At 40.5% G+C, this 144,179-nt stretch overlaps 6 protein-coding genes across 11 annotated transcripts in view; 5 read left to right on the top strand and 1 right to left on the bottom strand.

Annotated features, from left to right (window-relative positions):
• tfb1m (transcription factor B1, mitochondrial) overlaps positions 1–21,453 on the bottom strand; it is a 23,558-nt gene extending 2,105 nt beyond the window's left edge. Inside the window, exons 1-7 of one of the 3 annotated variants that reach the window (XM_078277672.1) lie at positions 21,390–21,453; positions 19,982–20,139; positions 19,280–19,431; positions 18,941–19,049; positions 18,702–18,853; positions 18,088–18,207; positions 1–110 (exon numbers count right to left, since the gene is read on the bottom strand). The exon at positions 1–110 is cut by the window's left edge and continues 18 nt beyond it. In XM_078277672.1, coding sequence (XP_078133798.1) covers positions 1–110; positions 18,088–18,207; positions 18,702–18,853; positions 18,941–19,049; positions 19,280–19,431; positions 19,982–20,114 — 776 coding nt within the window. In that variant the 5' untranslated portion in view covers positions 20,115–20,139; positions 21,390–21,453. The remainder of the gene's footprint in view (positions 111–18,087; positions 18,208–18,701; positions 18,854–18,940; positions 19,050–19,279; positions 19,432–19,981; positions 20,140–21,389) is intronic. The other 2 variants (XM_078277673.1, XM_078277675.1) reach the window with 2 other exon arrangements.
• On the top strand, positions 6,539–11,353 carry LOC144535292 (claudin-20). The gene is made up of 2 exons (XM_078277676.1): positions 6,539–6,709; positions 7,365–11,353. Exon 2 carries the CDS (start codon positions 7,546–7,548, stop codon positions 8,272–8,274), a length of 729 nt encoding a protein of 242 aa, XP_078133802.1. The 5' UTR covers positions 6,539–6,709; positions 7,365–7,545; the 3' UTR covers positions 8,275–11,353.
• Positions 21,454–28,342: 6,889 nt separating the features above from the next.
• Positions 28,343–50,812, top strand: LOC144535578 (filamin-A-interacting protein 1-like). The gene is made up of 6 exons (XM_078278115.1): positions 28,343–28,556; positions 39,104–39,403; positions 39,918–40,091; positions 40,313–40,491; positions 46,191–48,990; positions 50,160–50,812. The coding sequence occupies exons 2-6, from the start codon at positions 39,116–39,118 to the stop codon at positions 50,361–50,363; spliced, it is 3,645 nt and encodes a 1,214-aa protein (XP_078134241.1). The 5' UTR covers positions 28,343–28,556; positions 39,104–39,115; the 3' UTR covers positions 50,364–50,812.
• A 619-nt stretch (positions 50,813–51,431) lies between these two features.
• Positions 51,432–56,896, top strand: LOC144535261 (cell cycle control protein 50A-like). The gene is made up of 7 exons (XM_078277621.1): positions 51,432–51,910; positions 52,669–52,788; positions 53,356–53,463; positions 53,540–53,627; positions 53,846–53,989; positions 54,080–54,289; positions 55,879–56,896. The coding sequence occupies exons 1-7, from the start codon at positions 51,662–51,664 to the stop codon at positions 56,070–56,072; spliced, it is 1,113 nt and encodes a 370-aa protein (XP_078133747.1). The 5' UTR covers positions 51,432–51,661; the 3' UTR covers positions 56,073–56,896.
• Positions 56,897–57,576: 680 nt separating this feature from the next.
• LOC144535652 (cytochrome c oxidase subunit 7A2, mitochondrial-like) lies at positions 57,577–63,167 on the top strand. The gene is made up of 4 exons (XM_078278199.1): positions 57,577–57,687; positions 58,496–58,585; positions 62,632–62,716; positions 62,961–63,167. The coding sequence occupies exons 1-4, from the start codon at positions 57,670–57,672 to the stop codon at positions 63,017–63,019; spliced, it is 252 nt and encodes an 83-aa protein (XP_078134325.1). The 5' UTR covers positions 57,577–57,669; the 3' UTR covers positions 63,020–63,167.
• An 839-nt stretch (positions 63,168–64,006) lies between these two features.
• col12a1a (collagen, type XII, alpha 1a) lies at positions 64,007–120,527 on the top strand. 4 transcript variants are annotated; one of them, XM_078276955.1, is made up of 66 exons: positions 64,007–64,183; positions 65,490–65,595; positions 69,394–69,510; positions 69,620–69,763; positions 70,192–70,245; positions 71,475–71,738; positions 71,940–72,104; positions 72,348–72,521; positions 72,718–73,008; positions 73,134–73,736; positions 74,312–74,590; positions 74,818–75,093; positions 75,194–75,466; positions 80,181–80,450; positions 82,041–82,307; positions 82,559–82,751; positions 82,866–82,990; positions 84,645–84,794; positions 84,903–85,022; positions 85,139–85,303; positions 85,410–85,556; positions 86,173–86,312; positions 87,115–87,244; positions 88,098–88,243; positions 88,801–88,930; positions 89,126–89,262; positions 90,430–90,559; positions 90,653–90,792; positions 91,048–91,180; positions 91,394–91,426; positions 92,208–92,347; positions 94,710–94,839; positions 95,009–95,148; positions 95,276–95,405; positions 97,205–97,347; positions 99,090–99,219; positions 99,404–99,546; positions 99,744–99,873; positions 100,492–100,611; positions 100,762–100,908; positions 101,073–101,189; positions 101,315–101,467; positions 101,659–101,733; positions 101,837–101,976; positions 102,106–102,229; positions 102,341–102,484; positions 102,726–102,890; positions 103,165–103,203; positions 103,344–103,482; positions 104,232–104,374; positions 104,863–104,972; positions 110,015–110,173; positions 110,444–110,521; positions 111,403–111,489; positions 111,968–112,021; positions 112,416–112,511; positions 112,854–112,907; positions 113,804–113,857; positions 114,166–114,219; positions 114,933–115,004; positions 115,110–115,145; positions 115,246–115,312; positions 115,406–115,588; positions 116,401–116,478; positions 117,672–117,842; positions 119,607–120,527. In XM_078276955.1, the coding sequence occupies exons 2-66, from the start codon at positions 65,526–65,528 to the stop codon at positions 119,753–119,755; spliced, it is 9,360 nt and encodes a 3,119-aa protein (XP_078133081.1). In that variant the 5' UTR covers positions 64,007–64,183; positions 65,490–65,525; the 3' UTR covers positions 119,756–120,527. The 4 variants fall into 4 exon arrangements, with proteins under 4 accessions (XP_078133081.1, XP_078133083.1, XP_078133082.1 ...); XM_078276957.1 differs by having other exon boundaries at positions 118,736–119,700; XM_078276956.1 differs by lacking the exon at positions 91,394–91,426.
• Positions 120,528–144,179: the final 23,652 nt, after the last annotated feature.

Genomic DNA, 144,179 nt, shown 5'->3' with positions numbered 1-144,179 from the left:
TGCTTCCTGCGGAACTGGAAAATGTTCCGGACGACTTTCTCCACCAGCTTAAAGGGTTGTTGGATCTGGGGCTGAACCAGAGGGGTGAAGTGAACTACTCCCACATCCACCTACACACACACACACACACACACACACACACACAAAAAGAGCAAGAGACACTTTAAAACTAGATTGCAGACTGCGGTAGGTGTGAGTAGTGAGGAGAATGCAAAGTGTGGCTGGAGAGAAAGGTTGCCTGACAAATGTCATGAGAGATACAAAGCAGAACAAAGCGAGAGGGGAGGTGGAGGGATCAATAAACTGGGATAAAAGAAAAGAGAAAAGGCAAAAAATAAGATGACGCAGCATGGCTGGCTGGCGAGCCGGTTCTAGTTGCCACAGTAACACCTGTGTGATGGACCATAGAAACTGAGCCTCTCTCTCCTGTCTCTCCACTGAGTTTCTGAAAACCTAAGAGCCTGACTCACTGTAGCAGCAAGGGTGAAACCAATAGAGCATGACCATATATGGATCCAATGAATTGGTACGTTAGGATAGCCACAGAGCTCATGTCCTGCTTAATGGTAGACTCAGTGGACACAGGTACTATGACTAAATCTCTCACCTGCTTTCAACTCCTTAAAGAAAGTCATGGCAAAACTACAGAATACTACTCTACAGTCTTTTCACTAACCCCCAGCAATTACTGATGTACCCACAGCGCAAGTACTGCTGGTTGGGAATCACTGAACTGAAGCACTGAGGACCGGTGGTGGTAACCTTAGCTCTAGTTCTTCACTAGCTGCTGACTCCCGATCCTTCCTGTGTCAGCCCTAAGCTGACATGACACACTGTTGTAGTAATCGTGCCAGACTCAGCAGAGTCTAACTCTTGCTCTCAAAACACTTAACTTTCAAGCACATATACATCCACACGTTCTCTCTTCACTAGTTCCCCTTTAAAACATTATCATTGATGGGATCAAAATAACCAAAATACATTAGAACAGTTCTGAATATCTGGATCTGTGCGTTTTCAGCAAAAAACAAGGCCATAATCTTTCAAAGGTGTTGGTGATGACATGATGGCATTTAGTCCTGAAACGTATAGCTCATGTGGGCAGCAGTGTGGGGCAGTCGCCTGTCTGTCTTTCCATAGATGGCAATAGCCTTACTTTCCTAGTAAGGGAGCAATGAGAGGGACTGTACTATGAACTGGCTGAGCAGACTGACAATAGGGCTCCCCGATGAAAAACATCAGCAGTGTTAGTCTTAATAATAATACATTTCATTGCCCTCAAGTGGTTTTTGATACTCAAAGACTCTTTATATAGCAAGAAAAAAATAAACATCTATATAAGCAGCTCATCTGAGTGGAAAAGAATTTGAAATCAAAAAATGGAATAGGGTATTTTTTAATGAAGGATATACAAGCTGACACCAGAGAAGACAGGTGTACTGTACATGTGCAGGTATGTAAATGAGAGGAGACAAAAGTTGCAAGGGAAGGAAGCATGCAGGTGCATGAATGTGAATGTTACACAGCATGTTCACTTAACATCTAATGGCAAGTCAAGCATGTAAAAAACACATACCCGCAGACTTGTTTCCCCCTCTTACTCATAATAACACATACACAGAAGTCAAATAAAATGACATCTAGTTCAGCTCAACAGCCCTCCTGCTGAGACTATATGCCTTGTGGAGCTCCTCGTGAAGATTGTATTTCTGGATTGCGTGACTCACTCACAGCTGACTTTTTGCTTTCCTGGACAAGGGGCCGGTATCGATAATTAGGGGAGGAAAACTAAAGTGGTCGGAGGACGCGCAAACTGAGGTAGCACTCTGGAGCACTTGTAAACTGCAGCACTATCTCTTATCAGATCTATAGATCCCTGTGTAGTCCAGAGGTGCCTGGCTGCTTCTGAGCCTCCTGCCGCAGTGGCGTTTAATGGGACGGCAACAAGGGAGACTACTTGTCTTAACAGCCCTGAAGGCAACGTGCAATAATAGTGCAGAGAAAGCTTCAAACTCCTGGGTCCAGCATTAGATTCTTTGACATTGAGGAAGAAAGAAAGATTGTTGTGAGTTGAAGCTTTAAGTGCATGTACTGTACAGCTGAGTACATCTCATGTTTATTTTAATGTTGATTTTTGTCATGTTTAACACACTATCATTAAATGATGACTTCATGGTTTATTCGCACTGTCAGTAATGGTCTTGGCTGCTTCATGGTGAGTTTATTATTAATACATTAAACCTTTTAGTTCATATGATGCATTTTAAAAAGAAAGGCCATGTGGCAAGGGTTGTCAAGGGCATTGAGGGGTGGCTGCATTATTTGGTTAAGAACAGAGACGTTTATTATGACAATCAATCCCTCCACCTGTCACCTCAACATGTGAGGATTCTGGTCGGGATTTTATATTTGGATCGCAAAAATACTTCTATCAGGCCTTTGGCGATGCAAGATCAGACCACCATCTGTTAGGAAGAAGCAATAAAAAGGAATGCCTTTAATTTCACTCTCTGCTGGAATAATTAGGCCATTTATATTCTGCACTTCATGATTTAAGAGAGGAGCAAGGGGAAAAGTCGATATTGGGACTATACAGGCAGCAGCAGTTCAGCCATCAGCTTGTCCAAGTCACTTTGCTGCTATGATTTATGAATGGCCTTGCTACATGGCTTCACTAGGTAGCGCCACTGGAATATATCCCACTCTCTGCCATTAATCCTTCCACTGATAACCTCAACATGCAAGGAAACTCCATTTTAAATCAGGTGCTGTCAGCTGGGCCCTCCATTGAGGTGCTATGAACATGCCCCTCCCAAAAAATAATTACTTTGCATCTGCTGGGCGATCCTGAAATGGGGTAGCAGACTGACTTATTGACCCTGACAACCTTAATATCTCTCCCTTGCTCAAGTTCTCCTATCCCTCACCCCCCTTCCCTTTTCTTTATACAGTTAGCAGACAAAACTGGAAATACTCTGATGATAATCATTTCTTGTAGGCTTGAGCAAACTATCATATTTAGCAAGGGAAAAACGAGTGAATCGTTACCACTAATTTGGCCTCTAAATTAGATTTTTATGTAGGGATCTATACTCAAGCTCATGAAAAAGCTTGCTCTGACTCTCTCAATCTGGCTAATTTGATCGGAGCTTTTATAAAGACTTTAAACATGTACATAGACTTTGAACCTGCTTCTCTCCTTACGTATGATATACTAAATAATCTGATGAACTAACACCTTGCATTTCTACTGTAAAAAAGAAGGGTTATACTGCTAAGGTTATACTATTCCCCTGGCAGAGCGTTTGAAAAGGGCAAAATATGAGAGATCTCTATCTAAAAGTCACATGTCAGCTATGTCGGCAACTCTGCAAAGACCTTTTATTGTACTTGAGTACAATAGTCCCACATCCGTATTAACATACTTGCGAGTTACCATATTTCATGTATTTGACCTTCCCAAAGCTCAGCAGGAAACTCTATTACTCCAGCTTTGCCCTGTGGTTCTCCGGCTCCCCTTTTCCCCATTTGCACCTCATACGTCTCTTTCTTGGTGAGTTCTCGCCCAATGGCGTGTGAGCAGTAATTTGTCATGTCCTCTAAGCGTAACCCAGACGAGATGGCAAGGGCCCTGGGGCATCAGCAGCCACTGTGCTACCTGAACCACCAACACTTGCGCTTACATAATGGCAGGTTCTGAGAAAGAGCATGGGGATGGAAGAAAGCTACTGTATACAGCCAGGGAATACAAGAGAGAAACGCTCACAGTGATCCTGCAAAGGAGGAAGAGCTGCATTAATCATGACAATACCTTGAGAAGACAACCTCCATTACATCAGTGGAGGGACACAGCCTCTCGGAGAGGAGAAGGCAGCAGTCAATGCTGCTGAATATACTCCTGCTGATGTTGCTTGAGGGGTTTGGGGAGGAAGGGCTTTGGCTTCCTGTGCAGGCAGGCCAGCGTACTTCCCATAGAATTGCCTACATTCAAGACTGTAGCCCTAGTTTGACGAGATCAGCTCCTTTGAGAGACACTTTCGTCACAGAAAAGCTTAAACTTAGCCCAAAAATGTGAAATTTACTGGACCAACGGAACAGCAAATGGGGACAACATGGGGAAATTGTTTTGATGGGACATTTAAAAAGTCATAAATGCCATTCCACACTGTTCACTTTAGACTCGGTCTTAATGGAGTAAGCTGAAGAGACTCATTTCATCAAGCCATGCCAGTAATTTTGCAATATGTCACATGTGTTTTGCCTTGGACAGGTTAACACGTATTATCTTTGGTAAAACTGTTCCACAACAAGATTGCATTGACAGCGACATCACAGCTATCACACGACACCTTGCATCTCTGCTGTGAACAGACCGCCTTTGCAAGACGATGAGCACGGAAACCAATTACGCAAGGGAGGACATAAAAGAGGAAAATGCAAATTAAACGATAAAAGCCCATCGTGTGGGCAAAAGGGAGTGTGGCTGGTCCGGCTGTGCCTCAGAGCTATAGTGCAAAAAAAGCTAGAGAGCTCTGCTGTGAGGTGATAAAATAAAGGGAACCACGCTTATAATAGCCTGCAATATCTTCACACATCACAGCGTCACACATCTGCACTCACCGGGCGTATGTTAACTGCGTTTTGCTCTTCTCTCCTTCCATCTTTTTCTCTCCTTTTATCCAGTACCTCTATAATCTATTTATTTATTTATCTTACTCCCCACAGAACAACACCAGCATCAGCACTTAGGATCTCATTGGTCACAAGGAGACAGGTCACACACGCCATACTGTAGTGTGCCTGTTGGAAAACTGGAAAATGTCTTTTCCTGCTGCAATGGTATCCCACAAGGAGCCCAGAGAATGTAGTGTTGAAGGTCGACACCAACATCACACTGGAGGTAATTTGTGGTTGTTAAACAGATCAATAGCTAAACAAATCAATTGCTACCAACCTATCTACACGTAATGGCTACACATCACTGTGGTCAATGCCTGGTTGTTATACTATAAGTGGGGGGATAGGCAAAATAACTTCCCACAACTGGCTGATTTTGCTGATTTGCCCATGCAGCAAAATAATAGCAACACACATCTGCGTTTCCAAGGGTATCAGGTCCATTAATCCTGTCTGATTTCCCCCCCGCTCTCATTTTGTCCTCTTTGTCATTCACGATTCAAGGCCACCCTAGCCACTCCCTCCCTTGTTGTATGTCCTCTACGGAGAGGAGAGGGAAGACAGGGTAGCAGCTGTGAGTTTAGGCTCCTGCTGACTGATGCCTGATGAAGATGATGCCCCAGGGAGGGTCAGTTTTGGTATGGTGGGGTACACATGTTCCTCTGGACAAACACATAAACAAACAAAGCTTTGCACAACTCTGACCAGCTTATCTGGTCATAATGATAGCAAATTGTTCTTCTGTCTTAATTAGATTACCCTTCCTAGTTGTTAAGTGGGGCTATGTTCGAAAGCTCTTTTAACAACAGCAATATTGCACTTTGATTACTCTCAGTAATCATGTTGTATGTTTGGTAACCATAACATAGATAGCTAACATAAAAATAGAAAATAAATTACATCTAGCTATCTCACCCTGGAATGTGTATATGTGTATATGTGTTTCTGGAGAAACAGATTTCTGCTGAAATTTGTACAAGAGCAAATAAAACCTTACCTTGCACTGCAGCTGGATTCTCACGATATTATGAGATCACGTGAGAATCACATATCATGAAAATCGATCTGCCATTATATCCATTATTACAGCTACAGGAACTTGGGAGAACCGTCATATGAGCCTGCAGTGCAGGGCGACGTGGGCGGACTGGTAAACTGAGGTAGGCCTACTCCCCAAAATAATTATCCGCTGTTTTTTTTTCCACCAAGTGGGCGTTCCCATTTTCTATCTCCGATAAAAACCAAACCGCTCTGCATATAACCTGTAATGGTAAGTTTGGTGAGATTTTTTAAGCTTTAAAAAAAGTGCTTTAAGACATGAAAGCTAGCTGTTAGGAAACTAACGTTAGTTAAGCTAACCTTTTTATTTAAGATTGGGTAGCCTACCTCCCAATAACGTTACGTTACGTAACTGTTATTTTCCTTTTTCACGTTGGAATATATATTTTTTCAAATGGGGTTAAGTGTGAACGACGTTAAGAAACAAGTATCGCTAGTTAGCTATTTAAAAGTAACACATTAGTATTTCTGAAACGCGTAGTTTCGCGTGAGTAACGGTTCGAGCCTTGGTTGTAGTCATGACAGGAGGGGGTGACAGCATGGATGTAAGTTATAAAAAAAAAACGGGTGACAGATGTACAGTAGCAGTCGGAGGCAGTACAGTGATGTTCAACCGTTTATAAAGTTGTTGTTGTGAGGCAGAGACTATTTTAAAGCACACACACACACACACACACACACACACACACACCTGCGGCGAGAGAGCGAGAGCGAGAGCGAGAGCGAGAGAGAGAGAGAGAGAGAGAGCGCTACGGTTATTTCTCCCAGGCTCCGGCCAAGCCTGTGTGGTCGATAGAGCAGGAATGTCCTCTCATGTACTGTTGCTAAGAAAATGGATGGCTTGAATGGACCCGTGATCCGGGCTGAATTCTCCCCCTCATCAGCCTACTGCCTTTCAATGTGTGACTGTGTGTGTTTACAGGAATCACTGTGAACAACGTGACGCGTCAGCGCCAGCTCTGCACCAGCCGGGGTAAGGGATTATTTCAACATCGCCTTTTCTCTCTCTCCTTGGATCATAAAACAACAGCAAACTATTGACTGAAAATCGAGATATGTATTATACAATGCTGAAACGACCTGTTTATTTAGATGATAAAGACAACCATACGCGCTAGGAAGTCCGACAAAATAGTAATAAAAAAGAACGGGTACATTCACAAAGTTCAATTCTAGCGGCTCACAAAATTGAGTAAACTGGTATTAAAACTGAAGATAACGTTATGTTACTGTTAAAAAGGTAGGCTCTGTTTATAAGGCATCAGCTGTGAAATTAAAGTGGTATATATACAGTATATGAGTGGGGTGAGGGCACTGCAGCTTTAAGTCCACATAGCTATTGAGCATTGCAAATACCTCAAACTCATCTCTCCCTCTCCAATAACAGCTCTATGGGGCTCCGGTAAGGAAAAGGAGAAGGCAGCACATAGAAAATGCATACATGCACAACAACCTCAGTGTTTTGATTACTTACTGTATAGTCAGCCAGAGCCAGCTCTTATCGCTCGTGCTTCATGCTGCCCTTTGTTACCAGCCCGAAAAGTCTGTGCTTGTTAGGTGAATGAGGGGAGATAGGAAGAGGGAGTGCGAGGGACACACTCAGTTCAATTTCAATTTCTTTCCTCCAGTCCAGTGGAGCCACAGCTGAAGAGCTGAGGAACTGGGGATTTGACTGGCAGCTGGTACACCACTAAGGGAGGAGAGAGAGGCGGCTGGGCAGTGGGGTCGACGAGCCTAGCTGGCGCTGGATGAATGCTGCCTGGCGAGGACAAGGGTTGAGGCAGCAGCAGCATCAACTTGAAAAGGAGCATGGCATCCACAGGCATGCAGATATTTGGATTTGTTCTAGCGCTGTTGGGCATCATGGGTGCTATGGTGGCCACTCTGCTGCCCAACTGGAAGGTCAGCGCAGATGTGGGGTCCAACATCATCACAGCGATTTCCCAGATGCAGGGTCTGTGGATGGACTGCACATGGTACAGCACAGGTATGTTCAGTTGCACACTTAAGTATTCTGTGCTTTCACTACCTGCGTACTTGCAGACTGCCCGCACCACTATGGTGCTCTGCTGCGTAATGGCTGCCATGGGCCTCTGCCTTGCATCCCTTGGGCTAAAATGCACACGATGGGGAGGTGGACGGCGCTCCAAGCGGCATGCTGCGATTGCCAGTGGTGGCTGCTTTGTCGCTGCAGGCTTTCTGTGTCTGGTGCCTGCTTCCTGGTTTACCAACGAGGTCATCACCAACTTTCTGGACTCCAGTGTGCCCGAGAGCAATAAGTTTGAGCCTGGGGGTGCTGTGTACGTGGCCTTTGTTTCAGCAGGATTCCTGTTCGTGGGGGGGTCCATCTTCTGTATGTCCTGCTCGGGGAAAAGGCATGGCCCCCAGGACCTGGTCCTGCTCCCTCCCCCTGACAAATTGCTGCTCCAGCAGCAGCAGCAACAGCTGCTCCAGCAGCAGCAGGAGCTCCAGCACCAGTACTGCTCTCTCTCCCCATTAGACAATAAGACTGGCTACAGCCTGCAGGACTATGTGTAATAAAGCAGCGCTGTGTACGCTACGGCTAAAGAGAGATGAGCCTGAGGGGAAACCATCACGGCTAATGCTACACACTTGGCTCCACTCCAGATGGAGAAAAAATGAGAGGAGAGCAACAACTTTGAATTCATTTTCCCGTCTCCTCCTCTTCTCCCTTTTTCTGTTTTGCAAGCACAAGCAGTGGAGGTATTCCCTAAGCAGCACCTTGGAACAAAGTGTGAATGCGTAAGGACCCGGAATAAGGTGCTGCAGCATCGAAGGAAGCCGCTAACCAAATGCAGACATCCTTCATCAGTAAAATCATAGAATGAGTTCCGTGGGATTAAGCAAATAAGGAAGCCTTCAGTGTAGATTTTTTTTCCTTGCCAAAGGTTTGAATTAAAAGAAAAAAAGCAATCATTTAGCTGCTATTTACAATCGTCTGGTACCCTTTTCAATTGACAAAATAGGCAATATAATGCCTTAGAAACCTTTTCATAGCAAGCCATTGTAGTTTTTTGTATACTTATCCACTAGAATGCTACGAGGAATTGATTGAAATAAATATTTTTGTTAGCTACTAGAATGTTGATATTTTGCCTCTCAAGCATGCTGTGTGGAGCCTGTCTGTGTATTAATACAGCGGCATGCCTGGTAGAAGACTGACATAGCCACAAAATGCCTGTGCCTGGAAAGCTGTAGAAACATTACCCTGCTGTAATTGTTTAAAGAGGACTGTCAGGAGGAGTAGATTTGGACTGCTGGGCTGGATTGAAGACAGAAAATGCAGACAAACAGTTGCCTGCTTCTCTCTCTGCAGGTGGAAATATGAGAGAGATGGAGAGAAATTGACAGAAAGAGATTCAATCCCTAAGCAGAATGGACTATTTGATGTGCTGTTTTTTAATATTTCCATCAAGACAAAAACATACTGCCTGTAAGAAGCAGCTACCCATTCTAATCCATCTACCGATTCCTTCACACCCTCAGACAAGCACACCCGCATACTTACTCGTGCTCTCCTGTCTGTTTGTGTACACGGACACGCCGGCTTTTTGCATGTGCTTTTCACGCCAGTCATCCTCCTCCACACTGCCATGGAAACAGAATTCAGCATTCAAATATCTGTATTGTCTGGGGGTATGTGGATGTCAGTCAGCGATTTGAAGTTGTTTAGGGGGGCATTTTTTTCCTCTAGGCATGGCGCTAGAAGCTTTATTCAGGGGCTCTGCTAACTACTTTTGCTAATCCCCTTTATTAGCAAGTGACATGAGGCAGCATCCCTGTTACATGGTTTTGGAGAATGCTCTTCTTTGCTGCCCACTGCTATGGTGTATATACCATGCGAGTAGTCTCACAGAGATAAATGGATGTTAAATGGTGCAGCGGCAGGGAGGCGAAGACAATGCAGAAGCTTCTTGAGTCATGGTCGACTGGGTAGCTGTGTGGCAGGCAGCTAAAAAAGGTTTGAGTCATTCTCCATATGTGACTTGTTTTCCAAGTGCGTCAGCAGTGCACATATGCTACTAGTCTGCACCTGCAAAAGGTCTCAGTGTCTTAAATTGCAGCCACTTGACTATGCCACCATTCCTCTTTTTCCTAACTTCTTTTTTTCCCCTCACTCCCTCTGTCCTGTTATTGTCACGTCACATGGATGTGATCGCTGACAAGAGAGAGCTTATGCATGTTGAAAGCATGGGCGCCCCAACACACAAGCACACATCGACAAAACTCCCACCTACTCATGTCAGTAGCACTGTTACGCTTTCAGACAGTAATGTTCCAGAGGGATAACTGATGTTTTCATGGGCCTTGGCAGTGATGTATAGAACTGCACATTCTCTCCTTCTCTCTCATAAACATGCAGTTTCCTGGGGGAGAGCAGATGGCTAAGCCCAGCTCGCCACCTGCAGGCTGCTGTCGCCACGGGCATCTCTGTGGGCACCACTGCCGGCCCTGGCAGCCCTCTAGGACCAGGTTTCTATCCCACCCTGACTTAGCCATCTTGCCCAGCACAGACCATAGCCGACAGAACTGGCTTCCTGACAAAAACTGCCCAGGCACCATAACCAATGCAATAAACAAAGAAGAATGTGCCATGTCATCGACTAATACTGACACGTTATGTGTTTCGAGAATGTGCCAAATTGTCTCATGATGACATGTTTTAATACTTTCTGGAGTTCTGTCTGTTTATTTTTTATTGCGTTGTTTGTACATGAATTATACATCAGCAAATGTTTTATGGATTTGTGATTTGTTCTGCCAGACTAAGTCTTAAGTCAACTAGATGCTTGTGTACAGTCCAGTGCAGCTTTCGAGGGTTATTTCAAATCCTCTTTATTCCTCATTTCCCAAAGCACAGCAAGACTTCACCGCGATGAGAGTTTCATTGGAAAGACACGAGTGAGGTATTTTCTAAATGTATTTGTTTCAGGAATTCTGGTTCACTCCAAGTCTGTGACAACTGTACACAAGTATCTAGGCTTTCAAGGTGTTTGTTTTCACTGAGGGATCAGGATTCCCTCAAATTGTTTAAATATAAAATACAATATCATGTTCATACCATATCTTCTTTATAAGAAGACTACTCAATGCACCTTTGCTTGTGTTACTTTATTTGACAGCTGTTTGTTTCAAACAGCTGTGCATTCCAAGCTTCCTGGACCAGTACAAATACATAACACTATTGGCACTCTGGAAGAAAAAAAAAAGAGAACAATTTCTGTCTGATGGGATTCAGGAGGAAAATAGGAGCTAGAGATTTCTCTTTTTTTGTGGCTGTGCAGCTTGATCATCAGCACGCAATTTTAATTAGCTTATAAATGGCCAGAGTGCAACGTGACTAGGTCCTAAAAATGTAAAGAGTTACAACTCTCCTGCATATACTGTACTGTACCAAGATATTGATTTATCATTTTGATAACTGCAGCTTATTTTTGTGGATGCTTTAGCACTTCTTACTTTGCCGGAGCATATTTGTGATGATTAACAGTTCACAAGTTCTGATACAGTTGTCTCAATGTGCTTGTGCAAGTAGTTCTATTTTTTACCAATAAACTATTTTGTGAAAGCAAAATGCCTACTGTATGTAGTCTGCGTGCAAGTCCTGTGTGCTTTTTATTTGTGATATGGATGGAGATAGCATGCCATCTTCCTGCCAAATCTACAGATTGTTGGATAGTACAGGTTGTGCTGAGTGTAGCAGACTGGCTGCTCATACGCAGCAGCGCACTGGAATACAGCAGAATCAGTCCAACTAAAATATGCATCTATAAAACATAACTATGTGGAAATGGGTTTTGAAAAAGGAATTCTTTTTTTTTTTAAAGACCACACCCAGTCTCTGCCAATCCTTCCTCACTGAGATGATAGTATAGGCAAATAATTCACTGGTTCCAGCTACTTAATTGGAAGGATTTGCCATTGTCTCTCTCTTATGTGATCAGAAATTGAATGTCTTTGAGTTGAAAAAAACAAACAAGCAATTTGATGACATCACTTTGAGCTTTAGGAAACTGTGATTGGCATATTTCACTATTTTCTGACATTTTCCAAATGATTAATCAAGAAAATAATCAATCGATTATAAAATAATCATTAGTTGCAGCCCGACTGACAAGTTTATTTTTTAACTGTAAAATGTCCTGCTCAGTACATATCTTGTCAAAATCTTTAATAACTAAATTCGAGTGATTCTTATCAAAATAGTTTTTAAATGTTATGTGTTTGTATAAAGAAAAGGCATATCGGTGGATAACTATCTCAAATATCAAAATCAGTTTTGCCCTTAAAAAACCTGTATCAGTTAGGCTTTAATCTATGAAATTAAGGAACTGGAAACATGCAAACGCAGGAGAAATTATCTTTAAAAAAGACTACATTTAAAAAACAAGTTGGCTTTGACTGTGCCAAAACAAGTTTGCACAACTTGCTGAATGGAGATGTCCTCAGCCTTAAGCGCCAGTTTGTTTTAAACCTGAATACTGTACAGTATGTTCTCCAACTTTAATATCTTTGTCATACTTCAGATGGAGCGCTTATTAGATAGTTACTTTCCAAGTAAATCTGGGCTCTCATTATTACAGCTGATTGAAACCTGGTCGACATCCACTAAGTGAGAATGTGCTTTCCTGAAACAAACCTGGATTATTCACGGCTCTCTCATTCTCCCACTCCTCTTGGTTATGCAACAAGAGTGCAGATCAAATAACTACTCCTCTCGCGGGAAAACGCTAATAAGATCTGCTCCTCTGTGTATTTAACCTACATTTTCCATCAAAGGCTTTCACCCCGAATTGCCACTATGACAGATCTGGAATGTGAGGGGAGGTGAGCGCTTGTCAATTTGAGGTAGGGGTTAATCATGCATCAAGCTTCTCTTTGAACTTCAATGCCACGCCAAATTCACAGATTACTTCAATGACCTTCTTGACCAGCAAATTACCTTTTCCAAAGATCAACCGCAGAAAAAGAAATGTGGAAGACAATCAGGCGATAGCGAGATGGATATCAGAGCTGTTAAGTCATGCCATCGTTCACCAAAACTCCATTAGCGATCAACACATTGCTCAGAATACAGTAAGCACCCTAATTGCTCTAGTATGTCACCATGCTTAAATGTGCGGCTCTTCATTTTGGACAGCTGTTATGGTCATGAAGGTACATATTGGAGAAATAATGTGTTCATCAACGCTGAGAATGACCTTGCTTTGTTGCTCTCCTCTGGTCCCAGTGCTCATCTGAGGCTGGAGAATGATAGCAAAGACCTTGGCTGAGCAGTTAACTGCTGAGAGAGGCAGCAAAAGCTATGGCGATGACAAAAGGTGCGCTTGTAGGAAAACAATACACTCTGACAGTTCAAAGGAGGTCCTTTAATATTTCAGCTTTGAGCACGGGGCAGGATGCGTGGCTGGGAGGATTCAGTAAGCTGAAGGTGAGGCAGGCTAAATGGTTGAAAGGTGTGGACACAAATCAGCTTCTATGCAATCTATATCTTGATGTAAATGATCACTGTTGAGATGTGTGAATATGTATTACAGAATACTACAGTGTATTAGTGGGAGCGCAGAATTACAATAACAAGCTAAGGTAGAGGCATACTTTTACACATGGACAGAAAGGTTAAAACAATGATAACTACAATATTTATTTACTCTGACCTGTACAAAACCTCATCAACTCACCCACTAAATCAAACCTACACCTTTGATCCCTCTAAAAGGCCTGAAATTAAGTCATGAAATCTCAGTGCATGAAGTCTAAATTAGGGCGTTCAAATAACCCTTCAAGTTAATAGCTTATAGATTGATGCCTTCCATTCTGGTGAGACATTTTTTTCCCCCCATTCGTTCATTTGTTATCATTGTATCACAACACTGCTAGCAATTAACGTATTTGAAGCTGACCTTCTTTCCTTGGAATATAGCCCGGGTTTTAGCATTATTCCTAAAACATACCTGCAAATTCTCTTGGCATAGTCACTAACTTAACAGTGCTGAATTTGCTAAACTGAACGCTGACTATGAGCGGACCCGGCACAGTTTCTTGTTAGGCAGAGCAATAGATCTCTGGAGATGTTCATAAGCAAACTCTGCCAACCATGACATTTTGTTTAAGGAGAGACGAAGAGGAGGAGAGTATTTTTAGCTTTTCTTTACCTTTGGTATGTGATGTATTGAGACCAAGCCTTCGGGCGTTTACCTTGCCTGGCACGAGTCATTGAAATAACTTTCCCCGATACTCTTGATACCACGCTTGACCCCGTTTTTGAGATAGGAATACAGACTTAGATGAATTGTGTGCCAGTAGAATGTGTGGCGGGAGGTAAGAAACAGGAGGCCCTCTGAGTAGACTCAATCTTTACTGGGCCACTTCAGGTCATGGAGAAGATATCCATCACTGAGACTGCCACTGCATTATACTGGACTGAGGTGGGTCACACTCAACACTGAATGAAAATCCCCTGAATTTAAAGGGTATAATGATTTAGATATTTTAAACAGCTGCTGACACCCTGGCCATGGGAAAAGGAGAACAAGAGGACATTAAAAATATCTCTCTCTCTCTAAACTTTTTGAATGGATGGATTTTTACTGCCAAGTCCAAAGTCTCCCTCACAACTGCCAGCCATTATGGATGTTTAATGCAGCATTAACAAATTTAATTTAGGCTCTGCTCATCTGGCCTGTGCTCTTGGTCGCCGATTGTGTACAAGGCAAACATCTGTAGGGCTCTCCTCCTGTGAGGCTCAGTTAGTCGGTGGGTGATGGCTGATGCAGCCATCACTCAGAGCAGGCTGACGACTGGCCCAGACAACCATCTGCTGGAGGTACGCCTCGCTCTCCTTTCAGATCGATCTCTGTCATTAATCTGTCTTCTAGAGCTCTGTACTCGTGTGGCGGAAGCTTTGCAATTTTTATACCCTTTTCCAGGTTTTGTTTCATTCTATACATCACACCCAGAGCATATACAGACTCAATCCTTATCTCTTCTGGCTTTTATTTCTTTTATCTCACTCTCACTATCTATATTTTATGTCTATCCTCATCCCACTTCTAGTTATCACTCCATTTTTCTTTGTGCCCAGTTTCTTTCTACAACTCATTTTCTTTTACTGTTTTTCTTACCTCTACCATTTAATATTTCCGTCTCCCACTGCCCCCCTTCTCAATGCCTCATTTTCTTCCTCACTTTGGCTAATGAATAACACAGTTGTTAGCTCTGTAGGAGCTTTCTGTACAAAAGACACAGCAGGTTGCTCGTGATGGAGCATCTATTGCACAACTTATAGACATGCCTGTGACGGACACAAGTTGATTTTAATTACATTCTGCCAAGGAAGCAAAGAGGCACAGGGAAGAGAGATAATCAAGTAACACACTCTTTGCAAATCAGCTATTTTCTATGTTAAGAGGCAGTGAAGATGAAATTGGATGACTGAATGTCCGTATTGAAGATGCAGATACATGACGGCAGCGTGCACTCTAACACTCCTTGACCCCTGACCAGAATACAAATTAGAAATGTGTATAATGACTGAAGCAAGAGCAGTTTCTTTTCTCAGCTTACTTCGTTAAAGAGACCTTTCAGATATATGTATAGCTGTGAATGACAGAAGCAATTTAAAGACCGCTCAATCTGTCTGTCTATGTGAAAATGAACAGGAGGAGAGTGACCAATACATAAAGGGAGGCAGGTGTGATGTGCAGCAGGACAGACCTAGGGCACGGTGAGCCTCGGGGAACACCATCAAAGCAGCCAATCGCCGCTCTCACAAACCTTCAAGGACAATCTCAGTCACTCAATGTGACACAAGAGAGGTGCAGTCCGGGGGCGAGAAAGAACAAGACAGACAGATTAAACTGCGAGGATAAGAGCCTATCTGCCCACCCCACGCCAACATGGGCCCCAGCAGCTATTGATTTTAAATGGATTCAACATTTGCCTTCTCATTATCCTATTAGCCTGCACTGGCCAGCTCCTATAGGTTCAAATCAAGCGACCAATCACACCTGCACTTCCCCTTCCCTCTCCCAGTCTTTAACTGAAGCTATTTTCTCATCATGGTTATTTGGAACGGTTCAGTCATTTCACTGCTTCTGTGGCCCTTTGTGACTCGCTGTTTGTTTGATTAAACCACTTCAAAATGTTTTTCACACTCCACTAATTGCCATATGTGTAGCATAGCACATGCTGCTGTGCATTTGTATGTACTGTAGTCAACAGTAATGGGGGGGAAGGACCGCTAAAACCGCTGACCAACCAGTGGCATTTCGTTTTTCACAGAAATGTTCAGAAATATCTTATCAATACGTGACTGAGCAGACCTGTTTCAGAAGAGCCATGACTCACTCACTCACAACAGAACAGAGAGCCTCAGGTTTAGACATGACAAAGATCTGCCAAAAGCAGACACAAACAATGCCCAGTTGTGTGTCAATTTCTTTTCATTAACACAATCAGTGATCCCAAAGCTTCAGTGGGAACAAGATAATACCAACAATTAGATCACTGAACCAATTTATTGGCTACAGGTATGAGGCACACACACTCCCCTAAAAAGCGCACACATGTTGTAATAACCGAGGGGGAGACAGACAAAGAGAGAGGGATATATAAAAAGATACCTTTGATATTTGGCAGTGTTATTCCTCCATTATAATTACATTTTGAAGGGTGGTATTCAGCCATTGCTTCTGCTTTTTAACTAGAGCACTATAAGCAGTGTACAATATCAACACCCAAGACAATATCCATAAGAACTTATGAATTCCAATATTTTCAATATCTCTTTTAAATTCTGACAATATATAGGTCAGCTTTACAGACAAACCAATGCTTTAGAAGTCTATATTCCTGTGTGTCACAACCTCAATCCCCTCTCCTACCAGCCTTTGATGTTGTCCCGTAAATCAGGCACGACATTTTTATTCTTCATGCAATTTTGCGTAATTACTCTGGTGTGCACCACTAAACAATGCAGAGCCATAGAGCTTTTTATGAATTATACTACATGACATTTTAGTAAAAAGGGACCTGCACAATGCAGGGACTATGATAGCATTAATATACTCTCTGTGCTCTCTGATCTTTTATAGGACACCAGCAGTAGGAGGCCTGCTCATCAAACAGCCATCATCTCTCCTAATTATATCAATTCGACCAAGTGCCCATTAAAACATTTAGTGGGGATAGCTGGCCTCTGTGCACATGTGGGAGGTGCTGATTCATCTGCAGTGCATGCATGCACATGCAGTGTGAGTCCACTCTGTTCATGTTTATACATACAAAATGCATGCTAACACACACACACACACACACACACACACACACACACACACAGCTATGCTGAAATCCATTAGGCTCCAGTTTGACATACACACAAAAATAAGACATTCAAGAGTACAAAAAATAAAATAAAGTACAGAAAGGCAGCTGAGTGTGATGAAATAATCATTGAACCATCGCTTCTAAGAGAATGAACAATCAGCACTGGTCCCATTCACTCTGCTGCGTTTTACTCCACACAGGAGATTAAATATTTACCAATAGTGGGTCTCCTAAAGACCCCTGACATCTTCAAGGGACCAACAGTCCATTTCTGACATTAACGTAATACCTATCCTTTAATTCAGGAAAAGAAAAACATGGTTTCATTTGTACAAAGATGTAAGTGAGCTCCTGAGTCTTTCAAAAGAGTTGTGTCTGTAATCTCAAAATTTCAGTCTATTAGCCAACACTGATATTTCAAACACTGCAGCAGTACTTATATTTTCTTAATGCGCCCCCTAGTCCTACCATAAATCTTTGTCCCGAAAAGAAAAAAACCTTTGCATTCTCGTTTCATAACAGTGAACGTCTTTCTTTCACCACTGATACACGCTGAACGACGCAGAGAGAGAAATTGTTCCCAAAAAAGGAACTAGGCCCTCATTACAGGGCGCAGTGTGATCGTGCCACATCTCAAATACCCACCAGGCATCATTACAACCTAGAGAGGGTCCAAAGACAGAACAGAGGCGACACTGATTCAACACAGTCTTAATGAAGCCTTAAAGCAAGAGGAGTGAGGGCGCGATGAGTGATGGTGACATGATGAGGGACTCTGACAGGAGCTTGGGACCAGATGAGGAGCAGAGGCTAGTAGATGTGAGGAGATCCCACTCTCATCCTACAGCAGAGTAAGGACTCTGAAATGTGCGCGTCTGCCGATGTCGTTCTGACAGCCACTGTTTCAATACTGCTACTAAAGGCTGAAATCATTGTTGTTTTTTGGTAACGGTCTTATTTCGTTTACAGATATGAAGTATAATTATTAAAGTTAAATCCTACCTCTGGTTTAGGGACAAAGGCCCGTCCAGGGATGGTGAAGCAGTTTCGGACTGTGCAAAGATACTGGGCCATAATGGACAGACGGCTTCTCTGTTTGCTGCCTGTGCTGGCTGTCAGCCTCTGGATTGAGAGGACAAATACCCCAAATTAGTGATGCAAATTCAGTAAGACCAGGTTAATTGTTGAGTTCATGTAATGTTGCTGTTAGTAGTAACCAAACATGTCATAAAGAACAAATACAAACAAAGTAGAACTAGAAGAAAATGAGTATGTAAGTGTTTTCTAACTATGTTTTGATGTGTAATTAATAGAAATGTAAAGCAAACATCATGCTCTGAATGGCCTAAATCGTAAAAAAAACACACACAAATTATAGATCAAGTAATCAATATTTAATCATAACAATAAATTAAGACATTCATGCACAATATTTTCATACAGTGGTAAGTGCATAGCAAAAGAGCAATATAAAGCCATGTGTAGACTTCAGACTAAAGGGCTATTTAAACTTTTTTTTTTTTTTTTATTCAATGACTGATTCTTGGCAGCGAGACAAGACAGCAGCATCCTGACAAATACCTTGAAAACTAAAACATGCAGTAGTGTTTACGCACCTCTGCGACCTCTTTCTGGAAAGTGAGGGTGAGCTGGGTGCGTCCGTAGATGAAGGGCCCTGTTCTGTTGGCTATGTTCTCTAGCCACTTAATGATGAGGGGAGTGGAGACGCTGAATGGGAGATTCCCTATGATGTGAAGGTTTGGTGGATCTGTGGAGCCACATATACACAGTTAAGTTCCATGGGTTTACTATACATGAACACCATAACAGCTTTCAGATGATTTTATATTCTCACCTCCCTCCCATGGCTTAGAGATAGTTTCTGGGAATCCTCGGTCCATTCTGTAGGTGAGTATGTCCCCGTGGACGATCCTCAACCTCCCTGGTGCTGCCTCAGACAGTAGCTGTGGAAAATGGATGTGATATGACATTAAATGAGAAAAATTAAAAAAGGTGTTCAGAAAAACTAAATAATCATCAGTCACTCTGTAGGCGGCTAACGATTGCAGTTGAAAATGGATTGGCTGCTCTCAAGAACCTGACAGCTGACGGTGTTAGAACTTTTTCTGCTGAGTGAGCAATGAGCTTGATAACATTGTGCATAAGCCCATTTCATTGTAGCTGCTCAATTTACCTTCAGCCCTGGGATGAAGCGTGTATCCTTCTCCACCACAAGCACGTCCGCTGCCCCGGCATTGACAATAGAGCGGGTGAGACCGCCGGGACCAGGACCCACCTCACACACATGGGCATCCCTCAAACTGCCTGCCTGACGCACTATTTTGTCTGCAAAGATGGAGATGGATGACAAACTCAATAGTGCGTTTCATCAATATTTTTGCATGTACACAATGACGTACTAACTTAGTTCAACTCATGCATCTTATAAATTAGACCATACTTTCCAATCAAATATCTTCATCAGAGTCTTGGGTATCTAAATTGAGATTAATAGTGTGTGATGTTACAATACCTGTCTGCCTATGTGTGATGAAGATGAGGTGCATTAATCTAACAGTCACCTTGTCCAAGGACAAGAGAGCAGATCAGACCTGCACTGCATCACTGATAATTATATTAAGGCTCAAGCTCCACAAGGGCTGTAAACAACTGACTCAGTCCATTCACATTAGAAGATCTACTCAACCTCACCCGTACAGAAAAGCCTGTTGGTTTCAATGCATCGAAACAAGGCTATGTGGAGCTGTGCAATCAAGTACACTGACAAAACACACCATTGAGCCCTCAGTGCAGATATAGTACAGGAGTGAGCAGGTATTGGTGCACTGCAGATAGAGCGAACTGAAAGAAGAAAGAAAGAGTGAGGCAAACTAACCTGTGAGCTTCAAGTCCAACAGAAAGTTCTGGGACAGCTGTTTCTCAGCTCGCAGGTTGTACAGCTTTATGAGCTCGCCTACAGTAGGCAAGGGAGGCAGACGGAAAGACGCCAGTTTCCCTGAGGCAGCCATCGTTCAGGTGAACACTGTGAGAAAACTAATACACAAAAGGTGAGAAAAACTATGATTGATCATCTTTCCTCAGCAGCAAAGAGATTCAGAAGCTAGCCATAAATGTCTAAACATACTGTTAAGGGCAACATGTGAGGCATTAATGGTAATAATAACCTGTCAGTAATAGTATTCAAAAGACTTTGTGGAAAAATATGTAAGGTCAGGAGTGACCTTTTGAACTACAGACAGTGAGAGGCAATGCATTTAGGGTTAGGTAGTTTTTTTTTTTGACATGTCCCTTTGCAGGTCTATGATGAGTTAACTTTATTTTAACATTCAAACATATTAATGTTTTCCCACAAATATGTTGCAAAGGACATAGTATGTGAAACAGCATGGTCCTAATCTATAGGTGTCCGTCAATTCTGGCAAACTGTTATCAATTCCAATTACTGCTTTATCAAGTCATGGGATTGTTTACCAATGTCTAGCCTGAAGCTTAGGCGTCAGTGCTAAAAAGTGGACTGTTGAATGTTTGGGTCTTATAATAAGATCTCGTGCACCACCTAGTGGTGTTATAACAGAAAACTAAATGACCAACATAAAGACAAAATCAGGTGTTGTGTCGAAGACTGTTTCCCTGTCGATATGCGTTTCCCCCTAAGGTTACTTTAAAAAAAAAAAAACTCAACACTCCTGATCCTCACTCTCTTGTGCATCTCCCTCTCTTTTCTTTGCGTTCGTGAACTCTCGTTCGCGTCTCGTAAACTTTTCCTAAACACCAAAGAACAATTTGTCGCCCGTACAATCGTGCCAAATCCATATTTCATGTCATACCAAACCTTATACCTAACCACCTGTATTATGTGATGCTTAACCTAACCCCAACCTTACCCTACCCTAGTATCGCATTGACCTGACCACTAACATTTTTGAAAACACCACGTTAGCAGTTAATCTAGTTTACGGCAAACAATATTATAGCATCATTGGCTAGTAACGTCACATTGCTGCACATGAATAGCATTAGCTGAGTAATACAGTAACCTACAGCAGGCAGTCAAACAACCTCAAATTGGAACAATTAATTTTAAACTTATGTTGACAGCTGACGGAGTTAGCATTGCAGCTAATGTTAGCTTATTGTTCCAAATGCTGTTAAAAGAGCCCCTGGGAGGGCTATGAACTGAGGCGGAACACTTCATATTGTTTCTAAAAACCGAGTAAAAGACTGAAAACAAACTACAAACAGAACATAATGAGGACAGAATGCTAAAAAAAAAAAAAACCTACAAGAGTCAACCCACGTTTCTCACCGGTACTGTTTTTCTCCCATATATTTCCCTATACGTCATTCTATTAACGTCTGAGTATCCAATGAGCCCGCGAGAATCCTAATCCAAACCAATCAAATTCAAGAAGGCGGGGTTTTGCTTTGCCCTTGAAAAAACATTCATTGTTGATGTAATGGTGCTCAATAGCCAGAAGAGGGCGACAATTCAATGATGGTGTTCTGTATTTATTTACAGTAAAAACAACAAAACGCATTATTGGTTGATGAACAAGAATACAGCTATTTCTTAATATTATCTAATGCAGACATTGAGGCCCGCTCAGGCTTGTAAACACCCAATATGCCCTGTTATTATAGGCCAATAAATTAAGCATTTGACACATCTATTATGCTGAACTAATTGAAACCTCTCAGCTCAAACTGATAAGCAGCATGCCTCTTGTCCCCTGCAGGGCAGAAATGTATTGTCTAAGTGTTTTATCTTGCTGAAAGCCCCCCGTGGCCGTGTGGTCTCTCGTCTCTGCTCAAAGCCCACGTCGGGTCACGGGTGTCAGAGCTTGAGATGGAAATATCCTTCTCCTCCAGGGTTTTGCAGATGAGTGGCAGCTCTGTCTCCTGCTGTGGCTGACCTTGGGAGAGAGCTTCAGGCCCTAAAGAGGGTCTGCTGCTTTTGAGGGGTTTCTCAAAGTCACCTTCTTGACAGTTTACTCAATTTGTATGTAGCACAGCAATGCGACCAGGCTATTGATGTAGTCTAGAGAATCATGCATATATTTTCAGAATTACAAGATTCATCACCTGGGGCTCTGTCTGTTCATATATAGCCTATAACATGTACAGTGCATATGTCCTACAAAACAACCAAAAGGTTATAGGGCACAAAAATGCCTCTTTGGTTATCATTCCAGCAATGATTATCTCACCATTAATTAAAAATAGTAATGGCTTTTACCTGATGACTGCAAAATAGCCACCAGACCTCCTGCTGCCACTCCTTTTCCATTAGCAGTTGCAGTAGATGAAATCATGGATAAAGGATATGACCCTCAGAGCTACAGGAGCCACGACCATAAGAAAGCACCTACTCTAAACTGCATCATGCATGTTTGTTCAGTGACATTTCCACATTTAAAGGTGCACTATGAGTTCCTGCATGGTTTCAGCGTAATTTCATTTTTGTCTCAAATGGTAGGCATCTCTCCTTGATCCGCTAACTGCCTGTCCCCTGAATACACTGTGAAAAAGCCTGGTCTCAGGAGACAACACAGGGGTCGTAAACGTCAAACAAACACCAGAGGCACAGGCTGTGCACTAAAATACAACAAGCCACGTTCCAGCCAATCACCGTCAAGATGGTTGGGGGAGGGGGTGGGGGTTAGTGACAGTTAGTCAGTTAGTCATGACAGTTACGGAAACATGGGGAGAGGGGCGAGCTTGCTCTGTTTTGTTTGGAATTTACTTGGAACGTCAACAGAAGTGACCATGCAGGAACTCATAGTGCACCTTTAAATGTATTAGACACAAGGGAGTAAGCTTCTCCTCGGACCGTGTACCTCCTATGGCGCCATTTTGATGCTACTAAGCCATCACCTCCCGTTAGCATTCCATCGACTGTCATTCATTTTGGCGCCACTTTGACAGCGAATAACTTTACATCTGAAGCGTTTAAAGACTCTATTTGTCCATTGTTTATTTCTAAAGAAACACGACAATGTATAAAAGGCTCCATTACCTTGTATCTCACGTTATGGCTCCGTAGCAGCCGCTTTTGTAAAAATAGGCTAACGATTGTGTTATAACCACGTGACTTACTGTCGCACAGTAGAGAAATTACCGTATAGTACAGGAGAAGTTCGCAGGCAGTTTCGTCTCACCTTAGCTGTTTAAGTGTAATTACTAATGTTAACTAGCATTTTAGTTAGCAATAATTAGCCTGTGCCTATGTTATCTCCTTACATATACCTACGCTCTCCGTCACTGCAAGATTGGGAATGATTGAGATTTCTCTTGGCACAGCTACCAGAAGACTTACAACTTTCAGACAGGTTGCTCACGTCACATCTACGTCGTCTCTCTCAGTTGGAGGCTGTGCAGTAACGCTCAGCCATCACCGGAAAAGTGCTTCTAATATCCTTCACTGGTCTCCCCGTCCAGAGCAACAGGATCTGTTGGTCCATTATATATATGTCAATGATTAGACACAGGTGGTAATATTTGGCTTAGTTTCATGGGAAACAAAACTGCCATCTTACCACAGGAGGGTGTAAGAGAGTCTCTTCATCCAGGCAACTCCATGGTGTGTGATCAGCAAAGACAGGAAATGAAACATAAGTAATTAACATTTCTGACATGGTAAGTCATCTCTTTTAACTGAAACATCAAAAGAAAAACAAAGACCGAAATACTTAAGAGTATATAATTTCCAAGCCAATTTAGAAGAACAGACTAACATCAATAAACACAGAAACCACAAGAGATGAGATGGACTACAGTATGTTCAACATAACTTGTGTCATGATGGTAATTCAAGGTTGAGTATTATGTTCTGGTATTTTACTAGTTGTATTATTGATGCTGTAACAAGTTCAACAAGGTTAATGGCCCAAAAAGTGAAACCAGATGTAAGAACAGCCATTTGAATTACTTGGTTTAAGACTTTTATATGGCAATATTGTATTCCATCGAACACAAAATAATTACAAAAACTGGTAAAATAAACCTTTTTTTTTGTCGTAATCAAATAGAAGTTTGAAAGGAGACAGCACTAAATTATGGTAATCTCTTGAATCTAGTTCAAGAGGTTTTAAGAGAAATATGAGAAGTGCTTGTTTAGAATACTTTGAGTTAAACTACTGTACAGTTTTGATTCTTTTTATAGATACAAAAGTTTGTTTGTATGTGTATTTATCACTTAGGACAGGACACTATTACTGTGTTTGGAAGTGAAAAATCCTAACCCTGATTAGACAAACTTGTCTGTCAACCTTAACAAAAAATCATATGGTGGCACCATATCAAAGAAGTTGTGATACTTCAACATTGGAATTCTTGTGGTAATATTGTGTTCCTGTAATACATGTGTTGCGGTTAAGTTTCTAAATTATGGAATAATAGGTATGTTGTTTTGTGCAATAAAACCAAATGATATAATGATGATGATGAATAATCAGGAAGTCTGGAGGTTTTGGTGGCAAACAATTGAGGGTGGTCTGCTGATGCACCCTGTTGCATTAATATTAAATGAATAGCTCAACGTTTTGGGAAATGTGCTTATATGCTTTCGTGCCAAGATTTAGATGATAAGATTGATACCACTCTTTGTGTCTGAACGTAAAATATGTAGCTAGGGACAGTGGCCAGTTAGCTTAGCTTAGCATAAAAACTGGGAATGGGGGGAAAACAGCTAGCCTGGCTCTGTCTGAATGTAACAATATCCACCTACCAACACTTTTAAAGCTCACTGAATAACAAGTTGTACTTTATATAATCCGCCCAAAAACATCTATTGGTCTTTAATAATGGGTTTTGTTCCAGACTGTTTCTTGGCCAGGAGCAGTAACTTCCTGGTTGCCTTGCAACTGCCAAGCTAGCTGTTTCCCCCTGGTTTCAGGCTTTATGCTAAGCTAAGCTAGCTGGCTGCTGGCTCAAGCTTCATATTTACCAGACAGACATGAGAGCGGTATTAATCTTCTTATCTAACTCTCTGCAAGAAAGAAAACAAGCATATTTCCCAAAATGTTCCTTGAAATAACATACTATATACAGGTGGCCACAATCATACTGTAAAAACTGCTATACATAGCTACATAGCCCTATGTCTTCTCACTCCAGTTTACACATCCCTTACTTTTTCTTCATCTCTTTTTTTCGGCATCCATCCCTTTTGCTAAAAACCTCTTTAGTCCCTTCATGGCTTCAGGCCAGGAACAACATGTTCCCCGTTGTCTTGGCCTAGTCTAATCTCACTCTGCATGGACTGCTCATTAACATCTGTCAGCAAGCCCAAAACTGAAAATGGCCCAGGAGAGCTGAGGTGATGTCTGAGCAGAATCAGTGAAAGCGAACAGAGTTGCTAATGTTGCAAGAGTGTTTTGACGACACAAGTGTTGGATGGGACCTCAGTCATTATTTTGCTGCGGGGGAGCATGTGATGACAAGATAGTGTTGAGAGACTTGTGAAAAATATATGTGTGTGTGTGTGTGTGTGTTATTTTTTGCAGACAGAGGACAAAGGTTATGTAGATAACATCCTCAGTTGAAAGGACTTTCTCATGACATTATAGATTAATTTGCACAACATGATATTGTCTTGTTGACAATACCCAAGATTAACACCCTCAACAAAGATTTACGCTGAAGCTTCTTTGCAGCTGGATGACAGATCCCAATTCTCACAGCAACATTTTATCACCCATCTTGGATTAATTAAATCAGAAGGCTATTCATTCTGATCACATCATATAAGTGTGGGTATGGCAGCTCCTTCAACCAGTACACATTTCTACTACGATTCATAACAACCGCAGCCCCAATGGGCCCAGACAGGACCACCATCCTGTGGGCATTATATATACAGATTGAAATCATAACAAACCTTTTCCTTACATGATCCTACCACATTACTTCATTTTGGGTGTGGGAAGTATGGCATTCAATCAAAACACACTTCTCATGACCTCAGTTTGGATAGACCTTCCTCTTTGATACCATATGTAGGGGGATGACTTCATATGTGGGGAGGAAGGCGTCTGTCAAACAAATGTGCATTGTTTTTTGAGTTGTTCTTTGCTCTGATTCCCTTTTGAGTGTCACTTACAGGACAACAAAAAAGGTCAAAAATGTCTTTGATGCTGCTCCAGAGCTGGTAAACTTTCAGGTGACCTTGTATCTCCAGGTATCCCAGTGGTGCTTGGGAGAGTAAAGGAATCTAAGGAGTTAACAACCAGTACTTCTGTCCATTTATCTGTCTATGCTGATGTCTGCTGGATTGCGTTTTTATTTTATTGAACAAAACATTACGTCAGGCCCACACCCATATAATCCAGCAATGGCTACATGTGAACAAAACGGCTGGGTTAGATCTGCATTGCAACCTAAGAACTGACAAAGAGGGAGTGAATTTGTCCGTGTCCATCTGACACAATTCCTTTGTGAGTTAATCTGTTGGTTAGCTGCCGTGCCTTTTGTTTGCTTTGGTTTCCACCTAGAGATAAGATCGTTATGTTACGTTTTCCCTCTGGTGACTAGACAAGACTTTCACTTGAAGGATAAGAAAAATACAGGCTGTGGGTCACTCCCTTGACCCCTCATTCTTTATACATGACAATGGCCAGGATTAAAGACGGTACCACAAAAACCCTCCAACTACTCAACAATGTAGAGGTAACTAATAAACAGCCAGTGATTATCATGAGCTACAAACAAGATAAACATTAACCAGTAACAGATAACAGGGTCAGGCTGGAAACGAAGAGATTTGCCCGGTACATTTTTTCTTTGTTTTTCCACCCTATCATTGTGGCCAAATAATAAAATCGTCAGGAAACACCAACAACCAATAGCATTGCTGCAAAGAATTGCCCAGTGAAGCTCACCTTTGGCAGACAAGCAAACTATTGCATTGGGTCTTTTATCCATGTTAATAAAGAAGTGGAGAACCATTTTACTGTGAGCATATCATTTATGATATTGTGACTACTAATGCCCAGTGCCCGTTCAAAACGGGCCATTTCTCGAAATGTTTTAGTTTGCTACAATGTAACATCTTAATCTGTTCTTGAATTAAATGTATTGAGCGATGGAGAGCGAGCTGTACCCAGCATGCCGTTTCGGCGGTGTAACGGTAAGGGGTCCTCTTTCAATACACTACACAGTGTGTACATAATGCACTACTACATACATACAGACAGACAGACAGACAGACAGACAGACAGACAGACAGACATATAGACAGACAGACATATAGACAGAGACAGACAGAGACAGACAGAGACTCCTTCTATTTTAGTTAGATACTCTATATCTCATGGTGACCAAGTTATTTGACTTCACTGCTTGCATTAAGATCATCTCCACTCAGGAAACTGCAACTGTTGACCTTGAAAGGTGGGTCAACGCTATTCCAGAAATATAAAAGTAGCTGAACCAAACTTAGGTGTGTTTACTTTCTACTGCTTCTGTGCACATGTCTAACCCAACACCACCCTGGCAGCAAAGTTAACTATTCCCACTGATGCAGAGGACAATTACTGTACCTCAGATTTAGCTTGCTGGCCTTGTTTTCTGCAAGCAGGGCCAAAAAGACAGTCTAGCTGCCAAAGTCCTGGAGAATTTGGCATCACTCAGCCCTTCTAAGTCAGCAATTGGTGGTTTCTTGGACCACTGTTAGGGCTTGGGTGGCTGCTGTCACCGGACTTTCCCAGCATGAGAAAATGGCATAGTTCAGCTGTCACCAAGGGTCAGCGGGAAGAGTTAACTCTCTAACTGGCCAGCCAAAACATCTAGCATTCAGCTAGCCTCAGCTGCTAACAGTGCAAGTTAAATATAGAACTATACTTTTAGCTTTGGTGACTCAAAAAGAGTAGAGTGAGACAATGAAGGATGTCGCTGAGTGAAAAGATCTGGCCCTGTGACAAAGGACATCACCGCACCTCTGCCTTTCCTTTCACTGGGCAATGACCTCTTCAACCACTGAGAGGGAGTAGAATAGTGCCTGCCTAACTCCCTCACCCCCTTCTGCCTTTTATTCTCACACAGTCTTCAACTGACTTCTCGAAAGGATAGGAGGGAAAGAAATTGAGAGGTGTGTTTTAGACCGCTATGCAACACGGATCTGGATAGGCTGTGGGAGTGAAAGAGGGACGGAGGGTGAGAGAGAGGGAGAGGGAAGTTACAGTGCTCTGTTATTGCTCTCTACCATTCCCTCTCTGACCTAAAGAACTGAAAGGAGAGAGAGAGAGAGAGAGAGAGAGAGAGAGAGAGAGAGAGAGAGCAGAGCTTGTGATGGCTCTTGGCACAACTCAGTAGCCAGCAAAAGTGGACACTACAAGCGGGCCACACAGGCCAGAGGATAATTAGTGGATACGTCACTGCTTTAGTGCCTTTCCTCTAGGATTACCTTTGGTGTGACTACTGATTGCTCAAACCTGGAGACAACACAACAGCAGGTAAGTCAGCTTCTTCTGGGTTTCTCCTAATTAAGGCATTCTTAATCTACCTGCCCTTGTGTGGGAAACAGTCAAACACAGCCATGTGCTTCAGGCAAAGTAGAGCTTATCAGCTGTTCTGCTTTCAGACAGAAATACAGGAAACGTCTACAGGTGCTGCTGCTTAGATGTCATCAATTTATGAAGCTAATAAAGAATACTGATTGATAGAAATCCATTTGGCTTCACTTGAGCTGTGATTAGAACTGTTCTGCACTGTATGAATGAAACAACTCTTCCATGTAGCACCTACTTAATTCAGCTCATTTTTTATACTTTCAAATAATATGGATTTCAACATGTTGCATTAATTACTCGCCCATGAAAAGACAAGGCACTACTCTTGTAGCTGTTAATGGCAATACAGATTTGGCATTGTGACAACGCATACAGAATAGAGAGAGAGTCATGAATCAAACATTTCTCAATGAATTACATCTTATATTGCTGTATGAATAGGACCATTTAGTGTCAAGGCTTTTGTGCTTTGCATGTAGGAAAAGAAGCCCACAACTTCACCAGACAACAGGGGATGATATTGAGATATTAAGAATGTGGGAAAAAGAGAAGCAATTCATCTTATTTGTCTGTTTCATGTTTATAAATGATACAATGCACTCATATAGAAATACACATGTGCAGCCTTTTACCTCAACTTCTCCCACAGTTGCCAACCCCAACACCTCACTATTGCACCTACTGGACATACACCAAAGTACAAACACCTGCACCGCTGCTTAACATTGCAAAGGAAGCCCTTCACGAGCTGCAACAGGATGACATTGTTCATCCTGAATATTTATGGATTGTAATGACACCAAAATGAATTTCATTTCAACTGCATGAAGTCATCGCCCTTTCGGAGGAGACACATGGCTCTTGCTAGTCCATTTGTCAAGGCGCACATCACCTTGCCTCAGTAAACTAAAAAAGAAAATATCAAATGTATCTCACTTTCAGTGAGGGAATCTAATGCAGGTGTTGCTAACGCTGCTGTCAGGGTCCAGGGCCTCTGTGCAACCTCACCCTTCCTCTCTCCCCCTGTTGCCTCCCACCCTTTCCAGCTGATGTGGCCTCTGTGTACTCAGTGATATCACCACTGATACCAGACAAAGAGAACTAGTGGCCAGATATTACTCATTAACATTTTTGCGCTTGTTCCAGCTTTATCTAAGCTCATCCTCTCTAGCTCGGCACATGCCCTGCAAAGTCTGTGGAGCTCAATCAGCCAATGGCCCCTCAGGAGACAAACAGATTTGTGAATGTTGACTGGGAAGTTATCGTTCCCAGCTTGTAAATTAATCAGTCTTCCTGTAAATGAATAATATGGTGCCTGTTTGAACTGAAACCAAGCCGGCCAAGCTTGGGTGTTTGCCAAAACAGCATTGATTTGAGATGCACTAAATGTGTCACTGGCTTACCTCATGGCATTGCTATAGCTCTATGTCACTTGAGTGAACTCTAGTGACAGGTTGTTAATACTGTATTTAACTTGTGAGGTGTAGTGTTAGCTTGTGGATGAGATTGTGAGAAGGAAGGCCCTTTTTATGTGCACATAATGTCTATGTGCATGAACATAAACACAATATAATATATAACATTGCTGCCAGTAGTCTGTGTCTTCCCCATTACGTCTGGTGGGCCTCAACAACAGCTGCTGTCACTGACACAGGCACTGCTCCAGTCATATAAGGGTGTCTTGAATTCCAAAAATGCAGTTTAGACACATTTGGATATTTCACAGAACAGTGGTACATATAACTCATGTTCCCTTGGTTTAAAAATAAGTCCTTAAATGCCACAGCAACCCAAGATCTTCTCAAGATCATTTGATATGTAAGACGGCAAAGTATACTTGCTATTAACAGTAGATTGGTTGTTAATTGGTTATTGACATGTAGCAATATTAGAACTAGTAAGGTCAATCATGAAGTTCACATACATTACGAATGTTTCAGTTTCATATTTTTATTTTACAGAAAACATATATTGCACTGATGTAAGAGACATTTGAAATTCCACAAAATGAAAAGGTATTCCCACCCTTCCTACCCATCACATGCTTTTCGTCTTTGTTTTTTGAGGGGAAGTGACATCATTATGTCTCTAACAGTAAACTGGTGTGTGATGTTGACAGCCACCCAAAGATTTCATCTGCCGAGTGATGTCACTGATGCGGGGGGAGGGGGGCAATGTATATTTCCTGAATACACTGAGATAAGGATGACTGGTCTCTGTGGTTGATTGACCCTGAGTGCTGAAGACCAAATACCACACTGTAATTTCACAAATCTGTTAGTGAGACAGAGTTCTTCAACCCAATGCCATTTTAAACTTTTGTCTCACCTGTAACAATGCATTCCATTGTTTTTATGATAACTGTTTTTTTTTCTCTATGAAAAAGGTCAACAACAGACAAAAGAGCAGAGTCACAATACCAACACAAACAATACAAACGCTCACTTACAAAACTTAAATGGGTAGTGGTGGTGAAGATTTGGAATGTTGTGGTTAGCACTCCAGAGTGTGATATGTGAATGTCCTGGCCTCTAGGGTGCAGAAGAAGTATACAATACTTGTTGTGATAGTCTGGATTAAAGTGGTGTATCAATCGACTGACAGACCAACATTGCCATCAATGAAGCCATTCCACAGGCATGGCTAAAAACAGCTGCCTGATGCTAGAAATTGGTTAATATGAGCAGTGAGACTGAACCATGCAGTGAAGTTTTAAGTTGTCAAGTGTAAGGTAGAGCTCTGTTTCTCCTGCTTTTGCTTTTTGACAAAACAGGAAAAGCAAAGGGGTTATTATTTAAATAAATTGATAACGAATGCATCTCATTTAGGCACGCCAGTTCCAGGGTCCTTGAATTGTTCAATCAACAATATTTCTTTCTTCTATAAAAGGACCCTAAAAACTGGAAGGTAGAAAAACCAATTAATTCTGGGACCACTAACCAAGACAGAAAAGTCAATTCGTGGAATTCTGATCTAATAGGCACTTAGATGAGACATCAGACATATGGCAGACCCCATGACATTGTACCATATCTGAGACTGCTTCATGCATATGTTGTCTTGTTGTTTCTATTCATAGAACAGCCAGAACTTGATCTGATCCTTGATCTCCATGCCGTAAAGCTGATATCCACTCATGCCATTAGTCTAGAAGAATCTGGTGCTTGATAAGTCGGTTTCTGTTTCCAGACACTCTCAATAGACTTAATAAATGCTGTTGCTATAGAAATTAACTCATCAAAATAATGTATGTGTTCATTTTTCCAATCATGTATATTAAACTAATTATGACAGATGGAGGTGAGTCATGTATTCCAGCAGCTGCACAGTACGGATATACTGTGTGCTTGGTGACAGTATGTTGCTTCAGGACAGTGGGGTTGGCATGTTGTGTGACTGCATACAATATGCATCAAAGACTCCCACACACATCAGTGCGCATAATGCATGACCCAAATTAGAGCATGTTTTAACTTTAGATTGCTATCATATGAGTTCATAAAAGTAAATCAAAGTGAATATTTAACAAACTGCCACCAGCACAACTATCATACATGTCATATTTTATAAGTGACTGATTCAGGAACTAAACTGTGCTGAGCAAGTAAGCCATTACTGTGAGAAATGATATGAGGAGATGTACCTACATTCTTCTCAGTTCGCTCATTAGTGAAACCTTTACTGCTGAAGCTAGGCTCCAGTGAGAGGATCAGGTTAATGTGACATCAGGAGAATACTACAAGACGAAACCCACCACCTATGCTGACAGTATGGCGTACCAACGTTAGAGTTATTGTCGCTATGAGGTATTAATAGATGCCATCATTACACTAAAATGAGCTGTAAATGTTTGAGTTTTGTCCATGAACTCTCTTTGACAGTTCAATTTAGTGTTAATAGAAAAATTCTCCTGAAAAGTTTGTAGAATCTTAAGGGAATGTGTATGTATGTCTGATGCGATGTTGCTATCTGAGCAGAAAAGCTTCTTCATTTACCACGAACATGGGTGTTATGTAAAATCTGACCCCAGAGGTCACTGGCTGTCTAGGCTGGAACGCGCTGTCAATCAAAATACCGGAACAGACTGCAGCTTTGTACCCTTGCATGGGAAATACGTGCTCACAACACTTTCAATATCAGATGGATTGACTCGAAGATTTGAATCTCATCCACAGCTACAGTTTTGATTGAAATTCCGATATCTTGGCGGGCTGGTGTGTTTTTCTTGTCAGGACAGAAGAGCTTCTCGAGCGTACTGCATTTCATCAGTGTCCTCTGACAGAACAAGTTGCCAGTTGCTTGCATGCAAATAACATTTCCCTCTCCTTATTTAGTCACATTGGGTTTGGGGTGTGAATATATCAAACTCTCTGAAGTCATTTTTCGTCATGTTGCATTATTTGCAGCAGCTGCTGCCCTAATCCCTCATCTCTGACAAAGTAATTTGGCTACTGTCAGACTTTTAAAGCAACACCAAAGATTCTTTTGTACCTTAAAATAATGTTTCCAAAATTGTTTCAGCGGTTCATCAACTCGTAACAGGGTGAACGGCACTTCTGCATTCGCTTTACGGCCCTCTATCGTCTATAACCGCACTATGCAAGTTTGCCAGATCGGGTAGCGGATCTGTAGTTCGAGTGACACATAATGGTCACAATTCTGCTTCCAACCTATAGGGAGACAGAAGAGGAAAAGTGCTTTGGTGTTGCTTTAAGACCCAACTTCTTCTTTTCTTTACTCTTTATGTGAATATCACAGATGAGCATAATGTTTGCCAGTATTATAGCTTGAAATTTCAGGAGATAAAGTGTGTAAAGAGAAAAATAACATAACATATGTAGGTGTTAGCTGTTGTAGGGCTTGGAAAAGGGCTACCAAACCCCATCATGCGAACAGTTTGCATTTCTGCTAATCTTGCTAATGTTCTTGAAAGTATTTTACAGCTTTGTTACTGGAATATCTGCACATAAACAAACGCAGGGTTTAAATTCAACCTATATTGCATATACATAATTAGCATCCCCCTATCTTTTGTACCACTGAAGTATCACAAAAGCCACTTGAGTACAAGTAACAAATATTTATCAATGTATCTTTTTTGATTAATCAATTAATCACTTGAAATGTCAAAAGTTAGTGATAAATGCCCATCACAAGCAGCTATTGAAGATCACTGTATTCTTTTGTATGAAAAGCTTGAAGAAAACGGAATTTCCGACCAAAGATAAAAGTCATATATTGAACATCAGTGATATTCACTAACTTGCTGACCACTGACAACATTTTATAGCCCCTTTTTTAACTTTGTTCTGTTTGTGCCTATAAATACTCATATATGTGACAGCTGGACTTGCCCAAACCATGGGATAGATTTGAGATCGCTTTAAATTTAGGCTCAGGCCTTGACTGTGGCCTTGCTGGGTATTAGACTACTCTTTCAAATTAGATGGCACTATGGAATTGGATCCCGGGCAATCAGTAACATTGTGCCGATGGTTTACAAATGTAGATACCATAAATGTGTGGGGTCATTGAGGCGGGTTGGCGCAGACTTTAGAGTAAAGGCATATTGTCTGCCAGCTCTCCTTTATTTTCATAAAGACAACTGAGAATGTTGCATATCAGACTGGAATGCAGGCCACGTGCCTTTGGATTTCCCATTTGCTGCGCTGGAGAATTCTCTACAATCAGGACTGCAGTGGCCGGTCAAGGTGGATCAAATAGCAAAGACATAAGACTGAAGACATGTCATGAAAAGGCTTTGATGACAAACAGACTTTGTAGTCAAACAAAGTCTTGTCATCAATAGGGGCTGTGAAATAGTTGTCATTATTGCTATTTACTACAGCTGTCAAGGAAATGTGTTGTATGAAGCGCAGGTTTAACTTTGGAAAGTTAGACTTGTATCATTGAGTCCTTTTAATGAAATTTAAGGCTGCTATAATAATTTTTTTTTACCTTATCAATGGATAAAATGACAATGTGCAATATGAAAAGTGTTGCTCATAGTGACAAACCACAGAGAATCATCACCCAGCTCTGCAGCTTCACTCAGTTTTATGGAGCGTTTTAGCGACTTTCAGCTCATTATTTTGATTTTAGAGCCTGCGACTTTACTGGCTTAATTTACCATCTTCACTCTCACCAGTGTTTTTTTCAGATTCAGCAGGCAGCTGTTTTCAGCAAAAAAAAGCTCTAAAAACCAACTGTGAGCTAAGCAAACTACCAAGTACCAGCAGCATCACACAGGAAAAGTTAGCAGCCGATGCATTTAGTAGAGTATTTGGCAGCTAAAGATATTTCCTCGGCTGGACATGAACAGGACTCCAAATGAATGCTAATGTTGCTCCATGTCTGCTCAATAATGTAGAAAAAAGATGAAGGCAGATTAAATTAAGTTCCTACATGTCTTGGAGGTTAATATAGTTCAATCACCACCATGAAGCCCAACATTAAGAGAAATGTGTTCCCTCTGCAATAAATCAAAAACTATATTTGTGTGTTGATGTGGGTAGTTGGAAGGAGAGAAAATACTTTGCAAATATTTTTTGCATGTCAATAAGATTTGTTTGGGAATCCTCTTTACTTTACTGACCTTAAATACACTGATATTGTTTAGTTTAATAGATTTAGATGGTGAGTTCCTTTATATTTATTGAATTGCTATTAATTAATACCTTCTTACAGTCATTTAGCTCTCTCAGCTATAACTACGCACATACTCACACTCTCCTGCTTGCTCTGTTGAACTGGAGTGACACCACAAAATGAGACGAGCTGTTACAGTAGCTTTGCTGGATTGACATGGCATCAGCCCAGAAATATGCCTAACTCAGTGTCAACCATTTTGTTGCCGGCACATAGGAACTCTGCCCGACTAATTTACAGTACTGCACATGTTTCTATGTTTCATCACTCTTATGCCCCACTGGTGCCAGTGTTTGTGCCCTGCACCACTGGACTTTTCTTTGGTCATAACTCTCTGGCACTGCTTGAATGTTGAGATGAACCCTGTGAGTGCTCATGTACGCTGCTGTGCTATGACATTTGACTCAATGATAGTGAGCCCACAGCTGAAGCTTATAGTTATGGACAGGAATGAAGGCACTGCAATTAATCTCCAGTTAAGAAACAGCTCTGATTGAAGCCAATGTGCACTCACTGAACTCCTAGAACTAAGATAAGGAATGTTCTTAATGTGTTGGTTTGAACTGAAAGATGCATTCACTGTTATCTTGCACACTTCTCTCTCATGTGCTTGGGTCTTTTTCCTGGAAACAGAAGAGATTGGTTTTAAGGATCATTAGAATTCTCTGCAGTCTTAACTTCGCTGACCACTATTACAGAAGAACATTTTTCCTGATGTGAACCGAAACCGTTGATAGACTCGCTTTCAAAGCTTGCGGAATTGCATTTAGAATAGTGTAATTCCTCTTCTACAAGAGCACATTCACTTTTATCACCTTGTTTTAATCTAGTTAGACTGATTCAAATGCTCATTGATGTTTTATCTGTGCTGGTGTGTGTGTGTGTGTGTGTGTGTGTGTGTGTGTGTGTGTGTATGTGTGGTTTATTGGTGTTTTAAGCCCCCAATGTCTAATTCCAGGCAGCGCTGCCAAGAAGGCACTAGGATTAGGCAATGGTTATGGTTAGGGTTAGGGTTAAGGTTAGGGTTAGGTGCCTTGAAGTCAACGGTTGCAGCGCTGCCTGGAAGGAGACGTTGGAGGCTTAAAACACCATCAAGCGTGTGTGTGTGTGTGTGTGTGTGTGTGTGTGTGTGTGTACATGTATTGTACCATATACAGTGTGCATGCACAGTTGATGTGTTTTATATGCTATTGCATGCATCCAATCCTGTGCTTAAGAAAGAATGACATTTTGGCGAGCTTGCTCGGGATGTCTCAATGCATGATTCAGAGGTCAGGGTGCTATGACATCACCAGAGTTCTACGTTGGGGATTTTGGGGGCCGGGGGCGTTTTCTGTTTGTAATTAAAAGGCGCTGTTGATGTCATATCTGAAATCAATCATACAGAGTGCACTTGCTCAATGTCTCAAGGCTGTTGCGAGAGAGCTTAAACACACAGATGCATGCATACACACAAACACTTAAACACATTCACAAGGCAAACTCACCTCTATCTTAAAGTGATGGTTCGGAGTAATTTCACCCTAGGCTGCTTTTCCAGCTTATGGGGGGTTGTTTGGCTTGAGGTCAAGGTGCAAAGCAGCCTAGGGTGAAATTGACCCTTCGCTAAGCCACGCCCGAAAACCGCCACAGGCCAATCGTGGCTTAGCAACCGTAACCAGCTGCGGGAGGTCTGTCAAGCTTTCGAGCGAGGGAAACACCGTACGCCGAAGCGTTGTGCAAATCCAATACCCGGTATCCTAAAAGTTTGGATGGGGTGGTGGAATTTTTTCCCTTACCGAAGCCTAAAACCCAAGGGGAGAAAGGCCGGGCGTGGATCAAGCCGTGTGGGAGGCCCCATTCACAACTAGCTAAATGTCGACAGTATTAACAAAAACACATACGTTTGCTCCAAGGCAAGAACACACTAATGTTAGCTAGCTAGCTAGCTAACTCAGCACAGCATTGTTTGGAAATAATGACGGTTCTTTGTTCATAATACATATATTTGAACGTAAAATAAAGGACAATCAATCAGCGGACCGCGCTAGCTTGTTTCAAGCTCCAAACACATTAGATTAGCATGAAAACATGTCCCAGAGAGCGATCGAGTGGGTACATATCTGTTATTAACCCGTCCTTAAGATGATTAAAGGCAAGACGGAGGCTCACTGACATACTTTAAAATATATTTCAGCATTTTGTTAATCGCTAAAAATATAAGCAGGAGAATGTTATCATTGCAAAGTGTTCAAGCTAATGTCTTGTGTTTATTCCACACGATTTATGGATAAGCTGTTGGATTTATAATTATTAGATTATTTTCAAATGTCACTTACCCTGCTGTGCATGAACATAGATGTTCCTCAATTTGTGTGTTTCCCATTTGAATGGTCAGCGTATGACCATCACACCTCACATTATTGCATGACCTATAGGCTTTAGCTTCAATTTTGATGAAATTATTCTCTAATCGGTTGCATATTATGTCGTGGATATATCCCTCGAATGCATACTGCAGTCCATTTTGTCTTGCTCTCTCAGGTATTTCACCTGTTTGCCAAAAATGACTAATTATCTCCTTGGGAATGTCTGACACCGGTGCATACATACTGTAATAGACATGCCAGGCACAAAAGCTTGTCAGGCGTAGCAACAGTAACTAAGGAGGGCGGAGCTTAGCGAAGGGTCAATTACTCCGAACCATCACTTTAATGACCTAAAGTGCATCTTTGACCATTTCTTGCAGTGATTCCCAAACACTTGTTCAGCTAATTTGAAAAAAAGAGAATATCTTTTAAAAATGTATCCACGCATTTGTGTAAAGGAAGAAAATAAAAAAACATAAATATGATTACACGATGGGTGTGATCTTCAGTATATTAATTGTCACAATAACCAGTAGCTGACAGCTATCATAAGCTAGCAAAAAGTTTGCTAAAAGTAATGGATTAACACAATCGTTGAATTAGTTAAAAGTACTGAATCAGCTATTAAAATAGCTAGTTAAAAGTAATGGATAAACAGTTGAATGATAGTAGCTAAAGGTAATTTATAAACAGTTGAAATAGTTAGCTAAACGTAATGGTAAATTGATAAAATAGTTAACTAAAAGTAAGACATAAACAGTTGCAATAGTTAGCATCAACTTAAAATTAATTTCAAAGGAACACATTTGGATAACAACTTTCGCTCCTGACAAGGCTGTAGGGGTACGACAAACAAGTTTGCAAAACCACTGAAATAGTGCACTGTACGAGCAAACAACTCTGTAATGTTATTCTCCTAGCTCACTGTATGTGTAAGTAATCAAGCATGCTACAGGCCACCTTGTGTTTTCATAATGATAAATGTTGTAAAATTAAATTTAGAGTCTGTCATCAACAGATTTATTTTCAGGATCTGGATAAAATGTTCGACTCAGACTTGTAATGTCAGCAGAGAAGGTTAAGGCACCCAGGAGTGCCACAAATGTGCTTCCAGACCATCAACACTCAGCATGAGATACACAAGCCTTGTGAGAGAACGGGAATGCACACACCGTCATACGACACACACACACACACACACACACACACACACACACACACACACACACACACACACACACACACACACACACACAGTGCGGGTTAATTGTGGATATTTATTCCAGATTAGGAATGTTACATACTGTAGGGCAACATCATCCACTTGTAATCCTGTGTATGTGTACATTGCGTTTGTGTTTGTCAATTGAAACTAAAATGGCTAAAAATGGGATAAAAAGACATTAATGGTATGAAAAGAAAAGTAACATAACAAGAAATATTGTGCCAAAAAAACAACAACACAGGAATTGTACTATTTTCTTCTGTTCTTAGTGCTGGTAGAAGATGAGGACCAAAAGCAGCGGGGTGGAGAGCCCAGCCAATGGGGTGCGTGGGGTTCCACAGGGTGACCATGACATCAGCCAAGAACAGGAAGTGGGTCTAAGTGGGAAGAGCCTAAAGGCCAAAGTTCAGCAGAAGGAGGGTAAGGATAATTTGGAGGTCGAGGTGATCTCTGAAAAAAAGAAGATACTAATTGATTCCCCTGAGGATGGAGAACAAAGAGGAAACGTCATGGATCTGTCCAAAGAGGATCTGCTGAAACTGCTGGGGATAATGGAAGGAGAGGTTCAGGTGGGTTGGGTGATCTCTTTGACCTGCTGGTATATGTGCAATAATGAGGTAAAGGAAACATACCTTTGAAGGCACTGTGGATGAACACGAGGTCTGTTTGAATGGAAAGTGCACATGCCTTCATTGGATTGAGATTGACTGCAATTTTATGCACAATAGCTCCATCTTGTGGATGAAAATGGTAGTTAAACATGCCAGCGAAAATTGGCAAATGTGCCATGTGTTTAACAAGTGACCATTTTGGAGAAATCTGGAATCCATGAAACAAATGCTACATGGGTTTAAACACCCTAGAATGGGATGTACTATATTCAGAGACCTTTGGGCATAATGCCACATTCACAACACGTTTGAGGCCATTTTTAACGCATCTTTTCTCACATTTGCATGTCTGGCACAAAAACATTTGTGTCTCTTTAAACAGGTGTTCAAATAGAGTAAGCACACACTCTTCCTCCTCAAGTTATAATATGTTGTCTCTTTTGTATATCTTTATATTTTTATGTGATTTCAGGCCAGAGAAGATGTTATCTGCATGCTAAAGTCCAAACAGACTGTCCCAGAGGACCTTGAATCACGTTATGGATCTACGGCCCCTGGTTCGGCTCTCACGGCCCTGCAGAGGGACGGCTTCATCACTGGCAGTGAGCCGAATGACCACAGTGTCTACCAGAAGCCTATGGTTGAGGTCAGTTAGCAACTGTCAGTCACAGCAGTTGCATGTCGAAAATCAGCTGTATAAAAATGTCAGTGGTCAGCAGTTCAATGTGACATTCCTACACCTTGCAGTAGATTATTGGCATGTTACAATACAAATAAAATTAAGTTTGTATGTGTCGTCCTTGGTCCTTGCATGTGTTTGTGTTTTTCCCTGTGTGTCTTTGATTGTGTGCGTTGCTCTTTGTTCAGCTGGAGCGTCTGCAGGAGAAGCACAAGGAGACATATCGGAGGATGCTGGGTCAGTTGCTGCTAGCTGAAAAGTGCCACCGACGCACTGTCCACGAGCTGGACACAGAGAAACGCAAACACGCAGACTACATGAACAAGAGCGATGACTTCACCAACCTTCTGGAGCAGGAGAGAGAAAGGTGAGCAGGAGAGTAATGAGGGACCATGGAATTGCCACACCATTAACACATCAAGACAAACTTACTAATCCACTACATTTCTGTGGATATATAAAGTCATGTCTGATTACTGAAAAGTAAATATGTAAAGTAACAGCTTCCAAATGACTTTTATGCTGCTTTCTATTGGCACATTATTTCAAATATATTATTTTCAAAGTTGGAAGAACACAAACAAATGTCTCTCTCCGTGAAAGAGATGAAAATCTGAAGCAAGAAAAGAGAGCTTTAACCCTTAACCAAAATATAGGCATGTGTACACAATAAAATACATATTTATGTCAGGAGCATTTGTGTAACACAGTTCAATATACATTAACATACATAGAAATAGCAGTTTATTTTTTAATACTGACATACATTTTCATCATGAACTGTAATGATATGGAGTGGGAAGATGATAACATTGATTTTATATATATATATATATATATATATATATATATATATATATATATATATATATATATATATATATATAAGTGGTACTATGAGGCAATATGTGATGTCAGTAACAAATAATATTGCATATGAATGCAATTCCCTGGCTAAATAGACTGGTGAAAGACGTGGATGGAGTTATGGTGAAAGAGAAACAGGTGAAAGCAGTGGGGGAGGATAAGAGTGGTGAGAGAGAGAGAACATAAGAGCCAACATGGCTTATAAACCTAGTGTGGAACATATAAAGTGGACGAGGTGAGAGAATCCAGGGAGAAAGAGCGGCGAAGGAATGCATCGACATCGGAGAATGTGTGAAAGATGGCCTCATCAGTCAAGTGAATAACGCGAGAGGGATAAGGGGAGGAGAGGGGGGAGCTGGTTGCTAAAGTGATAACCTCACATACCTTCGTTTTACAGGGAGCGGGACAGAGTTTGTGGAAGAGAGGGGGGAAGGGAAGTGGGGAAGAGGTCAGGCTCTTTGCTGTGGGAAAGAAGGAGGTCAGGGGTAGAGCGGGGAGGAGACGAGGCCACTGGGTGGAGGAACAGGAGGAAGAACAAGTGAAGGAATAAAGGGCTTCAACAGGAGCGAATCTCCCATGACATCATCCGTGAAATGAAGTCATCGCCGAGGTTGCGACCTGGCTTGTTGGTCAAGAGGAGACAAGGGGCGAGAGGTTGGTGAGAGAGAGAGAGAGAGAGAGAGAGAGAGAGAGAGAGAGAGAGATGTACACACTCTCCAACATCAGAGAGGGAATGGTTACATCACTTGTGTGTGTGGAGGGCCTCACAGAGATCAAACAAGTGTGTTTGTGAATGTCTAGATGGCACTGAATGTGTACTGTAAGGGAGGAGGCCCTACTAATTAAAGTATTTACAGATGAAAGAGTTTGATTGGCTGTTGTGCGTTGGGGAATGTATTTTGTTGCAATTCCCATAACACATCCAAGTCCATTCTCACACAATAACCCTGAGAGATGGGGATGCATTCATTACTGTAAGTTAATATGTGGTTTGCTATGCATGCTATTAGTAGTTTGCCAACAGGCATGATGTGTGAGGGAGACAGAGTACGAGAGAGAGCATCTGTAATGTACTGCATGTAACGCAGACTAGAGACCACTTCCATGCTGTATTTCATGAACTGTCAAAACTTCAAACGGCGAAAGCACTGACTACCTCTCTTCCTTGAGCTTTTACTGCAGGACACAGGAAATAGACCATAGAGGTTAAATCACAGTCATGACAGCTGAGCTGCCATCACACGCCAAAGAGAGGGCTGGGAAATGAGCAGCAACCTTTGGCTGATTTCATGAGACAGGGGAAAAGGGTAGTCATGATTTAAAACATTTCAATGAAGAATTTGTTCTGAGATGTAAATCAACATGCCTAAATTAAGTTATCTAGCGTGAAGCTGGGTGTTTTACGATTTAAACCAAATTGGTTAAGGAATTTATATTATGTGTGCAACTTACACAATTTGGGTTTTGTAAGGCTGATTACATACTATGGCCTGTCTGTTGACTGACATTTGACTGAACTTGACTCCAAAACATATCTAACCTGAAGCTAAATATTTGCACGAATGAGCACAGACATTGAGCAGAGCTAAAACCAGGAGATGAAAGTCAAGATTTTTGGTTTTCACTTTGATGTGCAGGCAAATTTGTGCATTTTACCACTTGAACAAAAGTAGATATGACAGTGCAGGTGGGCCTTGAATATAGTGAATAGAATAGTCTACAGCCATGATAGCTGCCCTGTGTCATGGCAATCCAGCCGCATTCACTCTGAGTCAAAGTGGTGGACCGATCGACCGACTGGCATTGCCGCCCTTAGAGCCAAGCTGCTAGCATGGCTAATAAAGAGAAGCATTTTATGGCTTTAGTTTGAAGCATGTGACACAAATCACACGTGAACTACCACTTAACTTTCACTTGATCCCTGGTTTGCATGCGGTGACCTCCTTCTTATGCCAGGTTGTTTCCAGCAGGTTCCTTGGCTCTTGCACAGGTCGCCCTCTGTCACCTCACAGAGAAAGTGAAGAGGATGAGCTCTGCTATGTCTTGTTCTGTCAGCACCTGCAGAGCCCAGATTCTTCATCTGTTGCCATAGAAGGACACAGAACTGACTTCGGATTCATGGATGAGCTGATGCCAAAACACAGACAAGCACATATTGTGTAAAAACAGATTCAAAAACACACAAAAGCATTACTTTCTACAAACATATCTGCCATGTCTGGTATCTGTTTTGACATTCACTCTCTCAGGTGAGATGGAAGCATGTCATCACCTCGTCTTTATCAATATGAGCTCCTTCCACCATCTGGGTGAGAGTGAAGAGAGAAAAGTCAAAGGTCTTGTGCCAAACATCGGCAGGAATGCAGAGGATGGGCACAGGAGAAGCAGTTTCTGCTGGTAGCCATCAGCCATTAACACCCTCTTAGACAACAGAGCAATTTATATGTCAAGAAGTGAAAATATTTAAGTGGCATGGAGGTATGTGCAATGATTAACGGAAAAAAAACTGCTCACATGTAAAGTCACGCACACAAAAAGGTAAATGCAGACCTGAAACTGAAAACTAAAATGATTGTCATTTTAAAGCCTTAAGAGAAAAGCTTCACATTATTCCACCATCTGTCAGCATATCGTGTACACACAGTATGTGTAGACTTATTGTGGTCGTCTTTAAATAGTTCAATGTCCACTTTGCTTCTGATTTCTCTCTTTTAACACCACATCAGTCTTATGTACTGTATGCTATCACAGACTCTCTTGCTTAATGCTTTGTATGTGTCTAGAGAGGTCATTACTGTACAACACAGTGTTTTGACAGCTTGTTGGCAGTTCATGTCTGCTTCAGTCTTGGCCTCCAAACATAGAGGGGCTGCATTGCCTCTGAGCGAATTCCCCATTAAACATGGGATGAGATGTTGTTCCATGATGAAAAAAATTTTCTCTCGTGGATGTTGGCTTATGGATTGCACCTGTGTATTTGCTTAAGAAATGTGTTTTTTACTTACACGCACATTTCAGTTGCCTAAGAAGCTGATCATTTAAACAACGTTCTTAAACCTACAATGTATTTGAAGGACTAGATATACTGTACACAGCCAATTTGTCCATAGTTATTTCTTCCTTAGAAACAGAGCCACTGACCACTGGAGTCAAATGCCACTGACATCATGACTTCGACCTTTGCATGAAAGTAATTTTAGAGTGCCAATTTCTAGGGTATCAGTGACATCTGACTGTTAAAGCATGAATTTTAAGAGCTGCACTCTGAGATCTGGATGACTCCTTTGTACAGTAGCCAGACCAACTGATCCCACTTGGCAATGAAGGCTTCTGGTAATCTGAATCAATGTAGATGTTTACTGTCACTTGCAAACTGACAATTAACATTTAAAGGTTCAAACTTCATTCATTCGCAGAGATGTGGGGTTGTGAAAACTGGTTTGTTATAACATTACCTGTATATACGGCTCCATGGAAAAGTCAGGGCATAGCCCTTCATAAACCTACTGTCATGGTTACATATCCTCCCAGATCTTCTTCACCTCAAGGGAGACATCCAACTTAGCCATATCTGCTTTCCTCATCACATGTAGACTTTGCAAGGAACCCGGTTCAAGTCCAGTTTCCCCTAGAGTGGAACTACAGCAGACGTTCTCTCCTGTCTCAGTAGAAAAAGGTCAAGATATCAAAGCTCAACTTGAATTGAAAGCCAATGCATAGTAATGGGTCTTAAGCAAGGACTTGAACGTTTCAATGGTCCGAGCTGTTCTTACATGAATAGGTAGACTATAGCTTCCAGTCCACAGAGGCAATATCCTGTGCAATTTGGAAATATAATTTATTTTGCACCAAACTTGCACTGATAATAATAATAATATTTTTTCATTACTTGTAATACCTTTGTAAACTTTCTGTTAAAAAGTGTATAGTTGATGTTCCTCAAACATGCCATGTTTTCTGAAAGTATGAAAATTAGTGGGGAGTTTTGCAAAACACTCCTCCTGTAGAAAGAGTCCCACCCCCTTTCACAGTGTCTAAAGCAGAGCAGCACAAACACTCTCATATACACATCACTGCCTTATATGGATGAGGTGACATCACTCACTAAAGGTCCTGTGGTGCTCCACAGTATTTACCGTATTCACCTAGTATTGTCCTAATAAGATGCCTGGAATGTGACGGTGGAGGATCGATGGAAAAGGAGGCCTCTACTACATGTTATGTGTTCTCAGGGGATTTTGTATAATGGCAAAAATGATTTATGTGCTGATTGTCGAGCATCCATAGTGGGTAAGTTTTAAATGGGGTTTGTTGTAAAGTTTCTGAGGTGTTGTGACTACATCCACAATAGTGGCTATTGAACATTTAGAGGTTGTTTAAGATATAGATGCACAATGTTCCTTGTTGTGCTGGTGCCTACATTCATTTGGTTTATTTTGCAATGCAAAAATGTTCATGCTGAATATTGTATGTCCGTGGGAGTGTAAAAGGAGATGATGCAGCTTTGCATTCAATCTGCTTTGCATGTATTTTGTCGGAGCCGGAGATGAGAATGGGCATGAGCAGCATAGAAAGAAGCTGAGAGAAAAGAAGACCACTTGGTGAGGGGTTGTTAGTTAAACTTTCACTAGCAGATTATATCCCAATAACAGTGATGGAAATAGCAGGAGTATTTGGGAGTTGTAATGTTAATCTTTGCTAGTTTTCCCTCATGATCTTATTGCTTCTTCTGTATAGCATGTATGATCTTTCTTTTATTGCACAATATACTGTGTATAATAATCAGTTGTTCCATCAAATTCAGTTTTTTGTCTCCGATAGATAAAAATGGCATCAAGTGTTGGACTCAGTTTCAGCAGCCAAATTGAATATTTTGTGTGGTAAAATAGTCAGTTACTGGATTTCTGTGAGTGATAATTAAATACTTATGTTCAAAGCAAACCATGTATCTTGGGGGTATGTGTTTTGAGATTATAATTTCAAAATAAACACATTGACACTGAAACCAGTCTTGTCTAGTCAATGTATGTAAAGAATCGGGATTATCACTCCCTATCATTAAAACATTAATTGGGATAAAATTGCTTCCCGGAATATAAGTAATTTCCATGCCATGATGGCAAACACAGATATACAGTTACTCGCTTCAATAAAACACCAAACTAATGCCTTTCCTTTGTTTTCCCCTTTACATTTCAGACTGAAGAGGTTGCTTGAAAACGAGAAGTCCTACCAGGTGAGAAAGGAGAGCGAGCACTCTAAACGTCTGGCCAAGGTGCGAGAGGAGCTGGTTAAGCTGAAGTCCTTTGCCCTGATGTTAGTCAATGAGCGACAGCAACACCTGGAGCAAATGGATCAACAGAGCCAGCGGGCCCAGGAACTTAGCCAGCAGCACCAGCAGTGGGAGCAGGCACTGAGTGAAGCCAGGGAACGTGCTCAGGAGGATGGCCACAGGGTGCTGAGCCTGGAGGCTGAACTTAAAGACAAATCCGCCAAGCTTACCCAACAACACGAGGAGATGAGTGCCAAGCTGGCCAGTCAGGAGATCCACAATCGTCAACTAAATGCCAATCTTTTAGGGCTTACGCATAAAGTGGAGGAGCTAGAGGAGAGCAACAGGGCTCTGAGGAAATCTGAGGAGGAGCTACAGGAGTTGAGGGAGAAGATCAGCAAAGGGGAGTCTGGCAACTTCAACTTGATTACTGAGTTGGAGAATTTACGGAAGCGGGTGCTGGAGATGGAGGGAAAGGATGAGGAGATTACCAAGACTGAAAATCAGTGTAAGGAGCTCAGAAAGAGGCTACAAGAGGAGGATAGTAGGAGCAAAGACCTTAGGCTGGAAGTGGAGACGCTCCAGAAAAGAATGATAGAGTTAGAGAAACTTGAGGGTGCCTTCAGCATAAGCAAGGCTGAGTATGCACAGTTACACACTGCTCTAGAGACAGAGAAGGACCTCACCAAAGAGCTCTCAGATGAAGTAGTAGCTCTCAAGATCCGTATGAAAGAGGTAGAGTCTTCTGAACTCAAGTTAGAAAAGTGTGAGCTGAGCCTCAAGGACGACTTGAGTAAGCTGAAGTCATTAACTGTTGCTTTGATGGAAGAACGAAAGACCCTAATGGAAAGAATGAAGTCAGATGAGAAGAAAAAGGACGATTTGAGTAAGATGGTCACAGTTGAGCAGGGAAAAGTTATGGAGGTGACTGAGAAATTGATAGAGGAAAGCAAAAAGCTATTGAAGTTGAAATCAGAGATGGAAACCAAAGTAGAGACTCTATCCATAGAAAAGGGGGAGCTTAGCACAAAGCTAGCCTACGAAATCGATAAAACTAAGGATCTTAGTTCTAAGGTCAGTCAGATGAAAAAGAGGTTAGATGGGTTTGAACAAGCAGAAAAGCTATCAGTAAAGAATTCAGTGAAATGTGAACTAAGCAGAATGTCTGACCCCCTCAAAAGAGAAGACAACAAAGTTAAGGAGCTGACATTTGAAATTGAACGCCTGAAAAATCGTCTCAAACAACTTGAAGTAGTTGAGGGAGATTTGATCAAGACAGAGGATCAGTACGACATGTTGGAGAAAAGGTTCATGACCGAACAAGACAAAGCCAACATTCTTTCCCAACAGGTGGAGGAAATGAGGGGCCAGATAGCACGGAACAAAGCAATCGAGAAAGGAGAGGAGGAAAGCCAGGAAGTAGACCTCCGACAGCAATGCAAAAGAGAGGAGGCCAAAACCAGGGAACTGCAGGCGGACATCGTAGCCCTCAAGGAGAAGATCCATGAACTGATGCACAAGGAAGACCAACTTTCTCAGCTCCAAGTGGATTACTCTGTCCTGCAGCAGAGGTTCTTGGAAGAGGAAGAGAGAGCCAAGAACATGGGCACTGAAGTTTTCCATCTCACCAAAGAATTGGAGATAGCAAAACGTCATAGTCGAGCACTGAGGCCCAGTTTGAATGGGAGGAGGATGGTGGACGTTGCTGTGACATCCACTGGAGTACAGACAGAGGCATCATCCACTGGACCAGCAGAGGAGGATACCCCAGCTGTGTTTATCAGGAAGTCTGTTCAAGAAGAGAATCACATTATGAACAACCTCAGACAGAAGTGCCTGAAAAAGCCAACAGATAAAAGTGGTGTTGAGCGTTGCCCTTCATCTAGCAGCGACCTGGGTGTGAAGAAATCCTGGATTCCCTGGATGAGGAAAAAGGACAACACACTTCAGGAGTCCAACTTGGGGAAGCCAATGCACATCAATGGAGATCATTTGCCTTCTGAACTGACTATGTCCCAAAAACAAGGGCAGCCTTTACACATCCGCGTAACACCAGACCACCAAAACAACACGGCCACTCTTGAGATCAGCAGCCCCACTGCTGAGGACGCTTTCTCTAGTTCAGCTCCCCTCAGCCCCAATCCATCTCAACCTAAATCCAGAATCACAATCATTCCCACCTACTCTGCTCCAACCCACAAAAGAAAGTCAACCACTGGACCTCATGGCCCTGAAAGAGCCAAGTCTCCAGTCACCATCACAACAATATCCAGAGCCAAGTCTCCAGAAAGCAGCCGAGCCCCCTCCTCTGCCTCAGGAAGGCCCTTGTCCCCTGTCTCTATTATGACAGTGAGCACTGCTATAGTCCCTGAAGCATCTGTCTCCCCTGAACCCCAGGAGATGACCATGGGCCGAGCTGTGTATAAGGTTACCCCTGAGAAGCAGATGGTCCCAATGCCTATAAGGAAGGGTCACAACAACACTAGCATCATCACCACCACTGATGATAACAAGATCCATATTCATCTAGGCAACAGCATGACCTCAAAGATGGTAGTCAGGCCGGGGCCTGCTGCAACAGAGAGCAAGGAAATTACCTTATCAACTGGGACAGTTTTACGCTCCCCCCGCCAAATCACCACCACCGCTGCCAGGACCACACAGAGCAAAGTGATGAGCACGATCACAATTTGCCCTGTTACATCCACCACTTCCAGACAAAGCATGGTAAGTTTTGCTTAAAGGTTCTGTTCATCCAAATTATGGAATAACGTGTTTCTTTGAGATACCTGCCCAACAGCAATTTACTCTTGATATAGCAATTTACATAAATATTACTACTAGAAGTACTTGATAACAAAGAAACCAGTAAAAAAGTAGATTCGGTAAAAAGGTAGTACAGATGGAAATTCCATTCACTTCCATTCTAGTGACTCTGAGGCACCTCTGGACATCTTGTATTTTTGATCCTTACAAAATGTTTGCTTTTGCTGTTTTTACAATGTGAGGCATTTACCAGGCTACATTGACTACGAAAAAAGTCAAATTGTCGTTTTTTGCACATTAGTTTTTGTACAGCTCAAACAGACAAGATGTTATATTTAGCTTTAGAGGTGATGAAAGGATTTTGTTACTTTTCGATAGAGCCAAGCTAGCTGTTTCAAACTGTTTCCAGTCATTGTGCTAAGCTAAGCGTCTGCTGGTTGTAGGCTTACACAGACATTAGAGGTATTGGTTTTCTTGTGTAACTCTCAGGCAGAAAGTGAATAAGCTTTTTTCCCAAAATGTCAAATTGTCTCTTTAAGGTTCAAGTCTTGGTTTCATATTCTATATTATACATTTGAGGTTTCACAGGGAAAATCTGTTCACTAACAGCTTCATCTCTAAAAATGGAAAATGATGTAACCCTGTTGATGTTTCAATGGACCTTATAATATGCTCTTTGTGGATTAGATAGCGTGACAGAAATGTTCCTATGGGCAGGCCTAAGAACAGCAGAACTAATGATGTGGCATTTTGCCACTTTGCTACAGTCATGCAGTAATTTATAGTTGTTACACAGTGTTTACATTCACAAACAGCCATACAGGGCTCAGTGCCCTCTGACTGACACAAAACAGCCTTGCACCAGTTAACAACACACTGAAATATTGCCTGGACAAGTGCTCACCCACTGCGATTGAAGTGAAAGAATGAATAAATATTTACATTTTTCATTCACACAGTTCATATAGCACATATGATCAGTTACACTGTTTAGAAATTCAGAATTCCTTTTTTTCTGTAATGGGTTTTACCTCTTTTTCATTATTTACTCTTAACGTTCCCCTCAAGTGCTCCTCTGTTTTTTATGTTCCTGCCTGAGAAACTGTACTCTCTCTTCTTATTGTCAACAGACTGGGCACGATGCCCAGCCACCTCGCACAGGACTGACCCGCATCCCAATGTCCAAGAGCCTGAAGACGGGGAAGGCTGTGCTGGGATCCCTGGGGATCTCGGGTGGAGTGAAGCTGGAGTCACGAGCTGAGAGTCAGATGAGGATAGAAGTTAAAAAATCCACTGTGAATAGCCATACTTTACAAAATGGAGGAAAACCCTGATTGACATAATAGTACCAACAAAATACTTAAACTTATCTATGGTGCTTCAGAGAGATTTAAACAACAGAAAAAAAAACTGATGTCCTTATACAACTCAGCTAGACATTACAAGGCTCAGAGGCATTTGTTTTGTAATTAAACAAGCCATTTCTAATTTTTGTAAAGTATTTTGTACTTTGTACTGTTTCATATTCATTTCTGCCATTTAAATTGAAACATATTCTCTGTATTTACAGTGTGTATTGTGATAGACATTTGGGTTAAATATTATACCAGGCGCTGTTGCTACCTGATTCTTGCTTTGAGTGGATGTCTCACATATAAGGAGTTTGTTGATAATATTTTATAAGTAAACATTATAGGTCAAAATACTTGTTTTCATGTAAATTATGTTTATTTTTGTCTGTAAAGGATTTTTATGTATTTTAAATAAATGCGATTGCAAAGGGTAGTGTGACATGCTTATTTATGAAGGCAAATAAGAAAAACAAATATGTATATGTAAATATGTATGTAAAGACAGAGAATGAATCGTGATCAACTTTGCAAACAGGCCAGATATATTGCATGTGACTGTTTCATTTGTGTACTTACAGTAAGTCACGCTTTTACAACATTAAATATTCATTACTCTTCGAAGAGCCTACAGGTCCTTTACATTGGACAATGCAGTCATGGATGATGGGAACTGTTAAATGTGAGCCCCAGTTTCTTTCACTTTGTTATTTCAAATGTATTGAAACAAAAGCTCAATTCATGATCTTTAGCAAATTCCACATAATTTGCGATAAAGTGAAACTATTATGTTTAAATGGAAGCAAAAAGAGAGGCCACAACATTCTTAAATTATAGTAAAAAAATACAATTAAGTTATTAAAACAATAGATTGACAAAGTAACAATAACGAAATTAAATTAAAACAATGTCATCATAGTATAAATAATTAAAATAATATGTAAAACTGTGCCATACTATTGGATGTTTGTGCACAACATTAGCTACAGTGTGAGAAAGGGGCGTCTTCATTTTCTGCGGTGATGTAACAGCTACGTCTCATCATCCTATTGGCTCAGAGGCTTCCGGCTTCTTCCTCTTATATGAGATTAGCTAACAAAACGGATAAAATCAATACTACAATGAGTAGATATTTGAATTAGGGGGTAAATTCCCCTCAGACAGTTTAACTCTTCGCCTTAAAGTGTTGTCTCGTGTTTATTAACTGTGGGATTAACTAGAAACTGCCGGCCGGTTTTCAACTAACGCTACAGTAGATTATTTGCCCGAAACGGATTGCAGCCATGATGGCGTCAAGCTACAACGCTAAGGAAGAGGACGGACACAACTCGGGCGCTTCGAATAACGGAGGCGCCGGGGTTGTGAAAAGTAAAAAGCCGGACAACACCGCGTTCAAACAGCAGCGACTGCCAGCCTGGCAGCCCATTCTGACTGCAGGCACCGTGCTGCCTGCTTTCTTCGTAATCGGTCTCATCTTCATTCCCATCGGCATCGGCCTGTTTGTCAGTTCAAACAACATCAAAGAGTTCGAGGTACAGTAACAGTAATGCCTGCCGGTCTTTTAACCAGCTAACGTTACAGTAACTTTATAGCCACCACTAACTAGCTAGGTGCGTCTAGGGTTTTCTACACAGTCCATTTCAACCACGGTAATTTACTGTAACGTTAAAGTTAAACCTATTGACCTGTAATCCTGTTAGGACAAACAAGAATACAAATAACAAGTGAGTCCTTAATATATTACCATTTCTTTGTCATATTGAAATTACCTTTATAAAAGTTAACGCTACTCAGCTAGCAGTCTAGCTAGCTAATACAACAGGTTGTGTTTAGTTTTGGTAAAACTGGCTTCGTGAACTTTATGGTTATTCGGAAGCTGCAGTTAGTGGTGCTGTTGGGTTGTATTGGATTACATTATAAGAAGAAGTGTTTAGTATTTTGTCCACACATTTATATCAAAATGTTATAAACACCTCTTAGTATAACACCCCATTTATATTAATGAGGTTGTCAACATTTGTGAAACCCCTTTTAGTGTAACACCCTTTTATCAGTATAGGTAACAAATATATTCGAAACACTTTTTAAACTACAGCCTCTAAAATCAACCATAAGCTGAATCAATACCTCTTAAAGGAAGAAAAAAAAACTGAATATCATAACCTTCATAAAAGTGGAATTTATTGCAGTGCAGTTGTACTTGACTGAATTTGCATCTATTTTAGCTATGTGTAGCTACTTAATATGTTTAGTTCTGCTATTTTTCAACTAATGGGCTCCTCCTTTTCAGATTGATTACACTGGTGTAGACATTAACAATCCATGCTACAACTGTGCCAAGAACTTCAGCTGGAACAGCACAACACCATGTGTCTGCTCAGTACCCTTCACATTGGAGCAGCCATTTGAGGTAAGCACCAGCTTGCAGTATGCGGGCCCAATGAATGAATAATACATGCCTTCAGCTTCAAAACTGATCGCGTCCTCCTGACACTAAATGTCCATTAAGATCTATTTTAAGTTCAAAGAAAGGCACACTCAAGGTTTGTTTGTAGCGGTCATTACCATTGATTATTCTAGTCTTAAAATATGCAATCCCGCAACTTTCCGAAGGCTTTTATTGATTAATTATAAAAGCTCTCAACCAATCAAATTTGTATCTCAACATTTTCTGGATAAGACAAACCAGTGTCACTAAGTACTTCTTAGATTTGGGTTATAGTTTAGCATAATTGCAAATTTTAGGTGCAACTAAAATTAAACTCCTATATCTCATTTTAAAACATTAAGAAACCTATGTTTGATACATTGCCGTCGTGAACATTGCCTTTAAATTAGCGCAACAAATTAAGTATGGTAAACACATCTGCACAGATAGAGCTAATGATCCAAAGAATCTCAAGTCTCACCTTACAGGTGTACTTCCTAGCCTTTACGGATACATTCTGTCTGTAACACGATCTCTCCTCCCATGCAGAGCAATGTCTTTATGTACTACGGCTTATCCAACTTCTATCAGAACCACAGACGCTATGTGAAGTCCAGGGATGACAGCCAACTGAATGGTGACCAGTCTGCTTTAAAGGTATAATCTTGTAAATGTTGTACCATTGTAACAAACATGTCTTGTGCATCAGTTTGACACTGGCTTCTTTTTACAGAACCCCAGCAAGGAATGTGAACCGTACCGTACAAGTGAAGGACAGCCCATTGCTCCATGTGGGGCCATAGCTAACAGCCTTTTCAATGGTAAGTGAGACACGGTGAACAACTTCACATTTTTCTCCTCAGCAGTGTAAATATTATTGCTACTCATGTGTTCAACTGAAGTCTTATCACATCTTTGAAACCTGACTAAAAGCTCCGTACGTAACAGAACTCTGACATCAGTTTGCAGAAGTTTAGCTCATTGGCTGCACTTACTTAATAGAGCAATATTGAATGTAATGTTTGTTTGTTTGTTTCAGACACTCTGGAGCTGTATCATATTGATTCCAATGGCACCAGAAATACAATTCCTCTGGTAAAGAAGGGAATTGCATGGTGGACAGACAAGCATGTGAAATTCAGGAACCCTGGTGGAAACAACAACCTTACTGTAGCTTTCCAAGGTAATTTTAGGAAACTGTGCATAGGATCTTCTAGGCTCATAAACACTTAAGTTGCACAGACTAGCTTGGGTTTGTCTTGTGCTTTCTCAGGCACATCTAAGCCGGTGAACTGGAGGAAGCCAGTGTATGAGTTGGACCCATCAGATCCTGAGAACAATGGCTTTATCAATGAGGACTTCATTGTGTGGATGCGCACGGCTGCGTTGCCCACCTTTCGCAAGCTCTATCGCATCATCCAGAAGAAGTCGAGCACAACCCCCACTCTGCCCAGTGGCAAATACCTCTTGGAGATCACTTACAGTATCCTTTGAATTATAGCCAGAAACTCACTGCACAATCAAAACTAGAGCTAGCTTTAGTTGTGTGTGTGTGTGTGTGTGTGTGTGTGTGTGTGTGTGTGTGTGTGTGTGTGTGTGTGTGTGTGTGTGTGTGTGTGTGTGTGTGTGTGTGTGTGTGTGTGTGTGTGTGTGTGTTAGTTGACAGGAACATCGCAACTGTTGTGTTGAATAAGGTTGGGGGGGAAAAAGGCGCTACGTAACACTGGCTTTTCAGTGTCTATTATTTTGCTCAGAGGAAACTCAATAAAAAGCCATTTACCAACACTAAATGGCAAATAAAAATCAGACACTATCGTATTAAGTTGTTGTGAGCCGTACATTCACCACTTCTAAACAGAGGAAGAACATAACCTAATCTTGGAGCTTATTTCTCCACAGCGCTGTGCAATGCAGACTAACTCGGAGCTGACCGGCCGAAGACAGTAGTTTTTCATCAAACTCACCCTGGGTCCGCTTAATTAAGCGCTAACTTATAACACTACTTCATATGCCAAGCTACAAGTGTTACATTCGTTAACGATGAGACGAGACAACACAGCTGTCATTTTAAACGCTGACTGTGGTGATATCAACATGCAATATTGTTGACGAAAAAGACAACACTAAAATTCTCTCTCTCGCTCTCTCTTTCTGTGTGTGTGCACACACAGTTTGGTTCTGCTGGTTGATTAATGCAGATATGTGCTGATTAGCTCTCATAGCGGACAGTGGAGTTGTATATTTGTATATTCAGTGGTTTGGGGTCCTCCTGTAAGTAATTTTGGGGTACGGTTTGGTTTTGGAGAATCTACAACCAGCAATACCACAGGCCAAGCAATCGGCCCGTTCCAAACAGGCACATTTTCAACGGGCACTCTGCTAGTTATGTAGAAACACAATAAACTTAGATCATCTTAAATCACATTGAGTTGCAGGCAATTCACAACTTTTGTTTACAGAGGGTGACAAATCAAAACCCAAGTGAACAACAAAGCACCTCAACATCAACAACATTGTAATCAGCTTACCGTCAAATATTTTGTCTATTGTGGCTGATTCAAGTTTTGTGTGTTTAATGTCTATGCCAGGGCGTTTTTGAAGAAATTGGTTTACTGAGTTATCTGGAAAACTATGCTGAGTCCCAAAACCGGTCACTTTCCATTAGCATGTTCCAGATTACAGGCGGATCAGGTTTTACTCAGCAAAGTGATCCAGGTATCTCAGTAAACCAGCTTCTGGAAAGAGAGCCCACTGTAGAATGTGGACACATCCTGCAAGACCCTAAAACTAACAAGCACACATAATTATACTAAAAATAAAGGCTGAACTGAAAATGTGTGGCCCACATTTAGTCACAGGACTTTTTGGCCATTTAAAAGCAAAGACAATACCTAACCATTGATTGGGGAATCAATTAATTGCTTATTGACTTTCAATGGATGCATATGGGGATATGATTATTATATTAGGGTTTACAATTCTTTTCTCCAAATTAATGATTCTGTGCAAGCTGTGATTGAAGAACTATGAAGCCAGAAGCAATCATTTTTCTTTTAACCGTATTGCCATCAGATTACCCTGTGCTCAGCTTTGATGGTCGCAAGCGGATGATCCTGAGCACCATCTCCTGGATGGGAGGGAAGAACCCCTTCCTTGGCATTGCCTACATCACCGTGGGCTCCATCTGCTTCTTCCTGGGGGTAGTTCTGCTCATCATCCACCATAAATATGACACCCGAAACAACAGTCCAGATATTCCGAACTAAACTGTTCTTGTATCACGTTTTTCTGTCTATGCATGCATGGGTGACCCTAAGAGGTCTATTCTAGACTGCTTGTTGACTTTAGCGTGAATACACTGGTCTCTGTAATTGTTGTGTGTTTGTGTAAAGACAGCATTGTCTTAAGTGTCTCATCAAAAGATGTTTGTTTGTGTAGGTCAACTAAGGCAAAAGAAGGATGCTCGAGTCTGTGTCTCTGCATATAGCTTTGTGTCAGCCGCTGAGAATGTCATTTCCTGTCTTCAAAAAAATGTATTTATCTTCTGTTTATCTATACATTCTCAAAGTATCTGTCTTATTTTAGCAATGCTTTGTGAATGGCTTAATTATTGAAGGATGTCCATCCATCCATCTTCCTCCTCTTATCCGGTGTCGGGTCGCGGGGGCAGCAGCTGCAGCAGGGGACCCCAAACTTCCCTTTCCCGAGCCACATTAGCCAGCTCCGACTGGGGGATCCCGAGGCGTTCCCAGGCCAGGTTGGAGATATAATCCCTGCACCTAGTCCTGGGTCTCCCCCGAGGCCTCCTCGCAGCTGGACGTGCCTGGAACACCTCCCTAGGGAGGCGCCCAGGGGCCATCCTTACCAGATGCCCAAACCACCTCAACTGGCTCCTTTCGACGCAAAGGAGCAGCGGCTCTACTTCGAGCTCCTCACAGATGACTGAGCTTCTCACCCTATCTCTAAGGGAGACGCCAGCCACACTCTTGAGGAAAGGAAAGATGTATGTATTTTTATTGTAAGTTTGTGTCCATATTATGTACTGTAATATGTCCTGCTGATGAATGTACCATTATATTTTATTGACATACCTCTGTGGTTTTTGAGATTACCTTGAATATAGGCTCGGAAAGGGCATTGCTTGTGTGCCATTGATTATGGTAAGCACTGATATTTAACAAATATTTTATTCTCGAAAGTCATTGAATACTCAACAAGTAGTACCAAAAGTGTGGTTATTTACCCCCTGCTGTGACTGGTTGTATAACGAGACTGAGCCAGTCATAAGGCATCTTTTTAAAATTACATTTTGATGCTTATTAATGATAGAAACATTATCCTATACCACTATACTATATATTTTTTTTTACAGTTTTGCCTGAGTGTTTGATTATCTTGCATTCTTCAATGTTGACCACATTATTTGCACTTTAAAAGTGTCACATTTGTTAGTTTTTCCCTTGTTTCACTTCATCTTATGTTATATATTATATAAATAATATTGCGTTCTTGATTCATTGAGTAAATTGTTTAAATTTATGGGTTTTTACAAGGTTTGTAGGGTCCAATTAAAAAAACTTGGTGAATGTATTGGTGTAATTTGTCGTTTTATTGCAGATCACTATCGCAGCCATACCTTGTATCATATATCACTACTTTTTTGGGGGCGCTTTCTTCCTTTTTACTTTATTTATTATCATAGCTACATGATTATAATTATTGTTTTAAATGACACTTAACTACAACAATCTCACGCGACCGGATGTAACCCAAGGGCGCCAAGGGATTGTGGGAAGTCAGACTGTCCGTCCTTGTGCGGTGCCGTTCCTTACCTTAGCCTAACAACACAGAAGCTTGGCAAAAATGTACAGACAGCTAATGGTAAGAGAGACGTTAATCTATTGTATTTATCATAGAACTTTCAAATGTCATTAACGTGTTAATGGTGGGTTATTATGGTGCAACTAATTAATACTTTTAAACGTTTGCTTGGGTAACGTAACGTTAGTTCCTAATGACAAGTAACATTAACGGCCCGTTACTTCAGCTTTCCAAACTAGGAAAGGAATAACGTTATTGCGTGGTATTAACTTAGACAGAGTTGTCCTTTATAACGGGACGCCAGCGCTATATATTAACGTTAAGCAACAAGTGGTGGAGCATGAAAGTCAGGTTAAAGTTGCGAAACTAAACACTCAACAGGGTATCGACCTTTAACAGGTGAATCCATTTGCTCGCTTCAACTCAACAAAAATCACTTGACCAATACGAACACTGAACACATTATCAGGGACGTGCTTGTCTATATCTGCCACAGCATATCAAATAATGGTGTAGTAGGCCTACCACCATTTTTTAACTACCTAATAAACGGTGATAACAGTGAGTTGACCTCTGTTTTGACACATGCAATACAGAGGGTTTGCCAGCAGATGTCACCATTTTGACTGTTTGAGGCTTTAAAACAAGGAACTATTTTTTTTTTTTAGCATACTTTAAAGTGGTTCAGTGCTACAGAAATGGCAATTTCCATCGTCGCTAGTTGAAATGAACTGTCAAATAAACTTTGCAAACTTTGTGTCACTTAATGACACTGTTCGTTTTGTGTCACTTCACATACTATTTCATTGTTAGTTAGATCATAACTGTTTAAACTATAAAATCATCAGTACAATTATTGTGCCACCAGGGACTTCGGCAGCTTTCCAGGCGGAGCATTTCCAGCAGTGCTCGCAGACAGATTGATAACTCCGTAAAGGAAAAACAAAAACTGTTTCAGGTAGGGTAAATGTATGATCACATCACGACGCTGAACTTGGCTCCACATTCGCTCCGGTTCTCCTTACGTTTCGATTCCACCTTAAACAATGAAATATGTTGTTGTAATGTTTTTTGTTTTATGTTCATATCTACTGTGGAATTATGGAGAAAATCAAGCTCAAAAATAGACATTTGGACAATTTTATTGCAGCAATTGCTTTTACAAACTTTAAAACTTTACACTGCCCCCAAATGCCCAAATATGGTTGTCCGTTGATTTTCTCACCTGAATTATGGAGAAAATCAAGGTCAAAAATTGACATTTTGACAAATTTATTGCAACAGATGCTGACTTTGCACTGAAATTGCCTGGAAAATAAAATGTAAAAGAAGGTATTTTTGAAAATTCTTTTAAATTCATATAGCGCGTGACAATTAAAACGTCTGCTCCAAACTGTGTTGTGTGCTTTGTTATCACATGTTTAAACCAATAATAAATATGTTAAAAAACATTTTTGCTGAAAATGCAGTTTCCCTCTTCTGTGAATAATTATATAGCCTATGCTCTTCTATTATCTAGACAGCATGTGGTTGTGCGAACATTCAACGGATAACCATATATGGGCATTTTGGGGCAGTGCAAAGTCAGCATCTGTTGCAATATAATTGTCAAATGTCTATTTTTGAGTCTAATTTTCTCCATAATTCCACAGTAGATATGGACATAAAAAAAACCCATTACAACAACATATTACACTTACAGCTCACAGTGTGGTAGGCTACAGGTCATGAGAATTTGTGACTTTTTAAAGGGGTGACAGAATGATTATATAGGGTAGTTCACACTGTTCCTTAAGGTCTAATAGGGTATGTAACATTGGTTGGGCTGAAAATTGACCGAATGCTATTTTATGGGCCCTTAACTACCCTGTGAATATGGGCGAATTTGTAACAAGAGCTTTTCTTCCAAATATGGTATGCTCATGAATATTTAGATGAGCTGCGCGCTGATTGGTTTGAGCGAACTACATAGAAACACATTGGAGACGAGACAGCAGGTCTCATATTTCAGACACTGCAAAGTTATACATTGTTTGTCTACTATTTTGTTATTAAATTCACTTCTGACACTTTTTTATGCGAGAAATCAACTATATAAAGCTCAAATATGGGCTGTTTTACGAAAATTGATGGCTAATTGCAAATTTGGTAAGACGTGTCGGACTTTAGGAGCTCCACACAGTCTGACGAGAAAGCGGCAAGCTCCATACCCAGTGAAAGTCACAGTTTCTCGGTTACTTACTACCGGGACTCGGGGCTCCGCGGAGCTAGCCGGCTGCCAGTTGCCGGCATAACTAGAGTATATTTACAATTAGAATTTCGTCACGCCACTTATATTACAGCTACCCCAAGGTCTTATAAAGCTAACAATTGTGTCCGATTTCAATTTAATGCATTTTTGTTAACATGAGGGGTTTTGTTAGCTGCTAGTGTCCCTTTGGTCCTATGTGTCCTATGCTAGTTAGCTACACTTTCGGCATAACTAGAGTATATTTACAGTTTGAATTTTGTCACGCCACTTATGTATCAGCTACCCCAAGGTCTTATAAAGCTAACAATTGTGTCCAATTTCAATTTAATGCATTTTTGTGAATTTTAGGGATCTCCTTAGGAGGAGCTGCTAGCTAGGCTATGTGTCCCATTTAATCCTATGGGAAAAGATCGTTGCTACACTTTCGGCATAACTATCGTATATTTACAGTTCGGATTTCATCACGACATGTATATCACAGCTCCCTAAGGTCTTAACAAAGCCAATTTCAATTTAATGCATTTTTGTGAATTTTAGAGGTTGTTAGGAGGAGGCAAGCTAGCTAGCTCTCATTGATAGAGCTCAATCCAGCTCACTCGCGGACAAGAGGCATTTAGTTCCCCGATCGTTTGTTTAAATAACTCAATACACATATCCATTATAAGATTAACTGGAACCTGTGGTAAGAGATTGCGGGCGTAACAAGCTTGATGACCGCGCTCTCACTCACACACATTTAGCAGGAAGAGGGGAGCTGCAGGCCCTGGAGCTCTGTCAGGGCAACGGCGTTTGGTAGTCCACTAACCCAGAAATGGTGACTTTGCGCGGGTATTGAGCACCGCTGGCTGCCAGCCGTGATGGAGCTCCATCTACCTCACAGCAGGCCGGTTTAGCTATCAATTTTCGTAAAACGGCCCATATTTGACCTCTACACAGTTGATTTCATAAAAAAAGTCTCAGAAGTGAATTTAGTGGTAAAACAGCATCTAAAAGTGGTAAAAGAGATCTGCGCAACCTATTCAGAAGACTACCTGATCTCAGATCAGTGGTGTAGCCATTGTATGTAAATGTTTGGGCGTGACAAAGGTAGAGATTTGCCCGTTTTCAGAGGCTGTTTCAAATTGTGAGATTTGCAGAGGAAAGAGGTGTCAATGGGATTTTGAGGTTCTATGTATGTCCTATTTACCCACCAAACTGTTGTTATTCAACTATGACAAGGTAAAATCGGTTTTGCATTCTATCACCCCTTTAAATATAATTTACAAGATTGTTGGCTTTCATTCAGGCAGATTCAACAAAAACAAGTTTCAGGAAACTATATATATATAAAGCTGTGATCTGCACTGATGCAGAATGTCTCGATTTTGCGATAAACACTGCCACCCAATGGCTGAAACGGGCATGTTTTTAAGGTGGAATCGAAACTTAAGGAGAACCGGAGCGAATGTGGAGCCAAGTTCAGCGTTATGATCACATCAATATCCCATCTGATCTTTGTAACAGTGTTTCAGAAGCTGTCTGACTCCTGTAAGCAACGGGAGTATTCTAATCTTACGAAGAACCTTCTTTCTGACACTTTGAACACCATATCTGAGCTAGGGCTGCACGATATGAGGAAAATATCTAATTGCGATTATTATTATTATGACTGATATTGCGATTGCGATATGATTCACGATATTGGAGGGAATGATCGTTATTATTCTCATTTTCATTGAAACAGTAACATTGAAAGAAATGAAAATGCTTATAGTTAGTGTGGATTTTTGCGAGGATCTTTACCAAACAAAGATTTTTTTCTTTAGTACGATTTGTAAGCTGGGACATCTTTGCAGCACCACAATACTTAATTCAGAATGGTTTGACACATATTTTGCCATTAACAAATATTAGATCGATAGATACTTGCGCCCCCCCTGCGATTTGGATGTTGCACTAGTCCATATTACGATTTCGATACAATTGCGATTAATTGTGCAGCCCTAATCTGAGCAAAGGTTATATCACAGATGTAAAGTGAAATTTGTATACACCTATTTACTTACTTTACCATAACAGTATGGCTGATTTGTTAAGCATTGTCGGTATGACACAGCTTGTGTGTGGTGAAATGGCAAAATGACAAAATCTTAATTTAACATACACCTAACCAATTTGGTTAGGTGTGTAGGCATCTTTTGTCATACTTTTGAAGTAATTTGACTTGTGATTTGAAAACTTAATTTTGCAGTGTTTAAAGCGAGACAAAGGGTGAGGTGTCTGTATACTGATAATGATCATGTTAAAGCGTCTACTCTATTCCCAGGTTCTGGAGACAGAATCTAATTGTATCCTGTTTGTAGCCTGACAGATAAGTATCAGTGGGTTTTCCCTCGTACAGTGTTGAAATGACCTTCGCCTGTAGCCGGGGGCTGGAGTTATACTAATTATGCTTGCAAGCTGCTAATTAAAAACCCATTGCAAAATCAACATTCCAGTGTGGCAGGCTTTGCTGATCCTTGCATAGCGCTAGAAATGACTGTAGCCATTAGTTGACAAATGAGTTTCTAAATCCCAGAGCCAGCACTGCTTCACTGCATAGTGTACTTTACGCCACCACGTAATTGCTATGGTTAACCAGAGATGATCTTCATCAAACTTTAAAAACCATAGAAACAGAAACACATGAAGCTAAAAGACCATCGCATACATTTGAAGTAGGGCTGTATTTTTTAAAAATAACTATATACCTTCATTCTTCACTCTCTGAACAGGAGGATAACGGTATACCTATCCATCTGAAGGGCGGATCGAAGGACGCTCTGCTCTACAGAGCCACAATGACTCTCACTGTGTTTGGTATGTGAGCATTTGTCTGAGATTTGATGAGTCAGGCTCACTCATGTCTCAGTCTGTCTTTTGTATAAAAACGCATCTCATGCCAGTGACCTGACCCCAATGTTATTACTGAAACTGACATTGAAAGTCAAATCACTGCAATTTCATGACTCATCATGAAGAGTCGTTTGAAGTCAGGATAATTAGCGTGTGTTGTATCTCCGTCACATCTGTATAGTAATACATCTGTCTGGTTTCTTCACAGGGAGTGGATATGTCGTGTATGAGCTGTTAAGTGCTGCCATGCCCAAGAAGCCACAATGAAACAGGATTGGACATATTTATCTGATGAATCGTGCACATCGCTCAGAAATTATTTGTCCCATCAATAATATCAGTATGTTTTGTGTTTGAAATATGTATTGTTTGTACAAATTATGAGCTGCAAATAATAAAAATGTACATCTCCTGACATTGAGTCACTTTTTAAAACTTGATTCTTGCTGTAGATGTTTGGTAACATTTTGCTACAAGCTTCATATTGAGCTAAAATGTTAATTGTAAATAGCTTAAATGTTAAGGAAATAGGTCAAGACCCCTTTCTTATTCTTCACCCAGAATTTGAGCTTAGCAGGAGACTGCAGTCCGTTTGTAACTGGTGTATTTTTAATCAATCTAGATTGGATTTCTTCACCAATCCAAATTTGTGTAGGTCTAGTGTAGGTATTTGATTTGAGCACTAGAGGGCACCATACACCAATCAGTCAGAAGCCTCGTGGCGGTGAGTAGCAGAGTAAGCTGTTTCTGAAACACTTCGCTTTTCTTAACAAGTTAATTTTCCATCTATTCCCACATTATTAATACACTTCTGAAATATGTTGGTTAGCATTATTACACTTGTTTTGGTTTCTTTAACCATCTTGAACGCATCATGAGCAATACCCACGCTATGATTACAAGAGCCAAAAGGGTTTCTGTTTACAAAGTGAAAAATTCTACTTTTATTTCAGTTGACATCTGAATAAATAAAATGGATAAGGTTGCCTGTTGCGCATATAAACTCTAACCCCTCTTAGTGGTGTCTGGCCAACTGTGACCCTGCTGTGGAGTCGCATTGGCACTGGAAACACATTAAATCACCAGACCAAAAGAATGCAGAAAAAAAAAGTAGTTTCTAAACAGTAGATTGGTCATAGCTGGGGACATACATCAACTCGCAGGCAGAGGTTTCCTAAGATGCCCATATGATGGTAAACTGAGAGTTGGGAACTGCCCCCCCTATTAAGTAGCCGATGGTGGAAAGATTCTTCCCACTTGGAAAGAGGCTTTTCCTTCTTGGACATCTGCTGGAGGAGCTTCCAGTAGCCAGAGAGAGGAGAGAGGGGTCCAGCCGCAGCTCCTGAAAACTTGACTTTATTTTCCAGAGGGGGAGGCTTCAAGCACGCTGCTCTGCAATTTAGTCGGTCCATTTTTTGGGGGGTTGAATAGGTGAGTTGACTAACTTATATTTATTGTTGTTATTTGGCACTGTTATTTTGGTACTTTTAAGAATATAAATAACTAATTTATATTTCACTAAATCTGAGAGAATGTCGTCATTTTGTCGCAGTTTTGTAGCGTTTGAAAACACTTTTTCTTTCTTTTAAAGATGAACGCCATTAAGACAAGCTAATAACTTTTAAAGTAACTTTACAAACGTTTTTTTTTTAGGATTAGTTACTGTTTACAAGATTTTACCCTCATTTACGCTATTGAACTGAAATAAAACTGCAGCGACAAACCAGCCAATGTAAGCTATAGCCACGCATTGTTTCAGTAGTACGTAGCTAATGTGCTTTAGATGTCGTTTTAATTATATGAGCCCCAATTGTCCGAGGGGCCAAGACAGTCATTTCGGCCCCTGTTGCAGTTTTCGTGCTTGTGCACCAGGCGGGGCTCACAGCCTGTGGTAAAGATTACAGCAGTCGAGTGCCGACTACTGTGTGGATGTGGTCTACTTATCCTGTAGTAAAATGACTAACCCCATCGCATGAGAATATTCCATTACATTATTCAACTGAAGTACGCTTACAGTATGAGGTGAGTCCATGTAAAAGCTAGTCCATTATTGATTTCTGTAACTAGAAGATCTAGTCCAAGAAGGAGGTGATTTAGGGGGGCGATTTTCAGACTTGAGATACATAAACACGTGATTTGTACAAAAGGGACTACAATCAAGAAGGACCATAGTAAAAATACATGAAAAAGTACCTATGTAGCTATGATATGGTGAGGTTCACCAAGACACCATCCCTGGCTAAAGTGAGTGAGAACCACAGATAACACTGTACCGTAGTAGATGGCAATGGATGGATTCAAAGATTATGCTTATAAAAATCAAACAGATGTTTTTTCAGTCCCTCATTACCAAATACCTACAGTACCTCTCAGGGTGTGGGAATCAACTGGAAGCAACAAGGTGTGGCACTTTTTGTGTAAGGGAGTCTAGATGGATCTTGCAGTCTGTCAAAATGAGGAGTAATGATTAAATAATAAGAGCTATCAATATGAATTCCATTCAAACGAAACATAATTCAGGAGAGCATTTTGGTCCACAGCACAAGTTGCATTTATACATTATGTACTTTTAGTTAAGGGCAAATTACGCATTCTTCAGATTCAGCATAACTATCTTAATGCAGCAGTAAATGAGACATAAATAGATCCCCTGCATGTGGTGCCTAGTCACCACACTGACAAAGAAAACTGTGTAGTAGACCTGCAGCTTAAACACAATTCCTCTCTTTATCCTCAGATTGATTGATGTTCTGCTGACCCTTTAGGGCCAAACATGAAGATAGGGCTGTCACTAGCCACGGCTGCATTCCTTGCAGCCCTGCTGTCCTCCATAGATGCTCAAGGTAAATAAAACCACTTTGCCTCAGTTCACTCACATACACTATCCCACTCTGTCTCTTTATCTCCTGCTTCTCTTCTTTCACCTGTATATCTCCATTGGTTCTCTATGTTCCGGGGATTAGTCTTTTCCTTTTAATGTCAGAGAGTCATCACATGGACGCTGAACTCTTTGTATTGATAAACTGAATAAAGTTATTCTTATTTCATGTGTATGCTATGTGACCATGTGGCTTTTGGACTACTGACTGATTCCTTGATGATTGTCATGCTTTTATCCCTCATTTGTAGTGTATTTTGCCAGATGTATCTGTCAGGACTCATTACAAGCTTTGATGTAAAATCCAAATTCAATCTAATTTACTTGTATTTAGGGTCTAATTTAGATGGATTAAACCATTACTTTAGGAGCAATTTTCTCTTTCAGATTTGGCAAATATAAAAAACTATGCCACACTTGTAACGATTTAATTTCCAATTTCTAATTGGATGCATTAAACAGCCGGGCACAGAGTAGAACGACAGTCATTTCATGGCTAAATGTTTCCCCATAAATGTTTTAGCCGGGCTGTTTTAGTTTTATGATAGCAAGCCTCTGCACTTTTTCCAAAGCAAAAATTTGGAAGATCGCCAAGTCTTGGTAATTAGGCATTGAAATGCTAGATCACATATTTTTTTGAAGTTATTATGCTTATGCTAAGGTTGTAGTAGGATTTTGTAAACCTGTGTAAATCTCTGTGCAGTGGTTGTAGTACCAAGTACAGTGTTTGAAGTAATTTAAATACAGTGTCTTAGTCATTTGAAGTCAATTACTTGTGAAATAGTGGAGGTAGAGAACAATCATTTACAATAGCTGACATCACAATGTGAACTGCATTCAACATTAAAAACATGTAAAAAAAAGTACTGTAATGTAATTCAGTTAGTACAAATTCCAACAAATGGAAATATCCAATGAAAAAAGCAAGTGCTTCAAAACTGTACTTAAGTGCCATACTTGAATAACTTTGTTGCTTTCCTTGTCTGATTTTGTGCTATTATATTACTGTTTTAGTGTCTATTAAATGTTTTGCTATACATGTCCTAAGAGCCAACATGTCATAGACTGTTAACAATCTGTCAGTAGTTTTGTCAGAAAATGACTCAAAGTAATTTTATATGCAAACATTTCAATCCAACATAATGGCAAATATGGAAATATGGTATGGAAACCCTCTGATTTTTTTCCCTTTTGAAAGCTCTCTGGTGGCGTGAGAGGAGTCTAACGTCTACTCACACATAGCCTATCTCCACCAACGGAATGGAAAGATGAAATACGAGAATAGCAAATTAATCCTCAGACAGCACAAAGACAAAGAGCCATTCTAGGGCTTCTTTGCGGGAATTTGCAAAAACGCTGAGTTGCAATACATATGGAAAGTTAATATGCAGTAATGTTTAATGTCAGCACATGTTGTGGAATTACTTTGGCATCTGTCCTGCCTCTTTGGGAGAGTCGGTGTTCTTTTCTCCTCTTCTTGGTCTCTCCTCCTGGCAATAGCTCAGGCCAGGATAGCTGGCTGGCTGGCTGGCTGGCTGGATGGAGACTGAAATTACTCAAAGAACAGTAGCCAGGCTCTGGCCCCTGGGAGCCAGAGGTGTCCTTTATTAGGAACTGATGGGACAGACATCCATATAACAAGAGCAACCACAAGCTCCAAATAACATACCAGAAGTTGTTATTTTAACAAAACCACTTTTGTTCCTCAAGTATATCTTAAAACCAGGACATATGGTCGAAGAAATTGTAACAAATTTATATGACATGCTCATACAATCTTGCCACAAACAAATGTGGGAGTGGCAGGTTGCTCGTGCAAGCGAGCCCCCGCATTAAACAATTGTATCCAAATTTTTCAATCCACCTTCCATAGCTACTTGCTACCCACCCCCAGTCCCACACACATGCACACACACACACACACACACACACACACACACACACACACACACACACACACACACACACACACACACACACACACACACACACACACACACTTCCATACCCCTTACCATTTGATGATGGAGATGAGTACATCAGATATCAGGTGGAACGCGGCCCATCGGGGCTCCTTGAGTTGATATGTCAGGTTGGTGATCCTCCAATCCCCGTTCTTAATTATTTGGTGGGCTCCTGTTTGTCATCTGTGTGTGCATTCAGTGTGTCCCAAGCTATGGCTTTCTCCTCAAAGTGTATTTTACAATGATACTCTTGCCTCCCATGGCAGTCTTATTCTACTTTACAGCTAGCATGAACCCACATAAGAAAGCTCTTTGCTGATGCCTTACAGTCTAATGCATGTTCACTTACCTTACATCACCCCCATCATGGTGTACTGCCACTGGTACCATTGTGGATAAATTAGGGCTTGGCCTAGCACTGCAAATCAGTGCAGAATATGTCATGCTAACCTCATTAACATCTTTAATTTTCTCACAGAATTCTGTTGATTCATTGTGTCTTCTCTACTGTCTTTCAGTCATTGTGTCACTATGTAGATTTCTTTTGTAATCGAACACTAATTCACTATGATAACATCACTTTTAATTGTAATTCAGTTAATTAATTCATTATTTAATGAATGAAGAAAGACACACATTCAAAACTAACCGTGTGGCACTTTTTAAATGACAGTGAGTAACTTGGTTAATAAAAAGTAAATTTGGCACTTTTAGATTCAACACTTAATTTTATGCATGTCAGTGGCACATATTAAATGTTAGCACACTTTCCCTAATTAACATTAACCATTTTTCTCGACTGGGTAGCCTACAAGCTGTAAAAAAAGAATATCATTTTAAAATATGTTTGTCATATCTGTCTGTGTGGTCCCAACTGTACATGGAAACTACCGTCCAGTCAGTCAAAGTTGTTGAGCCAAACAACTTTCTCATGTACATGATGCATGACACTGTGATCGAGTCAGCTGTAAAGGCGTGTGGCCTTGTGTATGTTTTCCTATATTTATTTTGATGTGCATACTTTCTCTATTATAGTACATCTGAACAGTCTTTTGGGTATCTAGAGTAATTTTGTTCTCTCATGCCTTCTCATGCATTTTGCTGCTAGTGAAAAAGTACACAAGGGTCTCCACTGACGAATTGTGTTATCTTTTCAAAAGGTTTGCAATGGATGTGTGCCACTCACTCGTGTAAAGAGTTTTTAACCAAATAAACAACAAACCACTTTTTGTCTTTGAAATATGTTTATATACAATGTATATATAACATATGGTGTTCAATTTTGTCAAGTGTTACTTCAACAACTATATGGCAACCTTGATTCCATTGTATAATCAGTTGTATATTTGTAATGATGAGGTCAACTCCATCATAAAATCTGTTTAGTATGTGGTCGGGGCATGCGTTGTAATGACTGCACTCAGCATGTGTTGGATGGTTCACTCAATGTTTGCACTTTGGTAGAGTCGTGCACATGTTGTGTATGCCAGTGCTTGAGTTGTTGGCCATCTTGGTTAAGCAACTCAAACAAATGCCATTTTACTCCAAAATGGCTTCTCACACTTTTTCAATGTCGTCATGTGTTCTTTACTTGTCACTCTCACAAATGGACATCAGTGCTATGTGTCTGTCCCCAACAATGAACAAGTCCACTTCAGTCATGAAGTGTTTGTCGTTGGGATCAATGTGCAATGCTTTATTGAAAATGCCTTACTTTGATTTGATCATACATATAATCATTATCATACATATGTTTATATTTGTTGTGATTTAACAGTGTTTTCACCTCTTATTTGCAGTGGAACCCCCCTCAGACTTAACATTTAAAATTCTAAATGAGAACACAGTGGAAATGACATGGACAAGACCCTCGTCAAGGATAGAGGGCTTCAGACTACAAGTTGTATCAAATGCAGGTCAGTATGGGAGTCAGCACTTACAGTATGTTGCTGATCTGAACCCTACAGTATATACACACAGTTTATACACACAACAGTTGATTTACGGTTAAATTACCTTTCCTAGATGAACCATCCAGAGACTTTACTCTTGATGAATATGCCACTAAGACCTCAATCACTGACCTGACCCCTGACCTGGACTACTCTGTGTCCATAAACTCCTTTTATGGGTCAGAGGAGAGCATTCCCATCTTTGGACAACTGACCAGTAAGTACATTTTTCACAGTGGGTTTATTTAGATTGTTTGCAAAAAGTTCCGTCTTAAAATGTTTAATTGAAAAATGAAAGTTATTTCTGCATAAGACACAAACACAAGGACAGATTTCTTTAGAAATTAGTGTAGTTTCAGACGTTTTTGAACCTTTATAGTTTAAATCAGTACTGTAATGTTACACTAGCAGAACTGTAACATTACACAGGAAAGTAGGAATAAATCATTTGTTTACTGCCTCTTGAATTGCTTACTGTTTATAGCTAATGCAGCATAAAGAGATGTGTTAGTGGGAATGTGGTTTTGATCCTGCCGACCAGCTTTTATGATGTGTTGACTCTCCTGCCTTTTTCTGCTGTGAAAAAGCACACACTGAGGCAGGCAATGTGCGGTGCTAACTCACCAAGTGTTTCCTGTGTTTTAGTTCAGTCCAGTAACACCAGCGGACAAGTCAGGAAGCCACAGTCAGATGCAATCAGTGAGTATGTTTACTGGAGTTTCAACCAAAATATTTGAATATATTTTTTCCCCTTCATGACTGTCATCAAAATTCTTTTTTCCCATGAAATAATTTGGTTATGCGTACATTTTACCTTCTGTTGGGGTTGTTACTGGGGAAGCAGACAGAGACTGGGAGGGCTCATATTGGTTCCCATAATTGAAACCAGTTGTCGCATCAAGAAAAAAAGGATAGAAAGGCTTGAAGCTAGGAGACATGTGTTCTGTTATGCGTCATTGAGTGGAGGGGAGCAGAAGAGGGCTGTCAAGTTGTGCCATCTAGAGGCAAGTTATTAAAAGATGTGGCAGTTCTTAATATGATATCCCAAAATATCCAAACCGTCTTCTGCTCATGTCGTGAGACCACCACCCCCACCTCACCTGTTGATTCTTCTGGAAATTATACACACACTTCCAGACTCATTTAAACACAAATTCATGGTTAAGCACTCAGAACTTCTTTCACAACCACCCAAATTGTTCGACTAAACCCCTATTTTAATGCCTTCATTTTCATCATTAGGTCTGGGAATTCTGAGAAAAAATGTTGCCCTTTTAAGAATGAGGCTTATGACATGTGAGGAACTGAATTTAGAGTCAATGAGACCTAGGGGAAATGAGGATTAAAGTCCATCCACATAAGCTCTGCCAATTATTTCAATAGAGTCATCTTAAATGTTCCAGGGAATTTCATCTATGATTTAAAGCCCCGTAGGATTTGAAAGTATAAAAGTGAACATTGCTGGCGGAACCTCTGCTAAATGTTTAGTCTATAAAGCTCCATTTTTGCCTCTGTCTGCTAGAATGACTATACCAGCCCACTGTTTGGCACAGGCTGATATTTCCTTTGATGTCAGAATGCATATATCTGAGCCATCCAACTAACTGTCAAGGATTTTATTTTATTTAGACAGACAGGAGAAGAAATGGGCCAGTGTACAAAATATAGCTCCAAGGCCAAGCTGTTGCTGCCATACCTTTATTGACACATTTATGGCTTGGAAATTGGTTTGAGACACAAGGATGTGCTTTTTTTAGTTTAGTTTTTACAACAATTATTACTCTGTATTTCAACTTTTCCTAATCTGGCACAATCAAAACCTGCTACATTTACAAAAAGCGTTAATCACTAAACAAAACCTGCTATATTCTTTTTTTTCAATGGTCCTATTTCTGACCGACTCTTATTTCTCCACTCTTTTTCCCCAGAGTGTTCGGTCAGTGCAATAGCAGATTTGGTTTTTCTGGTGGATGGCTCATGGAGTGTAGGCAGAGAAAACTTTAAGCACATCCGTAGTTTCATTGGAGCCCTGGCAGGGGCCTTCGACATTGGCGTGGACAAGACCCGGGTGGCTGTGGTTCAGTACAGTACAGACACCCGAACAGAATTCCCCCTCACCCGTTACAACAGAAGAGGAGACCTGCTTCAAGCCATCAACTCCCTGCCATACAAAGGGGGAAATACTATGACAGGTAAGGTGTTTATTACAGGAGGTACACGCATGGAAAAGTTTGATCATTTGTAGATTTGTACTGTAATTGAGCCAATATGGGTTTGCATGCGTTTTGTAGATTTTATTTTATCATTTTTATGTGAAACATTAAAATGTCGAAAGCCCTGTGAATCGGAATATTACCTTGAAGTTAAAAATACACATACATTTCTTTCTTAAGGTGATGCCATAGATTACCTGCTGCAAAACATCTTTACGGAGGCAGCTGGATCCAGGAAAGCTTTTCCTAAGGTAGCCATGATCATCACTGATGGAAAATCCCAGGACCCAGTGGAGGAGTATGCTAAAAGGCTTAGGAACATTGGAGTGGAAATATTTGTCCTAGGTATGGTTTATTATTCAGTGTTTTGTTCAATAGTGTTCTTTCATTTGAATGTCTGCCTGTTCTTGGAAACCATTTGATTTTCCATTGATTGTTCATATCCATATTTGACTTGGTAAAAGTCAAATACTGTTGATGTTTCTAACATACGCAATACTCTAAAACCATCAACAGTGTACCACATCTGTATTGCAGCCACTGAGTAAAGAACATATGACTTGATGTAGTTCACATTTTCCCCCTCAGGTATCAAAGGAGCAGATGAGGATGAGCTTAGGGAAATTGCCTCCACACCTCACAGCAAACATGTGTACAATGTTCCCAACTTTGACCTGATCCAGGAGGTACAGAAAAAGATTATCACAGAGGTGTGCTCCGGTGTTGATGAGCAGCTCAGTGTTCTGGTCAGCGGAGAAGAAAGTAAGTCAAAAGATCTTAATCACATTAAGTAGTTACATTATATTGGGTTCTATGGCTTTGACATGAAATTGTCCTACTAGGATTGTCCTAATGGAAGATAGTACTGCCATTGTTAACTCACAGCCCGGCAAACATCTTGATGCTAAATACATCTTGAAAGCTCATGTAATTATACATTTCCTGCGAATTTTCCCAGTGGTGGAGCCAGCCTCTAACCTGCAAGTCACAGAAATTGCATCTAAGTCAATGAGGGTGACATGGGATCCCTCCCTGGGGGAAATCACGGGCTACAAGCTCACCCTCAACCCAATGCTACCTGGAATGAAACGCCAAGAGCTGTACATTGGGCCCACCCAGACATCCATCAATGTCCGTGACCTTTCCCCTGAGACTGAGTATGAGATTATCCTGAATGCCCTCAAAGGTCTGACTCCCAGTGAAGCCGTCATGGCAATGGAGAAGACCCAGCCTGTCAAGGTGTCAACAGGTAAGATGATTTGTTGTGCATGACATCTTTCTTTGACTATTCTTAGATATACTCAAAGTATCTTGTTCTTTATCCTGATTATTATGGAAAGGCCTTTAAATCATCCATTTCTTGACTTTTGGCAGAGTGCTCTCTGGGAGTGGATGTACAGGCTGATGTGGTTCTACTGGTTGATGGCTCGTACAGTATTGGATTACAAAACTTTGCCAAAGTCCGTGCCTTCTTGGAAGTTCTGGTCACTGCCTTTGACATTGGACACAACAAGGTCCAGATTAGCTTGGTCCAATATAGTCGCGATCCGCACACTGAGTTTGCACTTAACACCCACAATGACATTAATGCTGTTGTCAAAGCTGTGCGCACTTTCCCCTACCGTGGAGGCTCCACTAACACTGGCAAGGCCATGAACTATGTCAGGGAGAAGGTCTTTATACCTGCCCGTGGAGCGAGACAGAATGTCCCCCGCGTGATGGTCCTGATCACAGATGGAAAGTCATCAGACTCGTTTAAGGATGCGGCAACCAGCCTGAGGAATATTGATGTGGAGATCTTTGCTGTTGGTGTGAAGGATGCAGTGAGGTCAGAGCTGGAGGCCATTGCTAATCAACCATCAGACACTCACGTCTATGAGGTGGAGGACTTTGATGCCTTCCAGAGGATCTCCAAGGAGCTGACTCAGTCCATCTGTCTGAGGATTGAACAGGAGCTGCTCAACATCAAAAAGAGAAGTAAGTCGGAGGATAGAATATCTAAACGCAATAACTATGACCATGAGTGTAGCCACATGATATGCCTATAACTTCTTGGCATCAGTTTTGGATGACTACCATTTGCAAAGTATGATTGTAATGCCAATACTGTTCTTATTAGACACTGTACCATCTGACTTGTCAATTGGCCAGGCCTTTAGGAGTTGGTATTATGGCAACGAGCCAATGTAATTGAGAAAAAGTGAAACACAGCAGTATAATACAACATAAACTGCTGTAAGGCAAGGCACAAGCTACATTAAATCAACTCACTTGACCATAGCCTGCCAATAAACATACCAACCTTGTTAGATGAACAACGTTACAATAACGCTTTGCGTTTTATTGCTGCCAGTAATTGGAGGTAATGCCCATGGACATGCATGGGCAGAGAGGAGAAAGGAATAAAATATAGCTACAGTAGCTCCATAATTCTCACAGATTTACGGTTTAATATGATCATGGTAGTACTAATTTGAAACTTTTACATGACTTGGGCCTGTGCACTGCCTTTTAATGACATACATTCATAACAAGCAACCTTTTATTTTCAGGTCTATTTCCACCCACTGACTTGGCGTTTTCTGAGATTACCTCCAGAAGCTTCCGTACCACCTGGACAGCTCCTACTTCCAATGTCGTGTCTTACCTGGTGCGTTTCCGCAAGGCTGAAGACATCACCGGAGACTACGTTTCCATGGCAGTGCCGGGTGATACCACCACAGTCGTTCTGCCCCACCTATTCCCCCTTACTGCCTACGAGGTCAACGTCTTTGCACAGTATGACAAAGGAGACAGTTTCCCTTTGACTGGCGAAGAGACCACTCTAGAAGGTAAGAGAGATTTACTTGGATCATGCTGTAATAGTAATCAAAATGAGAATATCTGAGAATGTATTCATTTATTTATATAATAAACTTAATTAAACAAACAAACAACTTAATGCAAACACCAAATTTCAAGTCCTGAATGAAAAGGAGCAGAAAGAAAATTCATCTTCTGTAATCTGCCCCTCTTTCACAAAATATATTTAGAATCTAAAATGTTCTTTCCTTTTCAGAGCAAGGGACAGTACGAAACCTACGAGTTACAGAGGAGACAACCAACAGTTTCCGGGTGTCATGGCAAGCTGCTCCAGGTTCAGTGATCAGATATCGTCTGTCCTATGTCGCACAGAGTGGTACTGGGGAAATACTAGAGGCCCAAACCATTGGACCGGAGACTACCATAGTTCTCCAAGAGCTCTTCCCTATTACCACCTACAGTGTGTCTGTGTCTGCTGAGTATGCTACAGGTGTAGGGAACGAGATGCAAATAGATGGAACCACCAAGGAAGGTGAGTCAGGAAAACTACATCTTCTTTGGAGCTATGTGGAGCTTGGGTTTCTGCACAATAGATATGAATTAGTGTCTGATCCATTTTTGTTTGCTTTCAGTCCGTGGTTCTCCTCGTGACCTTCGCGTATTTGACGAGAAAATATCTACAATGAAGCTTGCATGGCAGGCTGCTCCAGGAAATGTCCTTCAGTACCGCATTGCCTTCAAACCTGCCGAAGGCGGTGACAGGAAGGAGATATCCGTCAAGGGAGATACTACCCAGGCTGTGCTGAAGAACCTCCAACCAGCTACTGAATATGAGCTGTTTGTTAGTGCTCGCTACTCTTCTGGTTTAGGTGATCCTCTTCTGGGCACAGGAACCACTTTAGAAGGTAAGGGAGAATGTTAAATTGCTAATATTTGATTTGAAACCTTTGAAACAAGGTAGGAGTATTTCTATGGCCAATGTGTGAAAGAAATGTGAGGCATGCTTTGTGGCTGTTGGCTTAGCAAGTGGGTACTGCTGAGTGGACAAATGAATTATTGTGTTCAGCTTTTTTTAAGATGCAAGGAAAATCTGAGATTTAGGCATGTACATGTGCTGTTTTCAATTATTGTTTATATTATATTAAGTTAATGAGAGCCTGCATGATGTAAACCCAGTGAAATAAGGCCAGTTGTCTCCCACCAAGTCCCCCAAGAATGTACCATCTGGTATTTCTCACATCAGAATTAAGGAAGTTGAGCTTTTACTTTGCAAGGTTGGTTGAGTATATGGGCTGTGGTTAGAGGGGAAAAGACAGGAATGTGGCACTTGATGTAATTCTTTTGGCGTAGGTTTGGGTGGCTTTGCCGCCCATGAAGGCAGTGAGATGGAAATGGGTGGGGGATGCTTGTAAACCTAGAGAACTTATGAAATGTCTTGGAACAGACGTTGACAGCCATATGCCTGCCGGGTAATACCTTTACATCTTGGCCTGTCTGAGACATAGAATGTGTTGTTTTACAGTGGTTTATAAGACATATTTGGAATTTTGAGTGTCAAATATTATTACATTTTTTGAATGTATAATAACTGATTAGTGACCTTCTCAAATTTAGTGCATCTGACAATGGTCATCACACTATGGGTTACCTGGGTTAACTAAAGCCAAAGATACAAATCTGTGATTGAGCATCTTTTTCCTGTCTATAGATATTTATAGGCAGGGGGGAGGTCTTCTGTTGTCTTCACACAGAGTCGGAGGAGAGATTGTTGTAGTGTCACACCACAGGAAAGGAAGTCAAAAAGATCTCTTTTGAGAGAGAAGGGGGAGGTTTTAGCTCTGGGGCACAAACCAACAACCAGGGTATTGAATATCACAGAGGAGAATTTATCTGGCTTTCAGTCAGTTCCATTTATGGCTGCTTAACCAGTAAACTATGATATCAGAAGAGCCTACCTGACCATGTATTTTATTATAGTGGGGAGTTAGCCTCGCTATGCTGTGCTGTATGGAATGATCTTTAATAGCCTGGGCTGTGCATTAGACTGAGGATTAGAGAACAGCAATATAAAAAACAACTACTTTACTTTGTTTTAGTCAAACTTGTGTGCACCAAGATGAAAACAGCACAGTGGCTGTCTCTAATCGTGTCCGTGCTTAGCTCAACCTGAAAAGACTTCTCTTTGAAAGCAGTTTGCGCTCACGGACACACCAAAGCTATTCTATTCATCATAATAGAAAGAGTGGAGTTCTTGTTCCTTGATGTCGCCTCCTTACACTCCTGGCAGTAGTGCGAGGTCCTCAGTGACGGGCCTGTCTCTATTTAACAGGGACATTTATTGCAGACCACATGGACATGTGCGCTAGGTTGAGTAAGAGAACTTTGGCTCAAACTGTGTCCTGTAGAAGTTTTTCAACCATGAATTGACAACTGGAATAATGCATGTCTGTTTACATTTTGATGAGTGCAAGAATGTGAAAAGAAAAGTTTGTTTTGCTATGTTTTCCTCTGGTCCAACATTGACCAAAGGACTTGTGTTTATTCATTTTCCACATGTCAAATCTGTGCTGTCATCAACCATACACCCCCACAGGAAAACATCTCCATGACAAAGCACTTTGTTTAGCCAACTTTATATAGCTGTCATGACGTCAAGAAGCCTCAACACTGATCTCATTGTTTTGAGTGCCACTCACTTTGAGTGACTCTCTCTGTGAAGTCCATGTAGGCGAGAACTGGAAGAGTGTCTTGCACAAAGTCATCCCTTGTGGCTAACAGTGCATGGTAGCCAACACAGAAGCCTTGAGTAGGACAGAATTATAACATCCTGAAATGAGTCAGAAGGAGGACAAAGTAGGTGTCATAGCGAATGCTTAGACGAATGTCCCAAATGTTGATATTATACACAAACATAGCAAACATGATTTACTTAAGAAGAGGGAGTTTTATCCAGCATGTGGAAGATGTTACCTAAGAGGACCTTAAAAGCTGTGTGAGCTGTCTGGTCATAGGGAGAACTGTCTGTTTTTCTTCTCCCTGGGTGGGGCAACAGACAGGAAGAGGCACAGAGAGAGGGCTAGGAGGGGTAGAAAAAAGGGTTCTTCAAAGTGTGAACCAGAATGCTTCAGGGTGGATAAAAAGCTCAGCCCATAACTGAGGGTTCATATGTTCAGCCCCTGAAGCAGCCATTGCACCAATACCTCAAACAGTTAACTACTTGCGTGACACAGCAAATGTTTTCACATGTGTTAGAGGCGATTATTTTACTATCTTTAACTTTGAGAGCAGCACAACAGCAGGTGAAACTGGAGCATATTGATGTAATTTCCTTTTTAAACTCATGCCTTTGGGAAGTTTTAGGTAGTGGTACCGCCAGACTGTTTTTCTCCACCACTCTAAAGGTCCTTTGAGGTAATAGGCCAGAGGCAGGCAACCTTGGCACAAAGACAATGAACGGTTCATCTTTGTGGCGCAGATGTATGTTTTAGTGAACCAAGAGCAATAAAGGAGGGGAAGGGGGCCAGTGCTGAGATGGCACTTTGAAGGAACAAATTATTTGCTGCAGTGATTTTGGAGTTCACTTACTATGTCTATGGAGTGGGTGATCCAACAGCCATATAAAATGATTAGGATAATTTTCAGAGCATGAGCTGGTAGTGTTTCATGTGCATTTTGTTAGCCTGCGGGCATTTTGATGTAAGTGTAGTCATTTATTATATTTTCAAGCTTCAGGCGTCTTTGGCTGCAGATGTGAAGGTTATGTCAGCACATGCACGGCAGGAAATCTCTTAGCTGATCGTGAGTTGTGTCATATGTGGTTTTTCAAAAAAATTGGGTGAGGCCTTAATGTGAGTTTGTGATCTGGTCTTGTCCAAAGTTGTAATTTGAGACTACCCTTCTTCTTGAAGGGTGAGATACAGTTTGGTGGGTTGAGAAGGAAAGTAAGATAAGGACATGTTAAAATCAGCATGAAATTATTGTAATATTATTGTATTGCTTGTACACATCTTTATAGAGGCCTCTTTAACTCTTCTATTTAACAACCCAAAAAAAGAAATACTGGTTGTAACCAAACATCAAATGAAAAAAATGACAATTTATACAGTGATATTGTGAAAATGCATATATTACATGCAAACCAAAGCTTTTGCTAGGTCTGTGGACCATGTGTTTTATGTATGTGGGCTTTGCTTCCAGAAGTGGCCCCTAAGCTTGTCTGCAAGTACTGATGAAAAGTGAGCCACTATCTGCAGAAGTCATTATCTTGTGATCCTTCCCCACTTGGTTCACACACAGCCGGAAAAGTCAGTCAAGTTCATCCTTTGCCTTTGGCAAGGATAACCCTTTTGATAAACTGATCAGGGTATATATATATATATAAGTGGCCCACACTGTTTTAATGGTCCTTCCAAAATCTGGAACTCTACATTAGTTTGTGGTCGTGGCCATTACTCTTCATATCTGGCCTCCGCTTTCAAGGTACAGATCGCTCTGCTTGGCAGGCAGGGTTGCTGCTGTTATTGCTGTTCAGATCAGTTTACAATTCATCTGTAATAGATGGATGCTGAGAAGGTCTCATAGGGTGACAAATAGACACCATGGCTACCTTTTATGCTGTACAGTTGCTTAACATTTAAAAATGATCATGCATTACACTTTTGGTACATTTGTGATGCATCTCATTTTTTGCATTTGGCCTTTTTGTTAAACTTTATTTGGTGAGGTTTGATGAATGAGGTTTGAGAGAGACCACCCAGCTGCACTGCTCTGTCTGCCATTAGGTGCTGGCATGTAGGGGCTTAGGGGCTTGATACAGGATCAGGATCCCAGAGGTTGTGTGGGAGGCTATGTGTGGCAGTGTATCCTCCTGTGGTAGATGCAGCTCCTCTTTATGGCAGCCAGACCTGAGTGTTGAGAGTCCATCTCAACATGAGCATTTTTCTCAGCCAAGCATGTGCTGGCTGCCCATCACGAAACACCACCACAAAATTCCCTCCACTGTATTTCTGTGCCTTTCCTCCTTTCATGATCATCTCTCAAGAAAAGTGAGTGAAGGGGAGAAAGGGAGAGCGCAACATCTGCAATTGTAGCAAATACACTTTTGCAGATCGGGTTTCCTCTGTTTCGATGGAAAATTAAAGTGCAGCCGGGAGAGGCGCTGAGGATATGTGATTTATGATTAGTTTTGCAGAGATTTTTCCAACAGTCTCTGATCATGAAGGGAGAAAATCAGGTTGTTCGAACAGATCCTGAGGGGTTAAAGCAGAGACAGATGAATGATTATTCATGGTTTAGCGCTGGGGTTCTTAGTTTTGTCCATTGTGTGTCTCGCTCACTTCCTCAAACCTCCATATATCTGCATTGGAAATCAACACCACCTGGACAAAGCCAGCCAGGGCTGGAGCTCCCTGAAGCATTTTTGTACCTTTGCACTAACACTACCATCTTAGTTCAATTATTATGCATCAGAGCAGCTCAAAACAAAGTAAACTTGAGGAAATTCTTTAGGTAAACAAAAGTAAAGCTATAGTGCTTCTTGTTTTCCGTTTCTGTATCCATTACGCAGAGGCTGACTCTGTTTATAATGCTGTTCCTCTTTCTTTTTTTTTTAATCTACAGAGCTTGGTTCACCGAGAGACTTGGTGACCAAAGACGTCACTGACACCAGTTTTGCTGTGTCTTGGGCCGCGGCCCCCGGTAATGTTCGTCAGTATCGGATCAAGTGGATGTCTCTGTTCACTGAAGAGGCCGGAGAAAAGACCATACAAGGAGACACCACAGCCACAGTTCTGGAGGGTCTCACCCCAGAGACACGTTATCAGGTCTCTGTGTTTGCTGGATATGGCAGTGGAGAGGGTCAGCCATTGGTTGGAGAGGAAACCACGGATGGTTAGTTACTTTACCTACTTTAACTCTTCCACCATACACTTATTCCCTATCCTTCACTTCTCTCCCCTCTTCATTTTCTACATCTGCGCCCTTCTTTCTTTTTCTTGGTGTTTTTCCAATGCTTTCCTCCTCTCTTTTTTTCCTGTTGTGAGTTTCTGAATGTCTCATCTTGGGGTTACCTAGAAAGTGTGAAGCTAAGGTAAGTGTGATTTAACTCTACGCCCATAAAAGCATTAAGGCAATAAAAGCTCTATGACCACAAAGGGACAGTTGCACTTTTCTTCCATGTGTAACTGTTAAGAAGATCATTTGCAGGACTGCAGTCCAAGAATGCAGGACTAGACATTCTTGTCATAAACACATATATCACATCGTTTCATATGGCTGTGAAGTTAGAGATATAGGAGATCATTACTATGAAAAATGGCGCAGTGACACAGGTTTAAATAAAAATGATCCAGGAAATACAATCTCGCTGAAAGTCCCATTTTTGGGTGTTATGTAGAAACAGAGATCTGTCACCAACACTTAACTGTGTTGAGCTAAGAGATAACGTAGCTGTTGGCATTCGCCTGAGCCATCAAGAATATAGTCTTCGCATGCACATCTTTAAGACTGTGCGTGTTAATATGTATGTGCAGAGGTGACGTAATGTCCAGCACACCTGCACCCGGTTTTCATGGGAGATGCAGGACAGATAGACACTGGCCTCTCCCTTGTTAGACTGCACTCATGCTTGGATGAGAAAAGCACATTGAGCGGAAAATCGCACCAGTTGGGAGGGAATTTATCCACCAGTTTGTGAAATGGAATGTTTTCAAGGAAAAATAGTTCCAACCATCATTATTGTTTATTGATTCTGGCAAGCAAGAAATGTGGCATATACACTGAACACAACCATGAGGCAGCTTTGTCAACCAAAATGTTCACTTTGCTCATTCCTTTCTTCGCTTTACACCCACTATCTGTTGCTCTCTTTTCTCATGCTCTACACAAATCACAGGTCTCTTTAGGCTGAGCCACACACGGCAAACTTGGATGCGCTGCTTTTTTTCCGTTAATAAAAGTCATCCCTCTGAAGTAGTTTTCTGAATATTTTCCGCAGCTCATTTCGAGGTCTCTGACAATTCACACTTGCCCTTCCTGCTCTGAAAATAAGAAACACTCTGTTGAGCACAATGGAAAATGAGAACTGTGGCTTCGCTCAAATTCACAAGACATCCGAGTCTGGCTCCCCAACCCGCCAACTAAACATGATCAATCATGTCAATTTGAGCCTGTTTAATGTATACTTCTGAAAATCTGAAATATTTGGGCAAGTTTGTGTCCACACGCATGTGGAAACTGAGCAGAAATCCATATGAAAGACTGTGAGGTAGCCAAGCATGTTACTGTTTAGTTTACTTACCAGCAGGACAGGAAAGCCATGCTGCTTATATTTCCAAAGGTATACTGGAAAAATACGTGGTTAAGCACACATTTAGCCCAGATTCCCACCTGAACAAGGCCCAAAAGCTACATTTTCCCTCAGACCATCCATTCGCCATTTCTCCTCTTTTAACCTTTGTTCCTTTATTCCCCTCCTTGCAGTCTCAGCCGCTAGCAGAACGATTGTTGTCTCTGAAGAGACAGAGAAGAGCATGAAGGTGACATGGCAACCAGCCCCTGGAAATGTACTCAACTACCGCGTTACCTACAAACCCAAGGAAGGAGGCCGCCAGCTAGCAGCCAAGGTCCCCGGCGGCACCAATTTTACTGTGCTGAGACGCCTTACCCCCCTTACCACCTATGACATCACTGTTCTGCCTGTTTACCGTTCAGGAGAAGGCAAAGCAAGGCAAGGCGAAGGAACAACATGTACGTTGGTTTATCATTCACTAAACCGCAAATGTTGCTCTTTCTGTTGCCAAGTTTAGGAAAAGTTTGATTATCCATTACAAACTTAACCACATCCTTATAACATTCATAACCATCTCATCTCATACTAAATGATTAAAGAAATATCTCAGTACTTAAGTGTTCTTTTCCTCATTATAAAGTACTTGGAATAGTTCATCATTCAATTCTGTATCATTTAGTCAATCTACGCTTTTCTCTTCTCGCCCTAGTGTCGCCTTACAAAGGTCCTAGAAACCTCCAGACTTCAGAGCCCGCTAAGACCAGTTTCCGTGTAACCTGGGACCATGCTCCTGGCGATGTCAAGGGCTACAAAGTCACTTTCCACCCTGTAGGCGAAGACATTGACCTGGGACAACTTCTGGTTGGTCCTTATGACAACACTGTGGTGTTAGAGGAGCTCAGGTTTGGCTGATTTCTCATTTTGAATCTCATTGTCATATGAACTTTGAACAAAATTCTCCAGTATATCATGTACAAAATAATAATCTAAGATCTTTTTTTTTTTTTGGTCTACAGAGCTGGTACCAAATACAGCGTGAGTGTGTTTGGTATGTTTGATGGAGGAGAGAGTATGCCATTGGCTGGAGAGGAGAAAACTACTCTCTCTGATGAGCCTGAGCCTCCTCCTTATGAGGCACCAGGTAAAATATCTAATATTCTACTATACAAGCCACATATATGTATATATAAATATATTATAGAAAGAAAAAAAGAAACAGATTAAGCATTTTTATTCTAAAACTTAGTAGAACATGAACAACTGAACTGAACATTCTGTTACTCAACTGTCATCACCTTTAAGGCAGCGTCTCCAGTATGTCATGTCTCTGGGCATCAACAGTCCAACATTGGAGACCGTATCACATAGTAGATTTTTGCTAAGGAAAATAGGCTCTAAACCCATGCCCCATAAAAGCTGAAGTGTTTCCCTGAATGCCTTTCCTCAAAGCTAATTGTCTCGCGAAATAACAGATGTAATGGCTATTTCATCTGTCTGCCCTTTTCTCGCTTTCATCATTGTGACACTTTGGGCTTCCGCTTTTTATTTCCAGTCCGAAGTACAGGCCAGTGTAGATTCGAGCCCTTCGCGTTTAATCTGTTTGCAGTTATAAAATGTTTTTACTACCTCATGAGTCAGAGCGAAAGTGAGAAAAGAGGAAAAATATTGTGTTTGCTGGAAGGAACTGGAAAGGTCAGCTTGACCGCTTCTATTAAGGAGGCAGGCCCGGTCCTGATAAGGAGGCAGACGCAGATTAGGTGACAGCTCCAGAAGATAAATTAGAGGAGGTGAGAGAATCTCACTGCCCCATGTATCATCTTTTGACAACAGGCCAGTTCTCAACAAATCTCTGGAGCTTGAGGGCAAAGAAAGTTGACGGTGTGGCAAAGTCCTAAGTAACATTCTCTTGTATTCCTTGTCCTAATGTACCTTTTACATAATTTTTCCCTTTTACATTTTTTATCCTAGCCAATGGATAGTCAGCAGTCTCAGATATTATTCCTTCTTTGGACAGCTTCTTGCACCTCTGCAGGCTTTCTCTGTAGTCTCTCTTTCTATCAGGCTAAGCTTGACATCTGGTTGTATGTCATGGGGCCTGGGTTTGGGTTTTCTGTGTGAGCAAACCAATCTGTAAATCAAACATGTAACCTGTTTTCAGTTGCAGACAGTGGCAGTTAGTGCAACATCTGCCTATCTCCAATGCACATCTGCAGCCCTCTTTTAGGTACAGAGGATCGGATGCCTTCCATATCATCACACAGATGTTTGGAAAAACAGGATCTGATTATTACCTTGCTGCTCTGGAGGGCACAGTAATATCTCCCATGGAGGCCTTTGATATGTCACAGGCCATTAAGGGTGTACTCGCCTGATTTGCTCCTGCGACTAACTCGTGGATCTGAAAAGAACAACCGAGGGAAATACTGCCTCGACATGCCACAAGACGAGAAGATAATAATTACAACACCTGGAAAATAAAAGTTATCTGATAAAAAAACCTTCAGAAAAAATGGAATGTTTTACTGCTTGCTTGTGAATATGTTGTTTGTTTAGCACCTTGGGACATGTTTTAATGTTATTTAGTTTGGTTCAATGCCTAAAATGAAATTGTATGTCATAGACCTCTTCTCCTCTTCTTTCCTTTACCTCTCACACCTCTTTGAGCGCCTCTTTCATTGCACTTCACCACACGCACCACAGTGTGTACATGAACATGGACTTCTCTTTTGTTTATCTCTTTTGTTTTTACCTTTCAATTTCGTCCCATTTAAAACACTGACATGTTGCCCTCTCAGAGGTGAGGTGTAAGACCAATGCACAAGCTGACATTGTGCTGCTGGTGGATGGCTCCTGGAGTATCGGACGTCTCAACTTCAAGACCATTCGAGCCTTCATCGCCCGTATGGTGGGAGTCTTTGACATTGGCCCTGAAAGAGTCCAAATTGGTGGGTGTACCCAGAATTAGAGAATTTACAGTCAACTGGTTATTACTAATAAAACAAAAAGAGGTCTCTTTGCATTTGTATAACAAATGTTTTTTTTGGTTTCTTCAGGTCTTGCTCAGTACAGTGGCGACCCAAAGACTGAATGGCACTTGGATGCTCATCAAACCCGGGACTCTCTCCTGGATGCTGTAGCTAACCTGCCCTACAAGGGAGGAAACACCCTGACTGGTATCTATTTATTTAAAGTAGCAGCAATGCCACTTTGACTTCTACAAGCACAGTAGTAAATTTGTGTAATGTGCGACTATCAGGATGAAAAATGAACTTTGATGTCTTCATTGCAGGTCTGGCTTTGAACTATCTACTCCAGAACAATTTCAAAGAGAATGTTGGGATGCGACCCAACTCTAGAAAGATCGGTGTGTTGATCACTGATGGCAAATCCCAGGACGATGTCATCCTCAACTCTCAGAACTTGCGCGATCAGGACATTGAGCTCTATGCCATCGGTAAGTGAAGATCAGTTCTGTGCGTCTGCACAAACTCATTGTATGAAGTCAAATTGTCTTATGTATCAAAGGGCTGATGGCTACTGTCTACCTTATTGCTCTTTAGGTGTGAAGAATGCTGATGAGAATGAGTTGAGATCCATTGCCTCTGATCCAGATAGTATTCACATGTACAACGTTGCCGACTTCTCCTTCCTGCTGGACATCGTTGACAACCTTACTGATAACCTCTGTAACAGTGTCAAGGGTCCAGGTATGTATGAGCTTACATCAAAGTATGCACACAGCTGACTGATCAAAGTAAATTAATTACTGTGGAACAGTACACCGGATTGCAAGGACAGACGCCAACTGCTTAATTCCTAGACATTTGATAAGTAATATAAATATGGTGTATACAGTCATACATGTCTGGCCCACCATGGAAAGCAACACCAGAAGCAAAGAACCAGTCAAGCTTTTGGAAATAATTGCAAATCTATTATTTTCTTCTTCCCCTAATATTCTTTCTGCCTCCCTGGAATAGGAAAGTGTCTGCTCCCTAATCAAATTAAAGAGCTGCTATTGGAAACTGTAGGGGAACTCCTTGGAGAGGATATGGCTTTATAGTCTTGATGAGTGCTGTGGCGTGTACAAGATTCTGTTAGTACTTGTTACTAAATAGGCTTTTATCTGTTGCCACATTTATTTATTTTTTCCAATTTCCTTATATATCCGAATATCAAATAACCATGAAACTGCTCAGAAATGTAAAGTTTATAAAAAATGCACAGATGGTGGAACAGTCATGCTTTTGCATGACTATGTATAATGTTCACGGTGATGGCCCATATTACAGTTTCTGTCTTTTGATGCTTACATCTGAATAGGAGGTGCACCCGGTGCTCCAACTGACCTGGTGACATCAGAAGTGACTCACCAGTCCTTCAGAGCCACCTGGACCGCCCCTGAAGGCCCGGTGGAGAAGTACAGTGTGGAGTACATGACTTCGTCTGGACGCCCACAACAGGTATACCTGCCACATACAGTACAATGATGAAAAACGTCTCTACTTTCACTAATATAATCACACAAAAAATTGTAGCTCATCTTCCTGTGTGGGTGTTGAGGGGATGACCCACTGATTCTGAGACTAATGGGAAGCTCCATTTAAACTTCTCTTTCCAGCCTCCTGTTTGTGTTGGCCTCTCACTGTTTGGGTGTCTAATTACGTTACGATCTGACACAGGGCAAGGAAACAAAAACACACAGCCCTCAGTTTAGCGGATTAGAAAGCAAATAATGACTGTGAGTGATAGATTCATTGGCCAGCAGGGGCTTGGCTCCACATCAATGTGTGGAATAGATGCATTTGTGGTGTCTGAATCTAATTACATGTAGGAGATGTTTGTTTTTTGTCCAGCTCCCATGGTTTTGTTTAATAGTGAACATAGTGGATGAGGTTTTATTGTTGTTTATGGATCTGAAAGTGAAGCACATGCTGCTTGAGTTTTAGTCCAGTAAAAACTTGTCAGATGGATTTCTGGAGAGCTTTACAAAATACTTAAGTCAATCCAGTGAACACATATAGGTTTTGATTGTTGTGCTTCTAAATTGATTATGACACCTTACCACTGTACTATATGAGACTGCAAAATATATATTCACGCATGTATACATAAGGTATTGATCTAGAATATTTTCAGAAAGTATCTATAGACACTCGAACGAACGAATTAAAGCTTTGTATCAAAGACACTGCAAAAACAAATTCAAGACTCTTACAGATGACTCCTTTAGCTGCGATTTTCTAACTATCCCCTCTGTATTAGGTGTTTGTGGATGGCAGTGAAACCACAGTGGTTCTTCAGAGCCTCAACCCTCTGACAGAGTACCTGGTCAACGTCTACTCAGTGGTGGGAGAGGAGAGCAGCGAGCCTCTCAAAGGAACTGAGACCACACGTATGTCTTCTCTTTCTGGCTTTTTTTGGCTTACATCTAGGCCCGTCAATTTGATTTAAAGAGATCCACTTATAAAAAATCCATATAGGGTGAAAGATGTCAGTGCGAATGTAAACTACCTAAACTAAACTAACAAAAATCGTCTGACAGGCCTTTGATCATTAGTCGCAGATGTGACCATTTCCCACTTAAGGAAACCAAGATAAATGTGGGTGTCAAAGAACAGCAGTTTAAATTTCATCAGGTTTAGAGCACTCATGAACCTTCATCCTTTAGTCCTATGAACAGTAGTTTCCCTTTGAGTCAGACTCCATCGCTTTTATCTGGCTCAGCATAATGGCATAATAGAAATTGTATGCACTCAGTGACTGTGATTCCTGTGTTGTCTCCATTACTAAACGTTCAAAGGTAATATATATATATATATATATCTTAGTCTTGTTTATGAAACCATATGTGGCTGCAAAAAGATAGCAATAGTAAATCTTAATTGGATGTAAATTCAAAGGCAATTTACACGATTACACTGGGGTTCAAGCGCAATTTGGACTTATTTCTTTGTTTCTTTTAAGATGTTGTTAATTTCTTTACTGGTGTTCTTTCTAGAGTGGCAGCGATTTAATAGTGTTATATAGTATCTATAAAAGCACATGTAAAACAGCACTGATGTTGAGATGCACAGTGTGAATGGCGTACAAATAGGTCTGAGAAACTGTCTGCAATCAAATAAACATTTAAAAGAAGTTCTTTGAAGGTATCCCTGTTAGTGTAGCTGTATATTTGCTAAATTGAATATTTCCCTCAGTTTTACTGTGCCATGTGTTGCCTTTAACATCATTGCCTGGCTATCTAGTGCCCCTGACTGCCGTGAGGAGCATGGACATTTATGATGAGCAGACCACCACCATGCGGGTGAGATGGGAGGAGGCAGTGGGTGCTACTGGCTACATGCTGCTCTACAGCGCCATCAATGCCACTCAGCCCACCCTCGAGCAGGAGGTAAGAGACATCACCGGAACACTGAGAACACAGTGTGAGTGAATGAAAGGGCATACGGCCACTCAGCTGTGGATATAACAGATTTTGACTAGGAAAAAATGAACATATGCACGTTTATGGGTGTACACATGCTTGCACGCACTCATATTCACTGCACACACACAAACACACCTCTAAACACTGTAAGTGACCAAACACTTTAATCTGCTGTCAGCAGTTCTTGACAAAATACAGACGTCACACACTGAAATCACATAACAAAGCCACCAGTGTTTGCCTCACCATTCAGCACACAAGGCAAAAGGGAAAATACAGAGGAACATTGTTGGTCACAAAGGGCTGGGTGAACCATGAGCTCACTCTGCCAAGGGAACATCATCATTTGTTCATAAGGTGTCAAACCCAGTGGGTCGTAACCGGAATCGGCAGATGTGCCGCAACCAGAATATTTCTCCCACTCTTCTCATCCAAATATCTCTATCTAAGTCACTGAGGAATCTCTGTCATCCACTTCCCCTCTGACCCTATGTTGTTGGTTTGGTCTGGTCCTGTTGCAGATCAGAGTGGGAGGAGATACAACTGATGTCCAGCTGGTGAAGTTACTCCCAAACACGGCTTACTCACTCTCCCTCTTCGCCCTGCATGGAGAGTCAGCTAGTGAACCACTGACCAAGCAGGGAGTCACTCGTATGTACTGTGGGAACTGAATCATATGTTGATTTTTATTATGTAGCACATACAGTATTTCATGGAGCTGATATAGTGTGTTTAATGATTACATATGGCAGTAGGTTTATGGGGGCCATTGTGGACTCAACATTGTCTTTAAAAATGCTTAACTATAATCCTGAAACTAACACTAACCATCTGCCCCGTTTTCAGTGCCCCTGCCACCTGCGGGCAAACTGACAGTTCATGACGTCACCCACAGCACCATGAGGCTTATTTGGGATGCTGCTCCTGGTCTTGTTCGCAAGTACCTCGTCACCTACAAGCCTGAGGATGGAGATGCTAAAGAAGTGAGCTTGGTTCCAATCCTGCTTAGCTCTTCTTTTCCTACTAAAGCCATAGAATACATGTAAACGTAAAGTTGTTAGCAGACTATGCTTTTACTAGTCCTATACTCGCATGTTTTCCTTACGAACTTTTATTGCCTGTTGTCTGTTTGAACCATTAGCTTTGATGGTGATGAATTTATATAAATATTTTTCACTGATCCCTTTATGTTTTAGCTGAGACCACATAATGGAGATTGCAGCTGGTTGGATGGAGTTTAGGGAATGTTTTCGAGTCCAATGAAAAGATTATGAAAAATCAAAATATGTTTTTTGCGGGGGTTAAAGGGTGGATTGGACAGCTACTTTATGGTTGCATGTCCCCTTTTAGGAGTTCTTGGGCTACAGCAGCAGACTATGTGGTCTGCTTTTTGCTACTTCCTTAGCCATAAATCAGGTGGAGGTGATCCTCAAAGCTCCTCTGATGGAAACACACATGTGAAAGTGACTCATGGGCAGAGGATGCAAAAATTCACAGCGTAGGGAGGAAAAGCTTACGGCTCAGAAAGTAGCAGAATGTCATGTTTGACCTAATGGATTATGTGATAGAGCCCAACAAGTGACAGTATGCAACTCACAACACAGACCGCAAGCCATATTCCCTCTGCTATTCCAGAGAGGCAAGTACAGTGTCTTCTAAGACCTATAACTCAAATAATGTAAAAGATCAGACAAACATACATCAACTGTTCAAGTTAATGGGTGTTCAGAATGAATCCCTGAAATTTAATTTCTTGAAATTTAGCAAATAAAATGTAATAGGATCAAGAGCAGTGAAAGCGGTGTGGTGTTTCCTATAAGTATTCCAGGTGCGTTTTTTTTTGCATCTTTTTTGTTTTTGTTGCTTGTTTGTGGTGCGTCTTGTTTGTTCCCGTTCTCCTCTGGAAACAAGCACAGTTTCATACCTTCTGGTCAAATTTCCTACGTGTCTTATTAGGAGCACATTCCTTCTGTTGCCAGTGTTCCTGGAAACTTGTTCTGTGAACGGAATTAAAGTTTTGCAAGACTTGGCAAAACATGGCTGAAGAGAAAAACATCTAAAGTTATATGTACTTTCACAGATCATTATAAATATTTACATTAATGATTTTGTGTAATAATATTTAACAAGCGTGTTTGATTGTTCTACAGCTGGAAGTGGAAGGAAGTGTGACCACCAGACAATTGGACAACCTGATTTCACAGACTGAGTATGCCCTGACTGTTACTCCCATCTATGATGAGGGACCTGGTCAGCCGATGTTAGGAAATGCAATCACTGGTAATACTGAAAATTGTCATTATTATGACATTGTGGATAATGGGCACTGTCCCTGGGTTGATTCTACCTAACTTCTCTTCAACTATTCTTTAGATGTGGTTCCTGCCCCAAAGAACCTGCGATTCTCAGAAGTTACCCAGACCAGCTTCAGAGCCACCTGGGAGCACGGAGCTCCTGACGTGGCTATGTACCGCGTTGGCTGGACCAAGAAGGGAGATAGTAACTTCCAATATGTAAGAGAAAACCAGCTGTCCTAGATGTTTACATCCCTAATAATCCATGCAGGTATTTTTTGGACAAGTCCCACAGAAGTTCTTTGAAAAAGACCTCCAGTGGAGCCAGGCGGAACATCTAAAAAACTGACTTTTTGCACCAATCTAATTATAATCACTCTAATATGGATCTTGTGTTGCTTGCCTTTGGTTTTTATTGACTAGAATTTCCCTGAAGCACTTTTCCTCACACTGTGATTATGTTTTCCTCATCAGGCCATTCTGAACAGTGATGAGACAACCCACGTTCTGGAGAACTTGGAGCCAGACTCGCCCTATGATGTGTCTGTCACAGCAATCTATCCAGATGAATCAGAGAGCGAGGATCTCCTGGGCACTGAGAGGACATGTAAGATGCGCACCCCAGCAGCTCTGTGATAACAACTGAACAATCACTTTAGTTAACACTGTTTTGCTTCAGTTTCTTGATAGAACCTCTGTTGGATCTTTGAGTTAAAGCCTGACCAATGATTAACCTTTCGATTTTACCCATTGGAAATATGCTGAGTATGAATGTTGAGCAAAGGGTATGCCCATTGTGCCTTTCTATTTCTGCCTCTAGTGCCTATAGGGTCCACACACGATGGTAACAAACGTAAGTATATTTGTGGTAAAGCAAGAGGATGCTTTTTCTTTCAAGTGATGAAAGCATGTTATTATTTCAACCAGTCATCAGCACTTTTGTTCATTGACAACCATCATTACATCATCAAGCAAGGCCCTTAACCCATCCACCGCTCTAGTGGTGCTGTGATGCACCTGACACAGCTGATTTTATTACGTCTGTCTGTCCTCGTCTGTGTTTGTCCCATACCATTCATCCCATGGCTGTTCCTGAATCTGTCAGTCAAATGACAAATTAAATGGCTGAAGATAGATTTCAACCATGCATGCCTTGCAAAACAGGGACTTGAATCCTTGTTAAGAAGCCCATTCCATCATCCATCATCTATCCATCGCCTTCATCCATGCATTTATCAGTCCATCCATAATCATCCTTCCATCAATCCATTGCTGTTCACGAGAATCCATCCCTGCTTCAGAAAAGACAAAATCCCAGAGGAAGGATTGTCTTTTCTTCTTTAAAGCTGCAATCCTTGATACAAATCAGTTGGTAAAGCTGCTTTGTTTTACCATAAAGTGCATGTAAATTATAATAGACGTAAATGAACTAATATTTGATGAAAAATGAGCATTTCAAGACATTGAAGACAGAGTAGACATTTTAACATAAGCTGACCAATGTATCAAGGACGTGTGTCTTTAAACGATATTTTCAAGGAAATCCACTGGAAAAAGTGCTTTTACTACATATAATGGATATATATATTGACATGGTTGTAATTTCTATATGTGCATGTGCGTGCATTTTCCAGTACCTAATGGGCCTCCCACCAACTTGGTTGTGTTCAACGAAACCACCACTACTCTAAACGCTAGGTGGGATCCAGCTCCAGGCCGCGTCCAGAACTACAAGATCACTTACGTCCCCACAGCTGGGGGCAAGAGCCAGACTGTAAGTCACACAACAGACCAACGCACTGCTTCGTGTAGCTATCATGTTTATATAAAATGAACGTAGGACATATAGTATTAATTTATAAGGTTTATGTAGAATTTCTAAACACCAAAGAGCAGATTGAGGGTTTAGTAAAACAAGCATTTCTCAAAGGGAGATATGCTCTGGTAGTTTAATGGCAAAGGAGAAACACAAGTTATAATTTAAACTGAATAATCTGTAAAAAGAAATACAGCAGTGTCAGCAGTACTAGGCATTTAAATATTAGCTACTTACTCCTTAATCGTCTTATCCTTGCCTTCTTTACTGGTCTTCAGTCTAGACTTACTTAGCCAGGCAAACTGCCGTTCATGGCTCCTTGAGCTTTAACTCAATCACTGGATTTGCTTCTTCCTCCAGTGCGTATTTGGCTACTAGAAATATATGTGCACAGCTTAAACTCTGCCACTGCTATTGCATTATTTTAGTTTATCCTAAGACAAATCTCTTAATCTGTTGTTTAGATATGGCAGCATTAATGTGGACAAAACCCTTCCTAGTTTTTCTCAATATTTCCTGACACTGCAGACAGTCTCCCACTGGTCATGCATTTTTTGGCTGCCTTACTGAATGTGCAAAAGACTTTTTGGATGACAGTTGAATATTTTGATTTCAATTTGCTGTCAGACATTTTCTCTTTGCTTACATAAGCAAGACTTAAAAGCAAGTGTGCTAAATGGTGCTTATTGCACAAGCCCATACACCAGACTACAGACTAATAGGCACGCAGAAGCTGTGAAACAACCCCTTAAATCAATGTTAGATGTTCCAGACAACTGTGGTAAAATATATTTTATACACACTACTTGGCATTTATGGGTTGTGAGAAGTTGCTTAAGAGAGATCAAATTTAGACGTTGAAAAAAGTTGACACATGTTTAGGGCTGATAATTTAACAGCTCTATTATATGGGGTAGTTTGCTAGTTCACATGCAGTCTGTGCTATTTGGCCATCTGCAAGTTTTGTGTGTGTGTGTGTGTATGTTTGTGTAATGAGAGCGTATTGTGCCCATGGGTGTCTTATATTACAAAGTAGTTTGTGTGTTCTAAGTGCTGCACAAAGTTGCTGCGCTCACAAATCTGGCTATTGGTTTGCTGTTCTTTCACCTATTTTAATAAGGTCAGATGACATTCAACATGTGTCATACAGAGGTTTTGTGCAGAATTCAGCCACGACTCAGCTGGTGTTACGTAGGTCCTTGGTTGACCATTACTTTCCCTTTTAACACAAGGTGGAATGTTTTCCTCTTTAGTACTTTATATTGCCTGAGTGATATCTCACTGAAAGGTTGATGGAAAACTGGAAGCTAACAAGCTAGCATCAGCCAAGTTGTCTTGGTTCCCTGTCAGGATTTCAACAATAGCTAACCAAGAGAGTTTTGCATTATTTCATCTGGGACAACAAGTTTTCGGAAATGTCTGACACACATTTTGTACTTGTGTACAAGAAAACAACTCCAGTGCCAAATTATAAAACTTCCTTCTGTTTGTTTTCCTTTTTTTCTTTGCTGATAAAAGAAAAAATGATTCAGCCAGTTGGTCGAGAGACAGAGCTTTAAGTGATTAAAGAAATCCACAGAGGAGTAAAGATGACATAAATGCACAGGCGCCTACAATATCATACCCAAATCCACATGGAAACACACAGCCAGAGAAATGTAGTAAATTCATCACCAGTCACAACTGTTATGACAAGACATCCGACTGTTTCAGCCATCAGTGTACAGATTTACCTTGGCCAGTGTGCTGTGTATTAATCAAGTCCAAACAGACTCAGAACCATTCCTCCTCTGAAATGTTGACGGTCTTGTAGTTTTCAGGTAGATCAATTTAAGGCACCCATGGAGAGTTGTTAAACTCTTTAACCCATCCAATAAACAGATCAAATACCTTTTCCCTTAGTGTATACTGGAGTTGCTAAAGGCTATTGAAAGCTCTAGCAAAACAGATGCATTTTGTAGAAAATGCAGATGCATTTAAAAGAGAATGAAGAGCCTAGTTGCATTTTACTGTAACCAACTAAACTAGTAAACAATTGTTTGACTGGCTAAATTAATCACGTCTACAGGGCGCCTAGTAAGCTCACCTGGTAGAGCGTGCGCCCCATGTACAAAGGCTTTGTCCTCGCCGCAGCGGCCACGGGTTCAATTCAAGGCGACCCTTTGCTGCATGTCATTCCCACTCTCTTTCCCCTTTCGAGTCTAAGAATGGCAAAAAAACATTTGACAGCATCAGTGACAGCTTTAACAAAGTCATACGGATATAAAAAAAAAAGAAAGATATAAACCAAGGAAGCTAACATGTATTCTTCCCCAACTAGACCCAGATTGGAGGGAAGAAAACTACTGTCCTGCTTCCAAAGCTGACCCCTGACACTGAATACTCCATCACCGTGGTGGCGGTCTACGCCAAAGGACTCAGCATGGAACTGAACGGCCCTGGAAAGACCAGTGAGTTGTGCTTCTCTTTGGTTGCTCCCAAATGTCAAGTGAAAGCAATGGCACCTTATGATTAATACAGTTGTAGTAGCACACTCATGGAAATTCTCTCAGAGCATTACAGCTTACAGACACTGTTTGGGTATGACAGTTCAACTCTCATACTTTTATTTTACCCCAGAGCCTTTGGGCGGTGTTAGGAACCTGCGGGTCACTGACCCCACTACCAGCACCTTGAATGTCCTGTGGGAGGCTGCGGAGGGCAACGTGCGTCAGTATAGGATCTTCTATGTCCCTGCAGCTGGAGGAGAGGAAGAGATGGTAAGCTAGAAAATAGTTCTAGAGCATTAGACAATGTATAAATGTGCTTCTCTTCTATAATCACAATACGGTCATACCTGTAGGCCAGAGCACAACCTGATGTATGTCTTATTATACTTCTGCCCAGGTCCAGGTATCAGGCAGCACCTACAACACTGTGCTGAAGAACCTTCAGTCTGATACTGTCTACACAGCGACTGTGGTTCCGGTCTACTCCACTGGAGAGGGACAACGCATGTCTGAGAATGGCAAAACCTGTAAGCACTGCATGCATATAATCATTGGTGTCGGCCACAAGTTGCAATGGTGATCCATGTAGAAATATTTAGGAGCAGTGGTGACATCCTTGGAAGACAGCTTTCAGGGTTTATAATAGCCCATGCAGCCTGAGAAGAGGACCTTTGAGAAACTGCATGACGGCAGTGGGATTTCAAGAAATCCAATCATGTACATCCAGAATGAACTTACTGGCCTCAGTTGCTGGTTCGCTGTTACTGTGTGTTAGGAACATTCAAAGAGGCAGCCATTTATAATTGATTTGTTTCAGATCATCCAATTCTTTTCACAAGTTGTGAGCCAAGCCAAACCGATCAAATGCCATTTGGTTCTCAAGAGGTGAATTATTTTCACACTTAATTCACACCTTACATGTAAAATGTAACATGAGACATAACATAACATGACAGTATTAAGCTCAGTCAGCTTAGTTTGAAATTCATTGAAGAACACAGATTTTTCCATTTTTTCCAACAATTTCAAACCAACAATCTCTGCTGGGAATGATTCAGCATTTTGCGGGGTGATTGCGTAGGAAGGAATTGTTCCGGGTTGGCAGCATTATAATGGTGTATCCTCTCTTTACCGTAATATTGTCCATTTATAGGGTGGAATGAAGGGCAGTGGTAAGGGATAATGGTTAGGCTGGGTAATGGGGGAGGGGTTATATTGAGTAATTGGCTCTCCTTTGGGAAAAAGCAACAGAAACAGGGGTTAGAAATGAATGGAGAGCATTATATGTTTTATGGCTCGCAACTCACTTGGATAAGGTCATGCGCCATGCCTGCTACCGTTACCCCCATTTTCCCTTCTGAAGCAATGGTCCTTCATGTTCTGTGGCTTTTTTTCCTAGAAATGTTAACCAAACTCTTATACAGTATAGTATATCAGATCATACTGCTACAAAACCTTTTACAGCTTTGTTGCCTCTAACAAATGTATTGTCATCTCCATTCAAACTGCAGTGCCTTTATTTATTCTCCCCTTTTCATGCAGTTTAAGGAAGGATCTGCTCCTCACTATTTGAGCTAACTTTGCAAGCCGCTGACTGTTAATTGTGCCTTAAAGCTCAAAGCAGCTTTCTGGGCAACAGGCTTTGGTTTGTGTAACTTTAAAGTACGGAAGCTCACTCACTGCGTTTTTCCCCTGCATTTATGGGGTTTAATAGGCAGTGGCACAAAGCTTCTAAACATCTGCTTTGGTGTTTTAGAAGGCAAGCTTCACACAGGGCTGTGATACACCTTGTGTATCCTTTTCATTAACCTTCAGGGCACTGAAAGGAAGTGTCCTGTTGATAGCAGTATTGCTAAATAATGTCTTAAACTTGTCTCCGTTGGTTGCTGGCCAGTATTGTCCCATTTCATTGAAGTGTTCTCATGTAGATGGATTGTTCTGGCTGTTCAAAAACTAATCTAGACCATGTTGGGTTAAATGAGACAAAGGGAGAATGTGTGTGTAATTGATGGTTTTTGCATCAAATTTACTGAAATCTGTCCATTTCCCAATTATGATTACTTGACCTAAACAATCTGTTTTTTCTCCTCTTCCTTATGTCATCCCCTCTTGCAATCTATCTTCCCAATCTTTACAAACCACTTGATTTGCTGATCTTCAACCTCACCCTGCCATCACTCTTTCCTCTTTGTCTAACGTTCCTCTCATTAATCTTCTTTCCACTGTGTACTCTTTTTTTGCTTTACCTTAACCGTAATTCTCATCTAACCTTTCACTTCCTCATCTTTAACCACCATCTTGTGTCCAAACATTCCTGACTTGGCAGTGGAGCGTAGCCCCGTCAGGAACATCCAGGTTTTCAATCCTACTACCAACACTCTGAATGTTCGCTGGGAGGCTGCCACGGGCCCAGTCCAGCAGTACCGGGTGGTCTATGCTCCTCTGACTGGCGCCAGGCCCTCTGAGTCGGTGAGTTTTCATCCACTGTGTGGGAAGAAGTATAGTATGGCACATATGCATAAAAGACATTTACACCCATAACTATAACTACATTTGTATTGTCTTATCACAGCCCATCAGTCCTTAAATCATGCATTATACACACACAAACACTGAGGGTTTGATAAGAAAGAGAAGAATTAGAGCACACCAGGGTGGAGGTGTGAGCACATTGAAATATACCATAACACCAATTAAAATATCTATCTATCTACAAGTTTACTGTTTAACCAAATGTGATTAGGAATCAAAGTAGACTCATCCATTAGTCTCTTCACCAAATGGTCTATATGTGAGTGTTTGTACTGTATGCATGCATGTGTGCAGTTACTGCCTGCTGAGTTCTTCTCTTTTACGCGCTGCTAAAGATTTTAACCACGTCAGCGTTCATTAAATTGCAACTCCCGTTCTTGACACGATATGTGGCATCTAGCACCAGTGTGCCCACATTTTCAGGATTTCTGGGTAGCTAAAAAGAATCCACAAGCAACTTTTGAAGTATTACTTTGACATGGGGCCATTAGCTCTCTCCAGCATCTGCCAGAAAGATTGGACTATTGAGAACAGTTTATTTACTGAGATCCTAATAACATGGTCTTTGAAGAGTGAGGCATATTCCGGTTTATTGATAGAGAGGTGCACATTTATGGCAGGCTCAAGCCTTTTTCCATCACCGGAGCCAATGATGTGCAGCAATGTGGCCTTTTTCAGCTGCCACCATCAAATTTAACACCAGCTGGAGATTTGTAGCATGAATTACCAGCTCTACCGATGTCGCCTGTGATGATATTTTATATACGGAGAGTCTCAAGCACTTCAGTAATTTCAGACCAGGACAGATGGGAGCAGTCTGTGGACAACAGGATATTGTTGCATTCAAATGTGCCATGAAACGATTTTAAGCAGATTCTTCAACCCAGTTACTGGTCTAACACTCACATGGTGCTCTCTCATGTAACCCCCTTCACCACACACTTTGTCCATTTCCATCGCACACAAGTGTTCGTCCCTCCCCCCCTTCCTCACTCACTCACAGAGGTTATCACCAGCCCTCAAGGAGTGCTGACCTTACTCTGTCCAACGAAAACCCTTTTCACATCGAGGCCTCGATGAAGGAGGGTTGACTTGAAGTGTTCGAAAGGGTTAATCCACCTTGATTGACGTGGGGTGATTTCAATGGGATTTGCACACGCTATGCATTGCTCCCCGGTTGTGACCCAGGTCGTATCTGAATTGTCATGACCAGGGATCAACAGGTGTTGACTGACTTAGTTTGAATTGACGAAAGAAGGTTGAACACAGGTCAGATAACCCTGGTCCCACAGTGGCCATTGGTGTGAAAGAGATATAACTAACCCACAGAGAGTGGGGAGGAGGTGGCCCCTACAGTATATAATCAGCTGTTGTCAGTGTCAGACTAAATAGTGTTGCCAGCTGTCAAGATCAAAGGATTATTAGGCTCTTCCTTTCACTTAGTGTTGACATCAAGGGGCTGTTGAGTGTCAGAGGGAGTGTACGACACAAGCAGCTGTCAGGAGAGGGGAAAGGTCTTGTGCACCCCTACACAAATTGCTCAGGTTTCTTAGAAAATAAACACATTTGCTATTATCTTTGTTTTATTTTACTGATAGGTTTAGATCTTAAGTTTACACATACTGCACTGAAACGCTTCAAAAGTGTCTATTCCTGACATGCTCGGTTTCTCTATGCAGATTTTGGTACCAGGGACCACCACCATGGCCCTGCTGCAGCAGCTGCTCCCAGAGACAGATTACAATGTTGGAGTGGTTGCCCTGTATAGCGACGGCGAAGGACCCACTATCAGTAACAACGGAAAGACATGTAAGAACCCGGGCCAGTGTGTTTAAAGACCATCCTTGAGTAGAAAAAACAATCTAAGGACCTTATGTATCATGCTTTTTAGAGTGCAAGTATATATATATATATATATATATGTATTTCAGTGATCAACAATTAAATTTTTTTAGTACAAACCACAAACACTTTTTCACGTTTCTTCGCTCAGTGCCCCGCAGTGGCCCAAGGAACATGCGTGTATATGACCCCACCACCAGTACTCTCTCTGTGAGCTGGGAACATGCCGAAGGTCCTGTCACGCAATACCGCATCACCTATGCCCAGACCACAGGAGACCCCATCGAGGAATTTGTAAGCATGTTTATAATTCCACATAATTCCACTGTTGCTTATGGTTTAATAAATTCTGGCAATTATCCAATTTGTGCCTATAGTCCTAGGTGATAAACAACTCTTCTGAGTAATTAATTCAAATATATCCCTAATATGCTCTTGATTTGTTCTTGTATTAATCCTTTTATTTATGTGATATGTGATATGTCTTACAGACTGTAGTACCAGGAAACAGAAACAATGTGATTCTACAGAACCTGGATCCAGACACTCCTTATAACATCAGAGTGACTGCCTTGTATGCGGATGGAGCAGGAGGACAGCTGGAAGGAGATGGACGCACAGGTATGAACTATTTAATCAGTGCGTTCTATGTATTTCAACTAATGCAGAGATCATTTAAGGACCTGCAACTAAGCAAATTGACAGACAAGTATTAAAGATATCATGCAGTACTACACACACACATGTACACAGCAGAGTGAGGAATCCACAGCAGAAAATCTGTATAGACTGATCCAATGATTAGGATCCTTAACCATTGCACAAAAGAGGAGTGAAGTGAAATTCTTGACTTTTCATGAAGGCCAAACACACCAAGAGCCTTTGCCAGATAATAATTAACTGGCTGTGCTCCAGTGAGAGAGATCTCATGCTTCCAGTGCTGGCCAGTGTCTTCCTAATTTTGCCTTTCAAACAAAAGAGGCTCTATTACATATTGTAATGCCACTCTGCTCCTTGAGGCAGCTGCTTTTTTTTGTTTTTGTGATCTCTCTGATATGGTTGATTTATCATTACCTTGATCATGTTAAGATATTTCAACCATAATTTAAAAGTCATTATGAGCAATAAGCTATAATACAGTAATTACCCTGCTGACAATGTGGAACACACTGAAATTCCATCCCAATGCAATGAAAAGAAGCCTGTGTTGACTGTGCTGTCCAATCTTGTTTCCTACAGTGGGTATGCTCGGCCCCAGGAACCTTCTTGTTTCTGATGAATGGTACACCCGCTTCAGAGTGTCCTGGGACCCCGCCCCCTCCAGGGTTAATGGATACAAGATTATCTACCAGCCTGAAGGTATATGGACAGGTTGTTATGGGAATAAATATGTTAGTTACTGAGAAAATATGTTTTAATGGTTCATCAAGTAACATTTATAAAATCAGAGGGACTTTCTTTTTAATATAAACACATATGGAGACATTTTATGTTCATGTCTCCTTTCAGGCTCTGATGAGTCCTTGGAGGTGTTTGCTGGAGACGTGACCTCCCACCAACTGCATAACCTGAAACCTGGAACCACCTATGACCTGAAGGTGCTGGCACAGTACGACACAGGCCTCAGCGCGCCTCTAATTGGACAAGGCACCACATGTAAGCTGATGATGCTATTAATTATTAGTTGACAGGTTTATCTGCACAAAATTAAATGGATGATTCTAGTTTTAACTGCCAATTCATTATCTTGCAAATTGGTTTTGTGAAAGAATACAGCTATTAAGAATACTTAGAATACTAAGAATACCGCTTCCCTTTAGTGTACCTGAATGTGACAGACCTCACCACCTACAATGTTGGCTATGAGTCCTTCTGCATCCGATGGACCCCTCACAGAGCAGCCACCTCCTACAGACTCAAAGTCAATCCTATTGACAGTAAGTGTTTTACTCAATTACGCACTATAAAGGCCTTGTTGGCGTAGACTTTAAATTTGTTAGATTACTGCAACCTGAATCTGTCTCATCTGTATTCTCTTCTTTCTTTTTTTCCTCTCCGCTAGCCTCCAAGAGTGGAGCTCAGGAGATCACAGTCAGAGGCTCGGAGAGTAGTCACTGCTTTGATGGCTTGACCCCTGACTCTCTCTACGAAGCCACAGTGTACACCCAAACTCCCAACCTGGAGGGACCTGGAGTCAAAGTAAAGGAGAGGACATGTAAGATGACACCCTCTACGCCAGTTTAATGCTAATGTGTGAGAGGACAGTGCTGCTACATTATTAAGCCTATTGGTAAAAGCTACTGGAACCTCCAATTTATTTTACGTTATACAAATATGCCCCCCACCAGCCACAGTGTAGTATGACCATTCAAATGTTGTCCATGTGTTTCTGTTTTGTTCGTGCAGTGCCCAAACCAACAGAGGTGCCAACCGAGCCTCCCACCCCCCCTCCTCCAGCACCATTCCCCCCTGCACTAGATGGTGAGGGGAGCTTTAACATTTGCATCTGTGTGCTGAAACAATAATTCTTATGGTTTAGCTGACATTAAGGCTTTACATTAACATCATTTTACATGCGCCACAGTGTGCAAAGGTGCCAAGGCAGACCTGGTCTTCCTCATTGATGGTTCCTGGAGTATTGGAGATGATAGCTTCAACAAGGTCATCCAGTTTGTCAAGAGCATGACTGGAGCCTTTGATGTCATCAGCCCTGATGGCATGCAGGTCAGCATAAATCGTGGTGGTGCCTTTCATTATTATTTCTCTGTACAGACAAACTGACCTTATGCAATGTTTTGAAAAAGGTATTTTGTCATTATCACTCTCTTATCATTTTTTGTTTTCTTTGAACAGGTTTCATTTGTGCAGTTCAGTGATGATGCCAAGACAGAGTTCAAGCTGAACACCTACCACGACAAGGGCATAGTGATATCAGCTTTGCAGGCTGTGCGCTACAGAGGAGGCAACACCAAGACAGGTACACCACTGAGTGGCATTTTAGCAAACAAAGTGTTAAAAAGAAGATGAATTCTTCAGATTTGATGTTCTTTGTCCTCTCCCCTTCTTCTCATCCTCCTCCTTTATCCAGGCGTTGCTCTGAAGCATGTTTATGAGAAGGTGTTCACCTCAGACAGTGGCATGAGGAGGAACGTCCCGAAGGTGCTGGTGGTGGTAACAGATGGACGCTCCCAGGATGAAGTCAAGAAGAGTGCAGAAAAACTGCAGCATTCTGGTATGTGTGGCATTATTAATCATTGTAATTTTGATGTGCATTGTATGTACAGTCCATACTGTATGTAGGAGAGCTGTTTTGAATTATCCATTTTCAAGTTTGCTCCCAAACTTCGATTTCCTTCAACAGAGCCACAGTTTTATGGATGATTTAATACTGTAATTTAATAACCCCTGCACTGATAAAACTGCCCCTAGTTATTGGAAGCATAACAATTGTCTTTGTGTTTTTGCCCCCACAGGCTACAGTGTGTTTGTGGTTGGAGTGGCTGATGTGGACATGACAGAGTTGAGAATTATCGGCAGCAAGCCCAGTGAGAGACATGTGTTTGTGGTGGACGACTATGATGCTTTTGCCAAGATCCAGGACAACCTGATCACCTTCATCTGTGAAACAGCCACTTCCAGTAAGGCAGACATTAATATATCACAAAGCCACATTATAGTTAAGTAATTCTGAATTCCAGAATTCCATATTTTTGTATTCATTTATTTTTTTTACTTTTTTGTAACTACTTCTGTTGTGGTTGATTAGTGCACCTGCAGAGGTAACAGGAAGCTCACCCATTGCCACACATTTCAGCTGATCTTTTGCCAGGAAATGTACAAACAGACATGAATCACTTTCTTTAAGCATTAATCTGTTTTTCCAACCCTTTACAAATTGTTGTCCTGTTTCAGCTTGCCCTCTGATCTACATCAATGGGTTTACAACACCTGGTAAGCATACAGAATCACCTTAGACCTTGCACATGAACTAATCCCTCCAGAGTTTGTTGGCATTAGCTATTATGCTATGCTATAAGAAGGTTTCGCTATTTATATGCTCTCAACACATCTCTTGTTTATATCCCTTTCAGGCTTCAGGATGCTGGAAGCGTTCAATATCACAGACCGAACATTCGCTGGCATAAACGGTGTGTCCATGGAGACGGGCTCTTTCAACAGCTACATTGCCTATAGGCTGCACAAGGATTCCTTCCTAAACCAGCCCACCAAGTAAGAGACTACATTGTATTTTTATGTGTCAAACAGAGGGAGTGTGAGTCTCACTATGTGCATTTTCCCAGCCTATTGGACTTATCTCCTGTGAACTATAATCATGCCCAGCCCACGGCCATTATTTATAATGATGTTCAATAGCCTCTGTAGTCATAGGGGTTTCCCCAGTGCCCTTTGGCAATGAGCCCACAGCACTATTTGTTGCTGCTTGTGGAATATAAGGTGCTAGCAGCAACAACAAAACCTGGTCATAGAATTATAAAATTCCTGGACCAGGCCCTCCTCCCACCAATGTCATGCTGGGAGCAAACTAATCACCCCTGAGTCAAGAGCTTTATCCCTTTATCTGGCCTCAATTAATTGGTGTAAGGCAATTTTAGAACGGAAGAAGTATCCAAATGTCTTCAGCATACTTAGTTAATATGTTTATAATGATGCATACTTTGTGTGCCTGGGCACAGCCATTGCCATAATGTGCACAAATGGAAACACTTCGAACTGCAGTAAAGGAGAGGGGACAGAAAATACTTTCAATATGTGGGCAATTTCTGCAAGGCCAGGGGAAAAACTGGCAATCATTTACAGGTTCTGTAGCTGATGTGACAGACAGAATGGGTGCTGTATCATTGTAGCAAGACTAAATGGTCTTGGTATTCATTTCTAACATTGATATCCTGACTGCTAGTGTGATGAGGGCACAGCTCTGACTCATGACTCATCACAATGTATGTTTTTAACGCTAACAGGGAGATCCATCCAGAGGGTCTTCCCCCATCCTACACCATCATCCTGCTTTTCCGCTTGCTGCCCGACACAGGCTCTGAACCCTTTGATATCTGGCAGATTGCAGACAAAAACAACAACCCTGAGGTCGGGGTCACCGTCAACCGTAAGCCTCACATCCTCTTGTGGCCCTCAGCTGGAGGGGGAAGCTGCTGTACCTTACCCAACATACACACAGCTGTAAACTCATTATTAACAACGTAGGCTGCTTTCTTTCTCTCTGTTACCTAATTTACAGGCAGCCAAAACTAATTCATCTTTGTCAGATACGATAGGTGGTAAATAAGGCATGGAAGCATTGAAGTAAATATAACCACTGCCCTGAATTACATTCTGATTTTGGATTTGGCTCGACCTTTTTATTCTCTAATAGAACGCCTTAATTTTTAAATAAGTATCTCTTACAAATGTGCGCTTACACACGTGGTAAATGCTAGCAAACAATTACGGGCATGGACCTAATCCCTTCTAGCCTTCCCTTTATTCCTCTCCGCTCTCTACAACCATGTGTTCTCTATAGTCCTGTCTGTGCTTTGCGTGCCACTGCATCGTAACACACTGTCAGGGATTCATCAAAGGCTCTTCTCTTTTCAGCTTCCAGCAAAACAATCACGTTCTACAACAAGGACACCCGAGGAGAGATCCAGAGAGCCACATTTAATGAGGAGCAAGTGAAGCGGGTTTTCCATGGGAGCTTCCACAAGGTAAACACAATGCATGATTCTGGGCTCACCACATAGTGATATTATTTAAGTCTGGCTTTAATAGGACTGGGAAGCTTTTGTGGTCACCTGTGGGCTGATTATCCTCTTTAGATCCTTTTACATACAGAAGATTGTTTTCATTCTTTTCACTTCCTTTCACATATATTGGTTTTAAATAATTTCATATGTCTCGGTGTGACTTTTATGCTTTATTTAAGTTGGCTGAATTAATGTGATATTGACAAACAGCTAATGCTATGTAGCTGTATCGTGTTCACTGTCAAAAGTTCCCTGCTATCCATCTCAAGAGTGTCAAAGAGGTTTTTGGGCCCCTTTTTTATGATTTGTCATCAAGACTGGAGACTATCCTGGTAGTTGTTAAGTGAATTCCAAACCAGTCTGCCCCTAACCATAGCACCAGTCAGGGGACGGGATCTATTTTAATTTGGGTTTAGCTTGAGTTTGGTTAAGAAATGGCATAAAGCATTTCAAGAATAGAACCGAAAGTCTGCATATTTGTAACTAAATAAGCCGATTATATGGTATTTCTTTAAAGATGTTCTCCAGAGATTTAGTGTAAAGAAAATCAATGCAACTGTGGCCAGAATATCCTGACTTTTAGTCCCTACTATGGGTCAATCTCCAAAAGTACTGGATCCTACATTTCCCATAATGTAACTCAATAGCATATATAGACTTCCCTAAAGTGGTAAACACCCATGACTTTCACACTCCACGTCCAGTTTGTAACTGAGGCTTTCTGTTACAGTATACAGTACATTTGAAGTTTCAAGCCCAGTCTGACATAACCCTGATAACATCAGGGTTATGTTTTTAGACTTGACAAAGAGCCTCCAAAGCCACAGAAGACATTACATAGCTGTTTTCACAGGCTGAGTAGCACTGACCAGGACGAGTACAATGAACTTTACAAGTTAAATTGGTGGAGTGTCCCTTTAAACTTGTTGCTGAAGCTCTAATAATAAAGGGGATTAGACTGTACAGATGGATTAAGGACACTTAGTAGTTGTGGTCACATGAATAGCACGCATTGTAAGCAATGGATTAAAAGGTTAAATACAGATGTTTTTAACTGTCCCGGTGATACATTTTCTTGACTCTGAAATGAATCCATGCCATCAGCGGCTCTGTCTTTCATGAAATAAATTAAGATTAATCTCCCTTTGGGAAGTATTTATTACTACTACTATTATAACTACTCTTAAAAAAAACAGTCAAAACCTTCATCTAACTTGAAGTAATCACTTACATTGGTGTTATTTCAGCCTCTGTTTCTTTTCAGTGGTTTAACCACTACATTATGCCCACATTCCAAGCTTACAACTGTAAACAGTATTTCTATAGTATATAGTCCCTTGTGGCCACAGAAAGACTTAAAAAGAGACATCAAATCCCTTTAAATCCAACTCAAAGCAGCAGCGAATATAAAACATCCTCTGTTATGTTCCACTACAGTAGGGTGTAAAGACTAGAACAATGAAGTACAGTATATTTTCATACCAACCTTGAATGACTTAAGATGCTTGATTCATCTCTGGAAAAACGACTGGCTGCAATGTGCTAAAAGTCATGTCCAATTGCATTTGACTTTGTTCCCGAGGACATGTACCAGGGTCTTATCTGACATCAAAGTTTGACCACTTCCTGATATTACAAAGTAATAGGAACAGATGCGAGCGATATATTGGCTCCCAGATCACATCTTTTCAGTTTGACCATTTAGCATCTACACACTAATTGTAGGGTAACTTCATGAATGAATGGGACCCTGGAAAATGTTGGGTCAGGAAGTAGATGTAAATGACATCACTGCTGGTCTAGTTGGACAGCAGCCTGTGTGTATGTGTGTGTGTGTGTGTGTGTGTGTGTGTGTGTGTGTGTGTGTGTGTGTGTGTGTTCTCTAGTCTGTGGCCATGGTGGAGACTGTAGTCTGAATGTACACAGGGTGGCTAGTTTGTGGTGCAGTAGTTGTTGTTCCATGAGCTGGCGAGTCTGCAGCGGTCTACCTAGCTGCTTATTTACTGGTCTGCTGAATAAGTGCCATTGCCGAACAGCTGTACTGGTGTGTGTTTACATGTTGTCTGTGGTTTCCCAACACTTTGTCCGTGGCTATTACAGAGTGACCTTTGTAATAAAGTGTGTGTTTGTCTGTGCTGAAACCATAGTGACCAATGATGATGGTTGTCACAAATAGCAGTTGGGCTTAATTGTCCATGTGTGAAGATAAACAAAACAAAACCCAATACACTCCCATGTTGACCTTTGAGTTTTGGGCTAAAGAAGTAAAGCTTCAAATAATTTAATTGTTAATTAATTTACAGATTATTTTCTTCATTAATTAATTAAATAATTATTCCATCTATAAAATGTCAGCAAATGGTAAAAATAAATGCCTGTCACATGTTCCCAAAGATCGTAGTGACGTCTTCAAATGCCTTGTTTTGTCCGTCCAACAGTCCAAAATGCAAAGATATTCAGTGCATTATGATATAAGACTAAGAAACAGGAAAATATTTACATGTGAGAAGTTGGGACCTGTGAAATGTTGCCATTTTGCTTAAAAGCTTACTTAAATCAATCCGCAATCAAATTATTGCCAATTCATTTTCTGTCAATCACAAATCCATTTACTGTCAATCGCGTAATCTATTAATCTACGTATCGTTTCAGCTCCAACTACCAACCATTCCAGTACATCTTCATATAGTACTAGCAGTACAAGCGTTTGTTTGATACTGCATATTCGCTGCCTTTAATCATGGCTTTTCCTGGCAGTTAATTTTTACAGAATTTTGACACAAACCTCAAGTCCAAATTTGATTTCATTAAGAATTTGTGTCACTTGAACTGCAGTTTATGTATTTGTCAAGTGTTAAATGCACTTTATGTCCTTTCATGCCACAGTGCTGGGTCAAAGAGTGCTTGCAGATTTTGGCTTTCCTCCTCAGGCTAGTTAATAAAGAGTAACCCGGGCTGGAGAGGTCGTGGTCTACCTCTAATAGAACATGTGGGAAAGCTCTCAGAGATGACTATAGCAGATGCTAGTCACTCACTAGCCCACTAGGGAATCCCCTCCCACACTCGAAGGGTGGGAGCCTGGTGAGGGAACCTCCCTGTTAACTGAAGTGAAGAAGACATTTTCCACAAGCCATAGTCATGTCTTCAGAGTTACATTGGTAGATGTATGAGTGTGTATGTTGCTGTAGTCACTGATTAGTGGTCTTTAGTATGCCTCCATGCTAAAAAAAAAATACACCAACCTTACTGTTCTTTAAAAAGTCTTGAACTCAATCCTTCAAACTTTCCTTTCAGGGACTCTGTTGGGAAGGCTGTGCCAATATACGCATACCCTCATTAAGACAGAGAGGGAGGCTTTTGCCAAATTGTCCACTGACTGCACTCATTGTACTCTTCATTTGTGACGACTTTCTTTGAGACACAAAGACGTCTTCTTTCTGTGAGCAGGACAAGTAGACATACTGAACGTAAAAAACACACAAGGAATACAGGAAATTATATATTAACGTCTCTTACCAAAGAAATTCACAGTGCCTTGTGCCAGATCAGCTTCACATCTAGAATGATACAATGAAAATAATCAGCCCAACTGGGGATTTCATGATCAGTCACAGCACTGTTTGCATCTATTATGATCATGTATTTCCCTTCATGCTCAATAAAAGCTAACTTAATGATGTATTTTTTTATAGAGAAGACTCACACCTAATTATTAGTGCATGCATGGAATTAAGGTTCAGGATTATGGAAACGAAGGAACAGTCAGGACAGAGCCAAGAACAATAAGATGTAATCTGATAGCAATCATGGAAATATGTGTATTGAAGCGGGGGATGGTGTTAGTCTGAAATCTTACCATATGGACTCTGACTGAGTATTGACACAGTGAAGCACAGTGAAATCTTAATAATTGATGAATGAAAACTGTTCATCTGTCAACACTTTGCTGCAGTAGGACTGGATCACTTAGCACCAAATACCATCAACTGAGGGAAGCAGTGGTCACTAGAAAGCTAGTTTTTCTGTGGCCTTATTTTCCAGTAACTACTGTGTTTTTATTGTGTTTACTCATTGGTCAGTGAGGTAATATATACATGCTCATTATTTGCCATCCCAGTATATCATCTAAAGCTGTTTTGGTAAGCCCTCAGGAGCATCATGGTATAATATATCCATGCCAGGACCCTGGGATAAACGACACCCCTCTCTCTTTGTGGTCCACCAGATAGTTTGTTCTGTTGCCAAGGAAGTCAACTGTAATTTTGTGATTGGTTGCCAACAACTATGGCCTAGTCTGTGGTTGGTATGGTTTTGTAGAAAGAAATGGTAGCTTGCTTTTCCTGACATAAAGAAAGCTTGTCTGACTGTTGAGCAGGGGAAAATTTGCAACAGTGAGGGGAAAGTATGGAAAGTGTAGGACGTTTGATGGCATACCGCAAATGATATTGCTTCAAGATGTGGAGCAGCGTTCTCAGGAAACTTCGAAATCTGGCACTTTATCATTCAGTGTTGTTATACAATCACTGACTACAGCTTTAAAGCTGCATAGTAATGCCAACTGTTGTATATTTCCTTTTTTATGGTCCATTCATCTGTTGAGGCATCAAACAGCAGTCCCATGCCAAATCAGTAACCACTCTGGGGTAATATCAGAATCTATAATTAACATGGTTCTGCAAAGACTAAACACTTCATTCCACAATTATGTGGAATACAGTATCAGCATCTTTAAGAGCTTTAGACAATATGGTTTAAAAAGGTTCAATGAAGTTCTTCCTGGCTTTATGGTTGCACTTTCTCTTTAAATTTCCCTTCTCTTTAAAGGGGTAATCATGCCCTTTTAAAATACAAATGAATGCCAAACCTAGCTTTTCAAAAGCTCCAGTGTTCTTAGTACTCTTTGCCAAGTAATTGTGTTGCAACAAAGCTGGCAACTGTGAAGTATTGAGAAGACAAGAACGTTTTGTTAATTGTGCCCTCTCTCCATCCTCTCCCTCCTGCAGCTCCACATCAGCATCTCTCCAGAGAAAGTCAAGCTCAACCTGGACTGCCAGGAGGTGGCAGAGAAGCCCATCAAGGAGGCCAACAACATCACACTGGACGGCTATGAAGTTCTTGGCAAGTTGGCCAAGTCTGGAGGTGGAAAGAGGCAATCCGCGACAGTAAGTGAAAAAAAGAAACTTATGAAAAATGCAAAATGCTTGGAAAAGCACATTTGGAAGAATATCCAACAACTTTCGAAAGAATGAATATCCAAATCCACTTGTGACGTAGATGCACAATTAAGTTTTAACTGCTCCCAGTGACTGCTGGGAAGCATGAAAGCCTCCATCTTTCTATTTCTCTGAGGGACTGATGTTGTTCTGTTTTCAACAATGTGCATTTTTATCAAGAATGGGAGCCATTTGTAACACCCCTCTTCTGTTGTGTAGTTCCAGCTCCAGATGTTTGATATTATCTGCAGCTTGAGCTGGATCAGCCGAGACAGATGCTGCGACCTGCCCGCCACAGTAAGAAAAAGTGTCATTATAGAATCATATTACAACAAACTTAAGTCAAAGGGCCATCTGTAGATTTCTTTCATGTTTTGATGTACTTGTAGGTCTAATTGCATTTTTAGCTGAAAAGACCATGAATAATGTTGGTTCTTAGAATCAAAAGTAGTCCAGTAGTCCATATATATATATATATATATATATAGTGTATACATGCATATCTTCTCAGATGTTTACGTATGCTGGTATGTAGTCATTAGGCTAAATGCAAGGCTGATAACGAGATTGCAGTTTAAAAATAGAGTGCCTCAGCTGAACTGAATTGAACCTTGCATCCTGTCTGTGTAATTGTGCTAATCGGACTGTTGCCAGTACGATCTCCCAATTACATGAAAACAAGTGCTCCTTTAGACCATGGAGCAGACAGTAAATCACTTTTATTTTGATTCAGTACGATAAATACCAGACACATGCACATTTATCCAATTAAGAGTAATTCATATATAATCTGCATCAGATAATAATACATCACGTCAATGATTGCAGTGTTATATAACTCATTATGTCAAAGGCTCATTTCCGAAAATGTGGACAAAGTTCGCAGCTGTCAGTGAGCATCTGGACTTGAAGCCCCACGCTGACTGCGTGAACCACTGTTCCATCATGACCTTTACTGGGTTTCTAAACTTCTTCTTAAATTCCAAGTGAAGTCAAAACCGCAGTTTGCCAGGATGCTGTCACAAAATTACAGCAAGGATTTTCTCTTTTACGCCTTTCTGATTTTTGATTCTGATTGCCAAGACATGGTCCCAATTATCAGTGGGTGGGTGTGAAATGTATGTGTGCATTTATGTTTATGCTTTTCTAATTTCTTCATTTTCTGTCTTCCTTTTCAGAGAGATGAGGCCAAGTGTCCATCCCTTCCCCACTCTTGCACATGCACACAGGACAGCATTGGCCCTCAGGGGCCTCCTGGACCTTCGGTAAAGACATTCCTGCGATCATTGTTCCTTGTCTGCTGTCCTCTATCTTCACCTCCTCCATCTCTGTCTGTTTTAATAATGATGATGATAATGCCATACGTTTCTCTGCTAGTGTTACAATGACTATGCAGCTATAATGAGCTAGGTGAAATTTGCCTGCTATACAGTTTGAACTTCAGTAGACTGAGGATGTCCTTCGCATCAGAAATGGTATTTTGTTTTTCGTCAGAAAGAGCAGATGAGGATGAGACCAGTAGCATGCAAAGAAATGTGGGCTCAGGAAGAAGTGTCAAAAGATAAATGCCTGTTGGAAAAACAACAGTGAAAAAAGTATTAAGGAGACGTCTGGAATATGTGTGCATGGTAACTTCACTAAGCCCCTCTGTGGATTTGGTAGGACGACTTGGGGTTTTAGGGATTTTAGAATCTGCTCCTGTTGTTACGCTCACTCTCTGTTTGTGGCTCCTTGCTTTTCCAGGGCAGCCCAGGTTCTAAAGGACCACGAGGAGATAGAGGACAAACCGGAAACTCTGTGAGTACCGCCTTACATCACTAAGCACATCTCATTTTACAGGCTTTGAATTTGTAACTTAATAAATTGAACCAGTTCATAGCCAATGAAGCTTGCTGACATGATCAATAATGCTAAATCCACACGCTTCTCACTGCCATTGTTCTTCAGAAGCTATTACTGCTACAGCCTTACGTTGGCTTACACCATCAGGCAAAGCAAAATGCACACATCTGACTTTGGTAATTGACTGTAGCCTATATTTTTCATCAACTTGATTTAAAGGGGGTCTTTGTCAAGTACCCATTTCCACTGTTGATGTTGGTTTTGTGCAATAAAAAGTCTGATTAGCGTTGTTCTTTTGTAAGAACGTGGCTATGAAACAAATTTGCTTTTTGTCCTGGTAATGCTGTAGGGTCCAATGGGTCCACGCGGTGAGTCAGGACCCCCAGGCTCAATGGGACCACCGGGTCCACAGGGCCCTAACGGACTGTCTTTGCCTGGAGAACCTGTAAGTTAACCTACACTACAAAAGTCCAGCCAGGGAAGAGATAGTTACGAATTTGTGGGATATGGAGTTTAATGTGTATGACAGACACCATCACAAATGATTAGAGCTCATGCTGACAGAAAAGTGCAGTTTGTGTGTCTTTGGTGCAGATCCACCAGTGTGTGGGATTTACAGCTGTCAAAAAAGTCAAAACACATTACACTCCCATCTACCTCTATCCAGCTAGTCTGCTATTTTATTTTCTTACCTGCAGATGTTCTTGTCAAATCACAGACTAAAAAGGATAAAACAAAGGCTAAAGCTTTGTGTAAAACTCTCTTTTTTTTCCTCCTCCACCTTCAGGGTCGCCAAGGACCAAAGGGAGATTCTGGAGACCAGGGCCTTCCTGGCTTGCAAGTAAGTACTCCCCCTCTCATTTTGTGGTTCATGAACAGGAAACAGGAGACTACCCGTAGAGAGCAGCGTTGCTACTGGAGCCTGGATTCGGTCCACATGCTGAGATTGAAACCACACTCAGAGTGGGAGGTTTACCATGCCATCCTCAGGGAGACACACACTCTCGAATCAGCCTCTTGATTGACAAACAGTAGAAGGCCAGTGATGCAGTTAAATTATTATGGAGCGCAGAGTAGACTCCTGTTACCAAAGGGGAAATAGGGAATGGAACATGTTCTTCCCCAGCCTTGTAATTGAAGACGATCGTGACCTGGTAAAGACTTGTGAGTGTGTCTGAAGTTTGAGCAATTGACTTACAGTAGATGTCATTCTGTGGACGTGTTGGATGGAAATGAAAGTCAAATAAAACCAGACTTACCATTACCATAACATTCAGAGTTCAAAGTTCTTTGGGGTTATTGACATCACTGCTCCATCAAGTCAGAAGCAGATTAAAATTTCAGCTTAAACTGATTATACAATACAGGGGATCTTTGAGTGGGCTGGCATTACATGGCCATTTCTTGGCTGAGCAAGCGTTCATCCAGCTGAGGTAATTCAGCCAACTCCTACCATTCAACTGGAGAGGTGCAAGTCCTGTTCTTATGATCTTCACATTGTCTTTACACAATAAAGCTTATTACTGCATAACAGCACTGTCTATTCAGATTTCTGGTACAAGAGGGAATGTTCCAGTTTTTAGTAACAAGAAGATATATTATCTTTGGCTAAAGAACTGGGAAACTGCAGGATTTTAGTCTGTAAATTCTAGTTCAACAGATGCATTAGGGAGCTGTATAAATGTGTTGTTCCTGAGCATTAGCATTTGATGAAGTGTATCTGCTTTTTTTTCCCAGGGTCCTCCTGGACAACGTGGTCCTCTGGGCCCCGTTGGACCAAGCGGAGCGCGGGTAAGGTCTACCTCCAGGCGTGCTTAGTATAAACACACTGTTTAAAGCCTACAAATGGATCCAAGACTTAGTTAAGCACATGTTTTGAATGTGATCACCCACTTAGCTCAGCGTGTACAGAAGTAACTGGCATGTAGGTTTTGCAGTCGTACTGCATGTTCTCACTTGCATTAGCCAAAATAATTGAGCCATTAACTTATAAATAAAAGACAAACTCAAGGCTGAAACCAATATAAAGTCATGACACTGATGTATTGCATATGGGTCTCCAGTGTGTTGTAACCCATGTGTATGTTGTTTCTACATAGGGGCCACCAGGAAAGGAGGGACCATCTGGACCCAGAGGCCCATCAGGGCCCATGGTGAGTGTGTGTGTGTGTGTGTGTGTGTGTGTGTGTGTGTGTGTGTGTGTGTGTGTGTGTGTGTGTGTGTGTGTGTGTGTGTGTGTGTGTTTGTTTCTGTGTCTTTGTGTTTTGCAGAAACAAACAAAATAAATATTCCTTGGAGCGTGCCTTCTTTCCTGATATATCTGCAACAATTACTCCTCTGGCTCCACAGATGCACTCTGCTGGAACAGCAAATTAAAAAAAGCAGATTGTAGTCTGTAAGCCCCTCCACTGTTACGAGGATGGTGCATGCCTCTCATTTTCTTCTTCTGTGGTTTGGGGAGGTCTGAATCTACTTAATTCAGCCATCATGCCAATAGGCAACATGCCAGTATATAATTTACACGCACTATACCATCCTGAGTGCTCCAAGACCCATTAGCAGTGCCTGGTGGTGGATGTGTGTGTGTGCGCGTGTGTGTGTGCGTGCGTGCGTGCATGCGCGTGCGTGCGCATGCGTGTGTGTCATACCCGGTTGGCCGTTGGTCATGTGTGTGTTTCCATCTCCTCTTTAGTGTTCTTGGCAGCTGGTGACACACGCCCCTCCCACTGCATTTGTCAAAGCATAGATCTCAACGTAAAGCTTGTTATACAACTGTTAACAGGGGGCAGAAGTTAAACGTTGCAATTATGTTTACTGTGCAGTACTTAAATAAAAAAAATCTCTTTCTGTGTTCTTTTCTTTTCAGGGAAGCCCTGGAAATCCAGGTGTACCAGGAATGACTGGAAAACCAGGGAAACAAGGAGACACAGGAAACCCAGTATGTACTGAATACCAAGACACAAATAATGGTCACATAGCAATGTTTAGGAGAGGGCGAGAACAAGGTTGTTGCTTGTTCTAACACTGTTCTTCTCGTTAACAGGGGACTGTTGGTCCTAAAGGAGAGAAAGGAGAGAGAGTATGTATTATGTTTTATGAAATGACCATATACCAATTATAATACATCACCAATGAGAAAAGCAATGCCATCTCTTCATGAAAATGTCTTTGTTTCCCAGGGAGACTTTGCGTCCCAGAACATGATGCGCTCCATTGCCAGACAAGTTTGTGAACAGCTTGTAAACAGTGAGCGAAATATTTCTTGATTTTAAATGGAATTTTTAAGCTGTTAAAGCAAAAATCAAATCAGATCCAACTGATTTTGTTCTTCTCTTGCAGGTCAGATGAGCAGAGTTGACATGATGCTCAACCAGATTCCTTCTGGTTATCGTAGCAACACTCCAGGGCCAGCCGGTCCTCCCGGCCCTCCTGGCAACCAGGGATCCCGCGGAGAGCCTGGACAAACTGGTCGAACTGGTTTCCCTGGAAACCCAGGTTTACCTGGAAGTCCAGGAGAAAGAGGTAATTTCTCTCTCATCTTAAAGTGCTCATATTATGGTTTTTGGCTTTTTCCCTTTATTTTATTGTGTTATATATCTTTTTTGTGCATGTTATAGGTTTACAAAGTGAAAAAGCCCAAAGTCCACCCCAAAGGGACTTACCATCTCCAACAAAAAACACTGTTCACAAACTGCTCCAAACAGCTCTATTCTACTCCCTACTTCCGTGACAAACGTGCATCACTTTGTAACACACGTTATAATGCTCGCCTAGCTGCAAGCCCTCATACTGTGCTTCTGACTGGCTGGTAGTCCTTACCTAGGTACTGTGCATGTGCAACTCCCAACAAAGATGGAACAGAAGTGAGATGCCTCACTCTGTAGCTAAAACAGAGAGCTCAACACACAGGGTGAAAAGAGGAGCTGCAGCAATGTGCAGTACAACAAAAAATATGGGTTTTTTTTCTGAAAATTAAACCATGTAAACCTATTCTGATATCACCTCTAAATACAATTATGAACCTGAAAATGAGCATAATATGAGCACTTTAAAAACATTTAAATTAGTTTAAGTTTTGGTAGTGTTACAAAGCAGCAAGCAGGGAAATAATAAGCAAATGGTGAGCAATGATTTAATGAAGGTCATGGTGATATTGACTGTAGACTGTAAGGTTGGTCCAATATTAGTGGAATAACAATGTAACTGAATTACCTTGTGTATATTATTCAATCCTGAATCTCCTTTTCTATTCAATTCCAGATATTGGTGATTTTTCAGAAAACATGCTTTATTAGTGTGAAAGTGATTTTTCCTCTTTTCTGTGGTTTATGTAGGTTTGGCAGGAGAGAAGGGAGAGAGAGGATCTCCAGGAACTGGCATCAGAGGACAAAGAGGTCCAAATGGGCCCCCAGGTAATACAGACGGTTCTCAATTTCTTGGTTATAAATAACCCATTTTTATCAACTCTCCAATCACAATGAGGCAAGGAACACAAGCGACCACATTTTGTGTTGAACATTGTTCTGCAGACAGTCTGCTGGTCTCCCACTGTTCTCTTACAACGTTATGGTTACACTAAAACACAGTTTCAGTGAGTTCTTTTTACCTTTTGTGGACCTTTCGAGGACACAGTACTCCCGTTGGGTCAATTAAAATGACGCATTCTAACCAGAGGCCAGAATTTACCTACAGTATTTATGTCTCAGGCACCTTCGGTTGGGCAGCTGCAATGCATAAATTCTTTGGAGGGACCCCAAACATATTCACCTTTTATAAGGATTTATGTCTCATGTATATTGAGCTTCTCCAAACACTGTGCACATGTGAAATATCATAGAGTAGATGAAAGGTATTTATGTTCATCATTAAGGAGAGAATTTCTGTCTGGAGTTTAGACAATCTTCAGTCCGTCTTCAGACATGGTCATGATGCATTTTTATAAACAATTGCCGTAGCCTTTCCTCAGTTGCAATTGATATCCAATGTTTTCTCTAAAAAGCTCACGATTATAGAAGATTCTCTTCTAGGAACCTTCTATTGATGTCGACCCCACACCACCAAACACTGATATGTCTGTTTCTATGAATGAAGTGAGAAACAACCAGTGGGAGGAAGTACACACTGATGACTCACTTTTGTGTGTGTGTGTGTGTGTGTGTGTGTGTGTGTGTGTGTGTGTGTGTGTGTGTGTGTGTGTGTGTGTGTGTGTGCGTGCGTGTGTGCATGTGTGTGTGCATGTGTGTGTGCTTGCATGTATGTGAGAATATGATTGTTGTACAATGAGCTTTCTTCGGTGGCTTCATTGACAACACATGGGCTCACTTAAGTGAGTAAGAGAAAAAGAGAGAGGGGGAAAATTCCATCCTGAGTTTTTACAGTCTAGACAGACGGGGCTGGAGGGGGGGGGGGGTAACTCCACACAGACTTTTTTTTTTCTTGGTCAAGCTTTTTAATTGAGCCATTGAAAATTTCAAATTACAGAGCTGCAGCCCCGTGTTACCCCTATCATTTCCACTGAAGATTTACGGGTGATGTCAGTGGGTTTTTGTGCTGAGCTCCAGAGAATTTTCAAACTGGCCTTCTTCACCTCCTCTCCCATTTGCAGGGCCACCAGGAGAGTCAAGAACGGGACCCCCAGGAGCCTCTGGCTCCCCTGGGCCTCGTGGCCCACCAGGGCGCCAGGGTACTCCAGGTGTGAGGGGACCATCAGGACCCCCTGGATATTGCGACTCCTCTCAGTGTGTTGGCATTCCTTACAATGGACAAGGATACACAGGTACACTCAACACTGTCTAGGTCCTGCATGGTAGTACATTACATAAAAGACTAAGTGTATGCAGACTAATTTATTTGCAACTCAGTGCACTACTTCTTTCTTTGATAATATATGGAGATATGAATGTAAGTGTTCCGGAGTAGTGATTTTTGAACAGAAAGCTGTTATACAGTACCTTATTTACATAAAAAGTTCAACTGAGCATTTGCGGAGCCCCACCCGCGCAGTGTAAAATGATAACAGAGGCAGATTTACCATCACAATTCTTAGTCATTTTTGAAACAATAGGTCTTTTATTTCAGACAGATGTAGACAAAAGAAGGTTTCTCATTTGTAGCCCGAGACCATTGATTTTTCTGACTGACAGATCTGCCATGTTTAGTTTACGCTGCTACTAGTGTTGCAAACTCTTTTCCAATGAAAGTAGCTAGCACTAGCTCCAAAAGTCGCTAAAAGTCGCCAGATGAGGTTGAACGGTTTCGGTGACGTCATCAGGTACAATTTGTATAAAGCTTAGTAGCTGTGTTGGCTGACTGCCTGCTGCTCGCGGCGCAAGCGCATGCATGGAAAGGAATATATACAATACAATATGTCCCGCTTTTTAGAAATAAAATCGCCAAGAGGGTTTGAAAAGTCACTAAATCTAGTGAGAAAGTTGCCAAGTTGGCAACACTATTTGCTACTGTAAACTAGATTAAAACAATCTCTTTGGGGAGGGGTTTGTGAATGTTCAGTAAGGAGCCACTCTATTTCAATACTTCCATACATTTGATGTACAATTTTAAAACTGGCATGTAAAGCATTCTAGCTAATGATGACTTACATTAAATCAAAAAAGATGCTTATAACTTTGTTCCACAGAGTAAACTCACACCCTCTTTAACTGTTTGCAGGTTTGGCATAGTAAACCTTCTAAGTCAACTGTGCCGCTTACACTTTGAAGTCCTGTTTCTGAGATGTTTGCCCATTTGCTATGGGGCATGTAAGGATAATCACCATGGACATAATTATTGAACACTAAACACAAAAAACAGAACGGTGCAGACTGGCACTAACATCATCTCACAGCTACAAGCTACAGTGATGGCAACCTGCTGGCCTGTTTGCATCTTGAACCATAAACCGTTGGGGGAAAAAAACAAAAACAGAGACTGAGCATTTCTACGAAGGAAGGAGCATGTACAAATACCACCCAAAACAACTACTAACAAAGAGGATTTCATAACTGAAAGTAATGTTAATCTAGAGGTGATATGTGTAAATAAAACTAATTGTTTGTGCCTTGTAAATGATTGTATGAACCAGGACATTTCTCTAAAAATCAAGTTAACATCTGTATTGAGCTTGTGCCACATAACCCTCTGCTTACTTACCACCAGCATAACCTATTTTCACGACGCCTAACGTGACTTAGACAGCTCTAGCATGTTCCATTTGTACTTTTAATCTTAATGTTCTTTGTGTACGTCGGCCAAATCAGTGCTAAATGTAGCTCCCCTGCCATTTCCATGTGTTCTTTGTAGTATGAGCTGGTTATTTTACTACGTCTTATTATCCAAAAGCTTGATGGATTTCATTGTAAATGTCATCACCGCATTTGCAACAGGTTTTTTTATTTAGGTTTTATGGTACTTTATAAGAAGCTCTAGTTTGACACAAGGTATTTGTTTGAAATTCCAAAGTGCAATATAATTTAAATTGTGCATGTGAAAAGTTGTAGAAGAAATCCTTTTTTTTGATTGGCCGTCCCAAATATTTTTCTAGCCAACCACTTCCAGCCTGCACCTGAGGTAGAGTCTATACCTGTGGAGCCAGCTGGAGAGTCTGAGGCAATACAATCATCCGGTTACTCACGAATCCAACGAGGAAAGAGATCGCTACCACAAGACAATACAGAAACAATAGCATCATAGCTACAATAAGGAGTCCTCAGATAGTGTAATATTGAAATAACTTCCATGATCACATGTGTGACGATGAAGTGGTTCTTGTACAAAACTATTACTTATATGGGTTTGATACCCCCGGCTATATTGAACATATATTTTTTTGACATGAGAAAGTTTAGCAAGATGAATACAAATTTACATGTTCGTTCACTACAAACCTGTGTGCTTGCTAAGTGTTCCCTTTAAGTGTCTGCTTGTAATATAACTGCAAGTGTTTATCGGACTCCAATGTGTAATGCACTAATCATGTGAAAACCAGCAGAAAGTATGTCGAAGAAAGTACAGTGTGTACTGTATATTTTTAAACACTTTCAGACTATCCATGTTGTTTTTGTCAAACTTCAGTATGTAAGGCTGTTTCAGATACTCCCAACGGTTAAAAAATAAGGACAATTAATTTGATCTCCAAAGATTTGTTCGTTGTGATGTTTTGTTAGGCCTTTAAACCAAATGATAATCTGATTCATTGTAACAAACCAAACTTTTTTTTAATTTTAATTTAGTTTTGTTACCAAAGGTGGAATTGCATGTTTGTGTTGTATATTTACCTAGGATTTCTAAGTCAGAATATAGTTGTTGTTTTCTATCAATGCAGTTTGGATTTGGTTGCAAGACTATGGACATAGAATTGCTTTGCTTTTTTTAACTGCACATTTTGTGAATTCCACACAGCCTTATTTTCTTATTTATTTCTGAAACAGAAGAGGCATTTTTCAATAAAACTACTGAAAATGTAGCATTTGTTTCAGCTTTCCAGTCATTTTGTCTCTTGTTGTTAATTCTTCAAACAGAACTCTCTTCTCACAGTATCTCTCACAGTAACATTGCCTGACACAACTCACAACCATCTTCCTTTTCACACTAAACGCCTCCAGACGAAACAGAGTTTATTTGATCTTGAGTGACAAAACTGTTTCTTCCAAACATCAGGGCTAGAGAAATATGCTTTGAAGTTTAAACCTTGATTCATTTTGACAGCTAAAAATATTTTTGTGCCATCCACAATGTCTATGTCAGGGCAACAAGAAGAGTAAGGAGTGAGTGTGAATAGAAACATTTCCAACATGTGAGCTGCTTCACAGTCTTTTACATGTTGGCTTTCATCCTATCAGGCTGTAGTGATTTTGCATAGACTTCCATGAGTAAGCAATGCGAATAAGATTGGGCAGACACCAGCTGGAAAAACTCACAGATTTCCACCCATTAAGCATATCTAATGAGAGATGTATGAGGTAAGGAACCACTCACGCCATTTCTGTTTATTGTCATGAAAGGAAACCATGTCTGAGGAGTAATTCTGCACAAATACCAGAGATAAGGATGGTGTGCGGTGATGTATTAAGGTCAAGATCGCCCCCACAAGAAGACATGATAGAATTCCTCCATGGAAATCCTTTATTTCGTTACTCTTATTTGCACAAGCAATTTATGAAGCACCTCAAATAGATTTGTATTGAAGTTTATATTTCATGAGAGTGGGGCAGTATTGCATATACGCAATACTGCAATACGTATGAGTGTCTGAACAGCTGGTACATGTTAGGCGTAATGGAGAGGGAGGTGAGTGTGCTCAAGCATTTCACATACAGAAAGAAAGGAGATTACAGGAGAATAAATGTAGAAAACTGCCATTTGAATCTCCCTTTAGCAGTACACGGTCATATAGTCTATGGGTCTAGAAAGCTGTTCCACAGATTTTTTATAAAGCCAATACTTACCTCACAGCACGCTCTCAGACATTCTGGCCTTGTTGAAATATGTTCACACCTGTTATTAGTGATACGCTGTTCATATTATTTAACATCAGACTCTGATTTAGATTTTAACATCATTCTAGGACACTGTCCGAGACAGCGCTGTAGCCTTTAAGTTCCCTTTTTTCACACCACGACCAATCATATCGTGTTCCCCTCTAAACTCACATAAAATAGACTGTCTTCAGTGATGCCTGATACCATCCTCACCATAACCCTGTCTGGTTTCTGTCTGCTGATTTCTTTGAGTTTATTGACAATCCAGCATGCATCTGTGTTCACTTTGTGGCAAGAGTTTCAAGTGGGCTGGTCCAGAGTCTGCGGTTGTAACAGATTTGAACTAACCTGTTTTATCTCCGGTTGTCTGCTCGCAAACACCAGACAAAGTGTCTCTACCACAGCAGTTGGTCAGACTATTGGTGGCATTATTTAGCATTTAATTCCAAAATTAAGGCTTCAACCTGCATTTATTGTTTTTTTTTGACTACTCATGAGCAGCGGAAACAAACTGTTAACACAACACAGACATATTGTTCCCTTATGAAGTTGATATGGCGATATAAGTATCCAGCAGGCAAAAAGCAAGATTAGCATTTACTTGGGAGTCATGTGTCTGGATCCCTGGCAAACACAAGGTAAAAATGTACACAGTATTTAGTTTCAGTCTCCATGAACTCCTCAGGGAATAATTTGTTTTTTTAGCTGCTAAATAATCCACTATGTTCACCAGCTAGTTGCTAACTGTGTCTGCTGGCTGTTTAGTGCTAGACATGTAGCATACAGTGGGTTTATCGGAGATATTTCTGCTAAAAACTAGTACAGTTGCAAGCCTGAAAACCAAAACAATGAGCTTAAAGATGCTAAAATGCTTTATACAGAGCTTAGGGGAACTGAGCTGGTTGATAATACTCTTTGGATATATCACTTCAAGCTTTAACATTACACATATTTGATGTATTGTTTATATAAAAATATCGATTAGTGCAGCTATAAAGACTTATTTTAATTTCCCCTAATCAGATACAGGTCGTGAATGTGCAGACAAACTCTTTTATAACTGAATGCTCAGGCTCTTCACCAGTCAAAAAGTCAGATGTGGGAACTCTTCCCATAGTGTCAATAAATGTAATGTGGGATAGGATGATGAAACTTTAATATTTTTGTATATAAGTTCATGTTTTACATCATTTCTTAAAAAGGTTTGATGTACTGTTATAAAAGGCCAGACTCAAACTGTACTCTCTTTTCACACAGTTTCAGTATATCACACGGCAAACTCATATCAAGCATGTGATGTGACATCAGCGTTGGCACATCAAACCGCAGCCTGAGGTTCAAAGAAAGCAAAACTCACCATGGCAATTCATACGTTTTTGATTTACTGTGGAGCTGCGTGAATAAGTAAAAGTTTAAAGAACACTGCAACATTTTAAATTTTTTGTAATGAATAATTTCATGATATTCATCGAGCAGCCTAAGTTTACGGTGACTTTCTGCATAATGTTTTATAAAAATTCAGCACCATAATAGAATGGAACCATGCATGGGCATTGTGCAGCAGATGAGATGATTTAGCCTTGTATTGAAAAGTAAGCAGAAGTGATTGAAAAGTAGAAGTGGGATGAATTATGGAGATCACATGCAGTGGAACACAAACACATGGAAAGTTTTCCCATTTTTCATAAAAACATGTAGCTCTACTCGTAATGTAACCTGCTGTACAGTAAATATATTACTGGAAAAGGCATTTCCTGCAGAAAATGCTTGTAAATGCTGAAAAGCTAAATTGAAAGCTAAATTTGATTGATGGCATAATTGCGTAAGAAGAAGGTGATGTAGTAAGAATAGTTAGAAAAGTGGGAATGGTTTAACTTAATATGAATTTCATCAAAAGTGATAAAAAAAAGTCATAGTATTGTATGTCGAAAAAAAGTCATAGAATAGTATGTTGAAAAGAGTGATAAAAACGTCACAGTATAGTATGTTGAAAAAAGTGAAAAAAGAGATAAAAACTCATAGTATAGTATGTCAAGAAAGTCATAGAATAGCATGTCGAAAAAAGTGATAAAAAAAGTCACAGTATAGTATGTCGAAAAAGTCAAAAAAGTGATAAGTCATAGTATAGTATGTTGAAAAAGTAAAAAAAAGATAAAAAGTCATAGTATAGTATGTCGAAAAAGTCATAGAATAGTATGTCAAAAAAATAGATAAAAAAGTCACAGTATAGTATGTTGAAAAAGTCATAGAATAGTATGTTGAAAAAAGTGATGAAAAAGTCACAGTATAGTATGTCGAAAAAGTCAAAAAAGTGATAAGTCATAGTATAGTATGTCGAAAAAGTGATAAAAAAAAACATAGTATAGTATGTTGAAAAAGTCAAGAAAAGATAAAAAAGTCATAGTATAGCATGTTGAAACAGTCATAGTATAGTATGTCGAAAAAAGTGACAAAAAAGTCATAATATAGCATGAAGAAAAACTCATATTATAGTATGTTACAAAAAAGTGATAATGAATTCACAGTATAGTATGTCGAAAAAAGTGATAAAAGTATCATGGTATAGCATGTCGAAAAAAATGATCAAAAATTCGTAGTACAGTATGTCGAAAATGTCGTAGCATAGTAGTTGAAAGAAGTGATAAAAAGCGATAGTATAGTATGTCAAAAAAGTGAAAAAAGTCATAGTATAGCATGTCGAAAAAAGTCATTGTATAGTATGTCAAAAAAGGTGATAAAAAATCATAGTAAGGTATGTCGAAAAATGATGAAAAAATCATAGTATAGTATGTCGACGAAGCAAAAAAAGTTATTGTGTAGCATGTCAAAAAAGTCATATTATAGTATGTCGAAAAAAGTGATAAAAAGCGATAGCATAGTATGTCGAAAAAAATAAAAAAAAGTCTTAGTATATATAGTATGTCGAAAAAAAGGTATAGAATAGTATGTCGAAAAAAGAGATAAAAAAGTCACAGTATAGTATGTTGAAAAAGTCATAGAATAGTATGTTGAAAAAAGTGATGAAAAAGTCACAGTATTGCATGTCAAAAAAGTCCACAATTTGATAAAAAAAAAAAGTCATAGTATAGTGTGTCGAAAAACTCATATTATAGTATGTTAAAAAAAGTGATAATAAATTCACAGTATAGTATGTCGAAAAAAGTGATAAAAAGAGATTAGTATGTCGAAAAAAGTGATAAAAGTATCATGGTATAGCATGTCGAAAAAAATGATAAAAAATTCATAGTACAGAATGTCAAAAAAGTCATAGTATAGTAGTATGTTGAAAGAAGTGATAAAAAGCGATAGTATAGTATGTTAAAAAAAGTGAAAAAAGTCATAGTATAGCATGTCGAAAAAGTCATAGTGTAGTAGTATGTTGAAAGAAGTGATAAAAAGCGATGGTATAGTAAGTAAAAAAAAAAGTGAAAAAGTCATAGTATAGCATGTCAAAAAAGTCATAGTATAGTATGTCAAAAAAAGAGATAAAAAAGTCACAGTATAGTATGTTGAAAAAGTCAGAATAGTATGTCAAAAAAAGTGATGAAAAAGTCACAGTATAGTATGTCGAAAAAGTCAAAAAAAGTGATAAAAAAATCATAGTATAGTATGTCGAAAAAAGTGATAAAAAAGTCATAGCATAGTATTTCGAAAAAAGTCATAGCATAGTATGTCAAAAAAGCCATAGAATAGTATGTCAAAAAAAGAGATAAAAAAAGTCACAGTATAGTATGTCGAGAAAGTCAAAAAAGTGATAAAAAAATCATAGTATAGTACGTCGAAAAAGTCAAGAAAAGATAAAAAAGTCATAGTATTGTATGTCGAAAAAAAGTGATGAAAAAGTCAGTATAGCATGTTGAAACAGTCATAGTATATTATGTCGAAAAAAGGGATAGAAATGTCATAGTATAGCATGTCGAAAAAGTCCAAAATTTTATAAAAAAGTCTTAGTATAGTATGTCGAAAAAAGTGATAAAAAAAGTAATAGCATAGCATGTTAAAAAACTCATAGTATGTTAAAAAAGTGATAATAAATTTACAGTATAGTATGTCGAAAAAAGTGATGAAAAGAGATTAGTATGTCGAAAAAAGTGATAAAAGTATCATGGTATAGACCCTTTGCACGTGATGTCACGCTCCACTCGCGCAAACTATTAACACCATGATGGACGGCAGAAGAGCTATGCTGTAGACCAGTGGTTCCCAACCTTTTTTCCTTGGCGCCCCCCCTACTTATGTCTAAGAAAAGCTGAGCCCCCCCCGAAACCGAAGTTGAGGTAACTCTCGAGATACAGCCTTACTTTCTTTTTTGATACAGAGCAGTTATCAGCACTTTTACGTTTCTCCGCCATGTTTTATTCATAAAATAGTGATGCCGTGGTGGCAGGAAAAATGAGGATGATAGCAGCTAGCAGCTGACCTGATGACAGCAAGGGTCACAGGTTAAGAGGTCACAGAGGTTTGGCCTAAGAGAGATTATAGTAAGTGCTCTATGTCACTTAGGAATGCAGTTTGATTGATGACTGTCAGGTCAAGGGGTCACGACCTGTCAACATTTTGAATGATGGTCGACAGGTGTTTCTGATGCAATATCGTTCTATTGACAGTACAGGCCAGAGGCTGGAAATGACGTCTAGAGAAAGGGTTATGAGAGGAAATACATAGATGATGGTTTGAATGTATTAAATTAAATATCTAAGTATTTGATACATTTAAATGCCTCATATAACTGAGAGAACTAGAAATGGTGAATGTTTAAGACACAGTTAACCAATGAGAGAAGGAAGGGAGAGGATTGTTATTGCATTCAACATCTTTTAGTAATATAGGAATGAGCCACAAACAAAAAATATTAAAGCTATTAAACTATTTAAGCTGTTATCATTATTATATGAAATGGAACAACTTAATAACTAATAACTTAGCTCAAATCAGGCATTAAATATTTTTTTAAATGTTGATGGTCTGTCTGTCTGTCTGTGCATGCATCGCTCCGACCCGTATGTCTGGCTCACAGTGTCCTCTGCCCTCCTGCACCCTCAGCTGCTCCGTACTCATCTGGCAGTGCCTGCTTCCTTCTGGCCCCGGGGATTGGTGTTCACACCCCTTTTTCCCACCACGCCTCTTTTTCCCACGCCCAAACCACGCCCCTGGAAATTGCGTTTTCAATTCAGATGAGCGAACAAATGAGAATGAAGGAGACAGGAAATAGATGTGACTACTTTCATTGAATTTTGAGTGATTTATTCAGCTTAGTCATACTTTTCTTGTTTACGATCAAAATAACTGCCGTATGAAATATAATTTTCATCTATACACACACTCCTACAACTTTCCTGTGCTTGTGTGTCATTATACACATGAAACACACACACACACACACACACACACACACACACACACACACACACACACACACACACACACACACACACACACAGAGACACAGTTCATGTTGTCATGTTGCCACTTGTCCATGTGAACCACCAATGTTCGTACACACATACATATGAATTTGAATTGATGAATACATAACTTATTTTGTATCATTTTAATGTAACTAGCATATCCACATTGACTTAAAAGATTGGATGTGTTTAATGTGGTGAAAGATGTCAATTTAAAAAAGATAACGTAGGAGCAAGTATTTTAGCTAATTATATGAAATATACAAATGTTAAAAGATATGTGCTTGTGACATTGTTTGTATTAATACAGCTGTTAAAATTATATTTTATTGATGTACACAATGCTTATAATAGTTGTAAAAAAATGTAAGATAAGATTCAACTTTGCACCCTGTCCCAAATTTGTTTCTTTGTAAAACGCCAACATTAAAAGTAAGTAGTACTAGCCTGCATTTTACTCTGGTCTCATGTTATCTGCATTTCAACCTGAGCTCAATTATTTATAATAATAATAAATTATACAACACAATATGCAACTGACAACTTTGTCTTAATATTTGATGGCCTGTTCAGAGAATGACCGACAAATTATATATCACTTAAGAGCAGAAACTAAGAATTAAGAATTAACTGAAAAGATCCTGAAGGGGGTTGAAACGACAACTATGATTACATCAAAAACTCTGACTCAAACAAGGTTCTTGTTATTTACTAGAAAAGAGAGGATTTAAGAAAACTATAAGAGATAGTTAAAAAAAGAAAAAGATATAGGAAGCTTGTCCCTCCAAGCGAACTGCTATTTTATTTATGAATTGGTATATCCAAATGTGATATTGTTCTATTTCTATTATTGTTATACAATGTTCTGTTAATTTTGTCTTTTTTCTATCTACAACATCTATCAATGTTGGAAGATCTCTCTTGGAGTAGACTAGTTTCTCCCTTTGAAAGAGCAAGGGCCTCGAGCTTGCAGTTGTCAGCTAAGGTCAAAGGTGAACCTCTGCCCTGCAGCACTTACACACACAAACACACACACACACACACACACACACACACACACACACACACACACACACACACACACACACACACACACACAAACACACAGTTGTTTTATTTTCTGTTTTTCTGTTTCCTAGTCCCATTTTTCAGTCTTAAGTACTTAATACAAGAAACAAATTAACAGTTAATCATGCAACATTAGTTAGTTGCAAGGATGTATAATACAAATTACTGCAATGATTATCTCTCTCCTATATTGAGTAGTCAGGTCAGTCTTTGCCTAAACACCTTTATCCTTTGTACAAATTGACATTAATGTAACTTTAAATAAAAAACCCATACTACTACTTTATGAGAAATGTCCAAATAGTTATGAGACAAACTGCAGATTCTAGTTTTAGTGATATATAATTCAGACCTGGGTAGCTTAAGTTGACTGACATTCGATAAAATTACCAACCAGTTGTTGATGTAATGCACAAGGCAACAGGCAACTTTCCCTTCTGTGACATGCTGCCAGAGTGATATAGAGCCAGTGGACGGGTTGTCTTTAATTTTCACTGTTTATGTTAAGTGTAGACGGTGGTTCGCATTCTTAACAGACCCAGGGTCATAAGCATCAGTTCTGCTGTATGAAACGAGCTGCTGTCATGCAAGCCAGAGGATGGCGCCTATAGGTAACAGTTGCCGCAACTAAGGTCAAAGATCAACCTCTGCTCTACATACATGTATGTTGTTTTATTTTCTGTTTTTCTGTTTCCTAGTCCCATTTTTTTGTCTTAAGTACTTAATACAAGAAACAAATTAACAGTTAATTATGCAACATTAGTTAGTTGCAAGGATGTATAATACAAATTACTGCAATGATTATCTCTCTCCTACATTGAGTAGTCAGGTCGGTCTTTACTTAAACACCTTTATGCTATGTACAACTTGACATGAATCCGTAACAACTACGTTTTAACCAGCTTTATCTTATTATCTTGTATGAACTTTTAGAAATAGTATCATATCATATATGCTGCATGAAAACGAACTGCGAGCCATAGCAGACATACGGTTCAAAATCTGGGCCAAAAGTCTGAAACTGAAAAAAACTGATCTGAAACTGAAAAACAGATCTGAAACTGTAAAAAAAAAAGATTTGAAGCTGTAAAAAAAATAAGTTTTGAATCTGAAAACATGAAATGTGGAACTGAAAACAAATATAAAAGTGAAAAATGAAAATTAATAATTTATTCAAAATAATTCCAGAATTTAATCTAAATTGTATTCAAACTGAAAGAAAAAATGGTACACTTATTTTTAGTTTGAATACATGGTTTTATTTTTCAAGTTTTAGACCAAAACTTAAATTTTCAATTTCAAGCTTTAGTTTTTCAAATTAACAAAACATTTGGCCCTGATTTAGCTCCACAGGCAACTAACTGCAGACCTGTCAGCATCGTAGAGGACTCGGGTCTTAAAGACTACGGTTGGCATGCTCTGACCCGTCTCATTGCCGTCGAGGGGGACAGTAGTTTTCACGCATACACAGCCTGTACGACACAGAGATAAATTCCAATCAACTATGTTGACATGGCAATAAAGTTTTGAATTGAATTGAGAAAGCAGGCCAACTGGAACTGCTGCAAGGTGCTGCAAACTGTCTCATTAACCGGTGATCACTGGACGTCAGTGTGTAATTAAAATTATTTGGGAGTTACTAAACACTATATTGATTTTGGTAAGGATAGGGATTTTTAGTTTTTTAGTTAGGTACTTGGAGGAATTGTGCAATAATTTTCTTTTGTTTACAGTAAATAAATAATAAGTTTGTTGTATAACAAATACAAATCTTAAAGTAAAGTTCAAAAAGTAACTTTCTTTGCATTCATTTTATTCCCAATGAAGATACACTGGTAAGAATTGCTTTCCATTGTTATGTACTTAAAAACTGTTCTGAAATGCAAAATAATAGAATTTTAATCATGTGATAAAATATGCAATTAATCGCGATTAACTATAGAAATTCAGCGATTAATCGCAATTAAAAAATGAATCGTTTGACAGCCCTAAAAAAAAAGTGCTAAAAAAGTTATTGCATAGCATGTCGAAAATGTCATATTAAAGTATGTTGAAAAAAAAAGTGATAAAGAAGTCACAGTATAATGTGACGAAAAAAGTGATAAAAAGAGATAGTATAGTATGTCGAAAAAAGTGATGAAAATGTCATAATATAGCATGTCAAAAAAGTCATAGTACAATAGGTGTTAAAAAATCGTAATATCGTATGTCGAACAAAGTGATGAAAAATCTTAGTATAGTATGTCGACGAAGCAAAAAAGTAATAAAAAAGTCATAGTATAGCATGTCGAAAAACTCATATTATTGTATGTTGAAAAAAGTGACAAAAAGCAATAGCGTTGTATGTCGAAAAAAAAGATTAAAAATAAAAGCCATTGTACAGTAAGTCGGTAAAAAAAGTGATAAAAAAGTAATAGTATAGCATGTCAAAAAAGTCATAGCATGTCAAAAAAGTGATAAAAAAGTCCCAGTATAGTATGTCAAAAAAGTGATTAAAAAGTCATAGTATAGTATGTCGAAAAAGTCATAGTATAGTATGTCGAAACAAAATGTGATAAAAAGTCATAGTAAAGTGAAGTAAAGTGTTGAAAAAAGTGCAAATGAAGTCACAGTATAGTATGTCGAAAAAAGTAATAGTATAGCATGTCGAAAAAGTCATAGTATAGTATGTCGAAAAAAGTCATAGTATAGCATGTCGAAAAAGTCATAGTATAGTATGTCGAAAAAAAAATGTGATAAAAAGTCATAGTAAAGTGAAGTAAAGTGTTGAAAAAAGTGCAAATGAAGTCAAAGTATAGTATGTCGAAAAAAGTAATTGTATAGCATGTCGAAAAAAGTGATAAAAATGTCATAGTATAGTATGTGGAAAAAAATTATAGTATAGTATGTGGAAAAAGGTGCTAATAAAGTCATAGTACAGCATGTCGAAAAAAGTGACGAAAAAAGAGATAATATAGGATGTCAAAAAAAATGTGATTCAAATGTGATAGTATGGTTTGTCGAAAAGTGCATTTATCTTTTCAAAACAGCCGGTTGGGAAAGAGTCTGACAAGAATACAACTTTTTTCTTTATTGACTTGAACTCTTCATTCCTGTAAAGTAAGTCTTGAAAGTAATTGCACCTTATAAGATTTGAACACTCAACCTACGGTCTTCCAATAATCCTCTTATCACCCAAAGCTATGTAACCTTAAACAGAAGTTTATGTATTTGTCTCTTTCACTTAATATATTGGACCTGAAAACTTGCTGAAACATATAAGATTTGATCACTGAACCTTCTGTATTCCAATCAGTCTGATATCACTCTAAGCTATCTGACCTGACAGAAAGGTTTATGATTTTGGCACAATTGTCTCTTTCACTTAGTACATATTGGACCTCAAAACTTCCTGAAACAGAAAAACTTTGAACACACAACCTTCTGTCTTCTGAACTTTCTCTTATCACCCTAAGCTATCAAAGCTGACTTGCAAGCTTCTGCATTCGTCATATTTGTCTTTTTCACTTAGTATATTTAACCTGAAAAATTGCTGAAACATATAAGATTTGATCACTGAACCTTCTGTATTCCAATCATTCTCTTATCATTCTAAGCTATCTGACCTGACAGGAAAGTTTATGATTTTGGCACATTTGTCTCAACCTTTAGTCTTCCAAACTTTCTCTTAGGGACTGTTCGTTATTTAATTAAGGGGCCACCGGAGGAGTTTTGTGGCCTCTAACCTAAAAAGACTTGACCCTCCCCTCGTCAGTAATAATGTTCCTATGACCCTCCAAAATGATTTGAAAAAGAGGCATGACCCTCCCCTTGCGTGCAAGTTTGCACTTAGCAAAGAAGTACAGGCGCCACTTGATTTTTACAGCCATGACGTACAGGAGTTAACCTCTGCATTCTCATCTTACACATCACACTGTTATGGTGTGGTGGCCATTTCAGTGGATTTACTCACTAATATTGTTTTGTGCATGGAAACTAAATGCACACTTCATGCATTACTGCATTACTTCAAATACTAAGTTCCTCCTCTAGTAAACTAGTATTCACATGAAATAAAACAATAAAACATTGAGACCATTCAGCAAATGACAATGGGAAATAACAATTCAACACTGGTTGCTATCCCAGGTAACAATTTTTGGTTCCCAGAACGTTCTGGTGGTGGGAACGTTCCCTGAAGGTTAGTTTTTGGTTCCCATGGAAAGTTTTCCTGGCATTTAGGGAACGTTAGTTTTTGGTTACATCGCTGTGGTTTCCGAACCTTTTTTTGAGGTGGTTCAGCCATGGCATGCAAGCCTACAGTTATCCGGACAGCCTGGCTTGCTTGAGGCACTGAATTGTATCGCAAAGCATTTGGCTAGGAGGGGCAGGTGGGCGGATCAGCGCTCTGATTGGCCGAAAGCTTTTCACTCCACTTACACGCTGTGGCTCAGCGGCAGAATCAACGTCATAGATGTAGATTGCATAGAAACAGAAACCGAAATGAAAGCGAAAAGGCGAAATGAAAGATGCAACAAAAGCGTACCTAGAGAGCAGCGAATTTGGACGTGCATTCAGTGAGTCCGACTGAGTTCAGCTCCACTCGCTGTATAATGCTGGCAACCATGTCGGAGCTTTCTTTAAGTTGTTTACCAAAATCTCTCACCTTGTTGTCCAGTTTCCTTATGGTGGTTAAAACATCACCGAGGGAAGGCTCAGTCTCTGTGGCCAACTTTGATGTATCCATGGGGCTAGCAGCGCTCGCAGCATAGCTACCTGTGGAAAGCTAACTTGTTTCCCGCGTTAGCATACAGGCTAGCAGTCTTGAGCGGAGAAAAGTCTTTACTGTTGACCGCCGACAATGTCTTTCTTGGTATCTTCATCCTACCTTGCGTTATAACACCGTCGGTGAAGTGTAGTAAGCATATGTTTTAGTCAATGGCAGTATTTCTGTTAGAATTTGGGACCAAACGAACGGATCTTTTGTCTGCCCTGTTCGCCAGGTGTGTATACCGGTGTTGTATACGGAAGTCAGGACAGGACTTGAATCGGTCACCTGAAAGCAGAGGATCCATTGAGAAACGACTGTCTTCCCCCTACTGGCGTGGGGGTGTAATGGTTGGATTTGTACACTGAACTGAGCCACTTGTTAGAAGTGAAATGTGAAATGAAAGAAGTGAATTTTCTTAGTTTTGAAAATCGTTCTATTGATAGATTGTTTTAAGTATTTTCACATAATACAGTTATATAAAAACATATACAACATTGTTATCAGCCTAAAAATAAATATATTCTCTTGCTATGTTGTTTATCTTCCTTAGATTTTATAAGACCAATCATTTTTGAGTGAATCTAAATCAAGTGACTGCAAACCTTTTATATGCTACTTCAAAAACTTAAATGGAGCTGGTATAAATAAACATTTTCAAAACTGCACTCAGAACTACCAAAAACAACCAAAAACAACCAAACGGGAACGTTGTGTGGAGGTACAGTGCAACCACAGGAGAACGTTTCAGTTGGTTGGTTCCCTTAACGTTTAGGGAATGTTATAACCATGAGGGAACGTTCCCTAAATGTTAGTTTTTGGTCTGGTTCGAACTAACCTTTAGGGAACCAGAAACTAACGTTCCCCAACGTTCCATAAACGTTCCCTAATCGTTCTGTGTTAGTGGGGATGGACTTGTCACTAGGCTTTACAATAGACAGATGGTGGTGGAATGCCCCAACACTTAAATTCAACTAAAATGTAACAGTGAACAATCAGTGTGACCTACAGTCTGTTGAGATGCCTCTCCAAACTCACCAGAAAACGTTAAGACACGTTGAGAAAAAAAAATCTGTATTTTGCCATAATCCACTGACACGGAAAAAAAGTAATCCACAGCGATCAGTAGATCCACAAAAAGGTAAATGATACGATGTATCCAGCAAGGCCTATATGAGCGTCACATTCACCAGCCAGCTCCAAACAGGTGAACGAGGCCTCTCCACTTCGCCATTTAAACAAAGTGGAATAAACGTATAAAAATCCAAATCTACACAAAACCCGCAATCAATTAGTAAGCTGACATCACATTTATATACATGGCATTTAGGAAACCTTTATTGCAACGTTGGCAGACTAGTGCAACAGTAAGTTTTGTTTTTTGCGTCCTGCCAGACGTAATTATTCCACTCATTTTTTAAACAATGCAATTACCCGTTTGATCCACTGTTTGCCCCCCAGCAAACTCCACGTATGCGGTCAGACCCATCAGTTAGGGGGCCGAGACTGAGAGCTACATGGATAAATATGCAGCAAACAAGCCACTTTGAAATTTTGCTCTTTTCATGAATACCCCCCCGCCAAGACTAAAAAATGTTGGATGACCCTCCCCTCAACAAAAAATAAAAAGACATGACCCTCCCCTATTTTCCTCCAGTGGTCCATACCATAAATACCGAACGGTCCCTTATCACCCTAAGCTATCCAACCTGAGAGTAAACTGTGTTTTTGTCATATTTGTCTCTTTGACTTAGTATATTGGAAGTGAAAAAAGTCATAGTATAGTATGTCGAAAAAGTCATAGTATAGTTTGTCGATAAAAGTGATAATGAAGTAAGGTTATAGTATGTCAAAAAAGTCATAAAAAGTCATAGGATAGTATATCGAAAAATGTCCTACTGTAGTACAGTATTTGAAAAAATGTCATAGTACAGTATTAACAAAAAAGTGATAAAAAAAAAAGTCATAGTATAGTAGGCTATGTCAAAGAAAGTCTGGAAGAACTCCACACAAAAAGGCCCAGCCCATACTCGGATTCAACCAAGGGTGAGAGTCTGCAGTGCCTACTTGCTGGTGGTAGTTGGAACAGTGCTAACCACTGAGCTACCGTGCCACCAAAAAAAGCATGTCATAGCATAGTCACGCAAAACACCCACATTATAAACGCAGAAAAAGCCTGAAAGAAGCACTAAACTTAAACATTGATAACACAAAAATTGTATGTGCCACGTGCATCATTTACAGTATCGAGCTCTAACGCTCACTAATTGACACATTATATATTGTTTGTTTAATCTGTGCAAAACAAAGTTTCAAAATGTATACTTTGTTTCTTTTTACTTTAGAGGTTCTGACCTATTGTATTTGGACAGAGCCAGGCTAGCTATTTCCCCTTTTTCCAGTCTTTATGCTAAGCTAAGCTAACTGACTGCTAACTGTAGCTTCATTTTTAGCGTACAGACAAAAGAGAGGTATCAGTCTTCTCATCTAACTCTTGGCAAGAAAGCATTTCCTAAAATGTGACCTAGTCTTTTAAGAGTGCAGGAACCCAATGTTTGGCTCAAAGACCCTTCAGCAGGGTGGACACATGCTGTCACATGAGCTTTACCATGGGCTTCATCACACATGTAACATAAACTGACTACATACAGTGTCTTTACAAAAGAGTTGAGCTGAGGTTTCAAACCTACAATGGGATAATGAGAGAGGTTGACCAATATGGGTTTTTGATGACTACTAAAAATAAAGCTTTTATATTAGACCGCCTTTGGGACAAGCCAACATTCTGTTCTGATTTTATGTTTTGTTTTATGCCAGAGGAATCACCTCTTTATTCTACTTTTGGCAGAGTGGACAAGCCTCTGAACCTGCATTTAAACTATGTGATGCTCCAAATTTCCAGTAAAAGGCTGTAGAATTATTCATTAGTACTTTTGTGGAATCCCATCAAAAACTCAAAAAAACTATTTACAGTGAGTTACAACATTCCTGTAAACAGTACTATCATATATTTATCGTACTGTTTCTAATCTCAGCTTGGCTTTAATGTGGTTTAGAGAGGAACTCGCTTGACAAAGAGAACCAGACACAAATGTATATGAATTGCTTCGCCTGAAGCAGCCACCCACTAGAACGGAGTGGCTTTGATTCTTGCCAACCAAAACCTAAGGAAGGAATGAAATAGTACTTTTGAACTTAGAGGGGGGTTGGCTCCTCACAGGGCAAATATTCAGTCAGCATTCAGACAGGTTTCCACTGACTGAGATGCCAAAAGCAACAGCGGAGCAGCACTCCCCTTTGAATATGGGAAGAGGAGCGCCCACAGTTCTTCAGCTGACCTTGTAAAAACTGAGCTTTGATTGTTAAATTATTCCTCTTAAAAACATGTGTCCTCATTTGCCACACTGCATTACCTGCCACCAAAATGTCCTCCAGACAGGAAACAAAACAAGGAACTATGCAGTGTTTTCTTGATAAATATCACAATTGGTCCCTTCCAATGGTCCCTGTTATTGCTGCCTATAGCGTCGTATAACGTAAAGCACTGATACGAGAGACAGAAGTATCAAAAGGAAACTTTGAAAACACTTAGTTTATTTATTAATATTTCATTAGTCCAGTTAATGGTTGTTTTGGTTGTTTTTAGCCTTTTTTGTTACAAACAGGTGCAGTGGTGGTCTAACCAAAAACAAAAAGAAGGTTATCGGTTCAATCATTGTGGTTATATTGGACAGCTTCCAGGTGTGAATGTGTTACTGTGTGAATGGCGTGTGATCAGGGCGTTACTGAAAAAGAGAGCATTGCTCTCAGTGAAACTCCTCTCTGAATAAATAAAAGTGAAAAAAGACATTAACAAACATGTGGATTCCTCAAACTGTAATGCTTAAAATTTCATTCCTGGTTGATCTAACAGCAACTGTGGTTCCCGTGATAACAGCAGTTTAATAATACCGGATACACTTTGTGCAACTCCTTTGTCAGAAATACATCAGAAGAGCAACTGGTTTATTCGTTTACAGAGCAGTCAAACAAACACTTTTGTTTTAATGAAAAGTAGTCAGTCCAAAATAATTCCAACCACTATCAGATTTTAGTTTTCCACAGTAGTAGTTTCCCACAGTAAAGCAGTAATGTAAGGTTACGATGCTGAGAAGCCTGCAACTCTTCATCTAACAGCTCATTGTGGCTGCTCCTTCTTGTGTGGCTGTGTTACCGCCATGCAAAACTTAGAAGTAATCCACTGATGAAATAATTGGCTTGTTTTGGTGAACAATCACAGTTAGCATTAACCTCTGGAACACATACATTGTGTTTCCTGTGGCTGCTTGACAATAATAGCCCCTCTGTGTTTGTTGCTTTTAATGTACAGCAGCAGAAGGAACCGTTATGTTTGCATTAACATTATTTTAATACAACTCTGATATGGCTGTGAAAGTGGAAAGTAAAGAGTAAACAGTGAGGCTAAATTAGATCAAATAAAAAATAGTGCAGGAATAGCGCACTCCCGCCACTAACAATGAAGTCCTCCACCCAGTTCAGAACTCTGCCCTGTACTACAGGAAGCAGCGCATGGAGAGCACAGCTGTGGAGGTCAGTGTTTTTATTCCTCTGCCTATCCCACAAAAGGTTGCGCCAATGTTTGGAGTGAGCTTTGATGGTGTATTTATTGAGAGATTATGGTGGTCTCAGATGTCTTGTTATTGTGACTGCATGGCTAATGAGGTGAAACTCATCCAGGGGATCATTGTAAGCACAGGATAGTGGTTGAAAGATATATGCAGGGACATTGTAAAATTAAATTCAGCATCCTTTTATATCCTCAATTCATCCAGGAGCATAGGTGTCTACAGCCTGATTGATTCAACATTCTCCTTCACCCTTTTCCTCCAAATGTTAACCAGTTTACATGTTAATTCGTTCCTTTTTGGGGCTTTTTATATGCTCCCAGGCAGCTGTGAAACATTTTATTGGAAAAAGTCATCCCAACTTTTGAAATGGTCCATCTGCTTCTATTAGAGCTAACTTATTTCAGCCTTATTTTCCAGTGCTTTCTGCCCAGTGAGGTTTTACAGTATTACAAGCCAAATGATGCAGAAATCAAGAGTCTTGTGGCAGCCTGTAGTGCCTCTAGTTAGCATTTCTCACTAAAGATATCAGACATCCCAATGCAGCTGCTTGTCAGAGAGCATGAGTGAAGAATGAGGTGTAAAAAACATGGAGGAAGGATAGCATCTGTTTCATCTTGTATTGATTAAGTTACAACCATTTGTAAATACAGAATGACTGATTCCATGGAAGGACTGAGAAAAGGTTTAGTTGTTTCTAAAGTTTGTGCCACGCTAAATGTCTAAACAGGACACATGTATTCATGCAATCAGTTGTTGAATGTAAAATAAGATGAGATTAAATTAACAGTATGCCTTGGAGGATACATTCTTGGGACAGGATACAGCCACAACTTTAACATGATGCTCTTAAAAACACGCACTAACATATCTGTTAGTAGGCGTTCAACATCTCGCTTTAGAGACGGGCACACTGGAATGAAAACATTTCGACAGATAGAAGAGGTGTCTGTGAATGACGCAAAGTTGAACTCTGTGCAGAACAGTTGCGCTGATTAATTTTCCTCCACGAGCAGATCCTCTGATCGCAGCAGTTTCAATTAATTCCAATGATCAGAGGATCCGCTCACCAATACAAATCCTGGTTTGACCAGACCTTAAAGTTTACTAATTAACACATATCTTGTTTGTTTAATCCGTACAAAAAACGTTGTGGTTTTAAAACCACAGGGGGCCAAATACCAGAGGCCTGAAGCAATGACTTCCTGTGGCAATGAAGCTTAGAGATGTTGGTAGGCAGCCTTTTGACCTTTGAACAGAGCCAGGCTAGCTGTTTCCCCCTGTTTCCAGTCTTTGTGATATGCTATGATAACCCTCTCATGGGTATAACTTCATATTTAAAGGACTGATATGAAAGTGGAATTGATCATCTCCGCTGACTGTTGTTAAGAAAGCAAATAAGCGTATTTCCTAAAATGCATAACTATTCCTTTAAGAATTTTCAGAGGCCTTAAGAGGGGAAATTATGCAGTATTTCACTTGTATTTCAAGGACTTTTACAGGCATGAAGGGTTTAAAGTATCTAATATGTCACAAGAAAGAAAAAATAAATGACTTTCTGTACCAGATTTTTTTCCTTTATCCCTTTAATCATCTGGTGACCCCTCAGATTTATCTTGGGATCGCTTGGGAGGTCCCATCCCTGAGGTTGGAAACCACTGATCAAAATCAGTCATGGAATATTATCGATAGTGGACCCAGTGGAAACGCTTAAAAATACTGTGCATACAAAAACCATTGTAACCAGACATTACACTCTGAGTTCATTCAGATGTTTCTGGGGGTGATGGCGTGGGGGTCTGACTATTTGTTCCTGGACAGTCAGTGCCTAAGCTCCCAGAGAAATGAGCACAAACACTTACTGGGGTTAACGTAATGCTGTGTCACTGTTTCCTCACACTGCAACTTTGAGAACGTTCTCTCCAGTTTTCCCTCCAGGCCACAGCAGCTGACAGATCAGCCGTCATGATGACCTGTGAACCCCCAACGGAGGAAGAGTCTCCGTGACTCAGCTCCCAGAGGTGTCTGTGAATGTCAGGGAAAGAAGAAAAAAAAGCCTGCTGTTCCAGGAAAGACCAAAAAAAGAAAAGAAAAAGATTATGTGTCAGCATCGGTAATGTTTTCCTTTTTTTTTTTTTTTTGCTGAGAGGAAATTACATTATTGTTAAGATTTAAAGATAATGAAAGCTGGTTGAAAAAAAAAGTGTTCACCATCAAGTGGTTTAGAGTTATAGAGTAATTACAAAAACACCATTCAACTATAGCATGATTTCCTCGTTTTAACATGACTGCAAATACTCTGGGTTTACTTTCATGAACTCTTTTACTGATCTAAAAAGGGATGGCAAGCACAACAATTTTTATTTCATGATCTACTGAAAATGCCATTACTATTACTATTACTTTCTATAATATAATTGAATATGATTTTGCTTTTATACCTATTTTGTTATGATTTGGATTAGTTGTTGATATTGGGGTTTATCTTAGAATAGATTTAGTTTAGGTTTTTTATTCAATGCGTATCACGGCCTTTATTTGCTGATGAAGTTCAGCTGAAGTAGCCTTTCCTTAAAATGTAGTAAAAGCTCCAAAAAAAGCTGGTCATTTCAAAGTCAAGAATGAACTTTCCAACTCTATTTTGTTTACAGTAAGGTTTTCATCACTAAGGTATGTGGAAATATAGCAGAAAGTTTCAGCGTCGCACAGATAACACAGTCTGATCTGATAATTGTCCATGACAACTGTTTTACTAGTTGACCTGAGAGTTTTTTGGTTTTTAAACCTCATTAGTAATGAGCCAAGCATTTTAAAGTTTGCCAGAGGAAAGACCCCTGGGTCATTTATCTCCTATGAGAGTGACCTGGAAAATGCTTTGAGATACGGCAGGGAGAGCAGGAGTATGTGGCTACGGAGAAGGATGTACGGGCTACCATGCTTAGCCTGCTGCTTACGTGACCCTGACCTCGGATAAGTGTCATAAAATGGATGGATGGTTGGTGCTAGAGGTAAAGTCAGGAGGTAACCAAAACAAGGATTTCTCCTTTGGGAGACCTACAAAGCCTACAGTAAATTTCAGGCTATTAAGTTTTGTCATGAGCCAAATCAGTTGAGGGGAAACCGGACTGTGGTCCATACTGGGGACCATGAATTATTCATATCTAATTTCATGGTAATCGGATTTTGGAGGGTGTTGGATTGACCAATTTACCAGCCAACATTTTTATCCTTAGGCCAGGCTAGTTGGGCAAAACTTAAGGGTAGAGGTTGTTTTGGTTTCAATTATTATGCGAAGGTGTTCCTTTTAGTTTGTGTTAGAAAGTTGACCTTCACTTGATGGTTAAGTCCATAGACTCTATCTTAAACTGAAGCTGAGTTAAATTGATTTGTCAATTATTTCAACTGGCTCAGGAAAGTAAGTCTTGACACCATGACAGACTGGATAACTGATCGGTTTTGACTGTAAATGGGAAGGCTGCAGTTCTTAATCCACAAAAATGACACCAGAATGCTTGAATTAAAGCTTCATGTTGTTTCTATAATACTTACTGAGAAAACTAATTCCTAATTCCATCCATACTGCTGCAGTTAACAAGTAGTGAACAGCCGGCGGAATGAAACTACAGTCACAGCAGCCATTCCATGTGTCCCTCGCTGGTCATTTGGAGGCATTTTACAGCTTCACACTGAAGTCATTGCCGGACGTCTCAGTGGAACATTTGTAGTTTAAGGTTACAGAACATATAGTACATCATGACTCGGTGCTTTGACATGGTGTTTCCATCATGGCCTTTAAAGTTGTCACCATGATGAAATCTGGCTACAAATTGTACAACTTAAATGATGAAAATGTATTTGGAGGAAGTTTATAATGTGTGTCATTATTGTAAATAGTAAATAACAGTTTCAATTCTAACATTATGTATCTTGTTCGTTCTCTTCTTTCGAACTTTCCCGCAGGGTGACATGAGTTATTTCTTTCTGAGACTATAAATAAAGAGGGGGGGGGCAACATGATGGAGGTGCTATGAAGCCTGATGGTCTTCATCCGTGTGGGAGGGACATTCCAAGTGGATGATAGTGGAAGTTTTATAATCCTGTTCCTATGTGATGGATTTCACAGACGATCACTGTCTGCTCTTCACTGGATAACAACTGTAGCAGTTATGGTCTTCCCTTTTCCACCTCCGCTGTTTCCCAATGAAGCATATCCGACTACTCTTGATTTTAAACTAATTTTAAGGGCACTGGAAAAAACATCTTTGGAATCTTGTTCTTGTTTTTTAGTGCTTTAGTGTTTTCTACTTGGCACTTTCATTTAAATATTGTACATAGTAAATCTTGTGTATACGACTGTAATCTTTGTCTGTCTGTAACTTATGTTGTGTATTGTCCCAAACAGGTCTCTCCTGAGAATGAGACCCTGTGTCTTGATGAGATTACCTGTATAAATAAAGGTTAAATAACCAAATAGTGTGTAATGCCAGCAGTTGGTCATGGTTTGAATTTAATAAATACATTGACAGTGTTTTAGCATATTCAGTTTAATTAAAAAAATAAAGATGCTGTGCATAATCTTCAGAGATGAAACAACCAGTATATTTACACTGTCATTTGTTGCATATACTGTACAGTAAACAGGGCTGCCAACATTTCAATTTAGTTTGGATTGAGATTAGGTAAAGGTGAAGCAGTGCATTTTATGAGTAGGCTGGGCCTTCTGTGACATTACCCACCACAGGACTTAGGGTCATCACTCCTTAACCCCCAGGAATTTTTGTTTAAGAAGTTCAGTTTATGAATAACTATGGTTGATCAGCATATTTGCCATCCTCCAGACATTGTAGCCTAAATTATGCAGATTAATCACCCTAAATTCACTTAAAAAGTTGAAACTGCTAACTCACTAAAGTCTGTTTGGTGGTTTATAATGCTTTTCAGCCATTTCTATTTAGCAATATATGTAATTTAGTTCATTGTTGAGGAACAATAATGTCAAAAAGAGCTGAGGAGCAAGTGGACCCAAACGCAGGAGGCCACAGTCAATGGCAACTTCACGAAATAACTTTTTATTCAAGGTCCGTGCAAGCATGGCAAAACTGGTCACCATAACAGAACAAAAGCAAGGATCTAACAAACACTGAACTGACTTAAATACAAACTAATCTGATGACGGAATGAAGTGCAGGTGGAGAGATGGACAAAGACACAGGTTAGTTAAATTTAATGAGGTGATTAGGCTGGAAAACAGACAGGGAGCTGATTGGCAGGGGGAAACAGGGAAGGACTAACGAGGCTGATTCAGAGCAGGTGTGTAGATTGGAAGGAAACGCTGCACACAGGAGGAAAAACACAGTAAACAAAAGGACCCCAAACCCAGAAAACAAAATCCTCTTGTTTACAGAGACTGAGCACCCGATGTGCAAGTTCAGACTGGAGTAAAAACCAAGCAATATCAGCAACCTAAATGATCATCATGCCAGACAGTCTACCAAAAACACAACTCAGTCCACAACTTGGTCCAGTCTCTACCAAAAGTCTGAGGGCATTTGGACACAGAGCCAGACTGTGACAGAAACGTGTCATGACAGTTTGTAATAGCTGGCTCATAGGGGAGCAACAATTCAGCAATGTAGCTGGGGGTTGAACCATGAAGTGCTTTAAAGTGATACAAATCTTAGGAGGACAATTCCGGCGCAAAACGAACCTAGGGGTTATTAACAGATGTGTACCCACTCTGTCGCTCTCTTGGACATGTTTTCATGCTAATCGAATGTGTTTGAGGCTTGAAAGACGCTAGCGCGGACCGCTGATTAGCTTACAACGCTAGTATTCGGGGCACAGGGAAAGTAAAAACAAATTGCTATTCATACCACTAAAAAGGCTCAAAATATTGAGCATTGAGAACATTGTAAGTGTACAGACAGTTTATTGAACGAAGAGCTGCGGGAGCTCTGTGAAAAGGCTACGAGAGAGAGCTACCGGTAGTCAATGCCGCAACACAGCCTCGTACTTCAGGAAACTGGTGGTGTACCTGCAGACATTCTGACGCTATGGCCACCGAACAGGAGTGTCGTGGCGTCGTGGCGTTGTGGCGTCGTGACACCCAAGAGATGCAGTGTTTTGTACAGTCTGAAGATTTCCCTTCTCTGATAAACAGGGCTGTACTTGAAACTTTTTTCTTTGTCCCGAAAAATAAATTGGAGACGGCAACCCAGACCGGAGGGACCAGATGGACAGTTATCCACTGAGTAATTACACTAGACAAGTTATGCAAAGTGCAATTATTTCAGATATATTGAGCAAATTGTTTTTGATTTTAGTTTGCATTGCCAGCTGTAAGTCATGACTGGTTTTCAAGATGGCGGCATGTAAACATGAACGCGAGTGTCTTTACAATGTATCTTTTCAATAAACTGTCCGTACACTTAAAAATGTACAGACATTTACATTACTATGCTTCGGTTAACATTTAGGGACCCTCATTATGCTACCGTTGAAGTGTGGTGATATTTTGAGCCTTTTTAGTGGTATAAATAGCGATTTGTTTTTACTTTCCCTGTGCCCCGAATACTAGCATTGTAAGCTAATCAGCGCTAGCGTCTTACAAACACATTCGATTAGCATGAAAACATGTCCCAGAGAGCGACAGAGTGGGTACACATCTGTTAATAACCCCTAGGTTCGCTTTGCGCCGGAATTGTCCTTTAAAATCAATCATATAATTGACTGGCAACCAGTAAAGAGGATCCATCCATCCATCCATCTTCATCCGCTTATCCGGGGTCG

Source organism: Sander vitreus, chromosome 20 (genome assembly GCF_031162955.1).
Source record: "Sander vitreus isolate 19-12246 chromosome 20, sanVit1, whole genome shotgun sequence".
Taxonomy (NCBI): domain Eukaryota; kingdom Metazoa; phylum Chordata; class Actinopteri; order Perciformes; family Percidae; genus Sander; species Sander vitreus.
Note: the sequence above shows the minus strand (reverse complement) of the source record. Positions and strands in the feature narration are given on the sequence as shown.

Coding starts and splice junctions, on each gene's coding strand:
- LOC144535292 (XM_078277676.1), top strand. CDS start 7,546: ATGGCATCCACAGGCATGCAGATATTTGGATTTGTTCTAGCGCTGTTG.
- LOC144535652 (XM_078278199.1), top strand. Junction 58,586..62,631: donor AAAAACAAAAACTGTTTCAG/GTAGGGTAAATG, acceptor CTCTCTGAACAG/GAGGATAACGGTATACCTAT. Junction 62,717..62,960: donor AATGACTCTCACTGTGTTTG/GTATGTGAGCAT, acceptor GTTTCTTCACAG/GGAGTGGATATGTCGTGTAT.
- LOC144535578 (XM_078278115.1), top strand. CDS start 39,116: ATGAGGACCAAAAGCAGCGGGGTGGAGAGCCCAGCCAATGGGGTGCGT. Junction 40,492..46,190: donor CTGGAGCAGGAGAGAGAAAG/GTGAGCAGGAGA, acceptor TTTACATTTCAG/ACTGAAGAGGTTGCTTGAAA. Junction 48,991..50,159: donor CCACTTCCAGACAAAGCATG/GTAAGTTTTGCT, acceptor TATTGTCAACAG/ACTGGGCACGATGCCCAGCC.
- LOC144535261 (XM_078277621.1), top strand. CDS start 51,662: ATGATGGCGTCAAGCTACAACGCTAAGGAAGAGGACGGACACAACTCG. Junction 52,789..53,355: donor CATTGGAGCAGCCATTTGAG/GTAAGCACCAGC, acceptor CCTCCCATGCAG/AGCAATGTCTTTATGTACTA. Junction 53,464..53,539: donor GTGACCAGTCTGCTTTAAAG/GTATAATCTTGT, acceptor TTCTTTTTACAG/AACCCCAGCAAGGAATGTGA.
- col12a1a (XM_078276955.1), top strand. CDS start 65,526: ATGAAGATAGGGCTGTCACTAGCCACGGCTGCATTCCTTGCAGCCCTG. Junction 91,181..91,393: donor CCTGGGCACTGAGAGGACAT/GTAAGATGCGCA, acceptor TTCTGCCTCTAG/TGCCTATAGGGTCCACACAC. Junction 99,547..99,743: donor GAGACCCCATCGAGGAATTT/GTAAGCATGTTT, acceptor TATGTCTTACAG/ACTGTAGTACCAGGAAACAG.